This window comes from Crocodylus siamensis, chromosome 1, assembly GCF_052110815.1.
Source record: "Crocodylus siamensis isolate JL-2025a chromosome 1, ASM5211081v1, whole genome shotgun sequence".
Taxonomy (NCBI): domain Eukaryota; kingdom Metazoa; phylum Chordata; order Crocodylia; family Crocodylidae; genus Crocodylus; species Crocodylus siamensis.
The window spans coordinates 79,500,530-79,644,708 of NC_143395.1; the positions used below are offsets into that span (position 1 = coordinate 79,500,530).

Here is a 144,179-nt window from a genome sequence, read left to right on the forward strand (position 1 = left end):
CTACCAAAAATGAAATATGCCAAAGCTTTTCTCGCTCTACAAGTGAGACAAGCCTTGTGTCAGTTAAAGGAATAGGAGCAAAGCACCCAAAATATTACTTTCTAAGGGAAGGATCTTCACTCGGATTAGGGTCCTTAACCTTTCTAAACAGATAAGTGTGACACCTCTAAGTCTCCTATTTGTGCGATTTCAACTTCCTAGGGCAAAAAATTGTTGGGGGGGGTGCGGGGGAGAAACTTGGTTTCTAGATTAAATTTTATACATCCCTCCACTATTTCTCAGGTTGCTTTTAGAATCAGAAAATCCAAGAAATATATTCACAGATGTTCCCTTGTTTATTTGTTGACTCTGTGTAATTTGTTTGCCCTAATTTGTTTTTGTCTATCATGGGACTTCCCTTTTTAATTTCCCTTTCTCTGTTTACCACTCTTTGTGGAGCAGCGGCCTGTTACGCTGTGAGAGGCACATGCCAAATTAAAAAAAAAGGCACTGCAGATTGTTTTAAGCATTGGCTGCCCCTTTGGGCCTGAAGGCCTTGCTTGAAGCCTGCACCTGCTCCTCCTCCTGAGACAGAGGGCTCCTGATCTTTATCCCTTGCCTTTAAGCTGCCTGATTCCTATTATCCAAAGTCAAACAGCGTTCTCTACATTCACGCCTCCAGCACTTGGCATGAAATTAATAAGCCTGGCTGATATATTTCCCTGGAAGCCTGCCACTCTTTAACAGTGGTGTTAGATTAAAAATTTTGGCATGGTTAATGAACAGGGAAAAGCTGAAGCCAAAAGTTTCATGCAGCAATGCAAAGATTTGGGGGTTATGAAAAGAATACCAACTTTGTTCACATTTTCTGAATGCCATTCTAATTACAGGGGTAGATAACAGGCACAACAAAATAGTCATAGCTAGAAGAAAGGGCATGTTCTCATCCTTCCCTTGCTTTAGATCTTATCTTCTGTCTTTTCAATCACACAGCATTTTGCTGCATTGCGTTATCTAAAATGAAGTAATAGTTATTTGGGTTCAGAAATCCTTCCTCTGTATTCTCTACATTTAGCAACAAAATTTGGTTCCAAATCCAAAAGCTTAGCAGCATTGGAGCTCTGTGGGTTCTGATTCAGCTTCCTCTTGAGGGTAGGGATCAGCCTCTACTCAAGAGAGCAAACCAAAGATGAATCTCAGGAGCTGGGCTTGGATTACAAACCTTTTCAGTGTTCAGGGCATTTAAGACCTGTAATTCTGGTTCAGCTCTTTTTCCAGTTGCAATGTATATAATAGGGCACTGTCAACATATATATGATCCACAACTCGGTCTTCTTTAACAGGAAGTAAATTCTATGGACCACCCCCAGAGAGCATGCATGAGTGCATATGTTGATGTGCATACACACGTATACATATGCTTACATATATGTACGCATATGTGTGCATGTGCGTGTGCGTGTGCGTGTGCGTGCACATGCTCTATATATACACATAGAGTTGGGTGTTTTTATATTAAGAAATACTGGTTGAGTTTCCCCATAATGTCTTTAATAAAAAATACAATTCCAGAGGGAAGCTCCAATCCACCAGTTTTCCATTCCCCACCCTTTGAAATTGTTTTACTACAAACAAGTCATCCCAGAGTCTCTTCTCAGTATCACAATCAAATTTCTGCCTCAATTTGTGCTCTAGTACCATTAGTAAAGCTACAAACATACGTTAGATACATATAGATACTGTCAGAGATAGAAATATACTAAAAAGTAAAACACCTTGAACAGGTCACCTACTAGTTTAATTTAATGTTAAAGGATATTAAACCCAGTCTCATTTCCCTGGGTAGTTGTTCCAAGTGTTTGCCTCCACTGGTTCCAACAACCTGCAAAGAAAAGTCACAAGCAAATGGTACCATGCTTCGTGGTGCAAGAATAATCCTATTTGAAGTCATTGCATATAGCACCATTCTTCTAAAATCTCTCAGAACACCTCAGCAACTGCAGTGCATACAAAGAGATCACTCTCCACTAAGATGGTGAGTGACACAGGGAACAGGAATGCATAACCATATTAGCAACAACAGTTTAGTTCAGGAGGTAAGAGGAATAAATTCTTCAGTTCAGTCTACACGGGTAATCTACAGAAGAAGGAATTTGGTCTTCTCTCTCTTTTATCATGCCTAACTCTCCCCTGATCAAGCTGTTTTCATTCCAATCTTCTTTTCTTCTTCCTACACAAAAGATCAATGACCCACCCAAGCCTATGAGGTTTCTTGGGTCAACATGGCTAAGGCAAGTCAGTTTTTTCAGACAATGACACAAAAGAGAATGATATACGTGGCATCATCTTCAGCCTCTCTTGACACCCCAGACCCAATAAGTAATCACCTGTTTACAGTTGGGAGGCCAATCTTTGGCAAGACTTCATAGCAGGGCTTAAACTCATGCCTTTGGAGGCAAAAAAAAAGACACCTTAACCATTTTGCCACCTCTGAGCCCCCTGCCTCTACTAATAAGTCTATTGTTCTCCTTCCCTTTACATCCAAGTTCCATATTTATTTCATTTATTTATGCAATATATGTGCTGCCGTCCCAACAAAAGCTCAGGGTGGCTTACAACAAGAGAAACAGAAACACAAAAGAGCAACTAGGATAAATACAACAAATCAAGAAAATAAAACAAAATAAAGCAGAAACCCACTAAACAACATCTCAGACTTCTGATTGCTAAACCCCTGCCCAAACAGAGAAGTCATGTAGCACTTCCAAAAGAGGTCCAGGCTTCAGCTCTAGTGGGCCCCAAGAGGGAGAGAGATCCAGAGATGTGGAGTAACTGCCAAGAACAACTTTCAACACATTTTCACCAGGCAAACTAGGTGTAGTGATGGTACTTCCTGGAGGTTGCTCTTGGCTGACATTAGGGATCACAGTGGGGCATACAGAAGAAGCCAGTCCCTTAGGTATGTAGATCCCAACCTGTTTAGTGCTTTATAGGTCCAAACTAGCACTTTGAATTGTGCCTAGAAAGCTACAGAGAGACAGGGCAGATGCTTGAGGACTGGGGTGCTCCTCAAAACTCACCCCCATCAGAAGTCAGGCTCCATATGGTTTTCAAGGGCAGTCCCACATAGAGTGCATAACACTAGTTTAGCCTTCCAGCTACAAAACCATGGATGGTAGTGGCCAGATCCAAGTGTTAAAGATAGGGTCACAGCCTTATCATCAGATGCAGTTGGTGCAAGTTGCTACTAGCCACAGCCGCCACCTGAAGATCCAGATGCAGCAGAAGATCCAGGAGCACCCCAAGGCTGCAAACATGAGTGAAAAAGGGAGGCTGAATCCTATCAATGGCAGGTGTTCCAGTCCTCCAAGTTCACATGGTCTTCCCACCACCATCACCTCTGTCCTGTCTGGATTCTGTTTCAATTGGTTCACCCTCATCCAAACCCTAACTGCAGGCACACACTGCCAAAGGACTGAAACTACAGGGCCAGAGTCAGAAGAGGAGAGGTAGAGCAGGGTGTTATCAGCATACTAATGGCACTTCACTCCAGATCTCCACACAATCTCACCCAGTGGCCTCAGATACACCTTGAACAGGAGGGGAGACAAGATAAAGCCCTGAGGGACACCACAAGAAAGGTCTTAAGTGGATGATGAGTACTAGCCCACCACCACCCTCTGGGACCTCTTGCTAGGAACAAGCTGTCTTGCAAATACCTACAAGGTCACATAAAGATGGTACTAGCACCTCATGGTCAACTGTATCAACAGCTGCAGAAAGGTCAAGTAAGATCAAAAGGGAACAATTTCCCCTATCAATCTCCAGGCAAAGATCACTGTCTAAGATGGGGCAGGCAATTATTTTGGGTGGAGGGCTGCTTAGTAAGTTTTGGTGAGCTATCGGAGGCAGGATAGTTAGCCCTGCCCCATGACAGTTGCCCCACTGGGACCAGAAGTCCTGCCCCCTAGCCCCTGAGCTTTGCCAATGGAAGTCCCTCCCCTTGTTGCCCCCCACTCCATACTCCTTTTGGGAGGGGGGTTGCCATCTTAGAACCAGAAGGAAACCAAATCATATGCTAGAAGTCAAACACCTACTATAACATAGTTTAATTTTATTACAAAAAATATTTGTCGTGACTTGTGATTGTGTTCTGTATATAGAAGGAATTGCATCATAACTCAAAAATAAAGTCTGTCTTTGTATAGTGTATGTATGTGTGTATGGTGGGGTGTGGGAGTGTTTGGGGGGTTGTGAGAAGATGTGGCTGTGTATGGGGGAAAAGAGTATGTTCATAGATTCATAGATGCTAGGGCCAAAAGGGACCTTCTGACCCTAGAAACTATGAAACTATGAACTTAACAGCTCATCGAGTCCGAACCCCCTGCCTAGGCAGGAAAGAGTGCTGGGGTCAGATGACCCCAGCCAGATGCCTATGTAGTCTTCTCTCAAAGCCCCCCAAGGTAGGGGAGAGCACCACCCTCCTTGGAAGCCCATTCTAGATTTTGGCCACCATCACTGTGAAGAATTTTCCTGATATCAGGAAATCTGAACCTAAATCTGCTCTCTGTCAGTTTGTGACCATTGTTCCTTGTTACACCAAGAGGCACCTTGGTGAACAGAGCATCTCTGATCCCTTGCTGTGCCCCCCTAATTAATTTGTAGGTGGCCACAAGATCACCTCTCAGCCTTCTGTTGCGGAGGCTGAAGAGGTCCAGGTCCCTTAGTCTCTCCTCATAGGGCTTAGCCTGTAAACCCTTACTCATACAAGTGACCCTTCTCTGGACACTCTCAAGTTTCTCAGCATCCTTCTTGAAGTACAGCACCCACAACTGGATGCAGTACTCCAACTGCGGTCTGACCAACGGCGCATAGGGGGATGTATCACCTCCTTGGTTTTATTTGTCATGCATCTGCTGATGCATGATAATGTGCAGTTAGCTTTGCTGATGATTTCATCATACAGATGACTCGTGTTTATTCTGGAGTCCACTATGACTCCAAGATCCCTTCCGCTTCTGCACTGCTGAAAGGGTCACTTCCCAGCCAGTAGGCATGCTGGATATTTTTGCGCCCTAGGTGTTAAGGTGTATGTATATGTCAACGGAGGTTGTGGGGGCAAGGTATGTGGGGTGTGAGGGAGGGAGGTGTAAGGAGCTGCTTGCCCAGCCACTTTTATCGCAGGGACTCCACGCCGGCAGCAAGGAAGCCCAACACTGCACTCCATGTGGACGCAGTGGGTGGGACTCCTCCACCCCCAGCAGAGTGCGGGGGGACCTGCACAGCAGGGAGAGGGAGAAGCAGCAGGCTCAGTGTGGGCCTTCCCCAACTATGAGTGCTGGAGCTTCAGGCACATGGCGCAGAGCCCTAACAATAGGGCAGGCTCCACTCCCTCCCCCCTGCAGCGCTGGCCAGAGCTACACCCCACCAGGCACCTGCACCAGGCATGAGCGCCCTGACCTCCCCACCTGCTGCTGCTGCTAGGCAGTGGGAGCTGCACACCATGGGAGGAGTGAACTTTATTTTCTCTGGTCACTAATAACTTCTTTTCAACTACCAGTAAGTCAAAAGGAACACTTTTCATGTTAAACTTCCCTCACCATTCTGTTGCTTCAGTGCAGTTAAAATTTCCTCTTCCATCTCATGCTTTCATTCACACAACCATTTTTCTAAGACCATCCCACTCTGATATTCTCACCTGCACTACCTGACTAGCTGCTCATGTTTTAACTACTGAGAAGCCTACCTTGCCCAAAATGTGTCTAAGTCATGCAACAGTTAGTGTTCCCACTGTCAAATCACCTGATGCTATACAAAAGTGTAAAATCATAGAAAAACTGCTAGCATAAGAAAAGAAATAAAGCCTCTGTGTTCAACTGCTGATTGCTCCTCATGCATCTGCTTGCATGGCTGATTTATCTCCGGTGCTCTCAGGGGTACCCATCATAGGCACTTTTCTTTATTTTTTTTCCTTCTTTTGGTTACCTCATCTGCTAGGAGTTTCAACAATCACTTGAATTTCAGTGTTGCCCCAATCTTACTACTCAGTCCTTGACACTTCCCCCATTCTCAGATATTTCCTGTCCTCCATACACATTCTCCAGCAGTGATCCCCAGCCTTTCCTAGCCCATAAGCAACAGTGCTAAGCCAATTTACATGCTGTGAGAAACAACATCCTTGGCCCTTCCTGTCAAACCCAACATTTTAATTTCTTGTGGCTGTAAGCAAGATCAGTGGATCTTGTAGGCAATATACTGCCTACACTCAGGCCCCTTCCGTCCAACCACACTGTTTCTTAATCCCCATTCTGAATAGACATGAATCAGTCTTGTTTTATCATTTACTTTTATGAATAATCTTTTTCATAAAACAAAATAAGACCCAGTGAAAACCAATTAAATATAATGTTTCATTTGGCCAGAGGGGCAGACACAAGGCATCTGTGCCAGGTGGAGGGGAGGTGGAATTAGGGGAATTGTAGCAGGAGACTTGGTGCCCCTGACACTTTAAGAGTAGGGAGGTTGGGGCTGAAGTGGCCTGCAGGTGCGGCCTGGACTGATTGCAGTCATCTGACTCAGGAGGAGGGTTGGGCTCAGGGAGTATACAAGCCCCGGCTCAGAGGTGAGCCAGAAGTAACAACCTGGACCCTGCTGAGAGAACCCTCAGCAGGATGGCTGCAGCTCCAAAAGGTCAACCTGAAGGGTAACACCTAAAGCAGTCTAGAGGTTTGCAGAGGAGCTAAGGGGAGGAGGAGGTTCCTAGGGACTCAGGAAAGGGTCCAGAGACCAGATTGAAGGGCTGAGAGTGTGGGACAGGAGAGGAACCGGGAACCCCAGAGGAGGAGCTAAGTGGAAAAGAACCTCAATGAGGATGGCATCTGCCAGGCAGGAGGCACGGTGCAAGGACAGAATGGAGCCATGCAATTAGCCCATAAGGCAGTGAGAGAACAATTTAAGAAGCCTGGGGCAGCCTCCCTCATGTAAAAGAAATCAAGGTGTGGTGGGCAACTGAAGGGGTGATTGCCCACAAAGTGAGGGCTGAAGAGACTCCAGGAGCTTTGCGGCCATCCCTGGAAAGACACCCTGGCCATCCCTGGAAAGACGTCCTTTTTACACGTGCTCTGGGGTGGGAGGGGTGCTTTAATTAGAGTGACTCCAAGAGCTGCTGTAATTAAAGCGCCCAAAGCATCTCATGTTTCAGCATCCCTGTGCTTCAAAATGGCGGCAGGGGCGCTTTAACTAAAATCTGTTGAATAATCAAGTCTGCGCCAATGCGCTGTAATTACAGTGTGTTGGAGCAGCCTCCCAGCACATCTACAGGCACCCCTTCCTGTCACAGGAATAAAGCTAGGCATTGCGAGACATGCAACCAGGAACTGCAACAGACAATGATTTGAGGGAGGAGTCTTTTAAAAACTGACACTGCAAAAGTTTGCCAGCGATGTATTTAAAAAAAATAATAACAACATGGAAAATTAAGCCTCCCTCCAGAGAGTCACTGAGCCAATTGTGGATATTGAATTCAACCAATAAACTGAAACAGTAGGAATCTGCTGAGATCTTCTCATCTAGGAAAGCATCCCTCTTCGGGACTGCAGTTTTGCACATGCATTGACCTAAATATCCGCAGAAGTGCTGACCATAAGAGATGGCTTTACACCCATGTTTACGTGACCTACTGTATTTGGGCCTCCATACAAATCTCAGTACAGTCTTAACTAAGGAGTATCTACCAATACTTTCATAGTTTGTGACCCATCTGAAGTGAAAAGTGATGTGATCTGTGCTTCTAAGTTAAGTTGATTCCCAGGACTCTACTGGTATTTTATTTTTGCAGTTTAAAATTTGTACTTACTGACATTTGGTAGTTTTATATAATCCTAATGGTTTACAATGTCATGTAATTCAGAAATAACAGGCAGTGCATGCCCAGTAATAAGGTCAATTGTCTTTAGTGTTTTTTCACTGCACTCCCATAAGGCATCACTTAAGAAAATGACTCCTGTATTATGACGATCATCATTGCACTCTTTTCCAGAATCTTCTGCCTCTCAGAAGACAGAACAAAACATTTAAAATCTTTCTAGTTTTTTCTGAGTTCACGAGGGTTAGAGGGATCAGAATTCAAAACAGCATTTGCAGTGGGAGATAGTAACACGACAGCAAATGAGACCATTGCTCTGTGTGTGCACATCTATTTTTTTAAGCCACTCCTTTCTTCTGTGGACAATTACAGTAGAAAAAATTGTCAAGTCTCACAGTGGGCTTAAAATTAATTGCTCTTGACCCCGTTCAACTTATGTTATTGGGCTAGAACTGTTTGGGCACTTCCTGGATGCCCTCTTTGAACCCCAACATTTCTAGAGCAAGGTAAGTTCTACATTGTTTTAATAGCTAACAAGAGCATCCAGTAGAATGCACTGACTGTGCAATGAGGCTGATTATGTCAGGTCACATTTGGAAAACAGAAAGAGTTCATCTGTTCCTCTTTCTCATATCAATTACCTTGTCTTCATCATCTACACTATCCCTAGTGAAACTCCCTAATCTTTAGTCATTGCACTAGCTGTCCATTCCACAGATTTTCAACACTGCGGAGGGAAGCACCAGGCTAATGCTGGCACATGTTAAATGAGCCTTTAAAACTGAACATGGTCATGAAGTAAAGTGTGGTATCATATGGGGGTAGCTATCTAGGTCCTGTATAGAGGAGACAAAAAGAAGAACAGGGTTTATTGATGATACATGGAAGGAGCGCAGCTCAGCTGGTAACCAGAAGGGAAGGTGGGTCAGAAGAGACATCACATGCTGCAGGGGATAACAGCTATGAGCACTAACAGTCCTATTTGCAAATATACTCATTTGTATACTGATATATACTTCTGCCTCTTCTTCCGACACCAGCATGGTCCCTCTTCAAAGTGGTAACATTGTTGGGAGACTTGAAGGTCAGCTTCCCAAAAGAGAGGAAAACCAGCATCACAAATGACTTGTGCCCCCGGTGGCTGGGGGGGCACAGCGGCGACAGGAGCATGGCAATGTCGACAGAAGTGACAGGAGTGTGGCAGCGGTAAGCAGTGAGCTCCTGCAGACACCACCAGCAGTGGTGGCAGCAGCCTGCAGGGGTTGTGGACCACCCACATATGCTGCTGACAGTGCTGACAGCACCTTTTTGTAAGGGGTGCACCATCACGCTCAGGAGGTGCAAGTGCACCTGTGTGCACCCCCTACACGTCACCCCGAGCAGCATTGTAAAGTCTGGCTGAAGTCTAGGTGTAACTTTAGATACATAAAGCAGCCATGGAACAGAGGCCATCACAAATAACATGCATATCAATTACTTCTTCTAGGAATCTCAGGCCAACAATCAAGTCCAGTTCCCAAGTAGCAATAATTGACTTTAATCAAAGGCCAAGGAAGACAGCAAGTGTTTCTCTTACTTGCAAAGTTTACTGTGTCACAAAACACCATCTCTCTAATACTGTGGCTAAGTACAGAACATAAAAAAGCTGGAGGCTGAATTCCGTCTTTGCAGCTTAGTCTAAGCTGCAGAGATTCAACTGTGACGCAAGTGAACACACATTTACCTTTGATTCAGGAAATACAGCCACATGCTCTCTGGCATGTAGCCAGCATGGACTGTGTTTGCTTCCTCTTCCTGCTGCCCCCAAGGTCTTTGGGACTTGCAGTCCAGAACTACAGCAGCAGGACTTTGTGAGGTTGCTCGTCACTTCCTCTTCCTGCTTCCAGGTGCCTCTGGAATTTGTAGTCCACAGTTGCAGCCGGCAGTAAGTTTGAGTAGGTGAAGGGATGTTTAACTCCCCGTTTCCTGGCCACAGACCCCAGCTGGGGTTTGCCTGGGGAAGGCAGTCTCCAACTCCCAGCCTGGGCTGAATCCCCAGCCAAGCTTGCTCCACCCGGTTATCAGCCATCCCCCACTGCTCCAGCTAGGGAGCAGAGGCGAAGGGCCAACCCTTCTGTGCTGGAGCAGACAGCACTGCCCAGCCCAGGTCTGCAAAGCATTTTGGGATGCTGAGGGCTAGGGCTATGATTTAACTTGAACCAGGAAGGAGTCAGGGACAGAAGTTTCATAAATCAGTTTGACCTAAATCAATCAAGTCTGATACTACATTCAAACAGATTTATCTTAAACTAGTTTCAGCCATTTTGAAACTAGTTTATGTGCACGGAAATTCTGTTCTGTTACAGGTTTAAAACAATTTCTGATCACTTAAACCGGTTTATGTGTAACCTCTGTCCCTAGCCTAAAATTATGAATAAATCCAAACTAACAGCACAACATGTATTTCTAAGCTAAAAGCTTGCTCATATGCTAAAACAAAAAACCTTAAAAAATTACGGGTAGCAGCACCACCTGGTGACACCTGCCATAACAATATTGGTTTAAAAAAATACAGGAAATTCCCTCACAGCACACATTTTAATTTGGAGTTTGGCTTGCTAGAATAAATATCTCCATTTCCTCTATAGCTCCAATATTTCCCAAGAACCCCACCTTTGCAGAAAAAGCTGAATCAAATAGGGTGCCATATGGTTTAATTCAGCAAGTCAGTGATACAGCAATGATTATAATAATTGATATTTCCTTTAAATTAGAAACAAAATTCTGTTCACACTGGGCTTTGTAAGCCTGCCCTTTTTAAGTCTGAGTTGAGTGGCTCCCTGTTATTTTTTTAAAAAACAGTGCTTTCAAACTTAACTTCCCTTCTTCATCTTAAAATCCAGTGCTATGTCTGCCATAGACCTAGAGCATGAAAGTGGTAGTTGTTACTCCATCCCTGTACCATATTATACAATGTTTTATTAAACTCTCACGAGTCCCTTTTCAGTAAGCAATCCATCTCCCAAACTCAGGCGCAGAATATGGGCCATCTCCTGCAAGCTGACCCTCCACAACTGTCCAAGGTCCTGACTTAAGACTCTGGTGTGGTCCTGGGGCCAGAGCCAAAAATCAGCTGATTATCAGCCCTAGACCTGAGGGCACCATCGTGGTCACCTGCTTCTAAGTAACCCCTGAACAATTCAAACACACACTTCCCCCTCTCTTCATATTTTGTACAATTTTTCAAGCAGTGGTAAGTTGTCAAATCATTGCTTTATGTGATCTATTAGGATCAGCCTCAGAACCTGTCATTAGAATTTTTCCCCGGGGCTGTCTGTGAACTGCATGTGCTACTCTGCGGCCAGCTCTCACTTTCCTTCAAACTAGCAAAAAAAAAAAAAGATCTTAAACTAACACAGGTGCCAGCTGCTTTCTGCCATATGGTCAGGGATTTTCTCTTTTGGTTTTAAATTGACCCAGTGAGATGGCAAGCTCCCATCATCTCTACGTGACCTACAACAAAACCATGCACTTGCACTCAGTCAACTCTGAATGTTCTGCTCTAGTGTGTTTCTGTTGCTGCTTTTTCAAGGGTCTGGGAAGGGAGGTTCAATCTTCATTAATTTATGGAACACTGACCTTGCAATTACAAAATGATTCATCTCCTCAGTGCCTCAGTACTTTTAGTACCAGAAAATCCCAGTTCCAGACACCAGGGGCACCTGATACAAAACTGTGCCACAGAGTCAATTCTCACCTCACATTTACTGGAAATGCTGAAGGCCTCATACACTGAAGATGTCATGCATTATCCTGTGGGCATTACAGACACTCTGCCAAGGATCCAACTGGCAGGAGCTACCAAGGCAGACGCTTGCCCACATCTCCCAGCAGAAGCAATGCAAAGCAGTGGACTATCCAGGAGGACAGAAGATGCACATATCCCATCCTCATCAAAAGAACAGGGTGTGCTCCTGAAATCTGATGTCAGACTTCATATAACTTTTAGCATCATGAATTTACAAGAAAGCATAATTGCTTATATAGGACTTGACATATCAGATCAAATTAAAAGAAATCTCACTATTAAGTAAAATTCATCTTTCTTAAAAGCTTTCTTAAAGGCATAAGGCAATGGAACAATTTCCCACAGGAACTAAGAACCATACTAAACCTTATCCCTCACTGCTTCAACAGCAATGCAGTCTAGCAAGCATTTTGTAGTATATACATTTTAGAAAATGCCCTGAGAAAACAAAATACTCTGCTGCACCCAAAATTCATCCCCTTGGAGATGGTGACAAAAAAAACAATCCTTATGTAACGTACTGTAGCCACGCCATTTAATATGCTACAGGAAGGTGTTCCAATATTTTAGTGAGGAGGTCAGTATAAGAGCCTGAATGGCATAGTAGTTAGCTAATATTCAGGTTTTCATGAGTTGCTGCTGTTAATTGTGATGGGTTCAAGTAATGTTACTGATGTAATGTTATTTCCAAAGAATGTACAAAAAATCCTGTTTTCCTAAACACTGTAGAAATCAAACAAACAGCAGCACTGTTCATAGTTCAAACCTCTTTTCAACTGCCCTCTGCCCAAAAAGTGTTCTCACACCTTTTCTCATGATCTCGCTTGTGCACTTTTCTCCTGGCTTCCCTGCCCCAAAGATACATTTATGCCTGTTTGGATTTTCTTGGCTGCTTCTCTGTCTGTTTTCAGCCCCTCCCTGCCTTCCCCCTAAGACAAATGCAGCTTCAGCAAACAAGGACCCAACAAATCACCGTTACCAAATAACTCAGTGTAACTATAGATTTTCTTATTATTCTTAAACTTGTCCTAATAGAAAATTTCTAATCTTTTGTTAATCCAGCTCTGTGATATCTCGTGTTGAAGAGTTTCATAAGTTTATTTTGCATTGTGTAAAAGAGTGTTCCTTTTTTTGTTTTCCAATCAGTTTTTAATGTTGCTTCTTTCCATTTGGATACTGGATATCCATTTGTTCTGGTATTATTAGAATGTTTTATATGAGAGACTAATTTTCCTGTTCTGCATTCATTCTTTTACATGCATAATTGCTCATGATATAGCAAAAAATTCTTCCTGATTGTGAGGGGTTAAGTCTGAAAAACACTGCAGTACACACTCTGCTGAAGAACAATTCTAGCATTTTGTCAGACCACTGCAAGAGGATACTAAACAGTCCTAAACTAAGCAGGCTTAACTGTTTCAATCTCATCTAATTCTTATAAGTATCTTTCAAATCCAGTTAAAAACCCTTCTATTTCTTGCTACATACTTATTAAAACAGATATTAGAATTCAAAAGAGAAATTTAGATGAAGTTATATCTTGGACAGATGTTCTCCAAGGAGATGGGCGACGCAGAGAACTTTTTCACTGGCGTGACATCATGTTGGATCAAGGTGTAAAGTTGAAACTGACATCAGAAAGTTGAAACGGTGTCAATTTCTAAATGTTGTAAGTGCAAAACATTGTAACTCGAAACGTTGTAAGTCGAGGACTGCCTGTATGGCCCTGCACATATGTAAAAGAGCTGTATGATTGCTCAGAATTCCAGTAAGAAACTGGAGATCAGCCTGTTGAAAGTCTTTGGGTTAAGGTTAGTGGGGAGAGCAACAAGGGTGATGTTGTCGTGGATGTCTGCTATAGACCTCCAGACCAAGAGGAAATGGTAGATGAGGCTTTCCTCAAACAGCTAACAGAAGTTTCCTGATCACAATCCCCAGTTATCATGGGGGATTTCAGTCATCCTGACATCTGCTGGGAGGGCAATACAGCAGTGTGCAGGCAATCCAGGAAGTTTTTGAAGAGTGTCAGGGACAACTTCCTAGTGCAAGTGCTGGAGAGCCCATGCTCTTCTTGACCTGCTGCTCACAAACAGGAATGAATTGGTGGGGAATGGAGTAGTGGATGGCAACCTGGACAGCAGTAATCATGAGATGATTGGGTGCAGGATCCTGACAAAAGGAAAAAAGGAGAGCAGCAGAATATGAACCCTGGATTTCAGAAAAGCAGACTTTGACTCCCCCATGGAACTGATGGGCAAGATCCCCTGGGAGGCCAGTCTGAAGAGGAAAGGAGTCCAGGACAGCTGGCTGCATTTTAAAGAAACCTCACTGAGGTCACAGGAACAAATCATCCTGATACGCAGGAAGAATAGCAAATATGGCAGGTGACCAGCTTGGCTAAGCAGAGAACTCTTCAGCGAGCTAAAACACAACAAAGAAGCTTACAAAAAAAGCTTTGATAGATGACTAGGGAGGAGTATAAGAGTATTGCTTATGCATGCAGGGATGAAATCAGGAAGGCCAGAGCACAATTGGGAGTTGCAGCTAGCAGGGGACATGAAAGGTAACAAGAAGAGTTTCTACAAATATGTAAGTGAAAGGTCAGCAAAAGTGTGGGTCCTGGCTGAATAACCTAGTGACAGATGATGAGGAAAAAGCTGAAATACCCAATACCATTTTTACCTCAGTCTTCACAGGCAAGGTCTGCTCTCAGACTACTGCACCGGGCAGCACAGTTTGGGGAGAATGTGAGCATCCCTCAGTGATGAAAGAACAGGTTAGGGACTACTTACAAAACCTGGACATGTACAGGTTCATGGGGCTGGATGCAATGCATAAGGGAGTGCTGAGGCAATTGGCTAATGTGATTGCAGAGTTGCTGGCCATTATTTTTGAAAACCTGTGGCTATCACAGGTTCTGGACAACTGGAAAAGAGCATATATAGTGCCCATCTTCAAGAAAGGGAAGAATGAGGATCTGGGGAACAATAAACCAGTCAGGTTCACCTCAGTCCCTGGAAAAAACATGGAGCAGGTCCTCAAGGAATCCATTTCTAAGCACTCAGAGAAGCAGGACAGATCAGGAACAGTCAGCATGGATTCACAAAGGGCAAGTCATATCTGACCAATCTGATTGCCTTCTATGATGAGATGACTGGTGGATGCAGGAAAAGCAGCCGACATGATATGCCTTGACTTCAGCAAGATTTTTTATACGGTTTCCAACAGCATTCTTGGAAGCAACCTAAGGAAGTATAGGTTGGATGAATGGACTGTAAGGTAGATACAAAGCTGGCTGGACCATCAGGCTCAATAGGTAGTGATCAACAGCTCGAGGTCTAGTTGGTAGCCAGTATCAAGTAGAGTGCCCTGGGGCTGGTTTTGTTCAATATCCTCAATAACAATCTAGAAGATTGGATGGCATGCTCCTTCAGCAAGTTCATGGATGACACCAATCTGGGGGGAGTAGTATATATGCTGGGGGGCAGGGATAGGATTCAGAGTGACCTAAACAAATTGGAGGATTGGGCCAAAAGAAATCTAGTAAGGTTCAATAAGGATAAGAGCAAAGTCCTGCACTTTGGACAGAACAATCCCATGCACCGCTACAGGCTTGGGACCAACTGGTTCAACAGCAGCTTTGCAGAAAAGGACCTGGGGGTTACAGCGGACAATACGCTGGATATGAGTTAACAGTGTGTCCTTGTTGCCAAGAAAGCTAACAGCACACTGGACTGCATTAGTAGGAATGTTGCCAACAGATTGAAGGAAGTAATTATACCCCTCTACTCTGTATTGGTGAGGCCAGTTTAGGGCCCTCCACTATAGAAAGGATGTGGGCAAGGTGGAAAGAGTCCAGCAAAGGGCAACAAAAATGGTTAGGGGGCTGGGAGACATGACTTGTGAAGAGAAGCTGAGGGAACTGGGCTTATTGGGCACCTATACACAAGTACAGAAGCTGTTCTGATGCGCTGGAATTTTTCTGGTCCACTTCTGGGTCTGCCACCAAGTGTGCAGGGAACACCCCCACCCCCCCCCATGCTCCCATGGGACACTCCATCCACCCCACCATCTCGGCATTCACGAGTCACACCTGGTACCTCGAGTTACAGGTTTCCCTCAGTTTATGCTGTACATGCGTTCCCAGAGAACAGCACATAAATTGAATTCACATAAAGCAAACCCACTTTACAATATAAGAAATAGGGATAGGGTCCCATGGCAGTGAGGGAGGGAGGGAGGCTGGGGCTAGGGAAGGGGCAGGAGGAGGGGTGCCACTCCCAGGGCTGCACAAGGCAGTAAAGCATAGGGAACAGAGTAGCACTTACCCCAGCCCCAGCTGCAGCAGCTCCGGGAGTAGCACCCCCCCCCGCTGGGCTGCACTATGCTCCGCCTGTCCCCACTCAACTCTGCTCCTGTGCTGCGCCATGCCCTGGTGCAGGCAGCTGGTGTCAGCTGCACCCAGGGCCGGTGCAGCTGGGGCTGGGGTGAGTGTTGTGCCCCACACCGCCCAGGGCTCCACTTGTCTGCACTCACCCCAGCCCATGCTGGAGCGGCCCCCAGAACAGCCAACACGAGCTGCCTACACCAGGGCACGGCACAGCCCAGGAGCTGGGGTGAGCCCAGGCAGGGGCACAGCGGAGCCCAGTGGCTCCAGGCTGCTGGCACCAGCTGCTCCTGGGGTCGTTGCACCCAGGGCTGGGGTGAGTGAAGCCACGGCCCTTCCCTCCCTGCACAGACTTACCTGCTTGGGCAGGGGGGTCATATATGCTGATCGCATAAGAGCGAATTTACCTTGCGTATAATGAATTATGGGTCTATATATGCTCATTGCATAAGAGTGAATTCACATATAAAGAACCCGCATAAATTGAGGGAAACCTGTATAAAGCTGTCTATGGCCAAATCGTCAAATCTCTGCAAATCAAATCGGAGGTTTCCAATATGATTCAGAGAGATTGATAGGTCTCCCAGTTTGATTCAGAGATTCGGCCACCGAATCAGGCCAAATCTCCTCCGAACCAAATCAGTGACTGAAGTTTCACACAGCCCTGTTATCTAGCAATTTTGTAGCAAGAGGCAAAAGTAAAATCCAGTTCTCTGGAATGATACTCACTTGCCTTCACTCTTTTCTCTCATGCAGTCCTCATTCCCTGTCCATCTTCCAGCTTTTGCTATGGAGTTTGATATGGAGTTTTACAAACTACAAGCTCTGTAGTCACAATTTGTATTTCAACCTCTGACTACCCTCCTTCCTGTACACCCAACAAGGAAGGGGTTCTGTGAGTTATTAAAGCCACACTAGCTAATGCAATCTCTCTTATGGTTTGAACAAACACCAGTTGAACAAAAAACTTCACCAATGAATGTCCAATTCCTCCCTATAGAAAGCAGTGACAAGAATCCCATTAATTTGAGCAGAAGCAAGACCTACATTAACCAAGTACAATTAACAAAAGAACACTATTCAAGCTTGCTTTTAAATTACCACTACAGGGTTCACATTCCATGTGCTTCAGAAAAGAGGGAGCTAGAAAGAGCAGATATCCAGGGGAGAGATTGAGAGCATATCAGACAGCATATACTTCAACAAGGAAAGAAAAAGATGAAGCAGCAGTTTCAGATGGAGTGATACAAATATGATGGGGCATACCAAGGTTCAGAAGAATACAAATTAGAAGACCCAGTGGGAAAGCTGCAGGACAAACAACACAATATGATACAAATCTGACATAACAGTATCAAAGTATCTGAACAATGAGGAGGTTATTTGATTTAGGATCAGAAGGAATGTTACAAAGGCAAAGGAGAATCCAGGTAACAGGGCTTTCACATACCGTATCTCAGCAAATTCCCCAAAACAACTCTACACGTGGATATTTAAACTGCCTGGATAGCTAACTGAAAATTTTAGGAATGTCTCAGCCACATAAGCAGAACTTAGCCTATAATGCACCCTCTCTCAAGCTGAAACCATTGATTAAAAAGGAGAACATAAAAAATAGGTTAAATACCAAAAGGCAACTTTCATTTGAGTTTGTCAGCAAATAGATTATTATGAATAATAGAGATTAATTTCCTTGCCATATCTAAGAAGTCTAAAAATATACAGTTCACACTGAGATTTCTTTCACAAGCTTATCAGAAATCTCAAACTAATCTGTAACTAACCAGGAGCCTCATGCCACTGTGGTCTGATTCTGCACCTGTGTCAGCCTAGAGTCCTTTTAAAACAGAAACACAGCAAGCCCAAAGAGCAAATGACTCATCAGAAGCTAATAACTAACTCAGGGGTGGGCAAAATATGGCCCGCGGGCCAGATCCGTCCAGCAAGGCCATTCTAACCGGCCCATGGAGCCCCTAAAAAAATGTAGAAAATTATTATTTCTCTGCCCTTGACTCCTGTAAAAAATGACAGGAACCAAGATCAGTAGGACCCAGAGGAAGCCGCTCCAACAACAGCGGGGCCTGCCCTGCCCCCCAGCCAGAAGCCCCACCTGTGGTTTCTGGGCTAGAAGCACGTGGCTGCCCCACACGGGAAGCTCATGTAAGTGGGGGGGACCCCAGGCAAGGAAGGAGCGCAGGGCAGGGAAGCGGCCCCTCCCTGCCCCATGCCTCGTGCGCCATGCTGCAGCTGCTCGCAGCCCACGTGGAGCTGCCTGTGCCCGCTCTGGACAGTCCCATGCGGGCTGCAAGCATCCACAGCATGGGGCACCAAGCATGGGATGAGGGAGGGGCTGCTTCCCCCCCCCCACGCTCAGCTTTTCCTTAGGCTCCTTTCCTATGTGGAGAAAAGTGGCCCCTCGCTCACCCCATGGCCAGTGCCCCACGCTGCAGGTGCTCGCACCCCATGCGGGGCTGCCCGGAGCAGGCACAGGCAGTCCCAGGTCAACTGTGAGTGGCTGCAGTGTGGGAAGCGGGGCATGGGGTAGGGAGGGGCTGCTTTCTCCCCCCACGCTCTCAGCACCACCTTGTGACCCGCCCCATTGCCAGGCTGGCAGTGGGGAGGGTTATGAGCTGGTGCTGAGCATGGGGAAAAGTGGCCCCTCACCTGCCCTGTGGCCAGCGCCCCACACTGCAGCCCCCTGCAGTCCATCTGAGGCTGCCTGTGCCTGCTCCAGAAAGCCCCGCATGGGCTGCAAGCGCCTGCAGCAGGAGCACCAGCCACTTTTCCCCACGCTCAGCACCAGCTTCTTGCCTGCTGGAGAGCAAGGGGTCGGGGCTGTGCACTGCTCCCCGCCTGTACCGCAGGCCTGGGGGGCACTGGGTGTGAGCAGGTGGGGAGTCAGTGGGAGCACAGGGTCTGCACCGGTGTCCTGGGGCCAGTGCCGGCGGGGCCCAGAACAGGGTGGCAGGAGCGTGGGGTCCTAGCTGGCAGAGGCTCTATGGAGCCGAGCCAGATCCCCCTTTCCCTGCTGGTGCAGCCCAGTCCAGCTCCACAGACCCCTGCCAGCCTGTTCCCTGCTTTGGGCCCTACTGCTGCTGGCCCTGGGACATTGGTCCCAAGACACTGGTCCCAAGATGGTGACGAGGGGGTGGGGCACCTATCAAAGGATGGGGATACCCATGTGACCCTCAACAGCCTGCCAAAACTAGGTAAGCGGCCCTCCACCCAAAATAATTGCCCACCCCTGAGCTAACTAGATTTCTGGTCTACTTAAAAAAAAAAATCAGTGCCCAATCAAAACAGCTTGCTTAAAACTTTAAAAACCTTTAGAAGTGTATCTTAGAAATCAGCTAGTACTTATTTCATGGAAGTTGGATCAGGCATTAAATAGGATAGCAGAACTCCACTGGTATTCAAGTAGGGATGAATATGGTCCACTGTTTTGACACTCTAGTGATCTGTTGGGTGATGTTTTCTCCACCAGTTATAAAAAGTAACAGTGCTCAATGATCAAACACAGATTTCTCCTATCGGAAGAGTCTCAACCTTTTATTTTGCTGTTGGCCAGTGGTTGGTTAAGTGTACCCCTCCATATTAGTATTCTAACAGTGCACCAGCAATGAAGTGGCATGGAGGGTAAGCAGTTGTTTTGGTTTTAGTCCATTTTGTATTTTTTGCCCTGAGCGTTGCCTCTAGCAACTTGCACTTACTTAAGAGGATTATTTGCTACTGATGTTTGCTTGAAAAATCAGCACAATGTGATAGTGTTGCCTTTGCTTATGAAAATAAGCAAAGCTAATGATCAGGCAGATGGCCAGTCCGGATTACAGATATCATTAATATTTCTTGTTTATTTGTATCTAAAATAACCCCAAAAATTCCTCTCAAAATTGCATATGTAACCCTGTGTGTCTATCATTGTAACCTGCATCCCCCAACCTATTCTCACATCTATTGCTGTGTGAAAATGTGATTAGCCAAAACAAAACCAAAAAAAAGGAAAATGAAAGATCATTTCAAGTCAAACCCAAACTGAAATTTTTCAGAACTTCCATCAAGTCAAATAATGGTTTCTATTTTCAGATATTTTTAATAAAAGCAAGAGAGTAGATTTAGGTGTCATTCACATAGCCAGCAAACAGGAGAAAAAACGGTATGGTCTTGGGTTAGGGTACTTACCCAGCATCTGTAACTTGCTTTCTGGCTGATTTTGCTCAGGGATTTGAACGACAGTGTCCCATTGCCCAGGAGAGCGGTCTAACCCCTAGGACATAGGGTATGTTGCATAAGTCTTTTACAATCTCCCATGTTTTAGTTGTTCCACTTAGTATAAAATATTTAAAATATCAGCTGGGATAGAGAGCAACTCTGAAAATAATTCCATAAACTTGGTGCTCAAGGAATTCTCCACAAAAGTAGGAGACACTGCATTCCTCCAGACCATATGGTAGCTTCAGAAAGTAACATTGAGAATACCCTAGAGCTCCAGGGTTAGGACATTAACTTTGGAAGTAGGAAATCCAGCTCAAACCCTTGACCTACACCAATGGTTCCCAATCTTGGGGTTGCACATTCCCAGGAAAGGAGGCATGTGACCCCCCAGATTTGTGGGGGACGTGGACTGCCAGCTATGGGCTCAGGGTTCCCTGCCCTGCTGCCCTCCCCTGGGGCCTCTGCAAGACAGTGGGGCAGGGAGGCTCAGTGCCACTGCCGGTACCCCCAGGCCAGCCACACTGCCATGGCAAGGCACCCCCTGCCCACCTGGCAGCAGCAGGGGGCACAACTCTGCGCCCTGGCCACCAGGCAGGCAGGGGGCACCTCGCCATGGCAGTATGGCCAGCTTGGGGCTCCCAGCAGCAGCATGGAGCCTCCCCACCCTCCCACACTGGGTCCCACCCACTGGGCCAGGTCCCAGGCCCTCAGCAGGCAGCCCACATGCTTCCCATCACCACGGCCTCTGCTCCAGCCATGCCACCTGTGGTGGGGAACCAGGCTCTGCTCTGACCACAGTAACAGCCATCGGGGCTCAGGCACTGCTGGAGGGGCAGGGGGCTGTGGGCCCTGGCCCTGGTCTCACAGCCCTGGAAGCTTGGGGGTCACTTCTGCAGGGCTGAGGAGGGCCAAGAAGCTGTGGGTCATGAGTGAGGGGCATCAGAAGGGCTAAAGAGGTGGGGAGAGAGGGGCACTGGCAGGGCTAGAGGGCTGTGGGTGGGGTGTGGAGGGCACCTAGAGGGGTGGAGGGCTGTGGGTTAGAAGTGAGGGGCCATGCTGAGGAAATGGGGTCATGCTGAGGAACAGTTTGGGAAACACTATCTTACACCAAAAAGGGTGTTTGAACCTAGATATTGCACATTCCAACTGAGCTTCCTAACACCTGGGTTATAATATGGGAGTCCCCACCCAGACTATAATATAGGGGTACCCCCCCTTCTTTCTGGCATTCTCAAGAGCTCCGATCAAAAACTCTTCTTAAAAAGCTAAATGTTTTTGTTTCAGCTGTTTCAACATTTCTAAATACTCCAAATATTTTTCTCCATTTTTGTAATTCACTTGAAATGAATGGTCAAATTCAAACCAACTTTGCAAGCAGTTTTGAATCCAGCAAGCTACAACTTTTGGCATATAAAGTATCCATTAAAACTGTTTGCCAGATCTGCTGCTTTTTTCTTGTCTACCAGTAAATCTCTTCAAGGTAGGGCTCATTTCTTACTTTGTCAATGCAGCACCCAGCCTAACTGGGATGTTGTTTGACTACAAATAACATATTTCCAAAAAGAGTAGGTTAATCTGAATTTATAATCAGGAAAGAACCACAGGGAAGTTAAGATCAAGAAAGAAATCCAACATACCTGAAACTGAGATCTAAAGTAGTGCTCTGACAAAGTTATACCTAAAAGGACATGAAGATTTCTTGTGGCAAGTTTCTGCCTCTATTGCTTTCCTGTATCTTAAGACCAGTTATTTTCTTATGTACAAAATTTGTCCTCAAATGAAGCGCTTTCCAACAGCATTATCTTGAGCAAGTGGACATTCAGCCCAATATAAAAATCTACCTCTTTCAGGCTAGGGACAAGTATTCAACTGCAGCTCTAAAATGTTTCCAGAAATCTGCAGTGATACAAGGGTTCAGCTCAAAGGCAAGCTTTCCGACCAGGAGATGATACGGGGCTGCTCCCTTGGGACCTCCTGCCTCTAGCTGTCACCTTTATTCTTTCCTGTGACTGAAAAGCAACAGCTGCCAAGAACAGTCCCTTGCCCTGGAAGAGTAGGTAGGGGCAAAGAGGACTGCTCTGCTTGCCCTTGCCCATCCTTGGCAGTGCCAATACCAGAGCTCTAGCTCTTGCCAGGGTTCTTGCAGTGGTGGTGGGAATTGCCTCACCTTTAACCCTTACCCCACCCTGTTCCCGCTTCCTGCTTGCTGACTGGCAGAGCAGGCAGGCAGGAGGGGCTAGGTGGTAAGGAATTCCCACCATGACTTTGAACAGCTCCAGAAAGTCCCCAAACTGTTCAAAGAGCAGCACCAGCAATAGGGTCCCATCAGGCCTCCCTGAAAGCTCACTGCTGGCTAGGCTGTCAGGGAGCCAGCATCCTCCCTCCTTCCCTCCTCTTTGGAAGACGGGGAGGAGGGAACATGGAGACCTGTGGGATACTGGAGTTCCTGGGGACACTTGTCATGTCAATTGAAAATGTACAGGCATTACATGTGGTGCTAGAAAAGTTCTCTCTCCAGAGAAGTTGTTGTTTGAAACAGCTAACATTTTGTGGCAGAATCACCGCATTCTTCTCTCTACTGAACTCTTGAATGCCTGCCAGCTCTGTTTTAGCATCCCTAAAGGGGCATATTTCTCATTAGAAATGTAACATCTTTCCATGGCCTCACATGGTGGTTTGGTGTCCATTACCATAGGATTTGAATACATCTCAATCATTAACACATTTTCCTACACCAGCATCTCCGATGTAGGTGTAACCCGGGCAGTACTCCAAGATGTACCCCCTCTCCAATTGAAAGGATCAGAGCAGGTGCACAAGCACTGTGGGAGGTGTAGGGACCCTCCTTCCCCTATAGAGCAGAGCCAGATCACCAATGGGGACTTAACCATATACCTTTTAATGAAAAAAACAGTAGTAGCATAACATGTATAAACCAGGGGGTATAGGGGACACTACAGTGCCCCGAGGGGACAGGATTCAATAAAGGTTAGACATTTACATTCGTAGATATATTCATCCAGTTGACTAAACATGGGTTTAACAAAATATATAACACAAACAGCACAACAAACAATACTGGTTGGCAAAATACAAAATGCACAAAATACAAAACGTAAATAACAAGAAATATGAGACCTAGGAACCTGGAGGGGGGAAAGAGGGAAAACACAATGCCCCCCTTCCACTGCAACAAGAATTTCTCCTTCTCACTTCACTCACCCCAATTCAACCCAGCTGGAACTTAAACTGAGATGTCCTACATGGTAGGCAGAAACACTACCATACAGCCACCAGTGCTGGTACTGCCCTGAGCTGCTAGGGGGGCTTTGACCTTCCAGCAGCCCCTGCCTCACATTGAGCTTCCTGGCCTCTTGTTGGAGGAGCTGGAAGCAGAGCTGGGAATCTCTCAGGTCACTACTCAGCTTCTTGCTGGAGCTGGGGACCTCTCCTGCTGGCTGCAGCCTCTCGTAGGGCGATACTGGAGCCCAGTAGGGAGCCTCTCCTGCCGCCTGTACACCACGCTGCTGAGGGTCCAGCTGAGGGTCCAACTGCTGCCTGCAGGTCCCACTCCTTTGGGTTCTTCTGGGGCAACTGCTCCCAGCCCGCTGGCCCAGCTCTTTGTAACTCCTTCCTCGTGGTCCCTCCCTGAGTCAGCTGCGTTGCCCCTTTTATCCACCTCCAGGTGACCCGAGGGGCCAATAATGGGACATGGAGGGCAAGTCTCTGAGGCCTGATTGGTGAGAAACGAGGATCCCAAGCCCTTCAATCATCTTTTACCCTTTCAAAACCCCTGGGCCAAATCATTACCAGCTAGCCCGTCACTTCAGGAACAAGGAACAAAGGCTAAATGAGAGTATACAGAAAGTCTGAGTTGAAACAGCAGAATAACCAAATCCCTTAGAACAAAGGCCTGCCCACTGGACTGTCCTCCTTCTTGGGCAAAGTTTAGGTTGTACGATTCAAATCGTCTCCTCCCATTGCAGTATGATTGTGGTTTAGTATGACTGTCTAGCAGAGTCAGGGCCCAAAACTGAATGTTTGCCAAGGCCCTAAATGTACCTTGGTAGATGAAAGTAGGCATTATGCAGGTTGCTATGCAAAGCAGGAACAGACTTAGACTCTCATAGCATTGGCACTCTAACTGACCACTGACATCTTTATGGCCGTATTTAATGTGGGTTCTCTCCTTTCCCCCACCTAGGAAACTAAACCATTACCCATCCATATACCCTCAGATTTACTAGGATCATAGTGAGAGACATTAGCCTACTCCCCACACTTACGTGCCGCCAAAGCCCTCAGAGTGGCATGGATCCTGGATTTGTAAGAATTTGGAGCTCTTCCTCACTCACACAAATGCAAATACAGCTCTTCAATGGGACAATCTGTTTAAAAAGCTGGTGGACTAGTTTATACAAAGAAGAATTTTGTTACTTTCTACCCTTCTCTCAGTTATCTGTTCTTTCTTGCCTCTTCTGGATCTAGAAACAAGAATACTGAAACACCAGAAAAACAGCACTTTCCTGCAGTATTTCCAAGAGTATCAAAATAGACAATGAATGAGAAATTCTGATTGAGCAATATTTACAAGCCCTCTAGAGCAGAAGTATGCTATTTTTCAGCTAGATTCCCAGGTCTCAAGTTAGAGTCAATCCACTTTTGTCAAAACAGTTGAGGTTCCAGCTTGAGTTAGGCACCTGAACACCTTTAAAAAGAAAATCTGTCCCAGGTTACTAATTAAAGACTACCCTGGAGCCTAAGTCTTTATAAAAGCTCTCATTATCAACACAAAGATCTGCTAGGGATTGTGTGGCATTTGACCCTAACTTTGTAACCCTGCCTTACAGACCATCATTTAAACTAACATTCTCAGAGAAATGAATGCAATTGACAACTATGATATAAACCAAAGAAGTTTGGTTAAGCGTTTTGACCTTGGATACTTATTTGACCGATATCTATTTGAAAACCAACTTTTTCACTGACTGTTGTTTTTTTGGAGAAGGGTCCAGAGCTACAACAAAAAGAAACAAACATATTGAAAAAAATGTATCAACGTGGCATTCCTTGTCTTACAAATAAGATGAAAAACAAACATATAAGGAAAGGAATATATCACTAAGATCCCTGAAGCACAAAAGCATATGCACAGTACTTGCAATATGAGGGGGAAAGTATCAGTGTAAACATACTTATTTTTAGAAATGGGAAAAGTTGTGCCTTTTTGGAAAAACTGAAACTTGTACATAAATACTGTAAGTTTCCTGAATGTATTCAGGATATGAACTGTTTAATATTTTTTGTAATTAATTCTTGATCTGTTAAGGGTTCACAAGCAGCTTGTTGTTACTATATGGTAGTCAATATTTAAGTCATTTTGATTGGGCAGAGATAGTGATGTGTTTGCATGTAAATATAAAAGTAAGAATTAACTTCCCAATGAAAATATAACTATCACTTGAGAATTCATTTTCCATTAATGTTTTTTTAAATTTGCTTGGAATACTCTGTCAGTACACATACCTGCCATCCAACATGCTTCCAAGAATTATAAGGAAAGCAAACAGGAGGAGGCTATCAATATAATCGAAGAAAATTGGTTACAAATATTTAAGGAAATATTTGTAGCCTCTGTACATGCATGTATGCATGCACCTGTGTACATGCATATGTGTAATATCTGCCCCATTATATCTGTGATCTTCATTTTTGTTGTGCTTGCCATGAGAAAGGCATATAAATGAAGTAAAGCAGATAGTAAGCACTCCATTTCAAAAAGTCTGGATTAAAATTTGGATGCACTGTAATCCACGACTGGAGTCTTCAAATAACACAACTGTGCAAAGCAATCTAAGTAAGGATTTGCATAGAGTCAGCCGACAATTTCATCCATTTTTTATTAAGGCTCTATATCGTATACATATATGCATACACATATACACACACACATCTGTGTATATATATATATATATTATATATATATAAATGCATACATATACATATATAGACATATGTGTATATGTACATATATATTTATATATTATATATATAATTTGCCTTTCCTGTGTAACAACTGCCAATTTAACAATCAGTGCTACTGTTTTATCATCCACTGCACGCGCACGCACACGTGTGTGTGTGTGTGTGTGTGTGTGAGAAAGAGAGTTAAACCTGGCACCATGAATCAGTTACAGAATACACGGTAGATGGAAATAGTAGCATATTTATATTGGAACTGAACTGCGTGTGTGTACACCATAGTGCAGTGGGTCTGATTCCATCTCAGCAAGAGGTCAGACACTGTTAATAACTGCAGGGTGTTCTGCTTTACCTCAAGTAGCAGGGAGCACTTTTGTTACCATCTAGCTCTCTTGGACCTCACTAGGCTGGTCTGATTATGCTCATGTAAAAAAACAAAAACAAAAAAAAAACCTAGAAAAAATATTCAGGAGATAATAACCCTCAAATAATAATTCTATTTTAGCACCTTCTACCCCAGGATCTCAGCACACTTCAGAATCCCCTCTCAGAACTGCTCCTGTGAAGTATGTTAGGTTAATATTGACCCCATTTTACAGTGGGAAAACTGATGGACAGAGAGCATGGGAAACTTACCCAAGGTCACACAAATTAGTGGGAGTTGTGGGAATGAAGCCCGGAAGTTTTGGCAAGCACTCTTCTGCAGGACTATCCTTCATACCATCTTGGCACACTGTAGCATTTTTCTTCATGCTCAGCGTTGTACAAGAAATTGCCTTTCCTGTCTGGCACCCCGTTGTAAATGTTCTAACCTTCACTTATAATGTGACCTGTGTAATTTTTTTAATTCTGTACTAAGAGGTTTTTGTATTCCTTGTATTTTGCTATTTCTGTTTGCTCCTAGGTCATGCTTCCTCTCATCTTTTGAAGTGCATCATTTCCTACATGTTTTCTACCCAAGATCATGCTCAGCCCGGAAAACATTTCTACCCATTCTTAGTCATTGTCTGATGCTATTTCAAAAAGATCCCTTGGGCCACAAGGAGAAATGCAGGGGGGGACATTTTTTTATTTTGTTTTTTCAGATTTTCATCTTCCTTTCCTCTCTTTCAGTGACAGCTTTTTGCCATTACCAGCAGAGACTGGATTTGAACCAGCAATGTGATGGCAAAAGATTCAATGGCCCATAGAAGCTCTAAGCCATCCAGACTCTGTTATGTGAGTTTCCTATTAAATTTGTTGTTGACAGAAATCTGTCATATGCACAGCGGATGTTTTGGACAGAGACTAAGGAATTGTAAGCCTATAGAGAAAAAAAAAAACATGGCAAAACTTTCTGGGCTTTTCTTTTTATTCTTGGGAGGAAGCCCTGACCTTGAAAGTTGGGTAAACATGGAAGTTGTACAAACATGTATTCCCACAGGCCCCACTCTTGCCCTGAGTGCACAACTAGGGATGGTATCGTTCACTCTCCACACACTGATGATAAGCTGAACTAACAAGAATATGAAAAAAATGTGCCTAACCCGCACAGGGAAATGAAAATCAAATCCCCTTTCTCGCATCAGCGTCAAATTTTTATTTTTTGACAAGATAGGAGTTCAGTGGAAGGGAAACCAAACGATTAAAATACAGATAACACTAGACCCACATAGTATAATCAAATCTTTTACTGCCCTCTTGTGGCTATATATTAAATTGCTTCAGATAAATGCCTTGTCTTAGAATCTGTTCGAATATACTAAATTAGTACCGTCACATTGGGTTATCATTTTCCTAATAGTTATGGCTTAGCTCTTACCTGTGAGATCATTTTATACTTAAAATAGTGGCAGAAAAATGAATCCAAATAAATCAAAACCTCATATATACAATATAAGAAACCTACAAAAATAGAAAGTGAATCAACACATCCACAAATTATAGAGAATAACAACAGTATATTCTTATGCCAAGATTAATATAAGGTCTTAACATAACAACATATTTAGATGGAATTAAACCTGTAATTTATCTTGATGTAGTAAAAAAGTCACTATAAATTATTGGATTAGCTTTAGATAGAATTATAGTCTTTTTTTCCCCCCCTTCTTTTGCCAAAGGGAAAAGACATGTTTACTGAGTGGCTTGAAAGAGTTATTTTGTGACATTTTGATCCAGGAACACTGTTGTGTGCACTATCCGTAAAATAAAATAAAAAATACCTCATGTAAGCCTAGAGCACTAGAAAAAAAATATTAGACAAATCTATATCAGTTTTCCTCCACTATTAGGAGTGGAACCAATACAAGTGCATATTGCTAAATTGCTTATATGTTACTAAATACAGTATAAATGTGTCCCCTATCATAGGAATAACAAGTTATCCTGTCACCTATCAGCCAGGCACTGAAGGTCAGACACAGAACAAATTAGTAATGGAAATAGAAACAGCACAGATGTGAAAAGGCCAGATTCTCAGTCTTTTTCCAGATGTTTTGGCAGCACTGCAATACAAGGTAGCTTAGAAAGGCCCCTACTTCTGGGAAATTCCCAACTGGGAAAACCTGGTATTAGCTGGGTTTAAACTACCTCTTCTACCTATGCCACTATGAGGATAAAGGCAATTGGACATGGGGCAGGGCCTGGGCAAGGCACTCTGCAGTCTGTTGCTCTTCAACTAACAGAACAAAGATTTTTAAGGGGACAATTTCTGTGAATGTAATTTAGTGTAGCCCTTAGATGATGTAATCTAATGACAATAGTATCATTCCAGCCTCTGGTTTGCTCTAGGATTGGGATCAAATGCAGGATGGCTAGCCTTGAGTATCTGGTCCGCAATGGTATTTGCATGTATGTACCTTTACAGGTACATGCACACAGGCAATACAGCAAATTGGCAATTAGGACAAAAGGAAAGAAAACAAGGATGAATTTCATCAACTAGGAGTATGGAATCACTTTCCATACTGAGTAGTTCATTGACTGAGGAATGTGTCTATGAAGGAACAGAAGAGAAAGCTTCAGGAAACGTATCTCATGGATGTCCTTGGAGCATAAAACACCTACCAAGAGAGCTCCTTCAACCCTTTTGAAACAACAAGCAATCCTCACTGGCATCTCTACAGCAAGAAGTGTCCTGGGCAGCCTCGGTGCTCTGGGACAGAAGTTTCATAAACCAGTTTGACCCAAATCAGTTACGTCTGCTACTACATTGAACCAGGTTTATCTTAAACCCATTTCAGCCATTTCAGAACTCTTTTATGTGCACTGAACTTCTGTTCTGTTACAGGTTTAATCCAATTTCTGATGGCTTGAACCAGTTTATGTGCAACTTCTGTCCCTAGCCTGTGTGGCACATAGCAGATTGGAGAGGGGATAGGCAGGCAGCACAGTGGCATATAGCACCGAGAGCAGAAAGCAAAGCAGCAAATCCAGCAGGGACCACAGGGAAGGAAGCAGAAAGCAGAGCTGCAGATTAGACAGGGAGCAGAACACAGAGCAGCAGTTTGGGCAGGGAAAGGGAACCAGAGCAGCAGTTGGGAAGGGTACAGGACTAATTTGCGGCACCCTACCAAAAAGGTTGGTCCCCACTGCCCTAGAGCATATACAAGACTGAACAAATTATTGGACTATCAAGATAGTCGTCAATATGCATGTTGTGTCATTAGTTCCAGGATTTTCATCACAAAAGGGAGACCTCATCTTCTAAGGTGCAGAGTAGCTGGAGCAGCCAGCTATCATTAAACTGACAATGCCAGGGGAGGGTGCTAAGGCAAATTTAGTACAGACTCTGAGCATGTCATGAACAAATTGAACCGAATAGGAGAAGACATTTCTCAGTTGTTTATGTATCACTGCTAAGAAACTGAGTAAGAAGCAAGAGGAATTTGAACTTCTCGTTGATTAGAATAAATTTAATATAACCAATACTATGGAAACCTTGTGGGATGATTCACATAAAAAGAACATTAAGAACTCTGGTTATAAGATATTTGGAAAAAAGAAAAGTGAGGAAGGGACCAAGGGGATAGACCTCTGCATTAAAGTGTCCCTTGAATCTTCCACAATTATTGATAACTCAGAACCATCAGATCTTGCATGCATATGAGTCAATTCACTAACTAACCTAATGTAGGAAGACAGCCAGGCAGGTTACTTAAAACTATTTCAGTTTTTCCATTTCTCCAAAAAAGAGAATATTTATCCACCTCACAGGATTAATTTGCTAATATTCATAGTGGTCTCATGACATGCTACGTAAGTGTTACCCTTAGGTACATTAATGAAATGAAATATTTAGATTACAGTTGAAAGTAGACATTTCAATTACAGAGAAATTCACATAGGATGAAAACTAGAAAGCAGCAAAATTAGAGGTGGTTCGGGTACCTCACAACCTTCACCCTTCAGGTCACTGTTTTGTAGAGGCAAGGCAACAATGTTATTTTAATCCAAGCACAGAAACTTGCTGGTGTTCAATTAATAGCTCTAATTCTGGCTTTCTCCCACAGTGGGATAACAAAGATGGTGTTGTATTGATAATCTAGATGGAACTGGCTGAATTCTGCTTGAGGAAAATGCTAATGAACCAGAATAAAACACACACTTTTAAATGCATGGGGAACAGAATTCTGGGGGAAAAAGAACATTTGGTTTCAGCATTTAAACAGTGTGAGCTCATCCAAGCAATGGACACAAATGGTAAGAGGTGACAGAGTACAGAGAAATGCTAAAATCAAAACAGAAAACTTATAGTGAAATAAATTACCCAACTATGTTTTTCAGTCATTCCAAATTGTTCTCACTGTTGCTGAATCATAATCTTTGACCAAAAAAATGCTTAACTTCAAAATTTGCAGTGAGTTCTAATTTCAGCCCCACTCTTCCAAGCTGGCTGTTGGAGGAGGCATCATTTCAGGCACCGTTTTGATGGTGCCTTGGGCTGCCCTATTGCTCTAAAAAATATTAAATTTTAACAAAGCTTACAGAGACAGCTCATAAAATGTTGACAAACATCAACAGTAAGCTCAAATTCCTGTCCTCATGACTACCTTCTTTGCCTTTCTTTTTCTCCTATCCTCTTCTGCTCTCTGTTTCATTCAGTTTAGATTCTCCTGTCCTCTAAGACAGGTCAGACATGCAAATCTCCCTGAAGGGCATATCCAATCTAAACTGGCAAGCATACTGATCTATTCAAGATCCCATGCATGCTCTTGTGAACAACTAACATTTGCTACACAATCCAGTAAAATTTGCTGAAGAATAGTGCTTAAAAAGCTTTAAAAACATCTGGCCTTATTGACCATTAAAAAAAACCAACTGAAGTAGCCACAAAATCTCTGAGTTATAGGATCTAGAAACATTATTTTTTGAGACTGTAGTTCAAGTTTCCCATGAAATACATATAGCCTACTAGCCACTATAAACTATGTAAATTGAATGGATGGGCTTCCAAGAGCTTACATAAGTTCTACAAGCCTGAAGCTCTACAGGGTAAGGAGCTCTCAGAATCTATCTTTTGATGACCAGGAGCCTTCAGGCACCATTGGATCACCTGCTCTGACCTCCCTACATCTCACAGGTTGATAAATTCACCTGGATACCCCCTATATTGAGCCCAGTGACTTTTGTTAGATAGAAACATTTTAAACCATCGCTTGTTACACGCAGAAAACTGGAGAGTCTGAGATCCTACTAATCCCCAATGTTCTTGAAATAGGGGGGAACTAACTAGGTGAAACAAGGTCAGATAATCTAACCATATCCCATACTGCAGAAGGAGGGAGGGAGCCTGTAAACAAGATAAGCCAGGCAGGCATCTAAGAAAACAAATTCTTTGTACCACATCAAAGACTTGGGTCACATCTGGTGATGTATCTCCAGCTGCGACCAACCTCTAATGTATCTGAGGATAGCAAGGGGAAAAAACCTCCAAAACATATCTGACCAATTGTACACTGGGGAAATAAAAATCCTTTTTGATCCCTGCAGACTTAATTCCTGAAGAAGATTTAATTGTTTTAAAGCAGAACTTCAGATGTTAAGAGTTTGCTGAATTCACTGCAGGCTTTCACTTTCTTCCTTCGGTCCATGAAGGAAGAAGATGAAGATGATTGCGGGGGGAGAGAGTTGGTATTCATAAAGGCAGAGATTACAAGGCAAAGATGGATCACCACAGCTGTCTCTCATGGAAGCTGAATGAAAGCATTTCTTCTAGCTACACTGCCAATATCACCATTGAAATGACAGTCAGTCCCCACCTCCTCTGATAAGCTGCTCCAATATTTCATCAGCCTTACTGATCAGATTTTTGTATTATATTTCAAGTTTAATTTTAATAAATGCACCTTCTAGACACTGTATCTTGTTATGCCTTTGACAAAAAGAGGGAAATCTCTTCCACTGTCGCATCTCTTTTCCAAGTGCCTATACACAGTGACCAACCTTCTGAATAAATTAAGCTTTTTGGCCATGTCCAGACAAATGTGGAGGCAAAGTGCCCCACTGCTACTTGTCCCTGGGGAATGCCAGGGAACGCCCGTGCCACGTGTGGTTGGGTGCATGGCAAGTTACCGCGAGTGGGGTAGGGGAGGCTGGGGCCAGCACTAAAGTATGGACCCCAGAAGGATGGAGCCTCAGGACAGGCCTGAGCAGCACTTCCCAAGGCACTCAAGATAGCTCTGTCCAAGTGCATTTTAGGTCTGTGGGACTTCATTACCCACTGACACCAAACTGAGAATGAGGTTTAGCAAAAGGGAACAGGAGAAGTAACTTGGTAAAAGACATTTTCTAATTGGATATTCACCCTGGCAGCAGTGAACTGTTGTCCAAGTTACAGTGAAAAAGTGGTTACATTTATTATTCATATAAATCTGCACATGAATATAAATGCTATGCAACAAACTCCAGCACAGTTTGCACTGGAGTTTACTGCTCCCTGGCACAGTGTTTACGTGTGTACCTGGGACTGCAGCATGTTGAGCCGGGGTGATACAGCCCCAGCTCACAGGAGGCCCAGAGGTCAGCCTACCAGCCAGGGCTGCTCCTGCCCAGCTCAACATGCTGACAAACAGCCCTGCACTGTAGCACCCTCACTTCCCAGCCAGCCCCAGTCACTGTCTACATGTGTTGCAGCGCGGTAAATAACTCCTTCACAGAATAACACTCCTGCTGGGCAGTACTATCCTACAGCACAGTTAATTCTTTTACTCTGTACCACGCATGTAGACAGTGGCGCTTTACTGCGGAGATAATTAGGCAACTCTACAGTGTGTAGATGCATCCATAGACATGTATTTTCCCAAGCTGATGCTGTGTTCCCCATTCATATTTTCTTCATTTTATACAACAACAACAAAAAGCATGTGAGTAGGAAAATATTGCCTGTAAAGAACATATTTTTAGAAATACTCTAGGAGGACTTCAGCCATCAGTGTTTATCTGATATTCAATTTAAAAGTTTATCAGTTTTAAAAGCTAAGTAGTAGAACCCAGCTTGTGTTGATTTCAATACTGCCTGGTAGAAAGATTAGCTTTTTAGTAAGGCTAATCAGATTTTACAGAGTTTCTAAGCCTTTTGCTCATCCCTGCCAAATTTAGGACCTCCAATGTGATTGGTACAATTATAGAGCTTCTAAACTTTACACATGATGCTGAAGCTCTTCTAAGTCCAAAAGAGAATGAAGTGACTTTAGATCCTTCAGTAGATAGCTGGGTGCTCTACTTGATATCCATAAGCAATGACCTTGCCTTGTAACCAAAATGGTATTACTGTCACCAGTAAGCAACAGCCCCATTAAAAACCGATATTCCAAGGCTCCACATACATATTAAGTGGAGTGTACCTCATAATCACCACTGTACTTGGGCAATGATAAGGGCAAACAATGAAGAGCCACCATCTTAGGCAACCGGAGAGACTGAACTGGTGTCCTTTAAAGCCAAAAAAAGTGAGTTTTTACCAATGTTCCCTTTAAGGAGCAGCGGTCTGTGAGCGCGCTGCCTTGGTCTGGCGTGGAATACTTATCCAAGGGGGCTGAGGGCCGGAGGCTGGAGCTGGGGCTGGGGCCGGATACTGGGGGCTGGAGGCTGGAGCTGGGGGGCTGGTGGATGGAGGCTGGGGCCGGGAGCCAGGGGCCAGGGCTGGGGCCAGAGGCCAGGGACTGGACCTGAGAGCCGGGGGCCAGGGGCTGAAGCCAGGGGCCAGTGGCTGGAGGCTGGGACCGGGGGCCAGGGGCCAGAGCTGGGGGCCAGGGGCTGGAGCTGGTGGCTGGGGTCAGGGGCTGGAGCTGAGAGCTGGGGGGCTGGAGCTGGGAGCTGGGGGCCAGGGGCTGGAGCCGGAGGCAAGGGCCAGGGGCCAGAGCCTGGCGTGGGCTCTGCTGGCTCCAGGGAAGTGCTCCGCTCCCCCACATCAGGGCCGAGGAGTGGAGCACTTCCCCAGAGCTGGCAGAGCCCATGCCAGGCTCTGGCCCCTGGCCCCTGGCCCTCAGCTCCGACTTCAGCCCCTGGCCCCGGCCCCTGGCCCCCAGCTCCCGCCCCCCAGCTCTCAGCTCCAGCACCTGACCCTTGGCCCCAGCCACCGGCCCCAGCCTCCAGCCCCTGGCCCCCAGCTCTGGCCTCTGGCCCTAGCCCCTGGCCCCCGGTCCCAGCCTCCATCCTTGCCTTGCCTCACCTTGGGGAGGAGCTGCTGCCTGCCCCAGTGAGGCTCCGCCGGCTCTGGGACACTGCAGGACATGCTCCGGGGGCCATGTATAGGACCAGATTCAAGCTGAAATATATAATAAAGGCTCATCCTTCAAATTCTGATACCAAGGGCTATAAGTAACCTGTGGCTTACATTTGCTGTCTTTGTAGACTATTTACTCTTTTGTTAGTCTTCTAAAACCATGAGACATAAAATTACAAATTATGCCATTCTTAAAGAAGTGTAAGTTTGACCTGAGTTACCAGAAATGTAAAAGTAGACGAAAGGCTAGACTAAGCAAAAGAAAGCAATAAAAGTCAGCAAATAGAAGGGAAGTTCCTTAATTACTGGAGTTTAAAGCCAGGAGGAGCCATTAAGATTATGTAGTCTGTCTTCCTGTAGACTCAAGAACCTCACAAACTAATTCCAAAGTTGTATTCAAGTCACTATGGAGCTGTCTTATGGCAAAATAAAATGCCACTCAGGGGATTCAAGTTCAAAACTACTCTTACATCTCTAATCAGACAGGTCTGTTATCAAACATTGAAGGAGAGAGAAAAAATATATCACTGCTGTACCCCTTGTAATGGGAAATATTAAGGGATGTAAGTGAGTCACTGCTGCTAGAAGACTGTCACAAACTTTTTCTAAAGACGCAAGCTATACAGGCCTTCCATCCACACAAACTACTGGCCCAGACTTTCTCCCACTGCCATAACAGCAAACTAAAATAAAATCACTTCTACTATAAAGTAAATTCTCTACCTACCTTGTCTGGAAACATATACTTTATGTGACTATCCTTAACTAAGGAAAAATGACCTGCTGCTAAGGTACCATCTTTGCTTGGGAGAAGGATTTCAAACTGGAGGATGGGATTTTTATAGAGTAAGAACTGCCCAGGGGTAAGGCATTATAAGTATTGTTCCACTGCATTAAATATCTTCTGTGTCCCACCACATTTCAGTAACACAGAAAGCTATTTCCATGTTACATACATGCCCCGCTACCAAATGTATATCAGTGCTGTGCAGCTTAGGTTATTAATGTTTGCAAAAGCTTTTTGGAGTTCCATAAATAAATAATAAGGTAATACCCACTGCAAATCATTATTATAATTACCTGACCTGTTGCCCTCTTGTTTGCTCGTTCCAAAACACAGAAAGATTAGTCAGCAATCTTCTCATTCACTACGAAGATACTATCTCCCTGTTAGTCACATTGTCAAATTCATCATGGCGATTCAAGAAGATGAACAATATTATTAGGTTTTTCAGTACAGGACTGCAGAGCCTTCTTTATTGATTTGCCTAAAAGATTTGAAACTGTGAACCATTTCATTAAACAGACTACAGTTCACTTTTATTCCCCAGGTGGGTTCCAGAATTACCCATAGCTATATAAACACTGTGTCCAAACCAGTTTTCTCTCTCTTCCACTGGGGTTACTTTTTTCTCAACATTAATTCTACGAATGTCAATTAGAAATCCCTCACTCAATAACTTGACACCACCATTTGATATCTGTAAAGAGGTTTTGGTCCATAGTGGATGTGTCTACACGTTCTTAATGAACTTTAGGTAATCCACATTAAATCTAGTACTTCCATTGTGAGGTACAAGAGAAGGTGCATTAGCCCATTTTAATACACATTAGCTAAAGGGCTTAGGAGACAGATGAACTCCACTAAGAAACTTCCCTGAGAATATAGTTTGCAGCTGCAACTCAGCTGGTTGTAGATCAATCAAAGACGGTTACAAGTCAGACTTCCTGGCAGGGGTGGAGCAGCAGGAGCAAGAGTGGTATACAGGGATGCCATGCCAATTTATCAGCTCATGCTCCATATGACTCTGGGGATGCACTGCAGATGACATGAAAAGGCCACAATATTTTGGCAATATAAAAGAAAAGATAGACTCACCAGGAGAAGGAGGGATGTCAGGCAATAGAACCTGGGAACTGGAAAGCCTGACAGCATTTGGGTCAGTCTCCAGGGGGTGGAGGCAAAAAGGGGACCCAAGTTTCCCTGACATTCTGGACCCCACCAAGAGGGTAGACCATGAGAGGGTACGCAGTCTATTTCTTTTTTGTGTGGGAAAACTCTAAGGACTCAACATCGGAGCTGAAGAGCTTCAGGCCAGCCAAAGGACTGTAGCAAAAGGTTTAGGTTCAGTTTTCCTGATGTCCCCAGGGTATTATCTTTTCCTTATGAATGGTTTGAAATTGAATGGTCCTATTGGACTTATTTTGTTTCCTTGATATTTGTTTTGGGCATATCAGGGAGCCTAGTAAGGAGGGACAATCAGGATCAAGAGGGGGAATCTTGGTCCAGGGAACCTAGAAGCTTACCCATCAATGATTTCAAAAGCAAAAGCACATGCCTCTACTGCTGAAGTACATTATTGTTTATTTTGGTCTCATAAATTTCTTTGATACCCAAACTGGGGCATTTTGGATGACAGCCATAGAGCATTCTTCAGCATCATGAAGTACTGGTGCTGAGGTTTCACCTGAGTGATTCTAGTATCAATGTCCTTGAATACATTCATTGGCATTGACCAGGTGATGATTCCATCCTTGGCAACTCCTACAGTTGGTGCATGGATAGGGTGTAGGGGAGGTAGAGCCCCAAATCATCAACCCATCACCATGATGAATCTTCCTTTTTCTTTGTAAAATCAAAGATGTGGCAGGTGACTTCAGTGTGGTTCACCTTTGGAGGCATCTGCAGGTAGTCCCAGCAGAGAGCAGGCTTGTGTGACAAGCACTTTTTTGTGATGCTTTAATGCACATTAAAATAAGCTAATGTGCCTTAAAGTGCATGTGTAGACACACCAGTATAAGCTACAACTAGATTTTCAACAGCTAATCAAACATCTCCTGAGTCCCATGTTTTTCTACATGCACATTAAGTAATCATATGCATTTTTTTAGTAGGTATAACACAGCTGACAACAAGTGTATCAGTGAAAGTACAAATGAAAATTTACATCTATATTGCTAAAAAGAGTCATAATAAAGAAGGCAATGGATCAGCTGGAGGATACAAGATTCAATGAGGAAAGGAGACAGATATGATGGGTCCTGTTCTTACAGTTATATCCTGGTAGATGCAAGTATGCACGCAATGAAGCCTCCATCAGAAAACTATTCAAATTTCCTCTTATTATGTTCTTAAATAATAATGTATCCACACACATGGCTACTAAAAATTGATGCACAAAACAACAGCACTATTACTTTCCTGTCGTTCAAAGGAGGAACAGTTGCTGGTGCCTGCATTTTCATAGATTTCATAGACACTAGAGCTGGAAGAGAACCCGGAGGATCATCGAGTCCAACCGCCTGCCCCAGGGGCAAGAAGTCAGCAGGGATCATAGGATCCCACCAAGATAAACATCCAAATGTTTCTTGACATTTTATACAATAACCTGGTGGTTACAGCACACAAGCAGAAGGCAGGAGATATAGGTCCTGAGCCCTTCTCAGCCTGAGAAGATTCAAACTCACATCTTCTACCTGCTATGCAAGTGAAAGTCTTTTTTGGGAGTAAACACCCCCTCCATTCTGCATGTGGAAGCTGAGCCACTGGGTAAATTCACAGGCCTAAAAGGAAATTAAGGAAGAGTGAGCCTGAGTCCATGTTCACAGGATTATTTTTGTTTAATCCAATGGATGTTTCATGCAACATGAACCAGGGACCTACTTTGTCCAGGAACCAGGGCCCTGCTTTGTCTCCATTCTCTCCTTTGTTCCAGTCATGCAAACTGTGTCCAAAACTTCTTACTTTTCCCTCTGTGACATTTCCATCATTTTCTTTCATTCACAACAACCACAATTGTAATCCAAACACCTGTCTTCCAACTTAATTACAGTAATCTTCTCCTCTCAAAGTGCAGGTGCTAAGAGCACTTTCCTTCCTGCTTGCCTGTGCTTACAACCCTAGTTGAAACTACCATACAGCTTTACTTTACAAATAGATCTTCACCCACAGTTCCATAGCCTTACCCAACTATAAGTCTTGACTGACCCTTCTAAAGAGGTTCACTCTGTATCAAGAAATTGCCTGATCAGTCAGGTTACTGCCCTAAAGTCCCAGTCACCAATTATTGGCACTGGACCTGGTCCCTGAGTCAGAGTCACTGTCCCCATCCCAGTGGAATCGCCAATTGTTGGCACTGGATTTATGACCCAGATACATTGTTCCGGGTGTTCCCAAAACTCTCAGACCAACCATGACCTCTCCATTTGATAATAGGCTAATTTTATTGGTACACAGTGATAGCAGATAAGAATAATGTAAACAATTCTATATCTACCAGTCCCAGGGTTCACAGAGTCAAGGTACATCTGACCAGTATGCAAGCTTCACTCAGGTTCTCTCTTGAATGTCAGATGTCAGCAGCCTAGAGGCTGAGGCCCACCCCTCCCTGGTGGGGTAGGTGACCTGGGCTAGTGGTGTGCCCTCTGTCCATGGTGGCCTCGGGTTCCCCTCTCAGGGACCCTTTGCTGCTCTGAAATCCCTCCTTTTGTATTATTTCTCTCCTTTGATAACTCTTCATCTTCGGGCATCATTAATTGGTCTCCCTGTGGTCGTCATACTGTCCACATTTTGTCCTGTCAGCATATTCCTTTGTTTCACATGCACACATCCTCATTTGGGCTTTACTGATTTCTCCTAATTTGGTCAATCTACCAAAGCCAGAGATCCAAAGGACACTGTGACCTGGCCAATGCAGTCTCTTATCTCATGTTATGGAACAGTGTGGTACATGTCTTCAATTTCCCAGCCTGTGTGTCTGCTTCCTGCTAGCCTGTGTCAGACACAGTAGGCCTTGAAGAAACTGTCACAAACAGGCTTTTAGAAATCAACTAACCCTTGCCATTCCCCTGAACCATTGTTCTAAGATAAATCTACTTTACCTACAAGCCAATCTCCCAAAACAAACCCCTAAATAGCATTTTCTAGCCATCAATATCATCACTTTTCCTTGAATCCCTCCTTTTCACTGTTTCAGATTTAATCTTCTTGTCCTCACCTTTAAGGTCCATTTTATAAATCTGCTGTTCCATACTTTCCCACTCAGGTCTATTATTATATCTCACAGGGTAGCTGTGACAATAACACCATGAATGTTTGTAAAGTCCTCAGATACTCTAGTGATGAGCAGCATACAAAAGCCTATGAGGAAACAAATAATTCTTTCTTCACTGTTGGATTTGAATAGTTTGCAGTAACTAAGGCAAGGAAAAGAAAATGAAGTATTGACTGCTATCTATTCTGTGCACTGAACAAGGCAGGGTTCCTGTGGAAGAAAAACAGTATGTGATCCAGCAATTACAGACTGATGTGTAATACAGCTGCACAACAGGACTCAAGCTTAATTCTGTCATTGTCTTAAATTTTGAGTGCTTGACTTTGCAACCTTAATATTATTATAATGTCTTTTAAATATGTATTTTATTTAATATCATTAAAAGAAAATTGCCACAGTACCTAGATATATGCTTGTATGTGTAAATGATTCTTCTAAGTCCATCCTCATACCACTGCTTGTCTTTAACAAGAAGCCTTTTGGCATATGGACTGCATTGACATGTTTGTACAAGACTTAGTACAACAGGCTTTATCCTGATGGGAGCACCTACGCCCTACTATAAATGATTACTGAATATTAAAGACAACAATAGTACTAAAGACAACAGTAATATTAAAGACAATGCTATCATCAGCATCCGTCCTTATATTTTCTGCTGTTTTCCTTTCACAATACCTAATGGGTCTCTCAGCACATATTGTTCTCTTAGTATTCTGTTAGCTAATACCTTATTTGAGAATGTGATAGTATGTTTTAAGAACAACGCAGGACTAGAAAGAAGAAAACTAAAGATGTTTCCTATAGTTAACATGATTGAAAGCAGGCTATCAGGAAACTTTTTATGACTATGGGTTCTCTTGAAAGGAGCCATTTATTTGTCAAAAAGCAGATGAATTATTGTTAAGCAATAAAACCACAACCTTAACTTTAAGTCTTTTTGGGGAACTATACCAATGGGACATAAGTGCCTAAGTCATCTGCATATACCTGTGCTTAATATCTTTGAAAACCTAGCTCTCTGGCAGCATGAGGATGGAGCCTTAGGTGTGAAGTTAGATGAAAGGAATATATATTGTTTTCTGATATATTTTTAGTGACAGGAAACATGATGTTGTGACTTGAGTTTTGGGCTGGGAACCAGGAATTTCAGGATCTGGTTCTGCTATGGGCTCACTATATAACCGTGGTCAAATTCATGCAATCTCTCTTCCCCTTAGGTAAAAACAGAGCACTATGTCTTAGAGGTGCTAACAGCATTGCTTGCTTCTTACACTGTGTTTTATTTTTCAAACACATATAACTAAGCACTACGTATTTATAAGTATTAATTTAGAAAGTTGGAGTCCTAGTAAATCTCTTGTCAGTGTAAGACAATACAGGGGTTTTCATTACCAATTGGAAACCCAAACAATATATAGAATAAAATCATACAGATCAAATTTTAAACAAGAGCAAAGCCAGAAAAATGACCATGCACAGAAAAAAAGTATCTCCAGATGAGATCGGAAATGAAGTCAAAGTAAAAAACCAGAGAAGTACAAGAAAAATGATGTCCAGGGATATACAAGTCTGAAATGCATATTACCTCAGTAAATTCCTACTGAAGACTACTTTTCCCCTTCTTTCTATATTCCTACTCCATTTTTCCACAGAAATTGCAAGAAACTACACTGAATGGAAGATAAATTTACCAGCCCCTCTAGGTGTTTTGTAACCTGACCAACCCCTTTCACTTTGCATCCTGAGACATTTGATGATTTTCTCCAAGAGTCCTGCTTACATATAAGCATCTCAGCTTCCATTTAAAAATGAAGTGAAATTTTAGCCCTCATCAGCACAGAAAGCAGCTTATAAACCTTAATGAGAGTAAGAACCCAGAATGCATTCATAGACTCAGAAAATCAGGGTTGGAAGGAAGGGACCTCAGGAGGTCATTACTAGGAATCTCCTTATTTTTCAAGACGTTCTCATGCTGCTTTGGTAGAAGACTGTTTGAATGGTTGGTAGAGGTGAAAATACACTAGTCTGCCCTTATTCTTCCTGCCATAAAAACAAACTAAAGTTGAAATTTCTCCTTTACCTACCTTGTCTGGAAACAGATGCCTGCAGGTAAGGTGCCATGTTTGCTTGGAAGAAAGATTTCAAAATGGAGGATGGAAGTTTTATAGAGTAAGCTCCTCTCAGGGGAAAGCTATGATAATTAAGATAGGAGAGATCTACCTATATTAAAAATGTGCATGGGTAGCACTGCAGTGTTGGGAGTTTCCTTTGTCCCTTGATTTTTGCAAAAGTATTGTTGAAGGGGTCAATCTATTTGAACAGCCATATGGGAAGAGAAGCATTGGTGGAGTCAAATTAATAGGATTATACAGTCTACTTCCTAGCTAATTAAACCCAGGTAAAAGTGAGAAAAAGAAAGCTCAAATGAAGTATGGTATAATAGTCAAATACCTAGGGTCCAGTTAGCAATTCTTAATGACCATGTGACATCTATGTACTGGCATAACTGGCTATTTTGGCACCCTGAGCAAATTTGAGGGGGAAGGACATTGTGCCCAGCTTTAAGAGTGGGGGTGTTATCCACAACTCTTATCCTACCTTGGAGGCTTAAAGATCCCTGCTGCTGCTGCTCTGGCACCATACCAGGGCTGCAGCATCTGAACTGGCAGGTGCTCAGGGCTGCTGCTGTTGCAAAGCAGGATCCTCTCACGCCAGCTGCAGCAACCCGTGTAATGAGGACTTCCCTGGGGCCACCATTCTGGCACCCCCGTCTAAAACTGTGCAAAGGGCTGGTACGCCCCGCTCATCTCTAGTTAAGCTACGTGATCAATTACAAAACAAAATCGGGGCCTCCAGCATTTCCACCTGACTTGTATAAAACACAAGTTTGTATAGCTCTTGCCTTCTTCAATAAGAATAATATGCCTGTTCCATAGTCATTCCTAAAAACCCTTTATGCCATGCCATTTCTTCATGCAGCTTCCACATAATGGGCTATCATAGGACATGTAGAGCTGGAAACGACCTCACAAGGTCACCTAGTCCAGCTCCCTGCTTAAGGCAAGATCTTTTCTGACTAAACCATCCCAGCCAAGTGTCTGCCCAACCTGCCCTTGAAAACTTCCAAGGATGGAGACTCCACAACTAAGTAGCCTGTTCCAGTGCTTGAACACCCTCATAGTCAGGAAGTTCCTCCTAAACTCTAACCTCAGTTTCCCGCGCTGTAGCTTGAGGTCATTGCATGTAGTCCTGTCTCCTACAGCCATGCAGAAAAGCCCAGCTCTCTATAATCTCTCTAGATTCTCTCTATAATCATCCTGCAGGTATTGGAGGGCTGTTACAAAATCCCTCCTGGAATCTTCTCTACTCCTGGCTAAATAACTCTAGCCTTTTCAGCCTTTCCTCCCGGATCTCGTCTCCCAGGCCCCGGATCATTTTTAGTGCTCTGCACAAGTGCTCCAGGTGCTAAAGCATTTCCAGTTCCTCATAACATTCTCAAATGTGTAAAGGAGGTAAATGTTTCTAGGCCTGATCTTTGCTTTATCTTAAACCCAGGAGAGGTCAGCCATTTTGAATGAGGAATGTAGAGTCCTGATTACTGCTCTTTGCTCTTGGGATAATATCTAGCTTGTTTGCTTTGCATATTGGACAGTCATTGGATTAAGCAACCTTAAAGAGTGATGGAAACACAAAGTAGAACAGGGTTGGGCAAAATGGTGGATCCAGCAACCCCTGCCCACATAGTTGCAGCTGGTTTCCATGGAGACCCTAGCAATGGTGGCACTGCGACAGCACAGGGGCCAGGGTTTTTAAGGAGATCAGCCCCAGGAGCGCTGGCAAGACATGTGGCTGGGTAGGGAGGGGCTCTGCGGCTGGGATCTTGCAATGGTGATGTTGCACAAGGGGCCGTTCGAGCTCCTGGAGGCTAAGTTCCAATTTGGTCCCCAGAAGTGAGTCACACCACAAGCCACAGAGATAAAGCCTTTATTGCTTGCAAGCAGGTCGGCCTGGAGTCATGAGACTCAGATCAAAGCCCGACCCTGAGTGCCTATTCTCCATTGCTTATATACTTGATTACAAGGTATTGGGAAAATTCCATTAGCGCAATCGCATTTCAAACTAGCACAGTTGCGAAGCTAAGGACTTTCTAACTGCAAGTCTGCGGTTTGCATGTTTGCACAACAGAGCGGGAAACAAGCTGCATGTAGATGCTTCCTAAGTTCTCGTAAAAGCAAACGGTTTTCAGCCCCCCTGCTTTTCCCACAGTGACAGTGTGGTCCAGAGCAGAGGCGTGCAGGCTGTAGATTGCAGCTCTGGCCCATGCTGTCACTTCTGCAAGATCTCAGCCCTGAAGCAGCTCCCGCCCAGCTGTGTGCCCTGCCAGCACTGCTGGGGAACCCCTGGCCCTGCATTCTCACAGAGCCACCACTGCTGGGATCTCCACAGAAATTGGCTGCAATGATGCAGGCAGTGGCTGCTGGGAAATGGGGTCTACCACATGCCTAATCTAGCCCATGAGCTGGACTTTACCCACCCCTGCCTGAACTAGAACCCTGACGCCCTTCCCCCAAGGCCCTAATCACCAGACTACAGTCAGGCTCCCTCTTGTGCACTTTATCACCCTGGTCCAATGAATTTTTCATTCTTTATTGCCCAGTTACTGTTTTAACAGGAGATGGAGGGTGGCCCTGCTCAAAACATCAACCCTATATTTAGACAGTCAGTCATACATCAGGCGAGTACTCTTACCACTTGGTATTTACTATAAAAGATGGGTGTCCTCCTACCATAACTATGTCATCTTTCTGCTGTATTTTAACATTAAGAAGGGGAAGGGGCCTCAAAAGATCATCTGGTCTAACCCCCTGCCCTGGGCAGGAATACTTCTGAGATCAAATGATCCCAGCAAGGTGTCTGTCCAGTGTCCTCTAGAAGACTTCCGAGGTTGGGGACTCACCACCTCCTTTGGAAGTCTATTCCAGGTTCTGGTTACCCTTACTGTAAAGAAGTTTGTCCTTGTATCCAATCTGAAACCATCCTCTAGTTTATGGCCATTGCTCCTTGTCCTTCTCTGGGGCGCCCTGAAGAAGCCCAGTGTATATTATGTATGCTCAGGGTTCTTCCTACAGGATCAGGGCTTTTTTGACAGTGGCAAGTTCCAGATCAGAAGTATTCAAGCACACTTCACCACACGACAAATACCAACACCCGCAGGCGTTCTCCAAGCCCAGAACTATATTAATGGGGTTACTCTAGGCTCAATTCAGCAGCTATCCTCAGGAATTCCAGAAATCATGGCTCTTGTAGAGAACTGCTAAAAGCTATGGAGGTCATTGTAGTGATCACCAGGTTTGATAAACACAGGCATATTTGAAAGAAAAGAACTAAACAATGAATTTTATTTGTAGAGCAATAGGCAACCTCTGCAGACCTTCTGTCCACCTTGCTCATACTAACCTGACTCAGGAACCATCTCCCAATTCCCAGCTTCCTGAGCCTCCTTAATTAGGGAACGTCTTTAAATCACAACCTCTAGCACTAAAGTCATCATAGAGCACTTGTAAACAACCAGGCACTTTAAAGAGAGCTTACTGGATCTGTGTGAGCAGATGTATCACTAGTCAAGATAGGTGGAAGCATGGGTTGGTTGTCAGCTCCTAAGGATGTAGCTGTGGACTTGTGGAGTACAGGCTTATCATTGGCAGAGACAGGACATTAAGGCATTTGTATCAAGAGAGGATAGAGGACAACTGGACTGCCTTCAGTGATGGTCACCCTATTGTCCAGCCTGTGCAGACTTGAGAATCTTACTCACCTAAACAAAAATATCTCTTTTATCCTTGAGGATACTCCTCAAAAAGTACACTAGCCCAGTGGTTCTCAAACTTTTTTGTACCAGGACCCATCTGTAAACATCAATGGCCAGTCCCAACCCAGTGCCCCTCACTCCTGACCCATTTCTCCCCACCCCGAGACTCCAGCACCCAAATATGTGGGGCAGGGTGGGGTGTATGTGAGGCATATAGGGCCCCAAGAAACCCCAAGAAGCCTTTTACAGGTTGGAACCATGCCAGCCTGCAATGAAAAAGCCACACTTTCCCATGTTTTTATCCATTCCTATGTTTTTCCCCATTCCTATGTTTTTCCCATGTTTTCTCCTAAAAGGACAATCCATTTTTTAAATTTGTTGATCCATTTTAAAAGTTTGTTCACAGCCCATTCATACATTGTTGAGACCCACTTTTGGGTTGCAACCCACAGGTCGAGAAACACTGCTCTAGCAGATACCCCCAGAGCTATTCATTTAGTTGGGGCATGCCTGTTGAGGACCTTTTCCTTTGGTCCAGCACTTGCTTCTTCTCTTTCCATACCTGGCCTCTGCAATTTTATAAAACACATGCTATTCTTTCTTGTTGAATTGGAGCTGGGTTTGAACAACCCCTTCACCCCAATGGCTGAAGGAGATTCCAAACCTCCCTCCTACCCCCTGGCAAGAGTGCTCACCTTAGTTGCAGCCTGTCTTACACACATTTGCTGATAACCTTGACATACATGAGAGCTAGGAAAGAATGAGAGTTTGCAAAATGGCAGGCCACATCTAAAGAGAGCCATCTTCTGTTCTCTTTAGCCCATAGAGGTCAAGCTCATTTCCAAAGCAATGCACACATGGAAATATGGAGTTGCTACCAGGGGATTGCTAAGCAGGAGCATTTGTATCAATAGAGGACAGAGGACAACTGGACTGTCTTCAGTGATGGTGACCCTCTGGTCCAGCCTGTGCAGACTTGAGAATCTTACTCACCTAAACAAAAATATCTCTTTTTGCTAAGGAAGCATTTCCATGCATCTTCTTCCAGCAAGTCCATGGTGGCCAAGGGCTTCTGTCGCTCAAGGCGCAGACAGAAGTGGTAATTTTCACCCTATCTGGCCCCTGAAAGTGCTCTACAGCCATGGCCTAACTCAAGTGCATGGCTGCAAAGCACTTTAAAAGGGCCTAATCCCATGACAGTCTGAACATTCATTACATGAGGATTCAAATGAACGTGCTCCAAAGCAGAGCACCTTTATTAACTTATGTTTGCACATGCCGGGAGCAGGGCTGGGATGACACAGCCCAACCCTGCTCCTGGTGCTGGTTTCAGAACGGGAGCAGGGAAAGGGAGTGGAGGGAGCTCATTCTGAGGGTTGTCCAGCCAGTGCTGGAGGGTGGGCGGGTGGATTGCAGCCCACTCCCCACCAAAATGGGGGGCTCCAATCCACCTCCCCCACACTCCAGTGCAGGCTGGGGAAACCCATGAATGGACCTCCCTCTGCTGCCTTTTCCCAGTCCCATCCTGAGACAGCACTTTGAGGCTGGAAGAGGAGGGACAGGGCTTGGGAAAAAGGCTGCAGAGACAGCCTGTCTCCCTGGATCTACTCAGAATTGGAGCTCATTCCCACACGCTCCTGACCCAACAGCTAATGTCTGTTGGGTAGAGAGGATTGGTCTAATTCATGGTGCTTTTTGTGAAACATCATGAGTTAGACAGGGGAGTTGCACTTCTGTCTGCACCTCCAGAGACATGGTAAAATGTCACTAACAGAAACCTGGGACCCTTATCCCCAAGGAAGATCTTGGTGGTTCTACACATGCAAGCTTCTTCCACCAAACTTGCCAGGAGAACTTGATAATGTAGACCAGCAGAGGTACTTAAGTTGCTTCTGGCAGCTTTGTATGTATCCTGTTCTTACAGGCAGCAGGTTGGAGGCTGCCAAAAGAACAAGAAAAGTTTTATGCAGCACCCAAACTCTTAACAGTACACTTGCAGTGGGGAATCTCCATTGTTTCTCCTCTTTACTCCACATCCTCCCTTGGAAATGCAGCCTTGAGACTGGGAAATACTGTCCTAGGAGGCTCCTCCTAGGTTCTATTTCTTATTTAAAAGAATCAAGCTGAAATTCCATTGGACAGCCATACAATTCATTAACTTTGTAGGAATTTTAGGCTCACTCCTTGGTCACATGTCTAACTTGAAACAGACTAAATCGTCCCACTGGGTTAAATTCTGACTACATTCAATTCAATGGGAATGTTGTGATTAACTGCAAAACAGCCAGGATTTAACCTAGTGGGACTTAGTGCAAAAGGCAGTTATGCACATTTTTAAGCATATGGAGGACAAGGGCTTCTCATTATCTTCAAAATATGTATTCACAGATGAATCTATAGGTGAAATGTTTAACTAAATATGGATTAGAAACTGTGTATTGTTAGATCCTGGGTATCTACAAATTGCAGTTCTGGTCTGAATCAAGACATGCACAGCAAGTTATTATATATCAGTTATAATTTACACATCAATTACATACAGCAGTAAGACCAAATATATAGATTTTCACATGTATATACATGGATCAACATAGTGCACAATTTAAATTTATGTTACAATCAAGTGTACAGTTTTAAATATGGCTTTATAAACTAGTAGTAATAACAGTGCTAAAATAATTCACGTCTCTTGTATGTTCATAGACAAACAACAGAATGCAGCTATAGCATTTAGATTCATCATTTAGCAAAGTGTTACTTCAGTATGTTGGTAAAATATTGTACACCATGTATAGTTGGGTCCAACTCTCCCCACTACCACCACATGCATTCTCTAGTCTGTCCATAACATTGCTGAATTTATATATTCTAATTATAAAAACTCTGGGATCTGCAATTGTCAAATATCTTGAAAATAAAAACCTGTACATTCTAAGAAAGAGTAGTTATGATAAAAAATTAAAAATAAGGAAGGAAGAGAGACAAACACACTGTCTGTGAGAATATCTTTACAACCAGTGAAGCTTAAAAAGTACTTTCTTTAGACAGCTTTAAAAAGTGCAAGGGTCAAATCCTACTTGTCTTACTCAAGTGAATAGTCACACTGAATCAAGTTTTAAGTGGGGGTAATTACCCATAGGACAGTTTAATATGAGTTATAGTACATTCTTCCTTACTCAAAACCTTTGGGTGAAAACTTGGACTCAGTGAAGTTAATGGAAGTCTTACCACTGATTTCGATAGAGGCACATTACTGAAAGACAGACTTTCTTTCTTTCTGAAGAACATGTTTTAATTCAACCACAAGTCGGTGGACTCAGTCTGGAAATTAGAGTGAAATTCTATGCTGTGTGTCAGCATGAGGTCAGAATAAATTATCACATCAGTCTTTTCTGGTCTTAAAGCACATGAATGAGGCAAACAGGATTTGGCTGTAAAGATTTAGCCTTATAAATATCACATGAAGTATTTAATATATAAAGATCCCTGTGCTGTACACACATACTTCAGTTCTTTTCCAAACACTGAATCAAAGAACTGCAAATTCTTTGCTGATAAGACATACTTTACATTACTGAGTACAGGAAAGGAATGAAAGCGAAGCCCTCCATGATGACCATCAAAGAAAGGATTCCTTAAAACTGCCATGTCCAAGCTGAGTAATGTTGTGTACTTTTCTCCACTAAGGCAAAGAAGTGAAGACCAGAGTTAGTAGTTTAAAAATCAGGTTCCCTCCATAGTCCACACTAATGGACCTGATCCTGTCAGGTGTGGAGAGGTAATGAATGTCTCCAGCTGCTATTGGTTTCAATGGGACTTGAAGGTACCTAACTGGATCATGTTCACTGATAAGTGTAAAACTGAAGCCACTGCTATGTGGCCAAAACAAGGCCAGTTCAAAAAGGCTCCTACTAGTACCAACATCAGTTTACAGGCACACAGACTATTCTCTAGTACAAGCAGAGTAGAATAGCCTAAGGACCGACAGTCTTGTATACTAGTTAACACCTATGTGGCTCTAAAAAATATCTGACACTTATGGCACTACTAAGCTACTGAAAACTATACATTCTGTAACCAGATCCTTAGACGGGTCTGCTCAATCATCTTGGAGAAGGTGTGGAAGATCACATTGTACTGGGGGCCTGTAATATTTTACAAGTCACGGGTCAGAACCCAGCATAGCTCCACTGCACATCAGGAAGCTTTGGTAGCACATCAGCAACAGGGTGCTTTCCCCACACCCCCTGCTGCCACTTCTCTCAGTACCTGCTCCCCTGGCTACGCTGTGTGTGCAGCTTCCAGTCAGTGGGAGGCTGCACTGGGACTAGGTAGCTGCAAACTGCATCTGTGATGGTTTCACTTCTCTCCCCCAACCTTCCCTCTAGGCTGCAATGCAGGCACAGCTGGAAGCAGCCCAGTGCAGCTCCCCATGGTCTGGGAGATGCTCCTGCACTACAGCCAGGAAGCAGAGGACTGGGAGAAGCAGCAGTCGTGTAGGCACAGCTTCCAGCTGCCTAGCCCAGCTGCAGGCAAAGCCTCCCACCGCTGATATGCCACGGGAACCACTCAGACCATGTCAGAATGGACCTGGGAGGGTGGGGAGAGGCAGCAGTGACATGGGCACAGCTGCCTAGCCCTGGGGCACCTCCCTGCTCTGGTGTGGGCACAGGCAAAGCTCTGCAGCTCCACAGGCCAGATCCAGTGGCTCGGCAGGCTGGATGCAGCCTGCAGGCCATATGTTGCTAATGTCTGGATTATGCTACTTTGACATTCCCCGAAACTGCAACTTGCTACTGTACTATGTACACTTGTTTCCACCTCCCAGGCATCATGGTATGTAACATGATTTTGCAATTAACAAAAATAATTTGCTTTCTGATCCTCTATGAGCATAACTTGCTTTAAACAAAGTATAGCCCACATGGTACCCAGATGCAAATCCACAATTTTTGCACAGACGTACAGGTATTTTTCTTCTCTTGCACTGAGTGTAGCTGAAGTATCTAAAGATAAGGTCTTGTGTTATTATTCCAGCATCTAAGGTCAAGATCCACTTGAATTCATCCCCTCCCACAGAAATTTTACTTGGTGATCAATCCTGCATAAATCTTTGTACATAACACACTTTTCCAGTAGGCAATATGTTGCAAGGCTTCTTAATACTTGACAGATAAAACCCTTTCAAAGGAAGCAGCATGAAACTGTCATGATTACTTGAGCAGACATCACTGACAAAAAGAAATTTGTGCCTAGACTGTTGCTGCAAAATATTTCAGGCAATATTCTTCAAAAAGAAAATGGATTTGAAGGGACACTGTCAAGGATTTAAAGATCAAACTGGGTGACTTACAGTATTATAATTGGATGGGGACAGTCCCCCAGATTTGAAACATCAAGCTTGATTTGGCTTTTAAATAAATCACATGTATGTGATTTTTTTTGTAAGACCTATAAAACCAGAAGTATGTATTTTCTCTACTGACTTTTCTCAGAAGCAAGGAGCTCAGTAGCCCCAGCTGATGATGCCACTGTTTACAAACAAATCCACTCTGACATGATACCAAGCTCTACAATATGACATTGCAATAGCAACAAAACCCAAACATGTCAACATTATTCAAACTGAAGGACCAAAGTTGACATTTGCCAAATGGAAAAGGGAGGTTAGAAATATGTATTTATTCTGATAAGAGATTTTTGCAAAACCAGAATTAGAAAATTGGTACTGTTATAATAAAAAGGAACAGAATGAAAAGGAAAAATTCACTGACTCTCAGCAACAATGAGGAGCCAGAATCTATCTTTCTTACTTGGAAATCAGTAGTGGCTCCAGCAGTCAGTGGAGTTATATTCACATACCACCAGACTAAGATCAGAGGTTCAGACTGTTTCCTTCCATTACAGAATGAGGGAAAGAAACCTTTACTGGGAAACATCCTTTGTCCATTTAAAGCTATCTCACCTTCCTATGCAATCCCATACTGCATGAGGAGCCTACCAGAACATAGAGAGGGACTGGGTAGAGCAGAAGAGGCACCTGGGCCCTTTTTTCTGTACAGAGAAGGGAATACATGTATATGCATGGATTGGGATGAAGGCTGTGCTAGAATCAAGTTCATAAAGACTGATACTGATGAACAAATGAGTAATCCAAACTACTAATTATACTCCTTGAATTAACTGGTGGCCCCAGTTTCAGCATTTTGCCTCACAGACCCAGAGACCCAGTTCTGATGACCAGGTCAAACACCGTGAGTCTATACAGACTCTGATCATGGCACAGGCAGTCTTTCAGAATCAAGTGTTTTCATCGGGAGTTGAAGGCCCTTAGACCCATTCTTAATGTCATTCTGCAACGTGTTCTTTGGCCAGTCCAGGAGCACGGCTGAGAGGCTCCAGTCTCAGCCAGGCTTCATCAGCCATGGAAAAGTCACTTGCAGGCATCAGGGAAAGGATTTAAACCAGGGGGCAGAACAGGAGAAAAACAACAGTGGGGAAAAAGATGGTCTCTGACAGCTTTCAACTCCATATATCTCATCAGCCTGATGGTAGAAAAGAAAGCTGGTCAAAAAGGGTAAGGGCAGTACAAGAAACATTGTGAGGAATATCAAAGTCTGCATTTTTGACAATTTCTTCAAATGTTTCAAAACCAGTTAATTCATTTTTCAAGAAGTAAACTTTCTTCCCTCCTCGGCACACTGCTACTGTTTTCTTCTTGCTTAAAAAAAAGGAAGAAAAAACCTTATTTCCCACTGTAAAAATACTAAGACATTGTAAATAGGAGTGATTTTATCCAAGAGCAAAATAAAAGGTTTTATTTTAATTTGTTTCCCCCCCCCCAACTAAAAGAGATGGGTCTATATGATTCCTTTAAAATGTGTGTGTTATGGTCAAAAGACATTTTCTACTGAAAAAAAGTGGACAAAAAATGTTTGAACAAATCTAGCAGGAAAAAAACACAACTAGTATTTGAAAATCTGGATGGGATAAGTTCAGCATCAACTTGTTTTCTGCTAAACCTTAGAAATATAAAATATATGTACAAGGAACATATTTATTTTTATATACAAATGCTATTTCTGTAAATTTGTCTTCACTTAAAATAAAACAATACATGTGATCAACACAAAAATGAAGACTTTTCCCAAGGTAACCATTATGTGAAAAATGTTATTTTCTCCTCTCAAATAACCTGCATAATTCCTAACAAAGAAAGGCATGAGACATGCTATAAATACATTCATACAACTGATCAATATACGGAAAATCTGTGCAGCTAGAAAATCTCAGCTGATATTGGCTGGATGCTGCTGCACTTGTCCTCTCTTTGGCTCTTTCCACTGTTTTTCTTTCAGCTGTTACCTTTCTAAAATAAGCCACGTTCCAGCCAGATTTAAGTGAATTGTCAATGAAAAAGGGTGTGTCTACACAAGTATTAATATGCCATTGCTACTGCAGGCTAATTCTATTGATCGTAAGTGCATTAGCACGTTTTTTCCTGTGATACATTAATGCATAGTAGAATTAGTCTACTGAGAATTAAGCATCTTGTGGAGATGCACCCATAGTGCTGTATATTCAGAGTATAATTAGTAGCAGCAATGACAACAACAGAAAAAAACAACCTTATTTGCAGAAGTAACTGTTGTACAACCTTTTTCATCCCTGGCTTCAGTGAGAAACTTCTGATTTCTTCTTCCTTTCAGGACAAAGGCAGGATCCAAAAAAGGGACTTCAGTATGACAATGCTGAGCACTAGCGATGCCTAACTTGTAAGTACACCTAACTCCGACAGCAAAACCCAGAAACCTGAGTTAGACAGCAAGGCTCCCAATGCCATGTCCAGAAGGAGTTAGGACTCCCAGAATGGGATTCAAAGCAACCTGGCGGTTGACCAGGGAGCGGCTTGCAGTGGCCAGTTTGCCTGCAAAACAGGTGTGACTTGAAGTCTTTTAGGGGCCTAAGTGCCTTCTCCTGCACTCTAGGGAGCTGTCTCCTTCCAATCAAGAGTGACAATTTGGACTTCTCTCCTGAAGGTACCTTAACACCTTCCTTCAGAGCATGGGTCCCTCTTTTCTTTTAGAACACGGTTGTAAAGGGGAAGAAGCAGTGGCACTCCTTTTGTACAACAGCTCAGTGATTAGACACTCACCTGTGATGTGACCCAGATTCTTTTCTCTGCCTCTGGGAATGCAAACCTACATCTTCCACTCTCCAGGAGAGTGCTGTAAACACCAGGACAGGGGCTATTTGGGGGCACAGGTACTCTCTCCCTCCCGTTGGAAGGGCACCACTGTATATAAAAGAATTCTCACTAAATCAGAAAGAGGGAGCAAGAGTGAACATGCCTCACTAACCTAGCTACTAGGGACACTCTGGGTGGCAGGGAATGGGAAGGTCCAGTCCCTGTGCAAGGATTGTTTCTGCATTTCCAATGAAACAATTACTGAATGAGAGAGAGAGTCCTTGGAGCAGAGACTGAAACCTAAGGGTAAGTGGCAATGCAGGCAGGGGGCAGTTTTGCCTAAGTCACACTTGGGAAGCGTAAGTCCTTTTTGAATTCTGGCTCAAAATTAGCCTTTCTTACTCACTGAAGCAGCACCCTGTTTACTTCACTGTTAAAGCAGACCAAATGGTCCAAATTCTGTCCTGAATCAAATCAGTCTCAGTACATGTACTTAACTGAAAGCATCCAGGTTTACACTGCACTAAAAAGGGCAGGATTTAAGATACTGATAGCAAAGGGGGCGGAGATTCCTGCACAGGTAAGGAGTGCCCACATACTCTTTCAGTTCCAGAACCAGGACCTTTCTCCAGGGATTGCAGGTTTAAGGGTTAAAGAACTTAACCTTATGAACCATCCAGATTCCACTGTAACAGCTAAAGATTATTGCCAGACGGTGCTTGTCGAAGGACTTCTAATGAATTTCCTGCTATGACCTTTCTAAAGTGAAGCATCAAAAGAAGCATTAAAATATGGAAGAATACACAAAAGACAGAGGGGGGAAATGTAAAATCTGTTAGTATCCCAGCTATTCAGAAGGAAAGGTTCTGGCATATTCTTATTTTTCACTCTCCCTGGAACTGGGAAGACTGTGAAAATAATCAATTTTCATTTGCTATTCTGCTGTTTTACGCCATTTCACACTACAGAATACATTGTGCAATCATGAGAGAGTTTCTGTTCACATAGGTGTGAGCACTGGGAGTAGGCAGCTTTTGTAGTCCCTAACAACATGGAGAATAGGATGCTAATCTCCTGCTGGGTTGACACCATTGTCATTTCACTGATTTCATTAGTTACTGTTGTTTGCAATGTGAGATCAGAAGGAGACCTTGTGCATAGAGCAGGGGAACTTTGCTGCCCATTAGGTAGAGTGAGTACTTTCAGTTTTTGACACTGCAGATTTAGCAGCCTAGAATGAACTGGCTTCTATCTCAGGTTCCTTTTTTAACAGTAGCCTGCAGCTATGGCACATCTATTGCCAGTAGAGGTGCACCAATACATCAGTGTGATATTGGATCCGCACCAATATAAAGAAAATGGATTGTATCAGAAATTGGCCTGATGTGGCTGATAATTTGAACGATAAAGAGCCCAGTGCGGTCCCGGTCCTAACCCACCACGCCCCCCTGGCTTAGCTTTGGGGTCACTTGCCCCCCGTGCCCTCTTGGGGTGCACACAGTAGTGGGCCACCACTCCCTTGCCCGTGCCCCCCAGATGAGCCACAGCTCCGTCCTGTGCCCTGCCCTGCCCCAGCTGGGCAGTTCCTGCACCACTCCCTCCCTCACTGTAGGGGCCTTGATCTGCCCTCCCACACCCCTTCCATCCCCACTCCCCATCCACCACAACAGACTTACCAGCTGCATGCATTGGAAATTGGATCAGTATCAGCCAATACACCTCCTTCAAAATCGGCTATCAGTATCAGTCCCCAAAATCTCTGTTGATGCACCCCTAGTTGCCAGCTGTGGACACTAAGGCTAAGTCTAGACAGTCAAAAAGCTCAAGGATGATTCAATTCAATCTTTGCTGGTTAGTCTAAGCAAGTGAGCAGACATTCACTTTTGATTCCAGAAATGCAGCCACATGCCTGCGGTAGCTTAGACCAGAAGTGGGGCAGGGGGTGGGGGGCATTAGAACATGCCACCCTGCTCAGCTCGAGCAATCAGCTTGGGGCAATCCCAGCCCATCCACCTTGCAAGGGAGGGCTAGTGGGGCAGGTGCAAAGCATCCTGGGATGCTGGGGGTCTGAGAGTTAACTTGAATCTGGAGGGGATCTGGGACAGAAGCTCAGAAAACTGATTTAATCTAAATCAGTTAAGCCTGATAATACATCCACCCACATTTATCTTAAATGGGTTTTAGCCATTTTGAAAGCTGAATTTCTGTTGTGTTACAGATTTGAATTGGTTTCTGATTGCTTATACTGATTTATGTGTAATTTCTGTCCCTACCCTAGGCCTGCAAATTTAAGCTCCTAACTAAGTCTATATATGAAAAAAGAGAGACATGGACAATAGGGTCCCTACCACATTGACATTTTTAAGAAATGAAGTTCCCTGTCCCATGTGACTCTTTTTGTCCAATATCAATCCCTGAATTCCTTCAGGTAATAGCTGGGTTAAATTATCTGAGAAGTTTCAAAAGCAACCCTGTCATAGCTGTACTTTCAGTTCCGAGGCTTTACTGCTTTGCACCCTGTTTTTGTGTTTGGCTTGCTGACTTGGCTCCTAAATATTTAGATGGCATCTTCCTCCTCTTCATCTATGATTCACCTATTGATCATATTAATTTCACAAATGATACTTCTCTATCAGGTGGGAGATAATTGACAGAAGCATGGCTGCAGGGGAATGTGCAGGCTCTGTTCTAAAACAAACACAAAACCGTACACACCCCATGCTATGCAAGGTATTAGTAATAGCTCCCAACGAAATACAAAGAGCAGCTGCCAGGAGTGTTTTTCCTAGTGTAAGCTGCACTCCATTCCAGGCCCATAGCCAGCTCTGACATTCCCTAAAACAAACATTTTCCTAGTTCGACATCTCTTTGTAAATCAGCAAGAACATCACAAAAAAGATGGATTTCTTCTAAAGCCCTGGGAAACTCCTTGTTTCAAATTCTGACCATAAAAAGAACCACTAATGAGATTTAAAGTCCTCATGTGCCCCTTCTACTCTTAGCTGTTCAGGATGCAGGATACAGGAAGTTGCATTAGTAAAAATATTGCAGCGGTGTTGTTTCACATTACATTTTTTTTTAAAGCACACAGAGAGCCGCACGTAAAGTATTTTTAAAGGATACTGTCACAGTTTGTAGGCTCAGAATTGGATTTGTCTTAAGCATATTTACAAAGACCATGATATTCTTTATTCCCCATGTGTTTTCTCTGTGTGAAATCAGTTAATGAATGTGAACAACCAATTATATACACACTTAACTTCACATAGGTGACTAGTTTCACTGAATTCATTTGGAATCCTCACATGTTGAAGGATAAGCGTGTATGCAAGATTTAAAAAAACTGGGGTTTAACTAAAAACACTTCTGTGAGTCCCTATGTTAGGGAGGTAAAAACTTTACTGCAAAGAAACTGGTTTGTGTTTCAAGCTACTAAAGTTTATAATGATGAACAGAGTCTCAACCTTGCTAGCACAAAAGGTTGTAAAAATGGCCAAGAGAGAACCTGGGTGTTCCTCTCTGGTGTAAGGGAATCCCCACTGGGTACGGAACTGGCACAGCTGGCTGTATGTTATCTGTTTCCAAACAGCTGGTTTTAGGGAGTGTTTCATGCTCCCTTAGGGCAGAAGCCGTTACAAACAAAGCAGAGGCTTCCCCTAGTCAAGTCAAGTGGCGACCCTGTATTTCTGAGCATCTAGTCCAATATCATGGGTTTACACACCCTAAAGCCCTTCCAAGTGATTTGCAAACTTTACCATCTGATGCACAACAAGAGAGATTGAAACGCCCAGCTCTGCAATACAGCTGGCTCTGGGTGACACACCACAGCTGCGTAAGAATGCATAGCTTATCAGACAATAATCTGTGGCAGGACGAGAAAAAGAACACCTCATCCAGACAGAACTGTAGAGTGAATTTAGATGGACCTAGTATCTGCCTGACCTTCCAAATGAACTTCTGGGGAATATGTGATAATGAGCTACCAGTGCTATCCAACTACCAACTTCCAGACCACACATGGCCTGCTAGGGGTTAAGTTGTGGCTCCCAGGCTTCCATCTGGCCACAAGTCCCCCTAAAGCTCCAAATGCAACAGCATTCAGTGTCTCTGGGCTCCTCCTCCCTCCACTGGCTTCCACTTCCTGACTCCACCATAGGGAGCAGGGCAGCATGATACAGCACAGGGAGCAGACGGTGAGGCTACGGCATGCAAGGGCATGTGGTACAGCAATAAAGGGAGTTGTTGAGGGGAGATGCCTATGCAGGCATGTGGTACAGTGGTGGGGTACAGAGGAGACACCCACATAGGCACACGGCACAGTGGCAATGGGATGCCTGCCTGCACAGGTGTGCAGGGCAGCAGGGGTGCATCTCCATGGCATGCAGCCTCTGGTTTGCCCTGGGGCATCCCACAGGCATGTAGCCCCTGCTGGTGTGGCCTCCAGGGTGTTGGCCCCCAGTTACTTAGAAGTTCGACAACCCTGAGCTAAAATATTTGGGCAATTTCCATTTAAACCAAAAATTTATGAACCTGGGAGATGTGAGCTCTTGTAACGAACAGGAACAATAGAAGTTGTTTTTGGCATAAACATCTTTTCCTCTTGTCTTTCATGACTGACCATCTCTGAAGCTGCTGGCAACCAGACACCTACTCATTTCCTGCATGTGCACACACACCCATATTATATACACCCAAAGTTCAAGCCACTGATTGACACTCCCCTGCTGTACTACTGTTTCAGTACAGCACAATCATTTCTTACCACGGAGCGAGAGGGGAATTCCTGTAATCCCTCTTCCCTTTCCATCCTCAACCTTTATCCATGAAGACAGTACCTTGAACACAAACCAGCTCTCACAAACTCTCTCCACCTGCTGCAGGGTCAGCTCACATGATTCTGAAATCTGTTTTATTTTTTTGGTGAGAGTACACTGTAGCTCTAAAAATCCTATGATCCTCTGGACCTCCTGTTGGCCTATATTTTTTAAATTGTTTACCTTAGTTCCATCTAAATGGTTTTACAAAATGAATAAGGAGGACATTGTCCAGGTAGCATATGACACCCATGTCAAGCACAATGATTTCTTCCAAACTGGCATTAACCTCTTCAGAACCTTGGGAAAAATCAAACTGATCCCAAGAGGTGGCATTTCTGATAGAAAAAGGAGAGGCATTTTTATGTCTCACTTGCATTGTTCATGATCTCTGTAGTCATCCATGTCCACATCAGAATCAAAGAGAGAGTGACCAGTGTAATCTGTGTCAGGGGTATGGGAAATACTGTTCTCTGTGCCTTCCTCATCAAATGTTTCTGTCCTTGAGTAAAAGCTGAAGTCCTGCAACGGAGTCTGAGCCTTGCTCATTTCACTACTTTCCTCGGATTCATACAGGGTGTTATCATCATCATGGTGCCACTCGGGCCAGAATTTCCTTCTTATCCTTTCACAGTACATAGCAAGATTAATGAGTTCACCTGCAACATAGTGAAAAAAGCCAGTGTTAGTGGATCTAGGGACTCATCCTTAGATACACTCGCTTCCAAGGAAGCTCTCTTGAGCAAAATAAATAAGGTAGCAAGTAGAAACCTCTCTCCAAAAGCCTAAGCTGTAAGCAAGCATCTTAACGGCACTGTTTACAAGTTCAATCGAATTTAGAAGATCTATGATTACTTACTTGTAAAAAGCAAGGATCAATGTGAAAAAATTATGGATGGATGTAACTTTATTACCAACCACAATTAAATTTTTAAAAGGTGATTCTAGAGAAAAGAATGACTACTTTAAAAACTAATCACCGAAAAACTTTTATAGCAGGGGTAGGCAACTACCAATACATGTGCCAGAGCATGACACACGAAAGCATTTTGCTTGGCACGTACTCCTTCGGGTGGACAGTGGGGGAGCTGCAAGGGGCCCAATCCTTGTTGCAGCAGTGCATCCCCAGCCCTTTCCATGCCATCTGCCTCGAGGTACACGTGCACCAGCTGCTGGCAATGAGCTGGGCCAGGGCTCTGCAGACCCTGGTACAGCAGCTTGCAGCTTCCCCACAACCTGCCATGAGCAGCCCATGCTCCATGGTGGGCAGCAAAGGCCTGCCCTGAGCCTGGGCCAGCTGTGGCAGGCAGCCAGGAGGCTGCAAGCAGCTGCACTAGGGTCCAAGTGTGTATGCATGCCTCGGGGCAGATGGCGACCCAGGGGTCAGGGCTCTGCTGCCACAACAAGGATTAGGCTCCTTACAGTTCCCAAGCCATCCATCCCTGGAATGCCAACGTTTCACAAGTCAAGGTGGTGAGTACTTTTGGCACTCTGCCCAAAAATGTTACCAATCCTTGTGTTACAGATTTGGCAGAAACCTGGCATACTGAAATGAAGTGTAATTGGAGAGGCCAGTATTTCTTAGGGTGATATCTTTTATTGGACCAACAATGTAGCATTGATAAAGTTGGACAAACTTTCGAATGCCTGACATTCTTCAGGTGTAATTGGAGAAAAGCTTTGATTTTCAACCACCAGATGGCAGCATTGCTCACCAGATAAATTTAACAGGCTTGTATATGATCACTTCAGCACATTTTTAAACTAGTAAGTATATGTATGTATGGGTGGGTGGGTGCATTTAGGGTGAAGACACAAACATTTTAGTGAAGCACTAAACAACATATACATCCATTTATGTTGGACAATGTGTTATCACCTGATCCTAATCAGCTCTGGTTATCAAGGGCAACACTGCAGTGTGGGTGTTGCATACGACAGGAGCTTCTATCTGCTTATTTTGGTAGGTAGTTGAATATGGCATTAATCTATTAAGACCAAATATGCTCAGTTTACAAGTAGAAGATTGTTTTTTTCTCCCTAATTAAGTGTATACACTCACTGTGACATCTGAAAATTCAAGCTTGGATCTCTCCTCTTCCATATCTTCAGCAATAACTGAGGCTCTTGTTTCAGCCGATACTAGGACAGTACCCAGTGCAAGAGTGGCAGAATATGGCCCATTGTATTTTTCCTTTCAAATGCTTGAAAACATTAATTACTTAGTACCTATTAATAAATTAATAACTAATGAAACTGAACTAAAATAAATTAATACAAGCATTAACTATTAATAAACTATTAACAAAATCAACTAACAAAACAAAGACCAAGTTTCTTTAAACAGAAAGATGTAGTATAAATTACCAAGAATGGCAACAGGAAAAACTAGTAAGAAAAACTTAGAGAAGAAAGTGAATGAAAATTGGCATAGAAAAAAACACTGTAGATGAGGGATGTCAAACATACACCCCTCAGAGCTGCTTCACTTGACCTGCTGGGCTACTGGTGGGCTAGGGAAGTTGGGGGCATGGCTTGCTGTAGAAAGCAGGGCTCTTGAGCCCTAATGGACGTGGCCCTTGGTGACAGGATGGCAAGCAGACAGAGATAGCCCCGTTAGCCCTGCAGTCACTTGATCCATCACCAATACTGTTGCTGCAGCTACCGGCTGCTTGGCCTACAGTCACTTTCCCTACCTCGTCTGCTGCCACCCCATGCGGAAGCCTTCACTCTATACCAGAACTGCCACCCCAGGCTAGAACCAGCCTATGAAAAGCCCAGTAGTCTGGATCTGGCTCAGAACATAGAGTGAGCCTGAAGAAGATAAGTGCAACAGCAAAGGCTAGAACAGTTTTGTAGAATATTAAGCACTCCTCCTGCCTCCAAATAGTCTGTGAACTGAAAGTGCTCTCCTGCAAGTATTGCAATTAAAGCCTGCTCCAAACCTGCAAGCGAAGGATGCTGTGGAGGGACTTTTGACAAATGAATGGTACTCACATCTAAGATTTTCTTACCTTTGATTAGTCTCTCAGGCCTTGTGCCTGGCAATGTCCACATTGCCTGTGCTAGATGACCAAAGACAGTGGCATCAACAGTGGAAAGCTTTGGTCCCATGATGTACTTCTTGTCACCTGCAGATGGCAAAACACCAAACATTTACAGACCTGCATATAACTTCCTCACATATAAATACTAGTCAAATCACTGGCTGCACCTTTCAAAAATATTTCTGCCTGAAATTACCCTGGTTGGCCACCTGTACACTGTAAAAAAAATCAATGTCTGGAGCCTATGCCTTAGCAACTGCATATGGGCTTATTTATAGCCAGATCTCAGAGCAAATTTTAATGATTCTATGATAATTCTACAGAATTCCCAGGGTTCTTTGGGAAAGAATTCACCACTGCAGCTTCTCCATCTGCATGCCAATTAAATTATACAGTTACAGAACCACCAGCATACTTGCACCTCTCCTCTCTGCCTCTCCAGCATACTGGGCAGAACAATCCACCATGTCATTCAGAGGATAAAAAAATTACCTGTTTTGATGTGGTCAGGGCCTTTTATGTTAGTAATGGGGCACTGGAGGTATGATTTCCTCTTTCTGGAAAAAATTAAATTTGCACCAGGATGACTATCTTGATGGAAGGAAGCTGGTAGCCCAATGGGCCTCTTGCTAGTAGAGATCTGGTTTCAGGTCTTCCCCTCAGATTACAATGAATAATGGCCTCCACTAAGCACTTGCTCAAAGTCATCCAAATGCAAACCATAACATGATTCAATAACACTGGCCTGCTCTGCCTGAGAGAGACCTAGGGCTGGAGAGCCAGGTATCTGGTGCAGTTCCAGACTAGGATGGTCATGCAAGGGTTGTAAGGAAGTTTGCAAAGTACCTTTTCACATTTGCGAGTTTGCAAAGGCCCTAGCCATGGCTGCTAGATCTCAGAAATAATACCCAGTTTCACTGTAGAATTTTAAAGCAATCTGAAGTACTTCTACAAGAGGCCAGAAAAACAGCCCAGGGGTCTGAACTCCTCTTTTCCATCTTCAGAAATGGTAGGTGTGTACACAACCAATGCAAAGTTTCCAGGCGGTCTCAGATGCACATTGCCACGTTGGGTTCAAAACAAGGGAGCATAAGCAGGGTTTCATGCAGTCATTTGCCAGCACTAATGCAACAGTGATAGTGATCTGAGTTATGTGAATACTAGTTTGCTAGAAAGGAAACCCACATCACCAGCTCATTTCACCGAAGCAGTTGAAAAGCTAATTGACAACTGATCAATGCTATAAACTGCCAGCTGTACTCACCCCTTTCTTCTGTCAGTCCTGTACATTGGGCAGAGAACTGGGTAAAGCTAAAATTCTTTTGGATCAGTGCTGTGATACATTTCCCCCTCTTCCAAGGTGTACCAAACTGGCAATTTTATTATCAACTTCTTATGCAAGTGAAATGAGAATCATATATGAAAATCAGTTTCCTTAGATCAGTAGTTCCCTGATCTAAGGAATCTGACCCACAGGCAACAGCACTGAGCATGTAACAAGCTGCAGCATCATACTTTGCTCTCCCTGTCAACCTCAGTTTTAACTTTCTAATTTCCTGTGGCTGCAAGCAATATTGGCAGGTCTGATAGGCAGCATGGTGCCTACAAGCTATGGGTTGGGAACCATTGCCTTAGGTTGCAAGCTCTTCATGACAGAGCTGTCTTTTTCATTTTGTGTTTGTACTGTGGCTAGGACAATGTGGTGCTGACCCATGATAGGAGACCTTGGATGCTACCACAATACTAATAAATATGGTAGGAAAGAATATTTATTTTACACAGCAGTTCAAAGTTGCCATTAGCAAAGGTCCATCTAGCACGAGCTTGCTTCAGAGCACACATACCCATACAGCACAATACAGAGACGAGAAGTATCTCCCTGCACGCTATTTTATGAGCCATTCCCATATTTTCAAGGTCAGCCTAGATGATCTAATGCTCCCTTCCGGCCTTAAATGCTATAAACTCTGTGAATTATTGTCTCTAATTGAATCTTTCAAATCCATTTACCCCACCACTTGGGGATGGTCTTCATGGGTTTGATTTAAATTGGTTTTGATTTGCTGGGTTTTCTAACTTTAGGTTTATTACACAATTTGAGCAACGCTGCACAGCAGTGCAACACAGTGTTTTCCAAAATTCTACAGCCTACTTCTCTGTGGTACTAAATCATAGCAAAACAGCACTATGTATGTGTGATAATGATAACTCCCTGTAAAATGGCAATAATAACAATAACATCAACAACAATAGCAATAACAACAACAACAACGACAATAATAGTATATCAAAATTGTGCAACATTTTCCTGCTTTTTCATTGTCAGGCAACCCCCCTGTCTGAATAGGATACTCAGGTAAAGAATCCATCTGACGGCGAATAAATGTTGCAAGTGTATTTGTGGTAATTACAATGTCAGCTCCTTAATTCTCTCATACAAATTTCAAAAAATTGCTCCCCAAATGAAAATTGTATATTTTGAGCTAAAATCCCATTTTAACATCAGGCACTTGAGACAATATACCTGAGTTCAAGACTCAAATCCAGAACGTGGGACATTAAGAGGTAACATGCTCTTTAGAAGTGATAGTGGTAAATTTATTCACCCAACTCCTAGCTCAGGAGGATGACCTCAGCTGATCTCTTCAGGCATCTACCCAGGATCTATCCAGAGAAGGCACAACACTAGACCGAGTGGGGAAGGAAATAGGGTTTCCTGCATGTCTGTTCCCAGGGTTCCCTAAAAACTCAATATTTGACCTACCAGCATGACTGTGACCTAGCCCTTAGTCTCCTGTATGAGCTACTTGAACACTGTGTCCAGAAGCATAGGAGTAAGCAGAAATCCCCGATGTGCTTTGTGAGCAGCCTAGCCAGTGGGAGTTGTGTCATAATTTGCTGCTGGTACAAACCAGCATCAAATTACACTGCAGACAAGAGTCTGAGACACTCTGCCTCCCAGGGAAACACTTTCCCACCACTCTACTCAGGGCAATACTTCAAGTCACCATCTGCCTCTAAAGGATGGCAAGAAATCATCAAACATCCAGAATTTCTCCAGGATCTTTTCCCTTCAGGACCTTAGTTAAAAATCAAAGTAGCAAGGAATCCTCCACAAGGATCAGGAAGAGTCTGATGGAAGGAGAGACCATCCTGCAGCACCACAGGAAATCAGTTGAGGGTTCAAAATTCTCTCAGTGCACAACACCCGTGTACTCCACTCTGCATGAAGTGCTGTCACTGAACCAATTCAGTCACCACCCTGCCCACTTTCATACCCCTGATCAAAATACACCACTGCCAGGGTGCCTGATTCACACCGCCAACTGAGAACTGCTAAGCAGCCTATTGACCACCCACTAACATGTGTTGTTCATTTGCAGCTTCAAAAACAATCCTGAAACGTACATTTGTGCAGGCTGATATTCTGTCACCAAGTGTTCCTGTTTGCTTCGCCTCCCAGCCTTTCAACCTCTCCAACTCCAGATTTAGGAGTTTACCCTTGGGGCAAGGTTAACATTACAATGGACCTAACTTTTGCTTACAACACCCATTTTAAGGCTGCCATGCAACCCCAGACTAGAGAGGAATTGGGATTGGTGTTCTGCCCTGGCATTCAAGAGGTCCAATGTCCTACTCTGCCACAGATTTCCTATGTGACTTGGGTAAGTCACCTGGCACACAGGGACTTAGGCATTGAAATGCCCAACTTTTAAGGGTCTGGCCACCTAGTAGATTCCTCAGGCCCAAGATAGGCACCCAGTTGCACATACATTGTATGGGGAGAGTTACGTGCATACAGAAGGGTTCACAGAAACCAGCAACTCAAACAAAGGGTCACCAAAGCAAATCACTGAGAAATGCCAAGGTAGTTAGACCTCTAACTCTGCTTGAGATGTTCGGCAATGAACCCAACCGTAGAGGTAGGTACTTAAAACATCAATCCTTTCCTCCAAAAATGACACCCAGCTAAAGATCCCCAACAACCTATGGGGTTAGGGAACTCATCATAGAGACCGATTTTCAAGCCCCCACTGACTTACAGCAATGCTATACCCCCCTGAGAGTGCCTTAGCCACCAGACTTGGGGGTCAACCTCTCTCTTTCTGCCCTAAGGAATATTTAATTATTTATACAAAGTGGAACAGCTTCCAGGGAGCTATTCACCACACTCGAGCCTGGTGGGGCTTGGGCACTCTCCTAGAAAGCGCATAGACGTATGCAGCTTCCCAACATGGATCTTCCACACCCTAGCTGAGTGCACTAGTCATTGTATTAGGAGACACAGATTAGCCAGTAACACTCATCCCTTTCATTTGTTTGGCTTAAGTGTCCCGTGGGTAAGAAGCCTGGAGAAACTCTAGACTGCCTGGAGAGGGTGCTGAGGTCCTCAGCCGTGTCAGGATTCAGGCAGGCTTGCCCATGCCTACTAGCAGAAACTTCAGCGTCCCCAAAGTTATGCAGGGATTCTGTGAACGCCAGTGGTGCCTAAGTGTTGGATATTTTTCCACGTTTCAGCTCCTCATCTGTAAAATGGGACTGGTGCTTCTTTATCTCATAGGATAGGTCACTGTGAGGAAAAATACATTAAAGATCAGTCTGCTATAAATGGGAGTTATAAGTTAGGGGGTCAGCAACCTACAGCCTGTGAAACCACTGGATCCAGCTTGCAGAGCTTCTGCAGCGAGGGGTTTCACTTGGGCTGTGGCCAGGAAGCGGGGAGGTTCACCTTCACTGTGTCCAAGCTGGTGGGGAATCATAGCAACACCTGGTCCCAATACCAGCCTGGTCCCAATACCAACCTACCTCTGGCCCAAGCTGTGTCATTCCAACCTCCCGCAGGAAAAAGGTACTGGCCATTGATCTAAGTCCCTAAAGTAAAGAAAAAAATCCAAGGAAAGGAGTACCATACTAACTGCATCATCTCTCTGACAACTCTAGTTGCTTCTGATGTGGAATCTCTAGATATAACCTATGTGGAAGTAAAAGAGCTCATTGATCTCATGATTCAGGGCTTCTGCTGGACACCTGTAGGGCTGAGAAGCCTTTCTCCTCCCCCCCAAACCCATTTATGTATCATATGGCTTCTGGTGAAGGTTTCTATCTCTGAAGCATTTGACATTAGCCAGAGCCAGAGGTGGAATGTGACTGAGGAGCTCTGGTGTTGCTGCCAATATTAGAAACCACTCAGGCACCTGGCTGGAGGGTTTTGTTCCTGCTTTCCATCAGACTTACTGACAGATCAGGGCAGGAAAGAATTCTTCCCCTGGGTCAGACTGGCAGGGCCATGGGTTTTTTGCTTTCCTCTGTAATGCAAGACAGTCATCTTCTAAGGATCATCTGAGCGTATTCCCTACCATTAAAACACCAAGGTAGGGTGTGGGTCCTCTGCTTTTTTACCTACAGGTCTGTTTGTTTGATTTTTTCATAGGCTGCTTATGTGGTTGTGGTTTGTGAGAGGGATCACAGCAAATGACTTGTAGACCTTTCTGGACAACTGGTTGGCTACAAATATGGGGGATGCCTTTATAACTTGGGAGGCCCCTTCCAGGAGCACAACTAGAGCAGGATGAGCAGGGCATCAGCCCCAGGTGCCATGGAAGAGTTGGTGCCAGAACACAGCTTGCAAGGAGACCATGGAGTAGCAACAGCAGCTGAGGTAAGAACATGTGTGGCAGTGGCAGCAGCCAAGGCATGGGATGCACTCATCATTCATCCCCAGCATCTAGTACTCCGACCTGAGTGCCAAAATTGCTTGATACACCTCGGGCACCATTCACTCCTAAGTGTTCCCATGATGCTTTTCAAAAAGAGTGGGAGAAAATTCCAGTAAGAAAGCTCTGAATAAAAAAGATTTGACAATAATGCAAATCTTTTTTTAGTAACTCCAACTGATTTGTGCCAGCCAAGGATTTGGCTGCTCATATCCAAAACTAGGTATGTGGCTCACTGAAGTCTTTTGGAACACCTTGGACGTGTCTACACATGCACTTTAATGTGCATTAGCCTATTTTAATGCACATTAAAGCATCACAAAAAAATAGTGCTCTTTAGCTAATGGGCATTAAAATAAACCGATGCACATTTTTCTGGTACCTCACAATGGAGGTACTAGATTTAATGCGCATTACCTAAAGTGCATTAATGAATGTGTAGATGTGCCCCTTGAATGGGAAAGGAGCTACATAAAATTCTTTTGCCTTATTTTATGCATTTAACAGCACCATCCATGTATAAAAGGGTATTTCACAATGTTCCAATAATGCTTTATGTCACCAAGTGAGCTGTGAATTTAAGCTTCAAATTAAGCAAGAAAAATATTTTCATGCCTTAGAAACAGCAAGATAATTAATATAATTGATCAGGGCACCTTTAATCACATGTCACCTGTACTGGGTTCTTAGTACAATATGCATTTTTACAAGAGGTGCTAAAACAGAACTAAAAAAGGAAGAAGAAAAATTATTAATAGAAAAAATGAAGATAAAAATGACATGACTGGGAATGTTCAGATTAGTGTACTGAGATTAGGCAGCTGCCAAATTATTCTTTCTGAAACTTCTTTTGGAGCTAAAAATAATTATCATTGCTTCAGCACATATATTTGTGGTGCAAAAAGGAGCTTCAAATTAATCTGATGTGTCTGAAGCATTACAGTCTCAAAATCAACTCAGCATAAGAAGCCACTTTGCATTAGCATTTGGGCAACATTTTCATTCTCTTACTCTTGCCCTGGGTTAGTCTGATTAAGAATCAAAGCCCCTCCAGTTTCACCTCCAGTGGGAAAACTCATGGCAGGGAAAGGGGGAGCCCACCTGCACCCGCAGCAACAGGCCACTGGGTTACACTGCAAGTCTCACAGGCTAAATACAGACTTTCAAAAGGCCCAAGCCTGTATTGATTCAATCTGTGCAGGTTAGTCTAACCTACGTAGATTGAACTGATTTGCATGTGAATAGACATTCATTTTTGATTCAGGAAATGCAGCCACATGCCTGCAGTGGCTCAGGCAAGAAGCAAGTCCTCCCTTCCCTTTGGCAACAGCTGCAAAGCTGGAGGGAATCTGACGGGGGGCCCTTCCCTGTTGGCTGCCGCTCCATGACAAGTCAGCCTGGCCTGAGAAGCTGGGAGCAAACCAAGTCCACAGCTCCCATGGCCCCAGCCCGAGCTGCAGTCAGCTGGGAATTTCCCTGTCCCACCAGCCTGGACTGAGCTGCCCCACCCATGCCTGCCCTGAGCAATGCCCCCAGGCTGGCCCAGCTCAGCCCCACAGCCTCTGCCCCAGTCCCCAACCCCTGGAGCAGCGAGGAGGGGGCAGATCCTGACAGAGGCTGTTCCACCTCGGCCAGGCAGACCCCAGGGAGGCCAGGCAGAGAGGAGAAGGAGGGGAAATAAATCCCCTCCCTGCCCTTTTGCCTTAGCAGGCCATATTACTGGCATCTGCCCATGTCCCCGCCCCCTGCTCTGGCTAGAGAGCAGAGGGGCAGGGCAAGCCCTGCTCTCTGAAGCAGACAGCACAGCCCAGACCAAGGCTGAAAAGCATGCTGGGATACTGGGGGACTCTAATTTACCTTAAACCAGGAAGGGGTCTGGGACAGAAGTTCCACAAACCAGTTTGCATATCAGAGGTGCACTGATAAAGAATTTTTGGGCAGATACTGATAGCTGATATTTAACAAGCCATATCAGCCAATACAGATCCAATTCTGTTATGCAGCTGTTCCGCATAGAAAGAGGCATCTGGTTGGTAAGCCTGTTGTGGAGGAAGGGGGAGGGCAGATCGAGGCCCCCGCAGTGAGGGAGGGAGTGGGGCTGAGGCAGGGGCAGGCGCTGCACAGGGGGGTGCACGTACCCCAGGAGGGTATGGGGGCATATACCCACTGATGCTGGGCTTCCCAGTGGGGGCGGGGGGTTGGGCTGGGCTGTGCTCAGGGTGGTCAGCAGCACTGGGAGAGGGCTGGGGGGGTGGGGCCTGTAGCCCCCTTCCCAGCATCACTACCTGCCCTGAGTGCAGCTCAGCCCCCCCCCACCAGGAAGAACCCAGTACCACCCTGGCCCCAGCCTGCAATGGCAGGCTGCCCTCTCCCTACTCGAAGATCCAGGAGCACACAGCCCCCTGTGCCCTCGCAGGAGTGTGCATAGCCCTCCCCACTCACAACTCTACTCCGCCTGTGCAACACCTGCCTCTGCCCCTGCTCCACTCCCTCCCTCACCGCTAGGGTCTTAATCTGCCCTCCCCATGTCCCTTCCCTCACAACAGACTTACCAGCCAGACCCAGTTGCTCTCCACGCCACCCACCTGTGCTCTTGGCTGCCTGCATACTGTCCTACAGCTGTGCATGCATGGAGCATTTATCAGCTACATTATCAGCCACATCAGCCAAAAAAGCTGATTGCCAATACAGTCAATTTTCCTTATATTGGTGCCAATCTGATATGAGACCGATGTATTGGTGCACCTCTCTTAAATATACCCACTCTGTGCAGGCACAGCTGGTGAACTCTGAGACATGTGGGGCAGGGGAAGCATCACACTGAATCATCCAGTTTCAAATCTTTTTTTATTTTATTTATTCAATTTTTGTTTGTTTACAAAAACAGTGCTATAAAACATAACATGTAATTTTTTATGTTTATCAAAACTAAACCCCCCTCCTCCCTGGCTGCAAACCACCACCCCCCCTGCTCCCCAGCTGTGACTCCCCCAGCTCCCCAAAAACCCCCAGCTCCCTGACTTTAAACCCCCCAGCTACCCAGCTGCAAACCCCACACTCCCTGGCTGCAAACCCCCAGCTCCCCAGCTTCAAACACTCCAGCTTCCTAGCTGCAAACCCCCCAGCTCCCAGGCTGCAAACCCCACCCCCACCCCAGCTGCTAACTCCTGCTCTCCAGCTGCAAACCCCCCAGCTTCAAACCCTCCAGCTCCCTAGCTGCAAACCCCCCACTTCCCCCAGCTCCCGGGCTGCAAACCCCACAGCTCCCAGGCTGCAAACTGCACCCCCTCCCTAGCTGCAAACCCTGCTTCCTGCTGGAGTGCCCGGCTGGCTGCAAGCCTCCCCACTCCCTCAGCACCCAACCAGCTTCCCCCTGCCCTGCAACCCCCCTGTAAACCCCACTTACCTCACAGGCTCCAGAAGGAAAGCAAACCTGAGCCAAACCTTAGGTGACTGAGAGCGTCAGGCCCCACCCACTACCCTCTCCCTCCCTCTGCCCCCCCCTTCCAGTTTCCTGCAGTTTCCTAGGTAACAGCTCTTTACCTGGGCTGGGGCATCAGTATAGGTGCCCCACTGCCACTTAAGCAAGTGGTTATTGCCATCCATTCAAACTGTTCAGGTGTTTCTAGTGCTCATGTGCCACTTGGGCGGTAAGGAGATCGCCCCAAGGTGTCTACTGCGCATACTCAACTTTTTGTTGTGTATGCGTAGTGGACGAGCGTAATCATTGATTATGTTACTAGCAGACATAGGCAAGAAAAAATTGTTATTACTTTTGTTTACATTGTTAGTTCAACTGAGGCTGTTTTGGATACTTCCAATTAACGATACTATTATTTTTTGTTTATTTAGCTGAGTTTTTGTGTGTCGTTTTTGAAACTGGTGAGCCAGTGCCCGAGTGCCCCCTATTGACTTATCACCACCGACTCTATGTAGTTTGCCAGTGTCATGAAAATGCTTAGTGTGACAGCACAATAAACTAAGATACAATGTTCATACAGATTTATACATGCTTTCTCACTGGCTATGAATAGGACATAACAATGCCAGGCTCTAACTATTATTAAGTTCATCCCTCCCCAGTTTTATTTATTACTACTGACTTAAAATAAGACATTTCACACAGGTCCCTTTGAAGTTCACTGGACTTGTCAAGTGATGAATCTAGTTCACAAACACTGGGAAATAAGGACTAAGAATGTAATATGCTTATATGGGAAGTCATAAGACACAGACTTCTAATGAACCTACTGAGCTATATACTCTTCCTACCATAGCTAAATACATCCCATGAAGCCACTCATAACTTGATTAAATGCTATCTTAAAATTAGTTATACTTTGTGGCTTCCCACTGGAAGGCTGCTCCAAAAACTCATTCATCTGGTAGTTAGAAATCTTCTCATTTCCAGCCTAACTTTATTAAATGTGTAAAATGCAATGTTCTCAGCCATATAAGAAAACTGCATTGAAAAAGTGAAGCCATTTTTATGCACTGCTTTTATCCAACACCATTGGAAACTGAGAGGACTGGAAAGGGACATTGTTTTGTTTGGTTTCTTTTTAGTTTATTTTTTACTAAAACCATAAACCTGTGAACAAATAAAAGCCATTTGTGAACCAGAATATGAACCCAAGCAAATATCTCATAAATGAAGGGGCCAGTGATTCTCTCCTCAAATGGTACCCTAACCACTGGCCCATTCACAGAATATTTATAAATACTAAATTCACTCAGAGAAAGTTAGGATGAGTTCATAACTGACTTGCCAACCAATGCAAAACAGTGAATGAACCAGTCCTACTTTTCATGCTTATTTAATTTACATGTGGCAAGACTGTCTACATTGGCAGCTGTGCACATCTGAAAAAAGAGCAATTGTGTCCCTAAATAATGCTCCAGCTGTTGGAAACAGTGCAGAATATGGTAGGGCAGGGATCCATTTGCCATCGCTTGATATTCTAATTAGTTTCCAACCCCACAAAACACTGAAAACAAATCTATTATGATCTCGTGTAAAAATACTCTTCAGAAAGTAGTAATATTAACACAGGGGACGTACAAATTTGCCAACCTTATACCTGAGAGAGCATCTATGGTCATGTGACTACTGTACGTGGCAGCACTGCCCTCACACAGCCTGCCAGAAGCAGCAGTGTGTGTCTCCCAAAGCAGAAGTGTAGTTATGTCCACCCAGTGCTGAAGACTAAGTAATTAGGCAGGAGCAAGCTAACTGTTCCTGTCACTCAGCAATGTTAACCAGCAGGGATCCTGGTCCCTCCATAGTGTCTGATGAACAGGGATGCTGGTTTTCTCTGATTAAAAAAATATCCCCAATTTTCAGGTTAAAAAAAATAACCCAAAATCCACATTTTTCCATGATCAAAATGAAATAACATCTATATATCTCTCTATATATCTATGTATTACTGGCATTTCATTTTCAATAACAGAAAAATGTGGATTTTGGGTTACTCTTTTTAACCTGAAAATTGGGGATTTTTTTAAACCAGAGAAAACCAGCATCCCTGCTGATGAAGTAACCTGCTGCTTATCAAAGCTCATGTAACTCTGATTTAGTTAGTTCATAAGATGTAAATCTACCCTGCCTTTTCCTTGTTTTCATCATTCTTTGAGCCAAATTCTATATCACCTTTATGTGCCGAAATGCTGTTTCCCATGGAAAAAAAAACAATAGGGATTTTCCCTTTTAACAGAGAAAAAAGCAGATTTTTCATTGTAATAGATATCCGCAGATTTTCCACTTTTGCAAAGAGCTCTCTGCAGGCTGACAGAGTTCCAGCCCACAAGAGTTTCTTGCAAAAAAGGTGGCCAACCCTGTCCCGAGGAGGAGTGAGAGGGGAAAGGGGAGACCTGAGACTCAGTCAGCCAGGGCTTGGCTCAGGCTCACTTTCCCTCCTGGAGCCTTTGGGGTAAGTGGGGCTTGCAGGGGCCTTGGGGCCAGATGAGGGCCCCCTCCAGCAGGCCTGGAGGCGGGGGAGGCTGTAGGTCAGGGATGGAGGGCACCAGCAGGGCTGGGGAGGGCCCTGTGGAGTGGGGGGCGGGTTAGGAGCTGTGGGAAGAGCCAGAGGGACAGGTGGGGGGCAGGGTGGGCATGTGTGGGTGGGGGCTGAGGGAGTAGGGAGGCATCTGTGGGAAACCCCACGTGGAGGGCTAGTCTGACCAGGTGGTACATGGACTGGGAGCTGCGTGCCATCGGGCTGGGAAGGAAGCTGCATATGGAAGCACAGAGCCATGCACCATCAGGCCAGTTGGGCTCCTGCTTGTCTCCATGGGAGGCTTCCCACTGGAGTGCTGGAAGCTCCATGTGGAGGCACAGAGCTTGCCCAGCCCAGTGACACATGGCTCCCACCTGCCGTGCCGCAATCTGCATGTGCTGGCACAAAGCCAACCCCATGTGGTCTGAAGGCGCTCAGCAGTGGGCTGGGCTGGCTCTATGCCAGCATATGCAGGCCCTGAGACTCAGCCAGATGTGCGCACTGCTGGGGCCTCTGCCTGCTATGGCCTTGAGCACCTTGAGAGCCTGGTGCCTGCTGCTGATGGCAGGAGCTGTGCACCACAAAGCCCGCACCTGCCCACAAACCCCACACGCATCCCTACACCCCTTCATATATCCCCAAAAACCCTACACACATCCCCATACCTTCAAAATCTCTCCCACACACACACCCCACACTTACCCCTCAACCAAAGTACCTGCATATATTTCTAAGGAAGGTTCAGATAGTGTTATATTTAATTTGTAAAAATAAAAGTAATTAATTTTGCATAATTTTGAGTTTTCTGCACATAATTCCTTGGGGTGTACAGAGTGGCCTGATTTGGAGTTCTGATTTTCCATGCTGAAAAACCCAAAATCAAATGCCAAAAATATAGGTATTGAGAATTTATTTTAGTATAGTGATTGAGGTACTGGTTGGCTTCCAAATTGCTTTAAAACTGTAAATATATTGATAAAACATTGTGTTCAATTGATACATATCTATATAGTGGCCTTTCATTTTAATCATGGATTTGGGGGGTTTAATCAAAGAATTGGCCATTTTTAATCAGAGAATTTGCAATTTTTTAATCAGAGAAAACCAGGATCACTGTTAATTAGCACACCTAGATCACAGCATGGATGCAGCTACACTGAGTTTGTCGTAATGGACATGGTAATCTTACTGGCAAATCCATCCATTAAGCCTTTGGTGCAGATACTGAATCAAACCAGACTGCAGCATGAGTTATAGCTGAAGCACTGCCAGTAACATGGGGAAAGAATGATGTTGTCGGAAGAACATCAATCAGGTAGGGACAGATTCCAGGGGCGTTATGTAGGCAGTAGTCAATAGTCATTAGAATTTCTAAGAATTCATATGATATTTTAAACACAAAAAGGATTTAATCCAACATGAGGTCATTCTAATTTGGTCCTTATCTTAATGAAAAATATTGAATTATGGAAGACACTAGACTGGAAGTTGGTGGTTCCAGTGGCATAACTAAGACAGAGTGACTGCAGCAACCTCCCTGGGGACTGACATGGGGAGAATGATGGGAGGTTGATGGGAAAAAAATAGCTGCTGCTGGCAGCCACGAGATTGCAATCACAATCATGCACACAGCACAGTGACAACTGGAAGTCACTGCTGCCCCTGCAAAATAGACAGAAAAAAAATAATCCAACATACGCAAAATACAACTGGGCCCATTACTAAATGGAGATGGTAAATGTGTTTATAATAATACCACATTGAAGGCAAAAGTATTCGATTAATATTTCTCTTTAATTTGGGAAGAAACAGGATAACACACTCATATAATGTGATGATGACAATGATAATAAAATGCATGCTAGTCCATTCGTTACAAAAAGACAGAGCTGATCAGAAAAAAATAAGACAAAAGCATAATTCAGTTGGCACTGGCTAAGCCAGCAAAATAGGAGCATTTTATGGAAACAGTCTGATCTCACCTAAGTTCTAAAGGGACTCAGGCTGGCAGCAAATCCAAATCTCCTAATCAGAGTGAAAACAAATTTTAAAATACTGAAAACTTCTGTGAAATAAATAACATTTCTCCACACAAAGTAAAAAAGGAGGTTAGCAGGATAAATGCTTTATAAATCAGGTAAGTCTGGACCTATGAGACATAAAAGAAGTAGCTAAGGAGATCTCTGTCTTGCTGGTACTAATATTTAATAAATCTTGGATATGGGGGAAATTCCAGAAGACTAGACAATTGGAAGTATGCCAGCACCTCCTGGTCAAACAGGCCAGTTAACCTGACATCAATCCCAGACAAAATAATGGAAAAGCAGTTGCAGGATTAGTATGATAAGCAAATAAGGAATAGAAATATAATTACTGCCAGTTAACATGGTTTTATAGAAACAAGGCTTATCAAGCAAACCTCACTTGATTCTTGAGACTATATAGTACCTGAGAAAGGTCACAATACTCTTAGACTTCTGTAAGGCATTTGACTTAGTACTTCATGACTTTTAGACTGAAAATTTCGTTGGGTAAACATAGTATCTTTTGTTAGACCAATTAAACAGTCGGAAAACTTGTTCTTTGCAAGCTTTTGGGCACAAACACCCTTCTTCAGGCATAGGGAGAGTCTGCTTGTGTTTTATGTGTTCTTCTGGGTGGAATACAAGCCAAAATGCAAAATGCAGATCTGTGAAAATGCAAATGTGTGGCAGTGAGGATCAGAGGGAATGGGAGACAATAGGTGTGAGACAGGTAGTTGCGGGGGAGAGGGGGAAATGTTGACCTGGTGGTAGAATGTAACTGGTAAAATGCAGGCAGGTTACCTGGGATTATCAGATGGCAGGCACGGCAGATAACCTGCCAATTTTTCCAACTATTTAGTTGCTCTAATAAAAGTTGTCAGATTTACCTAAAGAACCTTGCCTGCCAAATTACTTAAATGGCATTTAGACACATAAAGGATATATAATTTAAATGTTGACAAATTTAGGAAGTACAGGAAAGAGCCAAAATAATTCCAGAGCTAAAGAAAATGCCCGACAGTCAGAACATTAAGTAGCTCAATCATTTTGGCTTATCAGAAAGCAAACTGAGAGGCAGCTTGAGGCAGTTTGATTAGTATTTCTCTTTACAGGGCTATTTAATTTTTCAAAGAAAGAAGTAACAAGAATAAACAGCTAGAAACAGAAAGCCAGAAAAATTCAATGCAGAACAAAATGTTAATGGTCAGGGTGGAACTATGAAGGGAAGTGGTAGATTCTCCATCTCTTCATCTTGATCTTGAGGTCTTTATATCAAAATTAAATGCCTTTCTGAAAGATACGCTTTAGCCACCCATGAATTATGGGGCTCAATACAGAGATAGCAATGAAGTTTAATATCCTGTGTTACAGAGGAGGTCAGACTAGACTGCGGCAGGCAAAATCCAGCCCTCAGGCCAAATCCAGCCCTCCAGGCCATTCAAAAAAAAAAAAAAAAAAAGGCCTGGGGGCCCCTTCAAAGAACAATTATTACCAGCCCACAGCTGCCCCTCTGAAAGCCAGCGGGAGGCACAGGCTTTCAGACGTCACACACGATTGGACCGGGCAAGCTCTGTGCCTCCACCTCTGTGGGGCTCCTGGCACTCCAGCTGGAAGCCATCTGCGGAGGCACCAAACATGATGGGTGAGTGACTGGACAGCTAGTGAGTGGGGAGGGAAGCTCCTGCCTGCAGTGCCAGGAGCCACACGTGGCGGCAGGGAGCCTGCCTGGCCGGATGACGCACTCGTATGGTGGGTGTGGGGTTTATGGGTATGTGTGTGGGGGAAAGGGGTCATGAGTGGATGTGGGGGGGGCTGTGGGGAAAGGGCCCCCCACCCCCCTATGACACACAGTCCGCACTGCCACCAGTGGGCCTGCCGTCAGGGAAAGCTGATGGATCACTGATGTGTTTTGGGAGATTACCTCCCCTATCCCCATGTTCTCCAATTACATCAAGAGTTACACCTTCAAAAATACCTGTCTCTTGTACTTTATGCTGCATTATGATATCATGGCATTTCTATGTTAAAAATACATCAGAGAGCATACATAAAATATGAGATTCAAAACCAATTGTGTTTTCATCTCAGATAAAATTATAAAAAATTACTTTATTTCTTTGATTACATTACCTTGCTTTTAAATGCATTCCCAAATTTTCTGACTCGTTTTAAGTAAAAAATAAAACAGCAAATAAAGACACATCTATAGTGTATATGAGCTTTCTCCTTGAATTTAAGATGCCCACAGCTTGTAGAAATATGGTTAAAAAAATACTTCATATTCATACTCATTTTTCCCATGTGGCAAGTTGGTACAGAAATTCAATGAACTGAGATATGGAGGGGCATGAAAGGAGCCCTATCCTCCAGTATAATATTTTTTAAAAGTTATGGGCTGCCTTTTCAAAAAATGTCTTATGCGCATAGCAGATGAAATTATTTCTATTTTAGAAACAGAAGTTACATACCTTCAAAAGCTTTATACTTGCATCTCCCAAGCTGTAAAAGTGGCTAATACAACCATGTCTACAACTATAATTTTAAAATGCAATGCAACACAATATGTAAATAAGAGCATGAAATGTAACACTGCAGAGTTGTGTACTGTAATGCATGCTGCATATTTCATCATTTAAAATCAGTAGTTACCAGCACAACCTAAAAAAAGAAATTCACGTATAACTGTGTTAATTTACTTGCTGAATGTACTAATAATTTTATCTTGAGCTGTTACAAACTGCTTTTTACCATATATTTGGTCAGTATATCACAATGTGGCACAACCAAGATCATCCTTTAGGTACCACAATAATGACTCAGATGGAGCTGTGTGCCACCACGGAGCTCTGTCTGCCACAGGCCATGAGCACCCCAAGGGCCCGCCACCTGCTGCTTCTTCCATTGGCAGTTGGGGCTGTGTGCCATAGAAGAGAGGGAAGGGGGGCCCCATACCCCCCCCACAAACCTCACCCCTACACACTCCCACCCCCACCCCCCACAAACTCCCCACAGACTCCCCCAGAAACCCTACACATACACCCACCCCCCCACAACCCCTAGAAAGCCCACACCCACGCACACCTCCTCCACTAACCCCACCCCCCCACACACAATGTACAAGAGTAAGACTTTAGTTTGAGCTATTATGTGATTACCTCTATATACCCTGTGCTAACACATGTAAATCAGGATAAAATATTTTTTAAATAAAATTAAAATATGTTATAACAGATGTTTAATTTTTGTATATGATTTTGTTTTTTTCTGGTTCCAAGATGGCAAACCCTGCTCCCAAAAGGAATATTTCCAGGAGCAAGGGGAGGGACTTCTGGTGGCAAAGGTCAGGGTTAGGAGTAGGACTTCTGGTCCCAAGATGGCAAGCGGGGTGGGGCACCTGTGAAGGGGAGGGGTTATCTTTGCACCCCTCAACAGCTCACCAGAAGTCGTTAAGTGGCTCTCCAACTGAAATAACTGCCCACTCCTAAACTAGATGAAATAATGGTCTCTTATATTCTATACTTTATACTCCTTATCCTCCAAGAACCTATGAACCTCAAAGAATCCTCCAGAGCAGGAAGATGCTAGCAGAAGTATGAAAAAGTAGCTATAAAACAGATTCAAAAACGGGGGGGGGGGTGAGAATGGTCCCCAAGATAAGCTATGCAGTCAGTAAATTCCTTCTATATCCACAGCTCTCCAACATATTTTCTTTCTATATATTTACACAAGTTAACTGAATAAAAATGTAACTTTACTACGCATGCATGAAGAAGTAAAAAGTTTGAAGTCAGAGCAAATGATAAGATTAAGCAACTTAAATTCTTGCATGTTAATTACTACAAGAGTGTCACTTCTGCTTTATTCAACAACTAGTATGTCACAGGAGCACCAAGGTGTCCTGTGCCTTGGAAGCAAAAGGAACTGAGCTGCCAATCAGCCGGGCAGCTCAGGTGCCGGTTGCCAGGGCAACCAGGCGGGTCAGGTGGCCAGAAGGGGGCAGGGCCGGGCCTTTATAAACAGCCCAGGCCGGAGCCTGACTAGCAGTTCTCCCCTGGCTGCCGCAGGAGTGGGAGCTCTGCGGCTGAGCTGAGCGGCTGGAGTCAGCGGTTGCTGCCTTGTTGTGCTGGCTGGCTGCGATGATGCGGGGAACCACGATACTCTAAAGTGAGTTAGGGTTACAAGCCCCAGACGGGCTTGGAGTTTGTTATGAGCAGGAGGCTCTATTGTTTGGGTTGCAGCCATCGGGCTTGAGTTTGTTACAGTTAAACCAGAGGACCGGGTGAGGCTGTAGGGGAGTGAGGAGGCCTCACGGGAGCTCCCCAGCAGCTTGGGGGGTTCCCGGTGCCCAGCAGGGGCACAGTGCCAGTGGGGCACAACTGTTTGCGCCGGAGTGGTGCGGTGTACAGGGTTTGGACCCCAGCCCATGACGGCGACAGTTTGCCCAGTGGGCAAACGACCCAAGAAAGGGTCAAGGGGCCAGGCATGGCTATGGCCACCTGAGCCCCAAGCACAGGAAACGCAAAGCGCAAGGAGCGTGGTATAGGCCCCAGAGAGAGCAAGGCCCCAGAGCGGGGCAGAGAAAGAGCGCGAGGCGCGCGGTGTTGGCCCCAGAGAGGGCAAGGCCCCAGAGCGGGGCAGAGAAAGAGAGAGGGCGAGCAGGTGAGGAATGCTGGCAAGGGCGCCGGTAACAGGGCGGCGGCGTTGAGCCAGGCCCAGGGGCGCCGGTAGTAGCCGGACAACAGCGAGACAGGCCTGGGGGTGCCGGTAGCGGGCCGGGGGGTAGGAGCCCGGTCCAGGGGCGCCAGGCGGGCGATGAGCCCAGGGTGCCCAAGAGAGAGAGGGAGCACCAGAGGGGCGAGGGACTGCACAACGTCCCACAGAACAGCTGCAAGGCTTGGGGTGTGCTGAAGGGGAGGTTTGGAGGCACGCATAGCCCTTAAGGCGGGGCGCATAGAGATACCCCATTTCAGAGTAGGGGCAGGAACATCGGTACCGTTGACTAGGGGAACAGAGGCAGCCTCCCATACAACTTATTTGTCATCAGAGTCGTGGTGGGCGAGATTCTGAGGGTGCTGAGTCCACCCTAACGTGACGGTAGGGGGTGCTAGGGAGTTCACAGCTGCTCCTAGGCCCCACTCCCTCACATAGTTGAATAACATTTCTCTATCAAAGGTGAGCAGAAGTAAATTAACTGTTTTAAAGCAGCAAACCAAAAGACTTCTAAAAGGTGGTCAGTAATTTGGTTGAGTTTTCTCAACCAGCTACACTGTGCCATATTCCAACAGCAACTCAGCCATCTTTGAATATCAAGGTAATAACAATTAAAGCCTGCTGGGAAGCAGCCTTACTCAAAGAATGCTAACATCAATTAAAACACTCAACTCATCAAAATAGACACAACAAGTTCAAATATCTTTCAAGCATCAGTTTTACAACTATTTGGTTAAAATATTTTGGCCAAAATTCTTCCCTTGAGCATGTATACATACATGCACACTACAATTCCTAGTAAGTATACTGTGGAAACAGAATTTGACAATATATGCATATACAGATAGGAAAAAGATATCTTCCCTTCGAGGATGAAACAACCATTGAATGATAGGCCTGGGATGGGTTATACATACTTTGTTTGGAAACAAAACAGAATTTAATACAGCCTGATAGAGAGCATTCTAGTATGTCTGATCACAAAAAGTGTTTATGGAGAATATAGTTCATGATATATTGTACATTACCCAAAAGGCCTGCTAGAGACCGCATGTCTTTCTCCATCAGCTTGTATATCTCTTCCTCAGAGAAGCGGCCAATACCATGGCCATACATTTCTCGTTTCACAATTCCTTTTGTTAGATGGCACAGAATCCACTTCAACAGGTCACTGAAGGGGCCAGTAAATGAAAGCATCTTCTGAGTCTCATGGAGATTGTCCACCCACTGACAATACACCAGTGTCCTACAATATTGTGAAAACAAGTTACTTCTTTGCAGCACACACAGTTCAACACATTTATAGATCACCTTTAAAAAGAGGTATGTTAGGACATTATGCAATACTCAAGGACTTCAAGGGATCTTAGCCTCAGGGAAAGCTAGCCAATAACTTGTGACAAAAGTTAACATGCACTTGAAAGTGTCTTGAAACGCTGGATGTCTATGGATACATATTGATATTTGGAGTAATTTCTAAATTGTGAAATAGGAAAGCTGTGTAAATATTTTTGAACTTTTGGGAAGTTGTTGATGGAGGCATGATAGCTTAGCTTAAATTAGGCTAAAAAGTTGAATTACTACAAAGAATGGTATAGTCAGGGGTGAACCTGCCCTGAGCAGGGGACTGGATGAGATGACCATATAAAGTCCCATCCAGCCCTACTTTCCTATGATTTTATGAAATAGAGAGAGAGAATTATATATATAAAAGTCCAATAAACTGTTCCAGTGTCTGGAGTTTCCCAGACAAAATAATCAGAATCTAGATTCTCCCATTTGAAAAGTGATTTCCATTCATCATTGTACTAGTCCTAATCCTGTGGTAAACATAAGCTCAACAACTAAGCAAAATACAACAAGCTTAAGATAACAATACTTTCAAAACAGAGCACTAGAGACAGTATAAACTAATCAAAATTAATTAAATACATATTTGTCTACTAAAGTACACAATTTTAAATTTTAATTTAAGAGGGCAAAATGCAAAACAATCAAGAAAGAATAACGTGGCTGCCTTGTGTTTGACACATTTTATTCCTAGACGGTACACTTCATTATAACTTAACCAAAATAAATATAAATTAAAGTTTTCTTCATGGGATTGTTTATTTTAACATAAATCTTTGAATAAAAAGATGTCTGAATGTATGTATGTATGTATTTATTTATTTATTTACTTATTTATTTATTTTAATCCTCAAACAGTACAGAACAGAAATGAAAAAAGAAGGAAGACAAAATTGTCTGAAAGTAGAAGGGTATTTTAAACTGTCTGATAGTTAGGAGTCTTTCCTCCATGTTACTGTATTAGGTCAAAGGATGCAAACTAATAATCTTGATTTATGACTGGAAACCTGATCTTGCAGCTAGCATAAGGAAATTGCTCAATAATCCAATTAAACATACTTCAATAAACCAATGTACTTGCATCTCAGTCCATTGACCTGATCGGTATTGGAAAAAGAATCAGCCTGGAGGAGGAATGTTACAACAGAATGAATCTACTTGTTTCAGAAAACACAGCCAGACACGTAATATGACAGCAAGAAAAAGAGGATGGTCCTCTGGTGCACTGTTGTTAGAAAAACACAGCTGTCACAAACAACCAATCCAGCCCTTTAGTCTTCTCAAGATAACGGTTCTGTCAGATCTTACCAGCAAACTGGCACTGGACCAACCATAAAATCAAGCATGTCCAGCGGTTTCTATTTTGCAAGACAGAAAGAAGAAACTTTTGTGGGAAATCTAATTAGCATACACAATAAAAATGCTTCCCTAAGATTCATATCATCGTTTGTAGCAATATGCCTTTTCTTTAGGAGTGGATGCACCCAAGAGGAATATTAAACTATTCTAGATAAACAACTATGCTGCTAGGTAATCCAATAAAAGCCCAGTTTTAAGATCATTCTCAGACTTGAGGCTACCACTTTGTATGGACGAGTCTTGGATCACAGTTTTCACAAGCCCCCAAAATTGAATCTGTTCCTGCAAAAAGTACCTAAGTAGACATCATCTGATTTACTCAGACTAATCCATGCTTTTAAGCATGAAGAAGTGTGTGCCAGGAAAACTGCAGGTTCAAATTCAGAGGCCAGCTGGAGGCTACTTAAAAAACTGACCCTACCTAGGGTCTTTTAAAAGTATATTACTGTTCCAAAGATTGATTTATCTGTACTTAACAACCATGACATATTCATTTTATATCTGTAATTGCACTTAAAATTGTTAAAAGGACATTATTGAAGTAGCAAAGTTAGGAAATGCACAACACACCTGTATGCAGCTTTAAGGTAGTCTCAAATGATATGATTATTTTAAGAATCTGCATGCTCCTGACTAACATTCCTGTAAAATTTTTGTATAGAAATAAAATAATTATAGCTTGTTAAATAGCACTGGTACAAAAGAGCAGCATATCTGAAACAGACACAGGTAATTACTCTGGGCTCAATAGAGAGGTCAGGAGATAGGATGGGAAAGGTGAATCCTCAGCCCTGGCTAGGCTGCACCCCCTATCTGAAATGCTGCAAGACAAGAGAGGGGTGTCCAAAAGAAAGGCAATCTCAAAGGTAGCAAGTACAAATTAGGGCAAATTCAAAATGCTGGCTGGTGTGCAATGCTGTAAACTCAATTGATTTTTGTGGAGCTGTGGCAGTGTACACCAGCTTATGATCCAACCAATTTATCTACTTTGGGATAAGCAGCTGACATTTGGTCATGGTAAACAAATATGTATCCAAGGTAGGTTAGCGAAACCTGACTTCATCTCAACCTCTTTTCCTAGTCTAGACTATCCCTTACAAAGCAGAAAGAGATGCACTATACTTTGAAAGGACAAAAGACTTCCCACAGAAGGCCAGAAGTAACCATTAATTTTAAATAGATGAACTCATAACTAACATTTCTGAATGTCAAAATATATTTTTATTGTTTTATCATAACTAAGGACATTTTAATGTTTACATTCATTAATATACTGGGACGTTTTAGACCCATTTTGGTTAGTTTTGATAAACAATTATTCTATTTGGAAACGTACTGGCTAAGACTAGGTCTGAAGGAGGAATGTATCTCCGTCCCCTGCCTAGGCAGGGGACATTGAAAAAATTTCCAGAGGATGTTGGAATAAAATAGTTGGTACTGCCAGAAAGACAAGAGCAGGTAATCTTTGATTACTATTTACAGCAAACTACTTATTGCTGCATTTCAGAGAAGGTGCCACACATTATTTTGGTCCACACGAATCAGATGCTCTTATGCATATCTGTACCCTCTTCCAAGTTTAACTACATTAAATGCAATTCTTGGTATCAAGATATTTTGGGAACTCATTCCAGTCAGCTGAAAAAACTCTATGGTAGCACTTTTTGCAGGAAATAGCTTCTAAGATGCCAGAGGTATTCAAATCAGATGGTTTCCAAGAGATACCAGGCTACAGGAGCTGGCTCTGTGCGTTTAAAAATACCTATTTTTAAACACAAAACTTGAAAAAGGAAATTTGAATAAAGGTATCAAAATGCACAGAAACGTTAATAGGAATGGTTGCAAATCTTTAACACAGCAATTTGTGTTGTATATACTGCCATGGACACCTATAAGATAATACCACATATTTATGGGCTAGTCATGGAAGACAAGCAAGTCATTAAATTAAGATATATACAAACACTACATTTTGTGATGCATTATCCCGACTATTTTTATATGGTTCTAATCCTGCTTCTTGTGAATTTGAATGTTACTTTGTTTTTTTTTTATTTGAAAAGCTCAGTTTTCTATTCATTACTTATGACCAGATTTCCTAAATGCTAGTAAATGGCCTGTAATAAATATATTTAAAGCAACAAAATCATAAAAAACGAAGAACCTCAATATTGCAATCTGCTATTAAGAGCCTCATTCCATAACCCTTACTCTGCAAACAGTCCCCTGACATCACAAGTGTCATAATGCCATAATTAGAGGCTGCAGTGTCCAGCCACAAATTTTCACTGGAAAACAGAAAGGCTTTACCACTATGAGAATATGAGTATAATCAGCACAGTGTTACTGCCAAAGATGCAGCAGAGCAGCTGTGCATTGGGAGCAGCCACAAAGTATGAGGCAGTGCTAAGCTACCACACTGCTAATTGCAGCTATGCTGTCTGCTGCTGCTGCAGTGGCAACTATGTTTTGCACCCTCCAAAAGAAGGCAACACCAAGGGTTGTTGCCTTGCTTGCCCCCACCTGATTGCCAGCCCCCCTGGATTGGTTGGAAGTCAAAAGTCAACTGGAATCAACATCTTTCTCCCGGTGACTACTGAAAGCAATCTGGGAAATTGATATTGTGAACGGGTTCAACTAATGACATTATGTTATGTTGGGAAAAAACACCTCCAGGAATAGCTTCAGTCAGAGTGGGCAACCCTAGCCCCCACTCAGTTACCCTACTGGCTACTGCACAGATATAGCTTCTGGGCCTGATTTTCCTCTTGTGCCAGTTTTACACTGATATAATCCCACCACAGTCAATGCAGTTATTCATGAACTACACTAGTGTAAGGGTAGGACACACAAAAGCTTGGAATCACAGAGAAGTAGCGCTCAAAGAGAGCTCCAGATGTCACCTAGTCCAGTGGTGCTCAATCTTTTTTGCCCAGCAGACCAGATGGACAGTGCCCAGCCTGTCCACAGGCTGGATCCAGCCAGTGGTCCTGACATGGCACATAGGGTGGGTGCAGCAGGGTCCCATTTGGCCATATGGGGGTAGGTGGGAGAAGGAGCATGAACTAATCTACAGGGGGAACAAAGAGGCATGGCCCAACCTTGGCCTCACCCTGTTGGGGGGAGGGGGAAGATAGCGTGCAAAGCTGACCTGAGCAGGGTGTGGGGCCCGGGGCAAATCAGCCCATGCGGGGCCCCGCCCCCACTCCAATCCCACAGGCCCGAGACCGAAGAAGCTGCCACCGCCATCAATAGCAACGGGGGTGGGGTGGGGGAGTGAGCGGCTGGATGCAGAGCCACCACTCTGCCCAGCTCTATGGGGCCCACCGTGATCGCCCCGATTCGCTCCCCTAGGGATAACCCTGATGGTATGACTCAGCTCCAACCCTGCTGGGAGGAAAAGGAGTATGGCCAGGTCCTGCAGCGGGAAGGAGCCATAGCCTGGCCCTGTGTGGTGGGGAAGAGGTATGGACCAGCCCTGACCTGGCCCTCTAAGGAGGGAAGGGAGCATGTTCTCATGCCAACCCAGCCTTGTAGGCAGGAAAGGGGGCACAGCCCAGCTCCATGGGCGGGGGGCTTGGCTCAGCCCCAACAGGGTGGGAACGGTACATGGCCTGGCTCTGGAACATCCCCATGGGGAGGGAAGGGAAAGGATTTGAAAGCAGGGGAGGGTGGTGGTATTGCCAATGCTCCCCTGCCACCACATTTTCCAATACATGGGGAGCCCCACAGGCCAAATGCCATGGCTCTCAGGCCACACATGGCCCATGGGTTAGAGGGTGAGCATCCCTAATCTAGCCCAGCTCCCTGCCTGAGGCAGGATCATCCCTATCCAAACCATCCTAAACAAATCCATAATCTAAACCCCTCATAAAACTACCATCAACCCTAACATAAAACGTCAACACCCTAATCTGCCACAGGTAAATCAAACGAACCAGGCCAGCCTACATCCTCCTTCTATGAATATATGCTTGAGAGATCCTATGTAGAGGGCCATGCTGTTCTGCAGAGGAAGGTGAAAACCCCCACAGTACATACCTTTCAAAAGAGGGAACATTGCAAAAAGGCAGCAGCCAGTTCATTCTAATTGTTAGCGATGAACTAGCTGAAAATGATCCAAATGCTGCTCCAACTCTGCCCCTGAATGAGGGAGTGTTGAAATTGGAGCCGGTTTTCTGCATTAGTATGTACCGGCTCTGTGCTTTCAAAACATTCCCTTTTTGAAAGGGCTCCAAGTTTTCATGTGTCCATACCCTAAATGAACAGAAAATAAGGCCCTTTTAAATGCTTCAGTCTCAGGACCTGCCCAATCTGAAATTGGATCAGCGTTGTTATACTAAAGTAGCTACAGTGGGGAAAGAAACGATATAAACATGGCAATTCATTGCAAAACAGGATTTGCAACGGTACAGTTTTAGTCAAACTAGCAAATGTTTCATTTGGTTCAGAGGAGGACTTGCACTGGAAAACTTGCCTCAATGATGTAGCAGGGAAAACTACATGGACTCAAGCCCAGTCCTCACTACTGTAGCTACTGCACTACAACAAACAATGCAATACAATGTCTTTGTTCATCTTCTTCCATTGCCCCTTCTCTGAGTCACCATCTCAATAACCTCAATTTCTATCAGAAGTTCTGAGTCAGCTCACCGGGAAGAGACCGGGGTAAGAGGTAGGAGAGAGTAATTTGTAATGAAAGACACAACAGATCTATACGTCTGGCTGAAGAGTTTCACATTTAAAACAGTGAGTTGATGGAATATGTAAGAGTCAGTAGAAGAAAGAGGAGATGGGTCATTTGGGTTTCAAAGACGCTAGCTTCCTCCTGGCATCCATATTAGTTTAAAAAACAAAACAAAAAACGGGCACAAATCCAGCTCCCTTTTAAAGAGTAAGTAGCACTTATGCAGCTAAAGATAGCAATAAGAACACGATCTAGGGCCATTTACACAGATTTAGATCCTACTTTCCCTGTGCCCTTCTGAGCACATTTTCAGCCAAAAACATAGGGTGCTTGTACACATGACAGGGGTTTAGTCCTCGGGGTGTTATTCTATGCCCCCGAAATTGAAACAGTGGGGCAAAGAACAAAATACTGAGGGCTAAACCATTAACCAGTTCAATTTTTCCATCACATTATGGTAAGGGACCAGATCCTTTTCTTTTTTTGTCAGAGCCAGGGCTGGAGCCTGTCCAAGAGCGCAGGCTGCTTGCTGGCCAGGTGCTGCCCCAGTTTGGAGGTGCCTGATCCAACGCTTCCCCAAGCCTGTTTGGACTTCCAGTGCCCCATGCACCATCCCCGCTGCCTTCTCCAGCCATCAGCACACTCAGCTTCCCCAAGGCAGCATGGGGAGGTGGCAGGAGGACGGCTGGGTACGCTGGCAGCTGGAAAAGGCAGTGGGGACAGTGCATGGAGTGCTGGAAGCCTGAGTGGGCTCAGGGAAGTATTGGATCAGGTGCCTCCAAGCTGGGGCAGCACCCAGCCAGCTAGCAACCCACCTAGGCTTCCAGTGCCTGTGCACCATTTCCACTGCCTTCTCCCACCACCAGCAAATCCAGCCACCCTCTTGCCACCTTCCCAGGCTGCCCTAGGGGAAAGCCAGCCCATTCCCAGGCAGCCCCAGGCATTCTGCCAGCCACGGGAGCAAGCTGAATGCAGAAGTGGCATGGGACCTGATTTTATTTTTTTGGCAGAGCCTGCCTGCCCCTCCCACAGCCAGGGGGCAAGCTGACAGCTGCACTGTTGCAATTTGCTATGATGCAAACTAATTCGAAACCCTCAAACCTCTTGCACATGTACAGCGTGATGTCATTAAGCCACACAAAGTGACATTTCTGTCACGTGAACATGATAATGGTGTCACATTTACAAGTCCCCATAGTTTCCAACCCAATTAGATTAGGAGAGCCTTTCATTTCTGGGAACCTTGGTTCAAATAGTGCTTATGAACAAAGTGAACCCAACACTGAACCAGGAAAGTACTAAAGCATGTACTTAACTTGGTTTTTGTGACATAAGCTTATGTATGTACATAAGCTTATGTACTCTGTTGCATCAGAACCACTGGCAGGTCAACTATGAGCCGAATTTGAAGTTCTTTGGAAATGCGTTGCTTTTAGGTGTTTATGCTGCCATATTCATTCTTAGTTTAAAAGCAGGGTGGTCATTGGTCACTTCAGGCACTTGCTCTCTGTTGTGACCTTAAGAACATAAGAATGGACATTTACTGGGTCAGACCACAGATCCATCTTGCCCAATATCCTGCATCACACAGAGAGTGGCTGCTGAAAAGGGAGAGTGGACTGTGTATGATAAGGCGTTTTGTCCACACTGTTTCTCTCTCATTTGCAGCCTCCAGCATTTAAAAGGTCTAGGAAGTTCTGATTCAGAGGCTGTATTCCTGACTTCCTGTGCAATAGTTACTGGTGCCCCTTTCCTCCAAGGATTAGTCCAATACCTTTTTAAATATGGCTAAACTGTCAGCGTCCACAACATCTGGTGGCAATGAGTTGCATGATGCGTAAAAAAAAATTTCCTTGTGTTAGTTTTAAACTTACTACCTACTAGTTTCATGTTGTGACCCATAGTTCTTGTATTGAGAGGGCTCATAAATAATAAATCCCTATTTACTTTATCTTTGCCACTTAATAATTTGTAAAACCGTATCATGTTCTCCCCCACCCGAACCCTCTCTGAATAGGCCTGGCCTCATTTGGAAGCCCCTCCATGCCACTAATCATCCTTGTTGCCCTTCTCTGGACCTTCTCTAGTTCTTCTATATTCTTTTTGAGGTGTGGGAACCAGAACTGGGTACAGTATTGGACACATCATGGATTCATAAAGGGGAAAAAATTATACTTTGTTTTGTTTATAATTCTCTTAATTATCCCTAACATTCTGTTTCCCTTTTTGATGGCTGCTGAGCACTGAGCTGATGTTTTTAGCAACTGTCCGCAAAGACTCCCAAATCTCTTCCCTGTCTGGCAAGGGCTAATGTAGAGACCATTACTGTATGTACAGTTTGGGTTATTTTTGCCCACATACATCACTTAGCACTTATCTACATTGAATTTAACCTGCCATTTAGTTGCCCATTCATTCAAGCATGCCAGAGCCTTCTGTAGTTCCTCACAGTTTGCCTTCATCTTTACCACTTTGAATAATTTTGTCATCCACAAATTTGACCACCTCATTACTCACCTCCTCTTCCAGATATTTTCTGAATATGTTAAACAGCATTGGTCCCAACAAACATCCTTGGGGGATCCTCTTTCCATCTTGAAAACTGAACATTTATAATCACTCTTTGTTTTATATATCGGAATGACATTATAGCAGCCTATAATATTGTACAGCACCAAGGCCTCAAATATAAACTTCACTCTATGATACCTAAGTGCAAGTGATGTGCTTTCATCCTGAACATGTTCTACAGCAGATCATTTAAACTCACTACTAGTCAGGGAGAAAAAAACACTACAAACTCTGAAGAATGGAGTCTCTCAAGGGTCAGTGCTAGCACCAATACTTTTTAACTTATATAATCTCAGACTTCCCACATACAACATCTAAGCAATACGAATGCTGATGATATCTCCATAGTAGCCCAAGGAATTGATATGACAGAACTGGAGAAGATACTGAGTATAAACATGGAACTCATCGCTAATCTCCACAAGTGGCTTTTAAAGTTGAGCATCAATAAATCAGTATCATCACTCTTCCACCTGGACAATCATCAAGCTAAGAGCACATTGAACAATGCACTAAGACTCATATCAAGATGCACAATTTACACACACACAGAGATACTCTATGTACTAAACCAAGTGACATAAGAAAACAGACTCTAACATCATTACTGGCAATAGAGGCAAGAGATGACAAAAATCACCTGTTCCATCAACTGTTAACTGAAGACCCAAAGATATGAAGGCTTAAGAGGCTTAAAAGTCGTAAACTATTAATACATGAAGCCCATAAGCTCCTGAACCAAACCTATGGGCACCAATAGAGTGGGCTGACTGCTGGGAAAGATCAGACCTATTCCTACAGTATTTTATACCAACATCAAACAAGTCTCCCCTTGGGCACACCTTTGACAGAGAAGCATGGGTCAAGCTGAACAGACTGAAATCCGTATAGAGATGCTCCACAAAATGAACATCTTGGACAGCCCCCTGTATGAACTTAGTGTCCAGCCAACAGCACAGCACTTAATCAAATACCGCAATCTTTAAAAATGCCCAGACAGGGCAGACACAATCTGCACACTGAATGATGATACCAGACATCTGACATCATACAAAACAGAGAGATCTTTGAGCCAGTTTCTAATCCACGAGTTGACATTACCTGTGATCCTGCGACTGCCTAACTTAGTTAAGAGCCTTTGTGAAGGGACTTTGTCAAAGGCTTCTTGGAAGTCCAAATATACTATGTCAGCTGGATCACCTCAATTCACCTGCTTACCGACACCCTTAGAGAACTCTAGTAGGTTGGTAAGATATGATTTCCCTTTCAAAGCCATGTTGATTCCACCCCAGCAAGTCATATTCATTCATGTGCTGAACAACTCTTTTTTATATTATTATTGTTTCTACCAGTTTTCCAGGAACACAATTTAGGTTCTCCCAGCCTGTAGGTCCCCAGGCCCCACTCTAGAGTGTTTTTTAAAATACTGGAGTCACATCAGCAACCCTCCAGTCCTCTGGCACCAAAGCTGTTTTTTGTGATGGGTTGCATACTATAGTTAGGAGTTTGGCAATTTCCGATCTGAGCTCCTTCATGATTCTAAGGTGAATGTCATTGGATCTTGGTGATGTGCTACTGTTTAGTTTATTGATTTCCGCTATGACCTCAGCAAATGAAACATAAATTTGTGTCAGCTCCACTGACCTGTCCCTGGAGAGAAATGGATCTGGTGTCAGAATTTCCCTATCTTCCACAGTGAAGACAGATGCAAAGAACGCATTTAGTTTCTCAGCAATGGCCTTTAGCACTCCTTTTACATCCTGATCATCCAGAAGCCCAACTGACTTTCTGGCAGGTCTCTGGCTTCTAAGCTACTTAAAGACATTTTTGTTGTTGTCTTTTGCATCTCTAGAAAATTTCTCCTCAAATTCTTTCTTAGCTTGTCTTATTACAGTTTTGCATTTGATCTTCCAGAGGTAATGCTCCATTTTATTTTCCTCATTAGTGTTTGACTTCCACTTTTTGAAAGAAACCTTCTTTCTTCTTATTACTTCTGCAACTCTGCCTTTAAACCATGCTGGCTTTCTTTTGGTTCATTTTCCTTTTCTTTTTTTTTATTTGCAGTATGCATTTGCTCCGTGCCTCCAATATGGTGTTCTTAAGCAGTTCCCATGCTGCTTGCAAGTTCTTTACCTCCTTTGGGGACCCTTTTAACTTCTAACTAGCTTCCTCGTTTTGGTACAGTCTCCATTTTTAAAGTTAAACGCTACTGTGGTAGATTTTCTTCCAGTCTCCTCTCCTACATGGATGTCAAACCCAACTGCACTGTGGTCACTATCTTAGCCGGGAAGGCACATAAACTCTGTGAAAAAATGTTAAATCACAAAAAATCACAACCAGCACCTGACTAATGCTACGGTAAGAAGGCCCAATAGGCTAGTGGTTAGGGTACTTGCCAGGGACTAGCAGACTTAGATTTTAGGTCTACCTCACCTAGGCAGTGTTTGAACCTACATCTCCAACTTCCCAGGAAAGTGCACAAGCCACCAGGCCATGAACAAGGCAGGGCCAGGACCATCCTTCACATGTCCTGTTGAAGCTGGCTGAAGGTCATGCAGAAGCTATCCCACTCCTATCTACCAATTTTATACAATGACTACTAAATGAAAAAATGCCTTTGGGGGAAGGAGCAGGAGCCAGAACCCAGGGCATCCTGCCTTCCAGGACAGGTCTTATTTCACTAAGCCACACCTGTATGGCTGTTCCCCTTCTGACCCCATGTATTTCACCCTCTTGACTCCTAGTGGTCCAGCTCCAACAGAAGAAAAAGAGAGGACCTAGGGAATGGAGCACTTTGCTAGTAGTGGAAACCATACACTCTAAACGTCCTCTGGATGAATATAACCTGCAATCTGTACCCCATCTCCTAAGCTAAAAGGTGAAAGGCCTGCCCTCCCCCTCAGATTCATAGAAGTAGAGTCAGAAGGGACCTTGTAGATCTTCAAGTCCGACTCCCTGCCCTGGGCAGGAGAGAAAACCAGGCTCAAATGACCCCAGCCAGGTAGACATCTAGCCTCCTCTTAAAGACCCCCAGGGTAGGAGCACCTCCTCCTCATTTTTGTTATTGTTGTGATTTATATACATTCCTGAGGAAAAGGAGGATCCAAAATACACCTAAATGGCCAGAAATACCCCTAACATAGCTAATTTCAGCTGTGTAAGTGCTACTTAGCTTCTAAAGGCAGAGCTGGATCGAGGCCTTTGCAGCTACAGAAGCCTGACAACGATGCACGTAGTTCTGAGGAAACACCATCCTCAGAATGCAAGGTGATTTTGGAGGTGACATCTTTTATTGGATCAGCTGCAGATACTATTTGTCAACAATACATTTAGAAACAGCTTTTGTGTTCCAAATGCCACAATTTAAATCTGATTATTTTGATATTAAAGTCCATCCACATAGAAATAAATCAAAATCACTGTAGAACGGTTCTGTAGCATGCAATGGATAAAACAGGAGAGGAAATGTAAAAGCTTGTGTACCTGAGATGCCACTCATCTCCACTCTAGGAGCTACACAGACAACCAAGGTCAACTCATTTTCACGTACGCCATCATGAAAAATATTAAAACACAAAAGCGAATTCAACAAAATGAATCCAGACTAGAAAATGTATTGCAAGGAACAATCCATTTATTTACACGGACAGAGACTGGATGATCCGATAATTCTTTTCTTACTTTACTTCCTTTTATTCTAATCTGGAAAAAATGACTGAAAAATAAATGGAAAAATAAGGGAAAGCAAATACAGAAATTATTTTTAAATGTGTTAATAAAACATGTAGATTACTAATATTAAAACTTGTATTTGCTAACTCCATCTATTTTATTCTTCACCTACCTGTATGCTCAACTACCTCTTTCTGTTATAGTGACTACTAACAATGTATTAGCAAAACCCATTATGAGTACTAACAGCATAACAATGAAACATGACCAGCTAAACTGTACTGGAGGAAGGTGACCATGCAAATATATATAGCTTAGAATTAATTCAAAATATTGCATTACTATACCATACTAAGACTAAGTGATAGATTTTTCTTCTCATTTTTGGCAATCTCATATTCTAGTCTCTTATTAACTAGACTGAGCAATCGGTTGGATAAGACTGCCAAGAAAGTTTGTGTGTGAAAGAACTGCAAAAATCACTGCATTACTGGCTTTTATAAAGTTGCAGAGAAAGGACTGTGTCTGAATCTTCATTACAGTCATTTTACTCCACTACAGCACCAACAGCAGAAGCAGAGACAGGCACCAATTCTCAGAAATAAAAAGGAATGTGGGATCTACAAGTAGATTCTGATTTTTTTTCAAAAGACCATATAGACATTTGTTTCCAGGCAAAAAGTGCAGCTGCAGGTTTAGTAGCATTAGAATAGAATTAGCTTTATCATGCAAGCTTACCAATAGAAGTGCTCCTCCACCATTTTTGTCACTGCTCTAGAAACAGCTCTTTCATGTGGACCAAGGTTTTTATTTAAATTCACTCCAAGTTTCTCTTCCAAGAAGTCAATAATGAACTCAGTGCCAGATACTTTTTTGTGGTTGTATTCAATCCAGGGCATTTTCCCTTGAGGGGAAAGTTTTCCATCAAAATAGTTCTAAGAAAAGAAGCAAGTAAAGAAACAAAAAACATACACAAAAAGCCCTTCAGCTTCTGTTTAATCAGAATAAAAAGGTGCAATTATCCAAATCACAAAAGCAATATTCTAATTTCAAGGTAACTACCAAACAGCAGCAACCTGACTCTAAGTTTAGGGACAGAAATTACACATAAACAAGTATAAGGGATCAGAAATCAGTTCAGATCTGTAACGCAACAGAAGTTCAATGCACATAAACCACTTTCAAAATGGCCAAAAACAGTTTATGATAAACATGGATGGGTGTAGTATCAGACTTAACTGATTTGGATTAAATCAGTTTACTGAACTTCTGTCCCAGATCCTCTCCAGAGTCAAGATAACATACAGTCCCCCAGCATCCCAGGTTGCTTTGCACCTCCCCCGCAACTCCCCACTTACAGGATGGGTGGGCTAGCCTTGGCCCAAGCAGACAGGCTTGGTCCGTGCCTTTCTGCTTTGGTCAAGCAAGGAGATGCGTGCTACCACCCCCTGAGCCATTGCAGGCATGTGGCTGCAATGTCAAAAAGTGAATGTCTGTTCACTTGCTTATCAGTTCAATCTATACAGCTTAGACTAACCTGCATAGATTGAATCAATTCAGTCTCAGGGTTTTTGACTGTCTGTATTAGCCTAAAGGGAAAGGCAAAAAGTTTTTTCCAGCAAAAGTAATGCTAAAGCAAGAAAATTTACCTGTCATTTTTTAATACCAAGCAGTAGGCCTGATCCTGCAATGTAACTTGCCCTTCACACTTGCTGTAGTGTGTATTAATTATTCTATTAAAAACCAAAGAGGATTAAAGGCATCCAGCATCCCACAGCTCAGGACCCAATATTCTGAAGAATTTTCATCATAGAACAAAAACCAACTTTGGGACTTGCACAAAACAGCAATTCTCCTCTTAAAAACACTTTATAAATATTAAATATCCTCATAGCCCTGAGATAGAAAATGCAGCTAATCTGTGCAAACACACTGAAAATGGGAGAAAGAGGGACTGAAGTCCACCTCAATCTTCTCAAGAGCAGCACTAGGCAAAAAATCCCAAAGTCAAGTGCCTCCACCTTCTTTCAGGCCTTCAGTAAGCCTAGTTTAGACAGACATTCCTAGCCTCTTTGGCTAGGAAGGAAGTAGAGCTTTATGAACCCTTTCAGCAGTTGATGTTCTGCAAGTGCCACTCATTTTCTTCAATCAGATCCACAAGAACCAGACATGAGCCTGCATTCCCATTAAAATGCATGAGATTCCATACAGGCCAGCATGTACAGATCAGACTGTACTACCAGGGACTTATTGCACAAGTATTATCTCCATTTTATCATGCCATGATGCCCCCTGGTGATTCCACAACCATTCCCACTCTGCCCCTACGGCATCTTCCTATCTCACCTGCCATGGCTTGATGGAAATATAATGATAAAAGCATGGGAGGCTGCCCTGGTCTTACTCTAATAACCACCCAAATTGGGGTCATGGACTTGTGGGCCAAATGCATGGTTCCATACCTCCCCTACACCATGTCCCATGCCTCATAGATGGCATCCTCACAGATGTTCAACCAATTGCTGACACTGCCCTTTGCTGGGCCTTCCAACCCCTTGGCCTCTCAACCCCACTCCAGTTGCCAGACCCTTCAGCCTCCTCTCCAGCCCCTTTCTGGGCCCCCAGGCCCTTCAGTCTCATCCAACCTTTTCTTGGACTACTAGGCCCCTCGGTCTTTCTCCCAGCTCTTCTCTGGGCTCTCAGCTCCTCTTTGGTCCCTTGTCCCTCAGAGCCATCCAGCCTGCACTCTATTCCTGGCCCCACACTGGTCCCACCCTACTCCCTGGCCCTCACAATAGGCCTGAGGCCCCTCACTGGGCCTCAGAACACCAGGCCTTGAACCCCTCTGGTCCTACCCTCTATTCCCTGGCTTCTCGCTGGGCCGCTGGACTCACATGATCCTGGTCTTCCTTGGTCCCTCATTAGGCCTCTGATCCCACGTGATCCTGATCTTCCCTGGTCCCTCATTGGACCTCTGGACCCACATGATACCAATCTTCCCTGGTCCCTCACTGGGCCTCTGGATCCACAATACCGATCTTCCCTGCCAAGTGCTTTCCTGTGGGGTGTGCTTCCCTAGCATTACCCCTCCATGGTGTCATCCACAAGGCAGTGGGCACTTAAGCTTTCCAGCATCCCATCCTTGCCTTTCCTTGGAGTGGCCCAGGCATGGCATTTCATGGAGGCTGCTTCGCCACAGGTAGCCCCACCATGCTAACCAGCTCCTAGTAGGGTGCAGTTTCAGGTTTTACCCGAGACCAGTCTTCACACCTCTCTGATCTTGCTCACCTCTCTCTGCCCCCCACAGACGTCCAACACCTCTCCTGGGTTGCTAGCCACTGGGCCCCCTGGCTCCATCTCTCCTCTGAGTCCTCCATCTCTGATCCCAGCTCACTCTTGGACCCCCTGGCCATCATCATCCCAGGCTGCACCCATCTTAAACCCTTTCCTCTCTCAGCTATGGACCCCCAAGGACCTTTGGCCTGAGGCCACTAGAGAACTCCAAGCCCACCCACCCAGCTCTGGCAATCTCCACTGTGGTCTGTTTCAAGCATTGGCCTATCAGCCTCTCCCTCAGGGCTTGCATAATCTCTCACTATATCCCCTGTGCACTCAGCCCCTCTCTCTCTGGGCTCATCTAGCCACTCAATAGACCACAGGTATTCAGCCCTTCTCTCTGGGCTCTGGATCCCCAGGAACCTCCTCCATCCCCTTAATTCCTGCCCAAACATCTGGATGTCCTTCTCCTTGTTGGCATTCAGGAGTGGCAGCCTTCCTGCTTGGTGATGTATCTACACCAGCTCCCAAGATGTTACTGCCAGCCTGCTCTCAGGGTCTAGGCTTATAGACTAGGCCTAGCCACAACTGCTGCCCCCGGGTCAGCTGGCTCTGATCTGCAATTAGCCCTGACCACCACCGGCCGGTGGTTCAACAGGCTACCTAACCACTTAAAGTGACGGACACATCAAGTGTCCTGCCACGTTAATATTAACAACACACCATGCTATTTTTTATTATTGAGCTTTGGAATAATCTTGCTGAGTCTTGTTATTATGTAAGAATCTCCACCTGCATTCAAAAACAGAATAAATTTCAAAAACACAGTAGAAAAACTCAAAAAAACGTATACCCTGAAGGCTCAAAATGAGAAGCCAAATAAAAAAAATTTCAAATTTAGCGCACTTTTAAGTCTTGTCATTTTTAAACCAATCGAAATTTGTTTGAGGGCCTGATCCTTGGGTTTTTTAAGTTTCAGTGTCAACAATGTGGTTAGGCCTCCAATATTTATCTTCCATTAATCTATTATAGATTCATTAAGGGATTATATGGACAAACAGCTCATTTTGCTGCCAGAAGTACTAATGTCTCCATCGCGATGGGGATGGAGGGACCAAAGATCAGCAGAAGAATTCAGCACCCTGACTACATTTTGAAATACAGATGCACAATGCATTACAAATGTGTGGTCATTTCCAGGCACATATTCCTTCTAGATCAACATACAAGAAATAATAAAAGAATATTGTTGGGAACACAATGCCTTCTGCTTCAAGCCATTTTGGGATTCCTGCCCATCCACACATATGATGTGAGGATAAAAAATATGATGCTAGATATGCAAAAATAATGCAATAGGTATCACCTGCCTTGCATATCAGGGGGAAGGAATGATGGATGCTGTGCTGGTTCATAGTAAAAAGGCTAAAAATACAGATTACCTAAAATAAAAAAAAGATAAATATTTTATCTACCATGTAGAAGAATTAATCGAGAATAATACTAATTCTATAAAACCCTATTAATTCTGTATGTAGCACTGTTGGTTTTAATATCTGCTAATTTCCACAGGCTTTTTGTTGTGATAAAAATATCAATATCTGGAGCAGTGGTTAGGTGTTCATAAAACACAAGTACAATTTTTTTGCTGTAATACCAAAAATCAAAGTGGTTTCATTAAAAAAGTTAGTGTAGGCTATATATACTGTATTTACCTGCATCCAAGATGACCCTGAATTTAAGACAACCTCCAAATAATAATATTCTACACATGGAAAATTTATAAAATTTGTTATAATTTTCCACATGCAGAATCTAATTATTGGAGGATGATCTTAAAATTTGTCCCCACCACTTCAGCAGGGAAAGCAGTGGTAGGGGAGCAGCAGCAGGAGTTAGGCATAGGGGGAGGCATTAAGGGAACAGGCTGCAGGAAGAACAGGAGGTGACAGGCAGTAAGGGGGCAGTGGGAGCAAGGAAAGCAGTGGAGGGATGGGAGGAGGCAGCTGTCTTCCTATTGCCTGCCCTCCCCACCCCCACTGTGACTGCCCCACCCCTGTAGCCTCTGATCCCTGCCTACACCCATCATAGTCTCAGGCCCTTGAGCTCCCTTTCCTCCCACCACATCCTCTTCCTCGAACCCTATGCATCTCACCTGCCCCAAACCACCCACCATTTACCCTTGCTCTGGCAGCAGCAGGCTCTGTCCCCACTCCAGCCTGAGGCACAACACACAGCCCCATAGCAGCAGGATAGAGCCAGTATCATTGTTATAGGGCCAGGCTCTGTACCCCAGGCTGGAGCAAGGACAGAGGCTTCTGGTGCCAGGGCAAGAGTAAATGGCGTGGGTGAGGTGAGGTTGGGAAGATGGATGAAGGAGGGTAATGGGGGAAAGTGGGAAGAGAGGGCAGGGATCTGAGACTGTAATGGGGAGAGGCAGAAGGTGCAGATGGCGGCAGGGAGCCAAGCAACAGGTGTTGCTGTGGCTCCAACCTGGGGGCTGGGGTAAGAGCTGGAGCTACAGCAGCTGCCTGCCCCACTTCTGCCTTTTACTTGATTAAAAGATGAGGGACTTTTCCTTCCCTATGCTAAATAGGAAAAAACTTCATGTTGGAATCGAGTAAATATGGTAATATGCACTTCTGTATATACACATGCATGTGCATTTGTGTGTTAAGAATGATGTTCCCACAACATTAAAGGTTACATTTTCAAGCACAAAATATTTAGGAAGCACAGCAGGTAAGGTCTGACTAACAACAATGGCTTAATCATATTGCATTGATTAAACTCTGATGTGTCTTAAATTCCCTTGGTATTCCCATATTTGCTTGTAGTTTTCTTGTAGACTAAAGTACAATTCATTTCTTGATATGCTAAGACACTTGATATCCCTGAATAAAAGTTACAGTACAATGCAGATATTTTAAACCAAAAAACCTTAATATCTTTAGAGCTGCTACCAATTGTCAGCAACTATCAGTTAAACACTCGCTTAGGAGTCAGTCCAGCTGCAAACCAGTGAATGAATATGGTATTGTTATAAAAAACAAAATCTACCCTAATATATTACCTATAGTCTAAAAAAGCAGTTGTGAAGACAGCTCCTTTGAAGCTCTGGAATTTGCAAGCAGAATTTCATGGGACATCTTGGGTTTAGTTCACAATGATTTCCTGAAGGAATTAGCCCTCACCCTTCCAACTACTGTAGCATGGGGGGGGGAGGTTGTTTGTTTAAATCTAATTCTAAACTAGTACAAAAGACTTTAAGAAAATGGACCATTTTGATGGCCCAAATTGATCAGATTCTAAATACCCAATCTTGACTTCTTCAGAAATAATTACTGCAGCCAAAACTGTTTCCTTCAAACTTTTACAGAGGGTAAAATTAAAGTTCCCAAACTTGGCAAAAACAGCCGCAATCATCCTGAACAGACTGGATCAGACAAGTTTACATAGAAGGACCCTGGATTCAGAAACTCAGGGAACTGATGGGTGGGATCCCCTGCAAGGCCAGTCTGAGGGGGAAAGGAGTCCAGGAGAACTGGATGTACTTTAAAGAAACCTTACGGAAGGCACAGAAACAAAGTCCCGCGCTGCAGGAAGACTAGCAAGTAGGGCAGAAGACCAGCTTGGCTTAGCAAGGAACTCTTCAGTGAGCTAAAACACAAGAAGGGAACTTACAAGTAGAAACTTGAACAAATGGCTAGGGAGGATTGTAAGAGTATTGGCTCGGGTATCAGGAAGGCCAAAGTACAATTGGAGTTGCAGCTAGCAACAGACATGAAGGGTAACAGGACATGTTTCTACAAGTGTCAGCAACAAGAGGAAGATCAGGGAAAGTGTGGGTCCCTTACTGAATGGGGGAGGCAGCCTAGTGAGAGATGATGAGGAAAAGGCTGAAGTATTCAGTGCCTTTTTCACCTCAGTCTTCACAGGCAAGGTCAGTTCCCAAACTACTGCACCGGGCAGCAGTTTGGGGAGGAGGTAAGAAGCCAACCGTAGGAAAAGAACAGGTTAGGGACTATTTAGAAAAGGTGGACGTGTACAAGTCCATGGGGCCGGACGCAATGCACCCCCAGGTGCTGAGGGACTTGGCCAATGTGACTGTAGAGCCACTGGTTATTATCTTTGAAAAAGCATGATGACTGGGAGAGGTCCCAGGTGACTGGAAAAGGGCAAATATAGTGCCCATCTTTAAGAAAGGGAAAGAGGAAGATCCAGGGAATTTCAGACAAGTCAGCCATACCTCAGTCCCTGGAAAAAATCATGGAGAAGGTCCAGTCAGAATGGATTCACCAAGGGCAGGCCATGCCTGATCAACCTGATTGCCTTCTATGATGGCTCTGTGGATGCGGAAAGAGCAGTGGACATGATATACCTTGACTTTAGCCAGGCTTTTGATACGGTCTCCTACAACATTCTCACAAGCAAGCTAAGGGACTATAGGTTGGATGAATGGACTGTAAGGTGGATAGAAAACTGACTGGATCATTGGGCTCAAAGCATAGTAATCAATGGCTTAATGTCTATTTGGCAGCCGGTATCAAGTAGAGTGCCCCAGGGGTCGGGCCTGGGGCTGGTTTTGTTCAATATCTTCATCAATGATTCAGAAGATGGGAAGTAGTGCACCCTCAGCAAGTTTGCAGGTGACACCAAGCTGGAGGGAGTAGTAGATACAATAGAGGGTAGGACTGGGATTCAGAGCGATGTAGACAAATTGGAGGATTGGGCCACAAGAAGTCTCATGAGATTCAACAAGGACAAGTGCCAAGTCCTGCACTTAGGATGGAACAATCCCATGTACCAGGACAGGCTGGAGAGCAACTGGCTAAGCAACAGCTCTGCAGAAAAGGACCTGGGGGTTACAGTGAACAATAAACTGAAATAAACCAACAATGTGCTCTTGTTGCCAAGAAGGCTAACAGCATACTGGGCGGCATTAGTAGAAGTGTTGCCACCAGTGAGGGAAGTGATTATTTCCCTCTATTTGGCACTGATGAAGGCACATCTGGAGTCCTGTTTCCAACTGTGGGCCCCTAAAACAGAAACCACATAGACAAATTCAAGAGAATCCAGTGGAGGGCAACAAAAATGGTTCAGGGGATGGGGCAGATGACTTTTGAGGAGAGGCTGAGAGAACTGGGTACATTTAGTCTGGAGAAGAGAAGAAAGAGGAGGGATTTAATAGCAGCCTTCAACTACCTGAAGGGTGCTTCCAAAGTGGATGGTGCTAGACTGTTCTCAGTGGTAACAGATGACAAACCAAGGAACAATGGTCTCAGGTTGCAGCAAGGAACTTTAGGGTAGATTTTAAGAAAAACCTCTCACTAGAAAGGTAGTAAAACACTGTAACAAGTGACCCAGATAAGCTGTAGATTCTCCATCCTTGGAGATTTTTAAAACCCAGCTAGACAAAGCCTTGGCTAGTATGATCTAGTTGGGGATGGTCCTTCTTTGAGCAGGAGGCTGGAATAGATGACCTCCTGAAGTTCCATCCCAACCCTAATTTTCTATGATTTTATGAGAGCCAACCAAAATGTTTTGATAGTCCCAAATGCCAACTTTTTTATTTTTTAGAGGAAATCTTTAAATGTTGATGTATTTTTCTGATTTTGAATTACTTCTTTTTTCAAACTTTCTCAGAATGGACACCGTTGTTCCTAACTTTGGCCCTAACCAAAATGCAGCCTGTAGGCACAGGCCAGAGAATAAACTATAAATTAGTCACAGTTATTTCTCTGTTTCTCACAACAGTGCAAGGGACAGCACGTTATTTAATTCCTTTTCTGAGAAGACTATCACTTTATTTTGTACACCCAGCAGGCTACGGTAGAGAACAAGAGAGGATGCCAGCCCTCTCCCTTGCTGTCTGGTACCTGTCACAAGGCAAGCAGCCTCCTGCAACCTGCCAAAGCTATTGTCATCTTCTGAACAAGGCAGAGCAAGAAGTAAATGGACCTCTAACGCTTCCTTATTCCCATGGCGCTAAATAGGAGCTCAAACAGCTTAGCTCATAGTGCTTTTTATTTGCTGTTTGATTTCATAGTAGTGCTTTGCTGTTCTGTGCTATGACACAGTATAACTGCTAGGTACACCAGTTACATAGTACTGAGTTCTCACTCTATGAGGATAGAAAGAGAGACAACAGTCACGGACACTAACAAAGCAGTGGGGTCAGGTCAAGACAGCCTGGAAACAATCAGCAATCAGTGACAATATTCAAGACAGGAGGACTGGTAAAGCAGCAGTAATACAGGCAATAAGCAAATACATCAGCTGAGGAGACTGTGGTGGCCTGTGTTGGCAAAGATGTTCAACAAAAAATGGACAAGGAGTTCTGTCAACAACTGAACCAACCGATAGTCCGTCAAATATCTTTGCCATGTGTGGAGGCCTGAGTGAAGCCACAATGTTCCCTGGAAGGTCAAGAAAGGATTAATAACAAGGTGTGTGTTTCCTTTTCATATTTTCTTGCATACTACACACACCCAAATAAGAAAAAAACCTTATTTTTGGAAAGGCAGAATGCAGGGGGAAAGAAAGATTTTCCAGCATTATGACTACATAGAGCAGGGATAGAGCCTAATCTTCAGCTGACTCACACTCCCTTTCCTCCTCAGGCAAAAATCTTCAGCTGGATTGTCAAAATCTCTTGGCTGCTGAGCCAAAAACTGAAACTGTAGCTGCTGTTGAAGCTGCTGCTGAAGACTGAACTTAATGGGTGGATCTAGGATTTGGAAACACACTAAAAACAATCTTTAGGGCTGTACAATAAGAGAAGAGAGACCGGGAGTAGCTAAATTGCTAAAGAAAGAATAGCTTGATTAGTGGAATATCCAAATCATTAAAAAACGAGAGAGTCATTAACACCTCTTGAGTAAAGAAAATCAGGTAGATCAGAATGAGCTATGAAATCAGTTGATTCCCTTAGTGCTATCTGAATAGAAATGCTACTTCTGATACCAGGCAGGTGGTTTTAAATTTTGAGTGGAGCAAGAATCAAAGGTGAGTGACCACATGACTGCACCTCTCCCAATCTGTCCCTCTAGACTCTGCCCCTTCCTCCATGCAGATTCTGGAGGGAAGAAAAGGAAAAGAAGTAGCAGACATCTTACAGTATCTCCATGCTTCTATTCTGCCCAGAAAATCAGCTTCCCCACTTAAGACACATATCCTGATTTTGGAAAGCTAATGTTTTGGTAAAGAGTGTGCGTGGTATGTAAATAAATGTAGATAGGGCACATATTTGCCAGCCCGCAAACCTCTAGCTGCTACCATGTACTAAATGCAAGAAGAAAGAATAACCTGACTGACCTGAAGAGGAGTAAGTAATTGTTACATTCTGGGCATGTCTACCCGTGAAATTAATTCAACTGAAATAAATTCAACTGCCTGGGACTATGGCACATTAAGCAGGGTCAAACTAGCCCCAGCTGGCAAGGGGCCCGAGGGGAATCAGCCTGCCAGCCCAGGGCTCCTCCAGCCTGGATCAACATGCTGCACAGGGGCTGGCTGTGCACAAGGGTGCTTCAGTGTGGGGCTAGCCAGCAGGCAGCCCCTGCACTGAAGCACCCTCATGTCCCAGCCAGCCCCATCAGCCTTGTCACATGCGTTGCGCTGTGCTAAATAACATCACCATAGGACACTACTTGTGTTGACAAGTACTAAGCTATGGCAACATTTCTTAGTTTAGGGCCTAATAAGGCCATATGTATAGACTCAGAGACTTTACTGCAGAGCTAATTAGGCCATTCTGCAGTAAGCATCTTGTGTAGATGTGCCCTCTTCTCTTTATGATATTAAATATTGAGCAAAATATTCCACAGTTGTGCTTGTACTTGTGGATCCTAGGACTACCACAGCAAAACAAAGTCCTTCCCACTTATTCCTGTTCACCTAAGCTCAATCACATCAAGTAGGCAAACTAAGAGGGGTCCTCTAAACACGTCTCGATCTAAGAAGTGTTGCTAGGTAATCTTAGAGTGGCTCTAAGACATGCACTTAGGACCTGTCCAAGTAATCTACTTCACCTGAATGCCAAGCTTCTCTGTGGATGGAATGGGAGCTAGTGGGCAGGACATATTTTCAGTGGCAGGCCCAGTGACACCAGGGAGACTGCATGATGCCTAAGCATCACCTTCTGCTTCCCTCTATTCACACTGAAGGGGAAAAAAAACATGCCTGGATACTCTGATAAATTCATCAAATAACTATTCCCTACCCCATGATCATTAAAATTTATCCTGCAGAGAATGATAAACGATTCAGTTCAAAACTGTGCTGTTTCACAGTCCAACTAACATAGGTTTCTGAGCAATCCTAAATATTTCCCAACAATTTAATTCCAACTTTATTTGACATGCCTTTTCCTTAAGATGCTACCTCCGAAAGTATCTTAATACCTTGTTCATAGCAAGTAAGATGATACAGATTATTTCAGATATTAGAGCTGCTTCTTCAACTCAGAAATAGTGGACCAGCTTAGAGAATAATAATTGGTTCCTCAAAAATACTTTTTCCTCATTCTGCTCTCCCTGAAGTCACTGACAAAACTACTGTCCCCCATTATGGTTAAGAGAAGGTTCCCTCCTGTTACTAGCATGATTCAGTGACACAACAAAACCATGCTTAAAGCCAATCTGCCCAGTGATAAAAAATGGTGCTTTCCCAATGTCAGAAGACAGCCATAATCCAGCTGGTTCCCTCCCTCCAACACTACTGATTTTACAATGCATGTAGGGCCGAAACAAGGAAACTTCTTTAATTCACATCAAATTTTAAAAAAGCACACAAAAATCAGATGGCCTGAAAGCCTTTTTTGTCAATAACAGCTTCAAACTTAATGGGGGCGGGGGACACAAAATACCTCGGATCCTCAAAATCTGTACAATTTTTACTGAAACTGCACTCAAGTGTCTATTGTTTCAGCCAAGCAGGGTTGTAGGGGTTTATTTAAGAAGGGAGCTGTCCCAAGGGTATGCTCACATATACATTTGGAGCCATTTCAAAATGGCAGGGGGATCTTTTCCTCCTAACCAGGCAGCAGCTGTTACCTCTTAACAGTGACAAGTAGGGAACAAGACAAATGCAGCAAAACAGCTCCAGACTTAACACTGCTTCATCCAGGGTTAAAGTTAGAGCTACGTTCGCATTGCTCCCAGCTTCTCCACACAACTATTAGGACGTAACCGCTGCTGTGTGTTCCCAATCAGCAGGTCCCCCTTTTGAAATAGCTCCCAATACATACGTCCTTACCTCCTTACCTCCAGACAACATCCTCTGAGGCACAAAAAAGTGTCTCAAGTAGGGGTGCACAGATATGTCGGTTGGCTATCAGACTGGCATCGATAAAAAGAGAAATGACATTATTGGCTATTGACTTTTTTTTTGGTCATTGTAGGCAATAATTATGGTCACGTGCCCAGAGCATGCTGGCAAGCATAGCCCAGTCCCCATGTCCCACTGCCAGCCTGAGCCCATAGCAGACAACAGGTCCAGGCGAGCAGTGGAAGGGGGAGGGGGTGCCAGGGAGTGGTCAGAGGTCCCCACACTCAGCAACAAAGGACCGTTACTGGCTCCTGCCATGGCAATGCCACGTACACAGCAGGGGCTTGAGCAACAGGGCTGTGCAGGACTGACAGGGTTGCTGCAGAGACACTGAGCTGCGCACAGGCAGCGCAAGAAGCTGCACAAGAAACAATCTGCTCCACCAGGCACCAGGTGCCTTTGCAAAAGTGGCTCCTCCCCAGCAGCCATGGGTGGCCCCACAAAAGCCCAGGACCTCCTGGTTAACCTCCTAGCCTTGGCCAAGCTGGCTATTCATGTCACCAGGAAGGAGGTTCTGGCCCAGAGGGTCCCTGGGGACTGTGAGACCGCTTTCCTGGGTTTCCTCTGGTCCTATCTCCAGAGCACCACTGGGCAGTAGCCACTGGCTCTCTAGCTGTATCTGAGAGTCAGTGGGCATTGTCCAGGGTCCTCTGCTCAGCATCCCAAGGGTGCACTTATTTTGATCCTCTGATCCACACACACGTTCTGTTTTTTCATTTTTTGTCCCTCACATTCAGTTATGGCCTTCTGTCTATCGCCACACTTAAGTGGTAACCTCTTGTAATTTAGTGGGCTATAGGCCCATGTAACACAAGGTCAAAAATAGGCCAGCGGCCACAGGAGCTTAGCTGCATGGGGCCCACCAGTGCTGAGACAGCAGCATGCTCCAAGCATGCCCGGCATGGGGCCACCCCACCTGCCCAGGACAGCAGCATGGGCTGCATGGAGAGCAGAGCTGCAGGTAGGAGTTGTAGGTAAGGGGGAGTCATGTATGGGAATAAAACAATCACCACCTTCCTCATTGAGGGCCAAAGCAGGCAGGAGGCATATGTGTTTGTTATAAATGCAAAACAAATAGAAAAAAGGTCTATTTATGTCAGTAATTTAAAATGCCTTGCACTACTATTAAGTATCAGTTACAAGATCAGCATTGGCTGATGCGGTTGGTTAATCCTTGGTTATTGGTATCTGCCAAGAAAATCTTTATCAGTGCACCCCTAGACCTGCACAGTGAATAGGCACACCAAAATGGATCTGACAGGAGAACACCAAAAAGAGCCTGCTATCATGCTCCCATGATGCACTGAGACAAGCAATGCTCTGTGTACTCTTGATTTGACAAATTATGGCAGGACAGGTGCATGTGACCACATGAACATACTATCGGCCAAAGAGGACTACATCATGCGATTCCCTCCACCTGCATGTAAGGCTCCATGGTAATGTCAGTGCAAAACAAAGCAGGTCAGTGCTACTTGAAAGCACATACATTGGCAAAAGCACTATAGACCTTGGGCAAGAGGTAATGTGTCACAATATCCTACCAAAGAGGAAGACTCAAGAGCAGCACATGCACGGTTGTCCATTAATGACCTGCAAGAATGTGTATGCTCTGTAAGTGCATGGGGCACCCCGCTGCCTAGGTTGGGATTCACAAGCAGGGAACAACAGGTATGGGGAGCTACACATCCACCGGGTGGAAGGCAAGCCTAGGGGTAGTACTATAGGTTTGGACTTTAAACCTGTCCAAGCTGATGGTACCATTGTCAGCGGTCATTGTGGGCACCCATCATATCACACAATGTTGAATCACTGACCATGCCACTTGGGTTGGGTGGTCCCAAGACTGTCAGTTCCCAGTGGAAAGCGTGAATTTTGGTCTATTCCACAAATGGAATGTGCAATATAACCAAAATGTGTCACTCACATAAAGGGGGAGAAGACATTAAATTATACAAATGAGTAGTGATGTCCCTGTAAAAAATAGCAAAGCCCCATGATAAACTTCTTTTCTATTGCAATTTGATCTGCCTTCTGCCTGGTAAGCCACATCCTATGGAACAATGTTAATCATTCCAAACCTCAGTACTGTGTAAGGAACCACAAAAAAGAAAGTATAATCTGCCAAAATACGTTTTTCTCCCACAAATGTGCCATTTCATACCCAAATTACACTGTTCTGCAGTGCAGTGTCAGTAAAGTGTCTCCTGGTCTTGTGAAACATCTGAAGTTCAATAATCTATGAGCCATTCAAACTGGAATTTAAAACTACATACCACTGCAGGGGCTGAAATCTTTCCCTTTCCAATACTAAAAAGCACTTGTTTTATGTATTAGTTACAATTTTTCATTACCTCTGAAATGCTTATGCTTGTATTCCTACAGGAAAGCAGTCAACTTTTAGAAATGGATGGCTGCACACAAGAAAATGCAAAACACCATAAAGCATTTCTAAAATATTTTTCCTATGAAATGTGTGACATCAACAAATAATTGCCCTGAAACATGGCATCAAAAGTTCCTAGAACCCCTACAGAATGACCATCTAGCTTATTCATGGCTCCATCGCTTGACAGTAATGTAGTCATCCTAAACTTTGCAAACTATAAGATTTAGTACCCCCTCAGGGACTTTATCATTATCATCAACATCATTATTTATGGTTGTTGTGATTCAATATTCATTTTATGATCTTACATTCACACAGGACTTTGAACACAGAAAAATACATGTCCCATGCTTCAAAGAGCTTACATTTTAACACGCATATTGGTCACAGCTGTGTTAAAATGCAGTGGAATGAGAGCTATTCTGTGGCCTGGTCTCATTGACTGATGGAAGAACCAAAATACATTGCTTTGTTTTCTATCTCCCACCCCCTGATCTAGCTTGGGTTCCATCCCCTGCAGAAAGACAGCACCTCATCTTGCTCAACACTCACCCACTACTAGGGAATGAGTGCCACTATTAAGAAGTGGTATTTATAGGCTCTCAAAACAACACCCTCAGCTAGAGGAGCTGTGCCTGCAATGAATGGCTCTATACGTGGGAAATTTTTCATTGTATCTTAGGGAGACCTCAAAAAAGAAACACTCCAAGGAGAGAAAAATGTCAGCAACTTAAGTATGAGCTATTTAACATAGTGAACTTTGTAGGCTAAACAGAACTAAACAACAACTTATTTAGTACATATTTTATACATTTCAGACATTATTTAGCGTGACACACAAAGTCCCAAACTACCTTAAAGTTCTTTTCCCCAAAATTAAATCTTCAAATACATGCAGATTTACCATCAAGCAGTGAACTCTGAAATTGCCTGAATGTTTAGACCAGTCTGCTTACAGTAGGCCCATCTTTAAGATCATGTACCTTAATGACAAGTGTTTAGCTCCCTTTCTGCATATACAGTCTGCTTAGTGAGATAAATATTCTGTCTGCACATTTAGCATTACATGTAAGTTTAGTGAGCCATAATGTAAAAGAAAGCAACATACTCAAGTTTACCTGGTAGGGCAAATCAGCCATCCTTAAATAAGTTTCCATTTTCAAACAGAAAGGAGATAAACTGGGAACGCCGTTATTGGGCCTTGAGAACTGATGCAGTATAATGGCATCTTTTGAATCAACCTCTTGCTCTTTCCTGGCAAAAACAAAACAGAATTTTAAAACAGGGCAAAAAACCCAGACTACATTATGTGCCATACATCAATATAGTAAGTGCATACTGAAAATAAATGGCTGAAACAAAGCATTCATCCTCCCCTAATGGGCTATTGTAATTTTTTATTCATCAAGTCCAAAGTCACTAAAAGCACTCACATTCCTGAGTCAGAATTCCAAGAGAAACCTTAGCTCATTCTATAGTGGAGCAATCTGAAAACCTGGCAAGAGTAAACTGATAAGACAAAATAAGTAAGCCTTATTCTCCCTTCCTTATGCCTTGTGACAAGTCAGTAAAACACTCATTCTGATGTGGTAATATTTTGTACCCATTCTGTGCAGCTGTAAATGACATTCAGCTAAGTTCCTTAAAAAAAAGAAGAGATTCTCATAACTCCAGCTCTTTTATCCCCACTTACAGACTCACTGCCATTTTCTGTAACCTCATCATTACCCTTGTCCTAGTTCTGTCTTCTTCATATCTCCACCTGTTTTTACGGCATTCATCACTCTGCACTTCACTGCCCAAATACACACTGCTTTTACTCCAGCCCTGCTGGAAGCTTCATCCCTTCTTTCCTTGACTCTCATCTCTAGCTTCTGGAGATCCTATTCTCCAAGTTCCTGCCTATTCACAATGATGCTCCATCCTCTCTCACAGATACAAAGCATGACTACATCACTCCTGATACTGACGAAATCCACTTGCTACTCATTCATTTTTGGATCCAGTTCAAAGGGTCTCTCTCCTTTTTTTAAACCCTTGTTCCAGCCTGGGCCAAATTCTGGTCTCAGTGAGCACGTCTACACAAAGGGTGGGCTATTATTTCAGGCAGAGGGCCGCTTACTGAGTTTTGGCAAGCCAGGCATGACAGGCAGCCAGGGGCAGATAAATATTGTCTAAATTTTTTTAGGGGCCCCGCGAGCCAGATAGAATGGCCTGGTGAGCCACATCAGGCCCACAGGCCACAAATTTTGCCCACCCCTGGTTTAGTCATTAATGCATCATAGTTAGTGTGCATTAAGTTTAGGACTTGCATAACCAAGCATTAAATCAATGTGCAGTAACTGGCACTACTGTGAAGTAGCACCAGAGCACAGCTTTTTACAGAAACTAATTGTGCAATAGCCTAATGGTACTGTGCAATAGCATATTAGCACAGGTTTTTCCTAGCACACTACTGCGCAATATTATTAGGCTACTGTGAAGTTAGCATCTTGTGTGGATGCACCCAGTTATTTAGTAATACAGAGAATTATGGTAGATGTACACCAGTATAATTAAGGGCTGGACTTGGCCCAAGAGCCATGGGACACATTAAAATAAAATAAAAATTACATCGGTATAAAACTGATGCTAGAGGAGAAAGAAGGCCTATGGATTCTTCATTCCCCTTTACTCTGCCTGCCCTAACTCCACATGCATTTACCACTGTTGCTATTATAGCCTTTAAGTCAGAGGCTCCTAACACCTTAAGCAGCATTTTAGAATCTCTCACCTCAGCAGTCTCTTTTGAAATCTTATTCTAAAATGTAATTCTAGGCCTTCAAAAGTCTTTTACAGTATCTGCCCACAGTTATTGGAGATACTTCCATAGAAGCATATGGCTGCTGCACTACCACCGGCTTTAAGTGAGAATGAGGAGCCTGCTTCCTACCGATTCTTTTGAAAACAGCCTCTTCTCTGACTCAAGCCGTGATTTTAACCCTTACTCACTATTTTGATGTCATATACAACTTACGTCTGTGAAGTGTTTGGGACATGGCTTCCAAAAAAGATACTGTACAAAATAAAGCTGTGTATCACAGACAGCAGTCTAAGCACTTCTGCTTACCAATACAACAATGATTTTAACCCTCAGAAATTATACCCGAACCACCACAGACTGTATTTACAGCTTTAGGAGCACTATTTTAGTGTGCTTTTCAAAATGAGCTACTAGCAATTGAAATTTGAGTGCCAAAGTGCCAAAAATGCCACTACTTCAATGGCCTGATTTTAGAGATCATTTACAGCACAACTTTCTCTACTGTAAATTGTAAAACACTCCCATATATTCCATATTGCTAGGAGGCTCTATAAGAGGCACACAGGAATCAAACCTGCGAGCTAGAGCTTAGCATTTTTTCCAGAAATCTGAAATATACTTGTCATATGTCAATTGCAAGTCATTTCATTAAATATATCATCCTTGGGACAGAAGCAAGAGATATCTAAATGCAAAGACTGAATTATAAAATCATCCCTACATTCAAGATGTTTTTAATTATCATATTTTCTGAAGGCTAGAGGTATTTTCCAAGAGCTATGTTTATGTGGGTGTTTTACTGTAAGCTGAAAGAAAATAAGGCAATCAAATCTGTTTCCCTCCATGATGGTGGTTTTAAACTGTTATCAAAATCAGCATTATTTTTGTTTACCTTATCTTATGCCCATTAATACGAGCCCAGTGTCCATCTTTATTTCTCCATAATGGGTCCAGGAATATTTCCTGTATTTTGCTAGTCTTTGTATTATACAAGCAGTTCTCTGATAAAGCAATTATGGTACTGGTGATTTACTACCATAAATTACTGCCCTATTATGCAGTAAAATGGCTCAGTTAAAAGTGAGGCTTAGGGCCAATAATGGTTTGAAGTTGAACCAGTGTTGCCTTTCCCACAAAATGTCAGTCTCCTCTGTACTCCTATGGTAGCTGAGATGGGTTTAAACACATAAAGCCATTTGCTAAAAACACATCGCCTCCTATGCTTCCAGGTCCATCTGTGGGAAATCAGTAGTTAAAGCCACCATTTTCCCAGCCGACTGTATTATTTGTGTAAACAAACTGCAGAGCCACACTCAACTATTTACTTCTGATCCAAGCCTATGACAAACCCGCCCATGTGTTTTTTTCTTTGGCTTTCAGGCTCCCTAATTACTCACGGGATTACAGATTTTCAACTGCAGAGAGCAAGCACTACCCAACACAATCCTATCCCCAACCATGGATGCTTTTTGCTTTCAAGAGGCTGCACCTGGCAGGTTGATGCTGTACCACTCACAAGAGTCGTACCATCATTTGTTTTTTAGGCTGGCCACTAAGGCTTGAACAGGGGGCTGTTTGCTGCTTGTCTGCTAGGCCAAATTACCTTATTGAAACACACAAGGGATGAGGAGGCTTCAAAGCATGAGAGTTTATTCCAGCATGCCCTGGCACAGTAGCTAACCTTGCCAGAGGAAGGAGAATATTTGATGAATCATAGCTCCCTCCTGTCTTCTTGCTTTAATCCCCAGACCCTATCCAGCAAAGTCAGGCCAACCCAGGTAGCTGCTTACAGCTACCACTGGGCTGAGGCCCTGTCTGCAGAGAGGCTGGGTGTTGAGCTGCCTAAGGCATGGGGGTTTGCCTTCCCAGCGGGCTTCAGTTTGCCCACATCTCCCTTGGAGCTGGGCACAGGCATTGGTGAACCAGGCAGCTTCCCAGGGCCCGGAGAGAAAGGAGGCCTAAAAATGGTGAAAATAATGATGATTATTATGATCATGATCTCTGGCAAAACGGGGCCCAATACTAAAAGTTTGCCCAGGGCCGCCAGGAGTCTAGGTACGGTGCTGATCTCCCTTATGGGGAGCTTCCATCTGGTCCCACTTTCAGGACGCTGGCTTGGAGGAAAACCCCTTTTGCCTCTTCTCAGGCTAGGGTCGGGTGTCCATGAATTCCCCGAATCACAGGTGGGAAGGGACCTCAGGGGGTCACGGAGTCAACGCAGGGCCGGCCCAGCTAGGCCCTCCCAGCCAAAGCTTTGGCCTTACCACCTCCGCGGATGGCAATGCCACGGGGCAGCCTCGGGTCTTGGCACCTGCGGGGCCAAGCGCTGGGTGCGGGGCAGTGCGCCTCTCACCTGATGGCCAGCAGCTCGTGCAGCAGGTAGGCGGCGGCGGCCAGCAGGGCCCCGCCGGTCAGGTACAGCGTCTTCTTCCACCACGAGTCGGAGCCCAGCCCGGCCATGATCCCGCCGTAGTCCTGCAAAGGGAAGGCGATGATTTCCCCATAAAAGGCGTCGGGCTCGTCGGCTCCCGCGCACAGGCCGAGGGACAGGCTCTGGTTGCGGCTCAGCCCCACCACGCAGCACCGGGAGGAGGCCAGGCCGACCCCCCAGGGCATGCTGCGCGCCGCCGCCGGCTGCCCCGGCCCCGGCCCCGGCCCCGGCCCGGCCGCATGGGAGGGGGCCCGGCCCGGCCCGGCCCGCCCGGGGGCAGCTCAGCGCCGCGGGGGGGCGGCGGCGGCGGCGGCGGCGGCAGCAGCGCTGCGGCTCCTGGGCGCGCGCTGCACCATCCTCGCGCTGCGGCTGCCGCTCGCCTTTGTCTCCGGGCACCGGGCACAGGGCGGCGGCGGCCGCGTGATGTCACTGCCCCGCGTGCGGAGCGCCACGCACCTGCCTCCCGCCAGCGCGGGCGGGCGGGGCAGCACTCACCGCGGGCCCGGCCCGGGGGGGCGGCTGGCGGCTCGGGGCTGCTCTCCCGCGGCCGGCCCACGGACACGGCGACGGCCACGGCCTGGGCACGTCACGGGCTGCCTCTGCAGGGGCCTCGCGCGCACCCGCCGCCAGCCCCTGTGACCAGTGCATCCGACTCGGGGCCGGGCTCAGGAGCCGGCTCGTCTCCCCGGGCGCAGCAGGGCAAGGGGCGACTGCAGCATCTCTTGCGAACCGGGTTAAGGCATCGTCTGGCGGGGCTGAGCATCTAGTATGGCTCTGCCTGCTGGCCTGGGTTAAGAGCCGGGTCTCTTATAAACCCAATATATATTAGCTTTAGAAAACACTTGGTTTACATATGTATGTGGGCGTGCATGGACAGACACACGCATACACATACACTTAAGCTTCCTATATATGTGTGTGTGTGTATGCCTATGCTCAATAGCTACTGATAGACACACGCACACACACATATATATATTATAAGAATCTGTTAATCTAGGCTTGAATGTGTGTGTGTGTGTACCCGTGCCCATGTATGTGTATATATGTGTGTGTGCATGTGTGTATCAGTAGCTTCTGAGCACAGGAATTTATGTATATTGGGAGCATGAGAATATATAAATATATATCAATATATACACTGGTGATGCATAGGGGGTGCATGCAGGTGCACAGGTGCCCGCTGAGAGAAGCACCAGCGGCATTCTGGGTTGCGGCCAGCAGCAATCAGCCGCTGGTGCCCCCCCAAGTATTAGGAGGCACCAGTCACCCATGGATAGATAGATGTATGTGTGTGTGTGTGTGTATGTGCATGTATATATATTATATATGTGTGTGTATATATTATATGTATGTGTGTGTGTATATACATATATATGTGTGTGTGTGTGTATATATGTATGTGTGTATATATATATATATATATATATATATATATATATAATGTGTGTGTGTGTATACATACACATATCAGTAGCTATTGATTATGGGAGTTAGGGGTACAACCCCTGAATCAGAGCTTCCTTAACCTTAAACACTGGGAGCTGCAGGTGAGAAAGGAACAGAAGTGGGGGGGGAACCCAGACCCTGATCATACCCAGCTTACTCTCCTCTGGCTGTTTAGCAAGTGCTTTCTGCCACTGTGTGATACAGGCCTATTTTTTATGCCACTGAGGAGGCGTGAGCTTGGGCCCACCAAGTAAAACTATAAGCTTTCCATTAAGCAGTCCATTGAGGACATAACAATTGATTGCTTGGGATAATAAAAGAAAACCAGAGAAAGGAGTGAGGGCCATAGATTTATGATGAGTGCCCCAAGTGGAGATGTACAGCATTGCCCACGGGCCCTCAACAGTGGGCAAGATGGCTTTATGGTATGTAAAGGTGCACTGATATATGGGTCCATATCAGATCAGCACCAATAAAAGGAAAATTGATATTGTCAGCAATCAGCTTATTTTAGCCAGTGTAGCAGATAATGTCACTGATAAATGCCACTTGCATACATGCAACCCCAGCATGCATGCAGCCGGGAGTGAGGCTTGGCAGCTTGGATGGCAGTGTGTGGCCAGTAAGTCTATGAGGGTATAGGGCAAGGGGAAAGAGTGGGTGTGGGGGGGCAGATCAAGGTCCCCATGGTGAAGGAGGAAGTGGGGCTGGGGCAGAGGCAGGTGCTGGTCGTGGGTGGCTCATCCAGGGGGTGCGCAGGGGTGGGGCGGGCAGTTCCCCACTGCTGCATGGACCCCTGGGGGAGGTATGGGGCGCAAGTGCCCCTGGATTTGGGCGCAGGGCAAAGGCAGGCTGCCTGCTGTGGGCTCGGGGCCTGGGGCTGTGCTAGCCTCTTCCTGAAAGGAGGGGCTGAGCCAGGGCTGAACTCAGGGCAGGCAGGGCAGGGCAGGAGATGGTGGTGCTGGGGGTGGGGGCTACAGAGTTGGCTACCACCACCCCAAAATTCACCATAGCCCCCCATAATTCCCTCCCAGTGCCACTGCTGCCCACCCTGAGCACAGCCCCAGCCCCCACAGGAAGAAGCCAGTGTAGCCCCGGCCCTGAGTTCACAGCGGACCTTCACCCTGCGCACAAATCCAGGGGGTACATGCCCCCATGCCTCCCCCGGGGTGTGTGCCGCACCCCCCTCCCCACCCCTCCTGCACCCCCCTAAAAAGCTGCCCGTGGCTCCATGTCACTCCCAACCCTGGGGTAGCATTCATTCCCCTGGCTGGGCAGCACCTGCCCCTGCCCCACTCCTTCCCTCATCATGGGGGCCTCAATCTGCCCCCAGTGCCCCTTCCCTCCCTTCTGCCCTTCCCCCCCACAGACTTGCCAGCTGGATGCCACTCTCCAAGCAGCCAGGCTGCATATTGGCTATCGGATCAGTATCTGCCAGTATGGCTGGTTAATAATCGGCCATCAATATCAGCCAAAAAAATCTTTATTGGTGCACTCCAATGGTATGACCCAGTAAATGGCAGTTCTTATGTTCTATATATGATAATACTCTGTGTGTATGTATATCTATAGTTATATGACAGTGTGTGTATACATGATAATATGTATATTCCACGCATACATATACGTATACACATAATGCTCAGCTGGGACTGGATATGGATGGCTGTGGTCCCAACTTTGTGTGTGTATGCATATATTAGATTATAATTTATAAATATATGGGGCGTGTATGCATGATAAGCTGCATGTTTATGTGTTATCACAGGAGATCATCTATGCTGCACGTGCAATTGTGAGGTTTGCAAATCTTTGGATGTTCCTTAGGTAATCACATGTGAAAACAAGGAACGAAATCCTGAAGAGTTCTGCTGTTGACTTCAGTGGGCTAGGATTTCACTGAAGGTTTTTCATTTCTGTTCTGCCAATCACATCTAAAACACTGATAGCCCACAAAACATGATTCTTACTATTCTCCTGCTCTCTTTTTTTTTCACTGAGGAACTGGGATCACATGCATTCATATTCAGCCTCACCTAACCACCAGATACAATCATGGCTCTGGATATTTTTTTTTTAAATTCCCAAAAAACACTTTGGAATAACTCATAATCTATTACTTGAGGCTTGAAAATATGATCATTAAGGAAAGCAAAGAGCAAAGGTAAAAAAATGTTTAGAAAGTGATACTAAAATAAAAATAGCATAAACAAATAGACTGTATCAGGTGATATAATGATTTTTTTGTTACTCATTTGGTATAAACTGCATAAAATCTCCCATAACTTTAAATTAATTACTACAGTGAGAGTTTTGGATGCACAGAGACGTAGGCAGGCTAGAATTTTGAAAAGAGGGATACACGTGGGTAAGGCGCATAATCACATGTAACAAAACATTTTTCTGTAGTTAAAAATACACTAGAAATTTCACCAATATGCTAGGAGCCTAGGGCTGTGTTATTCAGTTTCAGTTTGAAGCAAAAAGAAATACAACTTTATAGGTATGAGTTAAAAACAGTCTGCAGGGCTGTGGAAGAGGAGCAGTATTACCAGGAGCAGAAAACAGACAGCAGAAGTGCAGAAGAAAGGCTAGCTTTGCTAAGGGAACATTAAGACCCTTAAAGAGGAGACAGGGTAGTTAGCACCTCTGGAATGGAGTGTTTAGAAGGAATCAAGTAGACCACTAGTTTTCAACCTTTTTTCATTTCCAAACCCTTAAAAAATTTCAAATGAAGGTGTGGACTCTTGGAAATTTTGAATGAAGGTGCAGACTACTCTGAATTGTAAGCGTGGGCATTCACATACTTTTGATTCATAGGTTCATAGACGTTTGGGTCAGAAGAGACCTCAGCAGACCATCGAGTCCAACCCCCTGCCCTGGGCAGGAAAGAGCACCGGGGTCAGACGACCCCAGCCAGGTGAATGTCTAGCCTCCTCTTACAGACCCCCAAGGTAGGGGAGAGCACCACCTCCCTTGGAAGCCTATTCCAGATTCTGACAACCCTTACCATAAAGAAGTTCTTCCTGAGCATCTAATCTAAATCTGCTTTCCATCAGTTTGTGGTCATTTTTCCCAGTTACTTCAAGAGGCGCCCTGGTAAACAAAGCATCTCCTATTCCTTGCTGCTCTGCCTCCCCCTCCCAGATGAATTTGTAGGCAGCCACAAGATCACCTCTCAGCCTTCTCTTGTAAATGCTGAACAGATCCAGGGCCCTCAATCTCTCCTCATAGGGCTTTGCCTGCAGGACCCTAACCATACAAGTAGCCGTCCTCTGAACCCTCTCAATGTTGTCCACATCCCTCCTGAAGTGTGGCGCCCAAAACTGGACACAGTATTCCAACTGTGGCCTGACCAATGTCACTCAGAGGGAAAGTATCACCTCCCTGGACCTGTTTGTCATTCATCTGCTAATGCATGTTAAAGTGTGGTTAGCTTTACTGATCACTTTGTCATATTGATGACTCACGTTCATCTTGTTGCCAACAATGACTCTGAGATCCCTTTCCACTGCTGTGCTGCTAAGAAAGTCCTCCCATAGCCTGTAAGCATGCTGGTGATTCCTTCTCCCTAGGTGCAGTGCCTTGCACTTGTCCTTGTTGAACTGCATCCTATTCTGTTCCGCCCACATTTCCAACCTGTCCAAATCTGCCTGGATTCACTCCCTACCCTTTAGTGTGTTAACTTTACCCCATAATTTGCTCATTCCTGTGGGACTCCATTGCCCTATATCTTTCCAGGTCGATACCAACTCTTCCACCACCACTCTTTGGGTGGAACCCCTAAGCCAATTTGCCATCCACCTGACTATGTAATCATCTATGTCACAGCCCCTCAGTTTATCTGTGAGAATAGGATGAGTTACCATATCAAAGGCTTTCTTAAAATCCAAATAGATGACATCTACCATTTATGTGTCTAAACATTTTGTGACCTGGTCTCAAAAAGAAATGAGGTTAGTCAGGCAGGATCTACCTGCTATGAATCCGTGCTGGTTGCCCTTCAGCATTGTTTTTCCTGCTGGACTCTCACAAATGTGATCCTTAATAATTTTTTCAAAGGTTTTCCTGAGGATAGAGGTGAGACTAACCAATCTGTATTTATCTGGATCCTCCCCTTTCTCCCCTTCTTGAAAATAGGGACCACCTTGGCCCTTTTCCAGTTTTCTGGGACCTGACCTAAGCACCAAGAGTGCTCAAATAGCCATGCCGGTGAATCTGCTATGACACTGGCCAATTCCTTCAGCACCCTTTGATGAAGGTCATATAGGCCTGCTGACTTAAACACATTCAGCCTTTCCAAGTGTCCCTTCACTAAGTCAGTGCTAACAGTTGGTAGGCTGGTTTGCCTTTGGTGCTTGTCTGTGATCCAATTGGGAGATTTGTCTTGATCCATGTTCAGGAATACAGAGGCAAAAAACTAATCGAAGAGCTCAGCCTTGTCCTTCCTATCTGTCACTAATTGCCCTAGTTTATCCTGTAAGGGTCCTATGCTACTCTGTGCCTTCTTTTTACTCCCCATATACCTGAAGAAGGACTTTTGTTGTCTTTAATTTTTGTTGCCAGCCTAAGGTCCATTTTTGCTTTGGCCTTTCTGACTGCCTCCCTGCAAGTGCGGGCTAAGTAGGTGTACTCCGTCTTGGTAGCTACTGCCTGCTTCCACAGCCTACAGGTTTCCTTCACTTTATGCTGTACATGTGTTCCTGGAAAAGCACATAACTTAAATTTGCATAAAGGAAACCCACTTTACAATGTAACAAATAGGAATATGTTCCAAGACCGCAATTGTACTGACTCCCAGATCTATTTCTACCACTTTTACAAGACAATTTTGGTACTCACCAACAGCAGACAGTACTCACAAGCACAGGGCACTATCATAAGGGGGATGGCAACTACAGAAACGTGTCGCAGACAACGAGAGAGGAGCACAGATCCACACAGGAGACTATATTTTGTAAGCGTCACTCCCACAATGCACCATATAAAGCAGCTGACTGCAGGTTTCCATCACACTAATCACATAGGAGCGAATTTACCTCGCATATAACACATTTTTGGTATAAAAAGGGCCATCGCATAAGAGCAAATTTGCATATACAGAACCCACATAAAGCAAGGGAAACCTGTATATGCCTCTTTTTTTCACTTATACTTTCTTGGATTTCCTTGTCAGCCAGGAGAGTTTCTTGGCCCCTTTGCCTCCTTTCCTGCATAATGGGATTGTCTTCGTGTGCACCTGTAGGATTGCTCCTTTTAGGAACAACCACCTTTCCTGGACTCCCATCTCCCCTATGCTCCTGTTCTTCAGTGCCTCACTAACTAATCTCCTGAGCACACTGAAGTTAGCCCTTCCGAAGTCTAGCACTTCTTCCCTACTGGTTATCTTTCTGACCCTACACCCAATGGTGAATTCGATCAAGTGATGGCTACTGCCCCCTAGGTTACCTTGTGTCAGTAGATCCCCCACCAAGTCATCTCCTGTAGCCAGTACCAAGTCCAGCAAGACGTTTCCCCTAGCGGGACCATATACCTCCTGCATTAGGTAAAGGTCCTGTATGCAGGTTAAGAACCTACATGAACAGTTGGATCTAGCTGACTGCTCCTCCCGGCAGATGTCAGGGTAGTTTAGGTCACCCATGACAATCATGTCCCTTGACAGTACAGCCTCTGAGAGGTGTCTGAAGAACTCCAGATCCAGCTTATCCTTCTGATGTGGTAGCCTGTAGTAGACTCGCGCTACCAAGCCCCTTTCCCCAAACCACCTTGCATTCTGACCAATAATACCTCAGTTTGCCCCTCCTCTGGTCCCATCTTGAGTATGGAAGATGTATATTGCTCCTTAATATAGAAAGCAACACCCACCCCCCTTTTCCCTACTTTATGTCATCTGTACAGCCTATAGCTCTCAATGCTTACTGCCCAATCATGCGTAGGGTCCCACCAAGTTTCAGTTAGCCCAACTAAGTTGAAGTTCTTGTTTACAAGCAGGAGTGAGTTCCTCCTGCTTGTTCCCCATACTCGTAGCATTAGTATAGAGACACTTGAGGCCCCCCCAGTGGGTGCCCTTTGTGCCTCCCTGTCCTGATGCCCATCGGTCCCCATCTTACTTACGTGGGTTGCTCATAAAAACAGATGATCATAGTAATCTTTATGGACCTCTTATTCATAGTCTGTGGACTCTCAGGGGCCCACGGGCCACAGCTGAAAACCACTGAAGTAGGCTATAATAAGCTCTGAAGCCAATTGACTCCCAGACTGCTGCCACTGTCAGGCAGCTGGTTTTAAACTGGGGTGGGGCAAGAATCAAAGCAGGGGTGCAATTGTACCACTGTACCTTCCTGGATCTGCCCCTGCACACATATTGTGGGGTCAAGCCTTTAGTTTATTTTATTTGCTATAGATCTGTGTTCTCATTAGATAATATAGTCCTAATATTCCTGTACTAACAAATGCCTTTATCTTTCTGAATGGCATCTTCCCGAAAATAAAGCAAAAAGCTGGTTATCAGATACTGGTATACACAGATCTAAAAATGCTAAAATTTAGACATTTGTTCATATAATCACATAAAAATAATCTTAAAATTACCAAATGACACTAATGAAACAGTGTTCAGCATTTATTTGGATATACCAGATATGTTGCTCAGAGCATGAGATGTTTTATCCTCTATATCTGAAAGATATTAGGCAATTCAGATCATGGAATCATACAGAAACAGAGCTGGAAGGAGTCTCCAGATATCATCTAGTCCAACTTCCTGCTTGAGGCAGGATTATCCCTATCCAAACTATCTTTTGTCTAGCCTATTAGCAAAACTATGCAGCGGACCCTGACACAGCCACAAGACATAGCAACCCAAACTGCCACAGGTAAAACAGGGGGACCATGGCAGCCACCACCATTCTGCTGCAAGAGATGTTAAAATACACTTGAGAGATCAAAGAAAGAGGGCTACCCTCCCCCCATCCCCTGGCTACAGAGGAAGGCAAAAAAAACCCCAAAATACAGTCCATACCAATCTGATCATGGGCTAAAATTCCTTCCTGACCCCAAATATAGCAATCAATCGGACCATGAGTGGAGGTGTAAGACCCTCTAGTCAGGAACATCCAGGTTTAAATCCTAGCACACCTCAGTCAAAATCTCCAGCTTTGGCTGCAGCCAACATCCAATGCTTCTGAGAAAGGCTTTTAAAAATCCTGATACATGCAGCAGCAGGAAAGAAAGAAATTCCCTCCTGGCCCCATGTGGCAACAAGCAAAGCCAAGAAGCATGAGAAATACCTAGAGTAGATTATAGGCATATCTACTTCTACATAATCCCTGAGCAATGCCTGTCCAACCTCTTCTTGAACACCTCCAATGATGAAACTTCCCTAGCCAGTCTATTCCACTGTCTTTCTGCACTAACAGCAAAGCAGTCTTTCCTGATATCCAGTCTATGCCTACTTTCCTGCAACTTCCAGCCACTGGTCTGTATCCTGCACTCTGCAGCGAGAAAGAAAAGGCACTCTCCCTCTTCTTTATGGCAACCCTTTAGATATTTGAAGACTACTATCATGTCCCTCCTTAACACTTTTTCCACAAGTTGAACATGCCTATTGCCTTCAACCTTTCCTCATATGGCTTGCCTTCCAAGCCCTTTTTCACTTTTGTTGCCTGCCTCTAGACCCTCACTAACTTCTCCATATCCTTTATAGGATGTGGAGCCCAAAACTGCACACAGTACTCTAGATGAGGTCTAAGCAGTGCCAAGTAAAGAGGCACTATCACCTGTGTCTTGCACCTAATGCTCCTATTTGCCTTTTGTGCAGCTGCATTGTACTACAGACTCATGCTGAACCTGTGATTCACCAAGACTCCTAGACCCTTCTCTGTAGTGTTGCATCCATTCAATTGTCACCCATTTTGTATGTCTGCTTTTTATTATTCTTCCCATAGCACCTTGTATTTGTCAGCATTAAACTTCATCCTGTTAGCTCCAGCCCAGCTTTCTAGTCTGTCAAGATCCTTCTGAATTGCAATCCTATCTTCCAATGTGATTGCAGTCCTTTCCAGTTTCCTGTCATCGGCAAATTTTCTCAAGAAGCTTTCTATTCCAATATCCAAATCATTAATAAACACATCGAACAGCACCAGGCCCAGAACAGACCCCTGTGGGACTCCACTCAAAGCTTCCTACCTTTCCAAATGGGCTACCCTTTGCTTGTGGTTTTTGAGCCAGTTTTTTATCCATCTTGTAGATGTCTTGTCTAGCCCACATTTCTCCAATTTTTTTATGAGGTCATGCAGGACTTTGTCAAAAGCCTTTTTGAAGGCTTGTGTACTATATCTACTGCTTTCCCTTCACCCACCCAAGTAGTTATCTTGCCAAAGAAGACCAAGAGTGTGTGGCTCAGTTTGTTCATAGTAAATCCATGCTGGCTGCTCATGATCAACTTGTCCTTCTTTAGATGCTTGCAAATGGACTTCCTTATGATATACTCCAGTAACTTCCCCAGCACTGAGGTGAGACCAATCAGTCTGTAGTCCCCCGGGTCCCCCTTTTTGCCTTTTTTTAAAGAGGATTGGACCTTTTCCAGTCCTCATTTACCCTATCTGTTTTCCATGACTTCATGAATAGTATTGCCATGGGCTCTGAGATCTCTTCTGCAAGTTTCTTCAGTACCCTAGAATGAACTTCATCAGGTCCTGCTGACTTGAAATCAGTCATAATGAAGAAACAGAGTGCTTTTTGATGGGTATGTCATCCCTCAGTTTACTCCATTCCTTTATCCAAATGATCCTTATTAGCTATCTGGTTGCAGCTTAATTCTATTGTGAAGACTTAAACAAAGTAACTGTTGAGCATCTCTGCACTCTTTGCATCGTCTATTGGATCTATAGCTTCCTTGATCTTTTTTTTTTCTCACCAATATATTTATAGAACCTCTTCTTGTTGTCTTTAATTTCCCTCACCAAGTGAAGCTCATTTTTTACCTTTGCCTTCCTGATTTCGGTCTTACAAATTCTTATATTTCCTGTAAGCTTCCTCGGTGACTTGTCCATCTTTGCATTGCCTGCGTGCTTTCCTTTTGGACTCGAGGCATCCTAGAAGTTCTTTATTCAGCCACATTGGTCCCTTGCCATGCCTGTACTGCCACTGTGTCAGGACAGCATTATGGTGGGATTCCAATACCATGAACGCCGTGTGCCCCCGGCGGCTGGGGGGGCATGGTGAACTCCAGCAGGCGGTGGCAGCACAGTCGGAGGCAGGATCATGGTGATGGTAAGTGTGGAGATGCTGCAGGCAGCCGCTGCACTGTCGGTGGCAGGAAAAAGGGGGTTTTGAGTGCCGACCAGTGGTTTGCAACCACCCACAGACACAGATGGCAGTGGCAGCACTGGCCAGTGATGATTGTGGACCGCCCACAGATGCTGGGGTGGGGTGGGGGGTGAGTGACAACGCACCCGCAGGCACCACCAGCAGTGTCGGCGGCACCTTTTCCTAGGGGGTGCACCACCATGCCCAGGGGTGCACATGCACCCACATGCACCCCCTATGCATCACCAGTGTCCAATACTGTGCCTTTTAGAAGCTTCCAACCCTCCTGGGCACCTTTATCTTTATCAGTGTAGCTCAGGAACAAAGGGAGTTAACACTACTGCCACTTACCGCCCTCCCCCTTGTATCCACTGCTGAAATTGGGGCTTATAGGGCACTTATACGCAAGCAGCAAGACTGCTCTGACACACTATAATTACCGTTGGAGCAGATGGTAAGTGAGTCTGCTGAAGTGTGGTAATTACAGCGCTCCAGCACACTCCAGCATGTCATGTATCCGCGTCCTTGTGCTTAAAAACTGCGGTGGAGGCACTTTAACTGAAGCTTGTTTGACGAGCTTGAGTTAAAGTGCCCCCACTGCCATTTTTAAGCATGGGGAGGCTGATATACAAAATGCTCTGGGCATTTTACTTAGAGTGGCTTTTGGCTGCTGGCAATTAAAATCAGTGGGGGGAGAGGACAATGGGGGGCAAGCTGCACTGGTGCTAACCCCCTGGCTTCCCGAGCTACACTAATGCAGCAGCTCTAGTAGCCACAGGAGTTAATGGTGTTCCCTCTGCTCTCAGGTTGTCTGGTAAGAAACCCCATGGTCCAGATTCACCCTGTGGGGCCAAACGAGTTTGACATCCCTGCTCTAAGAAGGATCACTGTGGCATTCATTACAAATTTGGGGCCCCAGATGCTTGAAAGAAATCCTGTTTATTCAGCGACCAGTTCTGACCACCTCTGCCTAACAGAACACTGGCTCCTCCAGTCCCTCCTGAGATATCCTGTCTCCACATCAAAGCTGCTTACAAGGGCTGCTCCTAATACCTCATCTCCAAGCCAAAATGTAATAATGCTCAATAGCAAAATGCTCAATAGCAAAGTTGACATAACACAGCGCTAGGTATTTTAATACGTATTCTAACTATTGATTTCCTTCAGAAAAGAACACAGCCTCCTGTCCATAAAGTAGGGCAGTCCCAGGTCCCTGAATCATATTGCTTTATTTTGTTCATACCTTACTGTTTCTTCATACTTCTGCAGTGCCTGAGATCTCAGATGCTGTTATCACAAACCTCCTACTTCTCAGTGTGCTGGAATAAAACCAACAACAAAAGATACCTGCAGGTAACGAGAACATATTACATCTGTGATGTCCCATAATTTAAGGATGCTAAGTACAGATCAGAGTCTGCAAGAACCTTTTCAATAGCTGTACATTATTTTAATGCCATTTTCTACCAACCTATTGGATTGAGGATAATCTACAGAACCTATCTGACCCCACAGGTTAGATGAGTGGCATAAGGTCAGTCCATAGGTGAATCCTGAGGGTGGGGTCAGTCCACAGATATGATTCAGCATGCTGGCCCAGTCCTGTGCACTAGGTCCAGCTATGGAGCCACCACCCTGCTTTGACATCTCTTTGGCACGTACAAGAAGAACTGATTCCTCAGTTTCAGTGTTCATTTGAGGCCAGTTTAAAATGTCTTTAGCTCTCCTCGTAGATTTTTTAATGCCTAAGGGGCATTTATTTATCCTTTTAAACATACTTCCTGTAACACCTTAGGCAGAAAGGCAGAAATTAATTAGTTAGTCTCTAAGGTGCCACTCTGCCCTGCCTTCTTCCTATTTTGATGTTAAAATGGCCATGGGCAGATCTACAATTTTGAAAGGAGAGGGTGCAGATGCCAAGGTGCATTATCACGTATAAAACAACACATTTTTCTCCAGTTAAAATAAACTAGAAGCTTTACTAGTATGCCAAGAGCTTGAGGTGTACTGAAGCAAAACCAAATATAACTTCATTGGAGTAAGTTAAAAACAATCTGCAGGGCTGTGAAATAGGAGCTTCATTACCAAGAGCAACTAACAGACAGCAGAATTACAGAAGAAAGGATAGCTTGATTGGTGGAACATCAAGCCCATGAAAAGAAAGAGAAGGTTGTTAATACCTGTGTGATGCAAAGTTTACATGGATCATGTAAATTATTATGAGCCGTTAGGTCTATAGACTCCCTCAGCAGTGCCTGACCAGAAGTACTAGTTCTACCACCGGGCATTGGTTGTAAACTTTGGTGGACCAGGAATCAAAGGAGGGTGCAAGTGCACCAGTGCATCCCCCTGGATCCACTCCTGAACATGACCAACTACCCCTCTGTAACACTTTAGTCACTCTTGCACCTTTAAACTAAATTCAGTCTATAACTGAGAACCATTCTGCTGCTACTTTTATGACAGAGATGGTGAACATGCAGTCCTGGCTGCCCAGTTTTAATAGTTTTCATCATAAATATTTTCTGCAGATTCATATCCTGAGCTGTTACTCTACCAAAGACAATCTATATTTAATCTGAGATCAGACAGGATTTCTTTTATCAAACTGTTCCACTGTACTTTTGCCAAATATCTTAGAAGGTATGTCTACAACAACCAAATCCCTCTCAGTTTTGTATTTAATTTTCAAATCAGACAGAACAATCTCTGTATTCTCAGGAGTGTTTACCAAGCTCATTTTGGCAATTGTGAAATAGTAGGTGGTTTATAGCCCATTTCAGTTGACACTTGCTTCCCATAAAGACAGAAAATGTTTACACCTATGGACTACAACCCTCTATTTCACCTAATGTCTCCTCTATTTGGGGCTATTAACATTCAGTTTCTCTTGGTACCCAGGACACATAAAATATGATAACTAGTTTTGATCATAGTTTTAAAAGGACAGTATCAAAATCCTCTCGTGTTGGTAGAAACTTCAATTTTTGCTCACCGTTACCGGACATCAGAGTTAGGGTCTCTATCATTAACTCCTTCAGTTTTTCAGGTTCTTTCTCATGATTTGTATCCTGTGCGCATTAGGCATCATTGCACATTACTACTCCTGGGCTGCTGATTCATACAGACAGATGGGTTACTGTAACAGGGAGCCAAGAGCTTCTATCACTTGAAGAGAAGGCAGTGGGCTGAGCCAGCTGCGTGCACTGCAGCAGCAGGAATTTAGATTGGCTCCCAATTAAGAGGGTAAAACCCCTGTGTGTAACTGGGGGAAGCCACATGACATAAAGGGGTGGTGCTTTGAGACATATAAGCCCAGGGCCTGAGCCAGAGCAGGCAGTCAAATCCTGCAGGCTTCAGAGAGAGTAGAAAGTGACCGCAGAAAGCAGTACCCAGGGATACCCAAGCTACACAAGGATGAGAGGGAGCCCAGCACTGGGAACTGTAGCTTGTAGTAGGGTATTGACTGACCGCAGGGAAATACTTTGTGGAAGCAGTTTGCTTGTATTTCAGCTGTGCTGGTGTTTATGTTTGTTGAGAACTGAAAAAGGAGGTGTGACTGATAGAGGTGGATAGGCAACCATAGATGTGCTTCAGAGGTACCCAGCAAAGAGCCTTTCCAGGGTCTGGGACTTGGTGGACTGCGTAGGGCAGAAACCCAAATGCTTAGAGGGAGGCTGAACTGAGAGCAGCCTCGACCTGGGTCAGAAATGGCAGGGGGGCTGGGACAAGGTTCAAGACAGGGCCAAGGGGCCTGGAGATTGGAGAGACAGAGAGGTCTGAGGCCAAGACAGCTGGGTCTGAACCAGTGGGCCAGGGCTCGAATCCTGAAGCCAAAATAAAGGGGGGCTAAAGCCAAGAAGGCTGAGGTCTCTACAAAAGGTCTAAACTGTAAACAGAGCAACATCTGTGAGGCATGGGTGTGGCTGTAAGGATGGAAAAATCTCGCCCATAAGGAAATATAGGCGAGCAGAGTTGGAAGCCCCAGGGCCAAGAGACCGTGGGCCAAAGGGGGAAAGTCAGAACCCAGAATTTAGATGGGCCAAGGATGACCCAAAAGGAGGACCAAATACAGAGAGAAAAAGCACCCTGGGCTAACCAGCTGCTGCAGGCAGCCTCCTTTTATTACCTTTTAACACCAAGGCATGGTAGGCAAGGGACCAGGCTGAGACCCTGAGAAGCTAGAGCAGAATCTGGGCAGGATCAAGGCAGCCAGTAGGGGAGCATCATGGCAGCCTGTGGGTGCTATCCTGTTCAAGTTATGCACAGATTCCCTTAGTTTACCATTCCAAGAAATTTTGGTACCTGTTTCTCACCTGTTGAGGTAGCCATATTGGTGATGCCTCTACCTTACTTTGATCTGCTCCAAGTATATTTTTGTTCCAAGAAGTTCGTATTTTTGTCTGCTTTGCTTTAGACCAGAAATTCTTGTTTTTCCTAGTTGTGCCCAAAACTTTGGTCACTCTTCTGCCATTTTTGTACTGTCTGTACAATCAAAAAAGTTTTTCCCCCCTATAAAACACCTTAGCTGGAGGGAGAGGGAGGAGACAGGGAAGATTATTTTTTTACAAGCTTGAGGGACTTAAAAAAGTTCCCCACTAATGGTCCTGTGGCATAGTCTCTGTCCTGGTGTATGCATGGAGGGTGGGACTGGGAGATGATATAGCCACCCCTGCAGCACAGGTCACTGCTCCCTCACACCCCTTCATTAAGTCCTGGATCCACCCAAGGTCAACCTCATCAAAAAAAATCAACAAAATTACCCCTCCAGTTTCAGTCATCCACAGTTCCACTTATTTTTGTACTCCAAAGCTTAAAACAGATCCCCATTTTGTTCCATTTCTACATGGAGTGCATTACTCCTGAAAGTTTACCTATGTAATTTTATACGTACTCTCCTTTGCCTCAGTTAGCTGAAAACTGTTAAACAACCAAGTGTACTTGAACCTACTATTGTCAGAAATAAGGCTACCTACCTTCTGATCATCCTTCTTTTCACTGGTACCGACTGCTTGCAGGTACAGAATGAGGCACTCTTTGAATCCTGCACTCATCTTCCATATTTTCCAGAGCTGAAGCTCTGATAATGCTGTTAGCTACTCCACTCCCCCACCTAAGCTCTTTTCCTTAATTTCTATTTACTGCTAGTACCATGTGGTAGCCAGCAGTGATTCTGGACCCAAGCTGCTTGAAAGGGATCCTTTTTCTTCCATGCCCAGTTTCAAATCCTCTGCACCATAGAACCCAGGTTTCTGAAGCTGATCACCAGACTTTTGGTCTTGGAAGCAAAACTACTAAAAGGTACAGTTCTTAAGACCACAGTTGTATCTTTCTCTGAACCATACTGCCACAGATATGATCAGCAGAGGCATCAAAGCTAGATCTCTCTTCTCATGTGAGGGAAGGGCATTCTCTGAAACTTGCTGATTTAGTGTATTAGCCCTAATTTAGTGATCGTTTATCTGCAGAAGATACCATAGCTCTTTGATAGGGCTTGTGCCAAGACCTGAGGACATGAGAAGGTGGACAAGATGTTTTCTAAACATGTTGGGCTTCTGGATTTCATTTTGTAGAAATGCTCTTAATGCTGCCAGGGTGTGTTTCCTTGTAATCTACATAGTGTGTCAGGAGGTGTAGAGCTGTATGTAGGCACCTTTTTGTTTTTCAGATAAAAATGAATGACAGTAAGCAGCAAAAAGATAGTTCCTGTGTGATGAGTTTATATCTCAGAATCCTCAAGTTCTGTCATCTTATCATATGATCATTCAGCACCTAGCTATAATTACTGTGGTATACCATGTTATAAGCAGTATAACGATACAAGTAAAGGGTTGACTTTGAGGGTTCCAAGGTGACAAAATTATCCCTTTCTTTGTGTTTAGAAGCTCTCCTTGCCAGTATCATTGCTCTTATTATTGTCCATTTCTGCAAATCTCAAGAGTCCAATAGCAACAGTAAAAGTATCCCTACACCATGTCACCAGAGCTCCTGGGGAAGGCTGCTCTCAAACATGCCCCATCCCCCCCATCCTCTCCTGCTCACATTTCCTGCTGACTTGGGCAGGAAAGTCAGATGACCCCAGCAAGATGGGCATCAGGACATCTTTTGAAGATCACCAGGCTGGATGACTATACCACCTCTGGAGGCAGCCTGATCCAAACCCTCTGCACTTGACTTGTAAAGAAGTTTTTCCTTATGTAACTCAGGCGGTGCTCCAAGAGGTAACCCCTCTCCAGTTGAAGGGATCAAAGCAGGTACACAAGCACTGTGGGAGGTGTAGGGACTCTTCTCCCCTATAGAGCAGAGCCAGACCACCAATGGGGACTTAACCACATATCTTTTAATACTGGGAACATAACAGGCATACATCAGAGGGAATGGTGGACACTATTCAAAGGTTAGACACTTACAATCACTGACAAAACAGGGTTAACAAAATATAAAACTCAAACAGTAGAACAAACAATACGGGTTGGTGAAATATACAAAGGGCACAAAACATAAAATGTCAAATGACAAGGAAATATAGGGCCTTGGTACCTGGAGGGTGAGAAAACACAGTGGCCCCTTTCCCCTGCAAAAAGTTGCTTCTTGTTAGCTCACTCACCCCAAGTCACCTCAGCTGGAACTTGAACCCAGGTGTCCCACATGGTAGGCAGGAATGCTGCCATACAGCTACCACTGGTGGCACTATGCTGGGCTGCTAGGGGTCTTGACCTTCCCAGAGGCTGGCCTTGTATTGAGATGCCTGACCCCTAATTGGAGGAGCTGAAGGCGAAGCTGGGAACCCCTCAGGTCACTGCTCAGATCCTTCCTGGAGCGGGGGGAGCCTCTCCTGCTGACTGCAGCCTCTCCTTGGGGATCCTGAAGCCCAGTGGGGAGCCTCTCCTGCCGGCCGCATGCCGCGCTGCTGAGGGTCCCACTGCTGCCTGCAGGTCCTGCTCTTCCAGGGCACTGCTCCTACCCCACTGGCTCAGCTCTTGCCAGCTCCATGAAGCTTCTTCCTTGTTGCCCCTTGCTGGTCTCTCCCCTGAATCAGCCCATGCTGCCCATTTTATCCCCCTCCAGGTGACCCAAGGGGCCAATCGGGACACGGGGGAGAGGGGGAGGTGAGTCTCTGAGGCCTGATTGGTGCGGAAAGGGAATCCCAAGTCCTCCAATCATCTTTTGCCCTTTCAAAACCCCTTAGCCAGGTCACTGCCAGCCAGCCCATCACACTTATGTCTAGCCTGAAGCAACCTTCAATCAGTTGTGCCCATTATTTCTTGTCCTTCCCTGGGCGGCCTTGGTGAATAGATGCTCCCCAAGCAGCCTGTAAGTATATTGGGGGCATACATCAGGGCTTGGGGAAGCATCAGGGCTTGGGGAAGTGCCCCCCAGGAGAGGACAAGAAACAATGGGCACAAAGTAATTGAAGATCACTTCAGGCTAGACATAAGGAAAATGTATTTACAAATCAAGTGCCTAGGGCTTGAAACAAGCTACACCCAGAGGTGATACAGTCATCCACCCAGGCTATCTTCAAAAAACGTCTTGATGCCCATCTTGCTGGGGTCATCTGATCCCAGCAGTCTTTTTTGCCCAAGTGCAGGGGGGCCGGACCCAGTGACCTGTAAGGTCCCTTTCAGCTCTGACAACTATGAAACTTTGCACCAAACCAGGAAACAAGACACTGAAGCTACTCTGGATGTGCCCACTTCAGCTCTTAAGCTCTATGTATATACCAAATACCTGAATTTCTTTCAGTCATAACTAAATGTAGGTGTCTTATGTCTTATGTTTATTTAGAGTCAAATGAGAAAGAAAATGACACTTTTAGTTGATTCACTCAGACTACAGTTACTCCATCCTCTTTCATGACCTTGAATGATATTAGTGCCTTTTGGATCAGAAGTCACATTCCTAAATCCAAGACAACAGTCCCCATAGCCTTTCCAAGCATTACAACACATCCAGCAAAGTATTGCTCCTACTACATCTTTACATAGAATAAATGGGTTGCTCTTCATTGACCCAAGAAAGTTCTGGGTACCACTGTGGATCTTTTAATGGATCCACAGCAGACAATTTACATAAAATATTCGTTCTGCCTGATATCCCAAACACACATCTTAGTTACTGATGGAGATCTTTGTCAACTATTCTGATAATTCACCATCTCATTTCTGCTTTGTTCTTTGCTTGGGGTATAATGGCCTAGCAGGGTGCATATGTTACTGCTGTAGAGAAGGGGTGATCAACCCTTGAACAGTGAACAAGATCTGGTCTGGGGAGCTGTATCATTTGGCCTTCAAGGCTCCCAATGGGTTCAAAAACATGGTGGTGTGGAAGCAGCGGCCACTCCCCTGATGATAAATTTCTGGAGTCATGGGAAGCTTTGCAGGTAACACAGCCCCACACTAGATCCAGCATGTGGGGCCCAATAAAGGTGTGTGGGTCTGGGCACAGCTGGAACAGGGCTGATTCAGGAGCTCACAGGCCAGGCAGAAGTGTTGTGGGGCCTGATATGGCCACACAGGGCCAAGGGGAGGCAGCACAGGGACTGATCCTTTCACACAGGGCCCAATCTGGCCCATGGACTGGCCCCACCCCGCTCATCCAGCACACAGGGCCCAAAGGTTGAGCACTACTGCTGGAGCATATTGTGTGCAATTCATACTGCATCACAGCAAATAGTACAGTGAGGTAAGGAGTAGAAGCAGCTATATAGAATAGCTATAACAGTACTGCCAGGAATCAGTGCTTAGCAAATGGATTTTGTGCACATAATTTCAGCATTAGAAGATATAGTTTACAACCTGTTAGCCTGGACTAATAGCAATTAATAAATAATCCTTTGTCTTAAACTGCAATCTTGCCTTTCCCTACATGTGCATAGATGCTGTTTTTTACTGTTCTGGTTTCCTTTGATTTTATGCTGTGGCATTTAAAGAACATCCTGCAATCTCCTATCACCTGCCCAATGGTTTTACTCAGACTTGATTAGTAATTAAGAGAAATGAGTCATTATGGGGTTTCCTTTTACATGCTTTATTTACCATTTTAAAATATGCACAGAGTTCAGATGCAATTATATTGCCTGGGAAATGTGAACCCAAATGGGTTACTAATATTATGTGTATCTGTCTTGGATTAGTAAAAAAACAGCCTGAAGTTGTGATAATACAGGTAAAATGGTAGCTACTACACACTGTGGAGAATAAAATAATTTGGCATCACCTGAAACAAAGCTTATCAGTACAGTGTAACAAAATAAAACACTGAGCGGTGAAAAATGTTAATAACTTTGATGCAACACTTTTTGGTCTACAAATCAAGGTGACATTAACAGATGAATAACATTGAAGATGAGAGAGGAAATAGAGGAAAAGGCCCATAAGGTGAGGATGTGAAATGTGTGAAACTCCATGCACTATTCTTTCAGATTCAGAGAATTTCCAGGTGATTCTGGTGTAGCAACTCTCCCATGGTCTGGATTCTCTAGGAAATGAACAAATAGCACAGCAGCAGAAAGGTGAGTGATTCTGCTTATTTGCAAGTCTGGTGCTGGTGGATGGCCTCAAAAAGTGAGACCTTTTCTTTATCTACAGAGAATGTGAGGCACAGACAGTGTTACCCATGTAACACCCTTCAGCCCTGAACAAGGAGACCTGCCCCAAGTCTCAGCCTGCAGTCACTACTTCAATTTTCAGTACATACTTCTTTCCTTGGTAGGTCATGGAGTACCCTATCTCCTTAGCTAACCTTTCCTGGTAATAAGACCATTTTCTCAGCATTGTGCACTGGGGGAAAAATGGTATTACTTGAAATGTTCCTCCTCCGACTAGGGCAGTGATTCTCGATTAGGGTGCCAGGGCACCCTGGGGTGCCTAGATAGCCATTCAAGAGCGTGCCACCAGGGTGCCACACAATAATAGTATTATTAGGTATCAAAGCATGATTCACAAAATAACCCAGAGATTTCAAATAGGAATCCATGGAGTCAAAAACATTCCAGTCTTTCTGATTCTTTGCAGCAGAAAAAGTTCTCTATTATTTTTCTGTAGTCAAAACAAAACAAAAAGTAAAAACTAAGAGCAGTAAATAAATTGGTCTAACTTTTATTTGAGCGTAATTTGCACAAAATGAACTATTCCAACGAGGAGATCTTCAGCATTCCTGTGAAAAATGACAACACCTTCAGCTCTCCTGTAAAAAATGCGTTTTCATTTCCACCTAGGGGAAATTTTACAATCTTTGTATTCTCCTATGCCTGAAGAACAGTGAGTGTGCTCAAAAGCTTGCAAATCAAGAATTTTTTTTGCAACTATCTAGTTGGTCTAATAAAAGATATCACCTCTGCCACGAGTTCTGAAAACTAAAAGCATTTTCCCAAAGGCTGCTCTGAGTCTACCCAGGGGTGCCTCAAGTCTAACAAAAAGTGCTTTGAGTTTAAAAGGGTTGAGAACCACCAGGTAGTTGCTTCAGGGAAGCATGTAACTAGGGCCTTGCTCTGGGGTTCAGTTAAAATTGAGATGTTTTGCAAGAAAATAAGATATGTCGTCTCTGCTAGTAGATTTTGGATGATTGCTCCTGGTTCTGGGTGATTACAAACTAAGAAATAAGGTCCTAATTTCTCCATGCAAAGCAAAAACAGAACCAAACCCTATTGAAAAAGATGGCATGTTAAAAGAAAAGAAAGTGAGTAAAGATAAAATGTTTACACATAAAAACAGTCAGTGAAAAAGATTTTTGTCATACATCCCTGAAGTTTAAATCCGTATCTTACACAGATACTAAAGGCGATACAGTTAAGCAAAGGATTATTTTCCTACTGTTGGTTGGGAATGCACAAGTTCAGCAATTAAAGTCTTATTTTTGCACAAGAACCCAGCAAAGTGAAGTATAAAGACATAATAAAGCTTCTAAAATATATTAGAGGCCTACTACACTTTTAAGAGAATGACATACATTTTATCTCAGAAATCTGCTTGAAGGACAAAGTACTGTATATCTTAATTTTTGGCAAGCTTCATATACGTCTGCTACTTGTTTTGGTAATTTTTTGAAAGAGGATCTCAGCTCAGATCAGAATTGAGGAGCTGTGGTCTGTTGTAAGATGGGACTGTCACTAGAGGGAGCTAGAGAAACAGCTTTATCATTTGAATTCACGAACAAAAAACGCACAAACTCAGTAGAGTTTTTGTTTTGTGAGCTTTGGAAATCATTGTTTAGAATCTAAGCAAATAAAGTATTGTATATTGCAAAAACATAACATGCAGAGGATTTTTTTCTCTCCCTGAATACAGTGATGATACTGTAAGAAGCAGTAACGTACACAAGAAACGAAGCACCTCCTCTCACTGTTGCTCATTTCATGTGATGGAAACTAATATGTTGCATTTCCATAGAAATTAACCTTGGCAATTCTATAGCTGACAGACCTCTGGCCAGTTGTGTTGAACCACATACTGTGGGGATGGGCAGGCAATCTAGTGCTTCTGAAAGGGGCTGACTAACATTTGGGAGCCAAAGTCTTCCAGCCATGCAACAAGCTGATACAACACACACAATAGCATATTTTTTCTGCATCTTACAGGACATGACTATAGTATATATTTCCCCATTTCTAGGATGCTGATGTAACACGGAGCGTTACAGTCAAATGGGTTGCCAACTGGCTGGAGGGCCGCACCCAGAGGGTGGTAGTGGATGGGTCCTTCTCAACCTGGAAGGATGTGGGCAGTGCGGTTCAGCAGGGCTCGGTCCTCAGGCCCGCACTGTTCAACATCTTCATCAGTGACTTGGACGAGGGAGTAAAAAGCACCCTGTTCAAATTTGCTGATGACACTAAGATGTGGGGGGACGTGGGCACACTAGAAGGATGCAGCAGGCTACAATCAGACCTCGACAGGTTACAAGGGTGGGCGGACGAGAATAGGATGGGTTTCAACACAGACAAGTGCAAGGTGATGCACCTCAGGAGGAACAACCAGCACCATACCTACAGGTTGGGGAACTCCCCTCTTGTCAGCACGGAGGCGGAAAAGGATCTGGGGGTCATCATTGACTCCAAGATGAACATGGGCCGGCAGTGTGGGACGGCAGTCAGGAAGGTCAACTGCACCTTGGCATGCATCCACAGATGCATCTCGAGCAGGTGCAAAGAGGTGATCCTCCCCATCTATGCGGCACTGGTCAGGCCGCAGCTGGAGCACTGCGTCCAGTTCTGGGCGCCACACTTCAAGAGGGATGTGGACAGCATGGAGAGGGTCCAGAGGAGGGCCACTCGTATGATCAGGGGACAACAGGGCAGGCCCTATGAGGCGAGGCTACGGGACCTGAACCTGTTCAGCCTCCAAAAGAGAAGGCTGAGGGGGGATCTTGTGGCCTGTTATAAACTAGTCAGGGGGGATTGGCAGGCATTGGGGGAGTCACTGTTCCCCCGAGCACCGCCAGGAGTGACCAGGAATAACGGTCACAAGCTGGCAGAGGGTAGGTTTAGGTTAGATATCAGGAGGCGCTACTTCACGGTCAGGGCGGCTAGGGTCTGGAACCAACTTCCAAGAGAAGTGGTGCAGGCTCCTACCCTAGGGGTGTTTAAGAGGAGGTTAGATGAACATCTTGCTGGGGTAGTTTGACCCCAGTACTCTTTCCTGCCATGGCAGGGGGTCAGTCTTGATGATCTGCTCAGGTCCCTTCTGACCCTAGAAACTATGAAACTATGAAACTATGAAGTGGTGTTCTTATACAACTATGAACACACCCACTTCTGGTTCTGCCCATACCAGGAAGCATAAGACCTGGAAATAAGAGGTAGTTGTACTTGAGCCCTGAGAAGGTTAGAGCTTTTGGTCACATAATACTTTGGCCAACTCTAGACAGTCAGCCAGAGAGCAGGGCTGTAGAAGGCCAAAAAACTGCAGAATGCTCCAGAACAGAGAGGCAGTGATTATGTATTTAAGGGACATTATAAAGAACATTTTAAGTGCTATTGTGCAGTGTACCTACTGTTGTAGGACTATGGATATGGCAAAACAGAGCTGTGTGTTGTTTTCTGGATTAGAGAACTAATGCACCAAATGACAGCCTCAAGACCCAGGCGCTAGTTTGCGGTTACATGGTGGGGGAGGTGCTAGTACAAGGGAGGCTAGGGGACAGCGATCATGAAATGATTCAGTTTGCTATTCAGATAAAGGTGGGGAGGGTAACTAGCACAGCGCAGATGCTTGACTTTAGGAAAGCGAACTTCGATGTGCTCAGGGCAGTAGTCAGGGAGGCACTCAGAGCCCAGGGGTAGCTAGTATGGGGGTCCAGGAAAGGTGGCCCTTCCTCAAGGAGGGTATCTTTGGGGTGCAGCAGGATGCAATTCCTCTGCGCAGGAAGGCTGGAAAAGGGTCCAAGAAACCTTCATGGCTGAGTGTGGATATCCAGGCTGGCCTGAAGGCAAAGAAAAAAGCGTACTGGCGGTGGAAGCAGGGGGCAGGGACAAAGGAGGAGTACACTTCCCTGACCCGAGCTTGTAGAGATTTGGTAAGGGAGGCTAAAGCAGCACTGAAGCTTAGATTAGCTTCTGGAATTAAGGATAACAAAGTCCTTCTTCAAGTATATAGGTAGCAAGAAGAAGTCTCGGGGTAACATTGGACCCCTCCGGGGCAAGGCAGGGCAGGGCAGGGCAGTTGGTGACAGATGCGCAAGAGAAGGCAGAACTCTGTAACAAGTTCTTTGCCTCCGTGTTCCTGTCTGCTGACAATGGGGTGCTCTCGAGTGACAGCGTAGAGAGGCCCAGAAAGGATGTGAATCCCCTGACAGTTAGTTCAGACCTAGTTAAGGATTACCTGGAGGCTTAGACGTGTCCAAGTCGGTGGGCCCAGATGACCTTCATCCGCAGGTGCTGAGGGAATTGGCTGGTGTCATTGCGGAGCCATTGGCTCGGCTGTTCGAGGATTCCTGGTGCTCAGGCCAAGTCCCTGAGGACTGGTAAAGGGTGAAGAAGGGGAGGTAGGAAGAGCCTGGCAACTACAGGCCAGTCAGCCTCACTTCCATCCTGGGGAAGGTCTTTGAAAAAATTATCAAGGGCCACATTTGCGAGAGCCCTGCAGGGGAAGTGATGTTGAGGGGTAACAAACACGGGTTTGTGCCAGGCCAATCCTGCCTGACTAATCTGTTTTCTTTCTATGACCAGGTACAAAGAGCTTAGATATGAAGGAGGAAGTTGATGTCATCTTCTTGGACTTCCAGAAAGCCTTTGACACAGTGTCCCACCCAATTCTGGTGGGCAAGCTGAGGGACTGTGGCATTGATGAATGCATGGCCACATGGGTGGCAAACTGGCTCCAGCAGCACACCCAGAGGGTGGTGGTGGACGGGTCGATGTCGACCTGGGAGGGTGTGGGCATTGGAGTCCCCCAGGGCTCGGTCCTTGGGCTGGTGCTGTTCAACATCTTTATTAGTGACCTGGACAAGGGTGCGGAGAGCACCCTGTTCAAGTTCGCTGATGACACCAAGCTGTGTGGCACAGTGAGTACACCGGCAGGCAGGGACCGCATCCAGGCAGACCTGGATAGGTTGGAGAAGTGGGCGGATCTGAACAAGATGCGGTTCAACAAAGACAAGTGCAGGGTGCTGCACCTGGGGAGAGGGAACCAGCATTATGGTTATAGGTTAGGGGCTGACCCTCTCGGCAGCACAGAGGCAGAGAGGGATCTTGGAGTCAGGATTGACTCCAGGATGAATATGAGTCGCCGATGCGACGAAGCAATAGGCAGAGCCAACCGCACCCTGTCATACATCAACAGGGGCATCACTAACAGGTCCAGAGAGGTCTTGCTCCCCCTCTATGCGGCGCTGGTCAGGCCGCAGGTGGAGTACTGTGTCCAGTTCTGGGCGCCGCACTTCAAGAGGGACGTGGAGAACCTGGAGAGGGTCCAGGGGAGGGCCACTCAATGGTTGGGGGCCTTCGTGGCCAGCCCTATGAGGAGAGGCTGAGGGACCTGGACAAGGGATCTCCTGAGGGATCTCTTCAGTCTCTGCAAGTGGGGATCTTGTGTCTACAACTTTATCAGGGGCCAGCAGCAGGAACTCGGGGAAAGTCTGTTCACCAGGGCCCCCCTTGGAGTCACCAGGAACAATGGCCACAAGCTGAGGGAGGATAGGTTTAGGTTAGATATTAGCAAGAACTACTTCACTGTAAGGGTGGCCAGAGCCTGGAAAAGGCTTCCCAGAGAGGTGGTGCTCTCACCTTCCCTGGAGATCTTTAAGAGGAGACTGGATAGGTACCTGGCTGGGGTCTTATGACCCCTGCTACCCCCAGTGCTCCTTCCTGCCCATGGCAGAGGGTTGGACTAGATGATCTGTCTAGGTCCCTTCCCACTCATTGATTCTATGATTCTATGGTAAGGTGTCAGCTACTCAGCTCTACCAAGGTGGCAGTCAATTTTGGGCGTCTATGGTAGCAGCCCTCTAAGTGCCTTGGGGACTCTACTGTCAAGCCTAGGTGGCCATGGTCTCTCAGACACTCAAGAAGGTAGATGAGGAAGAGGTAGATTGCCTGCTTAGACTTCAGATAAGTCAGTAAAGGACCTGCTTTTGTCTGTTGAGGGGAGTAATGAACAGGGAAAAGCAAAAAGGACAGTTTGCTAGCAGTTCACTGGGACCAAGAGGAGGAAGGGGAAGAGGCACCAAGCACCCTGCTCTGGGAACGTAAGTGAGTCACAGTTGCCTGTGTGTTTGGCTTGCTAAGGGCTGTTTGGTGGGTTATGTGCTCTGAGCAGGTGAGTGGACTGGTTGCTGATTGATTATTGCCTGGATGTGAAAAAGGGCCTTAACAAAGAGGCCTAGCCAGTCCAGGCCCAGAAGAAGTGTATGTTGTCAGAGCCAAAGTTAGAAGGTGCTGATGACACCAAGTTAAGAGAGACAAGTGCTAACATGCAGGTAGACAGCCCTTAAAGTAAGTGCGCATGTTCAAACACATGCCACACATATGGCCAGTGTGTAATAAAGTGGGTATTCAAATTGGCAGAATACGCATGCCCAGTCATGCACTAGCAGGTAGCCATGTCGTAACCAACTAGAATATTCCACTGAGAGCGTTGTATAATTGGCTATTTCAAAAGTATTTAAGCCAACACAGTTTCCGCCCAGACGGAGACCAGCTCAGGAAAATCAGAGAACAGAGACCAGTTCTGAGTTGCCTTGAGCTAGTTCACAGGCTGGCCACCTGTGAATCCTGTCTCTCCGCCACTGCTGTCCTGCATGCTCGTGATTTCGTGACCAGTCGACTCGTTTTCATCAGCTGCTGTTCCGCTCCGTTCTACTCCATTTACTCCATTCTGTTCTGTTCTACTTTGTTTTATTTTGTTAGTTCAGTTAGTTGTTGTTTTCAACTTAGGGTTCAATCAATCTAAACAACTAAAAGTTTACATCTGTAACCTACACTCCCTACAAGTGTAAGTAATAAAACTACATTGCAACCACTACATCAGTGCCATCTCTGCCCCGCTAGCCCCAGCCTGTTCGTCCGAGCTTGTCATCTAGCACCGGCGCTCAGGACCGCTGACCACCACATATGTAAGAAGACACTCCAAGCAACCAGGGGAGCAGCAAACAGGATAGTTTGGAAGCAATTTGCAAGTTGGTGTACCGCCTCCCTCTTTGAAGGGGAACTTCTTCGAAAGAAAAGGTAAGATTCTTTTTTTAATATGTAATTAAGGCTGACTAACCTACTTTATTGTATTTTAAGCAGCTAAAACTCAGGAGCTAGAAGACCAAGACTTAATCCCCTTGTTTAACTAGAGTTCAGAGCCAAAGAGAGTTAATTAGGGAGTTTGCTTGGAAACTCTCTTGCATTCCTTCACTATAGCCTGCTGAGAGAAAAGAGGCTTGCAGAGAAAAGGGACCCTTTCAGCATCAAGGAATGGCTAACAGGCCAGGCAGCTACAAAGGAGTTTGCCAAGTAAGTATACTAGATAGTATACTGGGTTGTATACTTACCTGGCAGGGGACATACCGTGACCATTAAGGAGGTTTTCCTAGTCAGTAGGGATAACCGCTTTTCTGGCATGGAGTAGTACCCACAGAAGTAATGTATAGTTGACCTCCAACTTTTACTTCCAGTGGGAAGATCTTGGCTTTACACCCACTTTATGACTCTGTGCCCACTCCCTAGCTTGCTCCTGCAGCCGTACGCCTGAGGGCAAGTGAAACCTGAGGGCATTCAAACCCCAAGTCTCTGGGCTTGGGCCTGCACATAGGATGCCCGCAAATCATTTAGAAACATCTGAAGCCCCAGGTGGGGGTAGAGGATATTTGCCAGTAGTAGGGCCACTTATGGTTCTTGAATGACTCGTGGATTTGGAATTGATTTGGCTGAATTGGCGTGAAACATGAAAAGTTTTCCATTTAAAAAAATAAAAAGCTACAGAGGATTTTGGTAGGGGAAGTCTGCTTGAAAAGAGGCAGGAAGTGAGAGGCAGCAGATTAGAAGACCCAGAGAGATGGCTGGAGGACGTCACAATCCCAGAGCCACTGCCACTTCCAGCTCTTCCTCTGCTCGCACCTGTGAGGTGTCTGTCCAGGCAGGACCACACAGTGTCAAGACTTCCACCCAGGTCCTGGTTTGGTGTTGTGTAGACTGGCTTACAGTTTCCTTCCAGTGTCAGCCATGTCAGGGAGTGCCCTCAATGTGAGTGGTGCCTTCTGGTAGTGTCCCTCAGAGACAACACAAGAGAGCTACAAGAGGTAGCAAGTGTCCTTGCATCCTCTGCCACGAGGATTTCATTGATTCCATGCTAGGACTGTGGAAGAAGGACTTCCAGAGGCGATGCTGGAAAAGGAAGAGGGCATGGATACCCAGGAAGGTGGAAGATGGAAGCTTGTGACCTCAGGCAACAAGAAGTCATCATCATCCCCACCTGCTGTGGTTTGCCTGGAGAACAGATTATCGAGCACTAACAACAGTGCACTCCATTAGTAGAAGAGGCCAGGCCAAGAATCCTCAAGATGGGGGAGGATAGAGATCACTGCCACCAGGAGAAAGCAATGGCTGATGGTGGTTGGAGACCCTTCTGCAGTGGATAGAGAGGCCTGACCTGCTGTCTCGGGAGGTCTGCTTCTTGCCCGGAGGGCAGATCTGAGATGTCACAGAGGGATTACTGAGACTTATCTGGCCTTCTGAATACCCCCCCATACTGCTAATCTATGTGGACACTAATGATACTCCCAGGGGTGACCTTGAGAAGATCAAAATGACTACAGGACTCTGGGTGCAAGGTTGAAGGAGACGGTGGCACAGGTGGTATTCTCCTTGATCCTTCTGGTCAAAGGGAATGGCGCAGGCACGAGTGGATGCATCCTGCAGATCAATGCATGTCTATTAAGTTAGTATTACCAGCATGAATTTGACTTCTTTGACCATGCGAAGTTGTTCTAAGAAGGATTGCTAGGAAGAGATGAGATTCACCTGACAAAGAGAAGGAAGAGTATATTCGCAAACATGCTCACTAACCTAGTGAGGAGGGCAAAGGGTAGTGATCAATGGCTCGGTCTAGTTGGCAGCCAGTACCAAACCGAGTGCCCCAGGAGTCAGTTCTGGGTCTGGTTTTGTTCAATACCTTCATTAACAATCTGGAAATGGGATGGAGTGCACCCTCAGAAAGTTCACAGATAACACCAAGTTGCACAGAGTAGTAGATACTCTGGAGGGTAGGGCTAGGATCATAGGTGACATGTAGGAAGGGCACAGGAGGGCACATGCCCCCCCTGACAGGGCCGTCCCTGCCATCGATACTGCCAGCAACATCAACGGGTACTTGGTTGGTACCCCCCTGCAGTGGTGTACTGGGAGGGGCAGGGAGGGGAAAGTTGGGCCCCTGGCAGCACTTCCAGTTTCACTGCTGGTGTTTCCAGGCTCTACGTTTGGCTGCTGGGCCCCACACCCCCTGCTCAGTAATTCGGTGCCCCCCCACCCCAGATTCAGGAGGCACCAGTCGCCCATGGCTAGGATTCAGAATGACCTAGACAAATTGGAGGATTGGGCCACAAGAAGTCACATAAGGCTCAACAAGGACAAGTGCAAAGTCCTGCATTTAGGATGGAAGAATCCCATGCACTGCTACAGGTTTGGGTAGGGAGAGAAGTTACACATAAACCAGTTTAAGTGATGAGAAACCAGTTTAAACTTGTAACAGAACAGAAGCTCAGTACACATAAACCAGTTTCAAAATGGCTGAAACTGGTTTAAAATGGATATGGTTGAATGTGGTATCAGACTTAACTGATTTGGGTCAAGCTGGTT

The 144,179-nt window shown here is 44.6% G+C and overlaps 1 protein-coding gene across 3 annotated transcripts; it reads right to left on the reverse strand.

The window, feature by feature from the left end:
- Positions 1–48,290: 48,290 nt before the first annotated feature.
- On the reverse strand, positions 48,291–114,760 carry FAXC (failed axon connections homolog, metaxin like GST domain containing). 3 transcript variants are annotated; one of them, XM_090037162.1, is made up of 7 exons: positions 114,644–114,760; positions 114,071–114,192; positions 110,033–110,168; positions 94,658–94,854; positions 81,309–81,526; positions 61,801–61,917; positions 48,291–59,445 (listed from the first exon to the last, which is right to left on the reverse strand). In XM_090037162.1, the coding sequence occupies exons 2-7, from the start codon at positions 114,175–114,177 to the stop codon at positions 59,156–59,158; spliced, it is 1,065 nt and encodes a 354-aa protein (XP_089893288.1). In that variant the 5' UTR covers positions 114,178–114,192; positions 114,644–114,760; the 3' UTR covers positions 48,291–59,155. The 3 variants fall into 3 exon arrangements, with proteins under 3 accessions (XP_089893288.1, XP_089893290.1, XP_089893284.1); XM_090037164.1 differs by having other exon boundaries at positions 114,605–114,701; XM_090037158.1 differs by lacking the exon at positions 114,644–114,760 and having other exon boundaries at positions 114,071–114,581.
- Positions 114,761–144,179: the final 29,419 nt, after the last annotated feature.

What these genes read in the sequence shown, in the direction of transcription:
- FAXC (XM_090037158.1), bottom strand. Translation starts at nt 114,333, where the DNA reads ATGCCCTGGGGGGTCGGCCTGGCCTCCTCCCGGTGCTGCGTGGTGGGG. An exon ending in CACGAGCTGCTGGCCATCAG is followed by an intron (nt 110,169 to 114,070) that starts GTGAGAGGCGCA and finishes TGTTTTTGCCAG; the next exon opens with GAAAGAGCAAGAGGTTGATT. An exon ending in GTGGAGGAGCACTTCTATTG is followed by an intron (nt 81,527 to 94,657) that starts GTAAGCTTGCAT and finishes ACAATATTGTAG; the next exon opens with GACACTGGTGTATTGTCAGT.